The sequence below is a fragment of the Hippoglossus hippoglossus genome, chromosome 20 (assembly GCF_009819705.1).
Source record: "Hippoglossus hippoglossus isolate fHipHip1 chromosome 20, fHipHip1.pri, whole genome shotgun sequence".
Taxonomy (NCBI): Eukaryota; Metazoa; Chordata; class Actinopteri; order Pleuronectiformes; family Pleuronectidae; genus Hippoglossus; species Hippoglossus hippoglossus.
Window position 1 is genome coordinate 9,167,392 of NC_047170.1, and position 141,834 is coordinate 9,309,225.

Here is a 141,834-nt window from a genome sequence, read left to right on the forward strand (position 1 = left end):
AAACAATGCAAAGTGGAAAAGGTATTAATATTTAAATAGATCATTTGCAAGATTGGTATAATTAGCGGTTCATATTCATGTATTCACTTCGGGGATATCACATTGAGACATGTCTACTTATTCAAATAAGATGCAACATGTCACCGGATGCATATATGCAAATGCACATATGCCGCTAATTACACATTGCCTGTCACAAAGAGAGGGAGGCTTTCAGTAAAAATGTTCAGAGCTTTCTATGAACTGTTCATCCAGGCTGCTAAGGCTGCTCAGGTCTAATTAAAACATGCATGTCCCCGAGGCCTTATCAAAGCACTGTAGAAATATGTACATCTCAAATAGAGGAGAATTAGCTAAATAAAGGACCTCCCTGGTGCTTTTGTCCTGCTCAGATTCCAGGCTCGGCGCTAACAAACTTTAGTTCTGATTGATACTGATAGTCCACCGCGGGGATTTGAGACTATTTTGACCCGAGGCGGGGGACTTTTATTTTGACATCTCCTCCCCTGGCACAATCCGAGATTTGATACCGCTCTTGACACCAGCCGCACTGAAGGCTGCCGTGATGGAGACTGAGTTGTTTTAATGAGGTGGAAATTAGAGGTAAACCTTCTCGGAAGTGTTTTCTAATTAACCAAATGATTTGGCCCACAGGGTTGGCTACTGACAAATTATACATTGTGTACCGTGCAAGATTGATGATTATATTTATTTTAAGGCATCAAGAGGAATCTGGGGGAAAAAGAATATTGGACTCTTTACAAGTGCTGCACAAACTTTTGACTGATTCTCACTAAGAAAATAATCTCAGCTGGGGTTTGATTTGTTGCGGAGACAATCGGGGATTCATTAATTCATTCATTCTGAATGAAAAGAGCTGCTATGGGATCATTCCAACACAGAGCAAAGTGGAAGTGCTGTGAAGAGCTGCTTGGAACAGCATGTCACGTATGTGCAAAATAACACGGTTGACGTGTTCCGCCCGCTCTCCCTGTTTCCCTGCTGTTTGACCAACAAACCATCAAAGTGTTCAAAACATATTTTACCAGATTTAGTTTTTGTTTTTTACAAGTCCTATTACAGTTCAGAGCATTTTAGAGCAAAGATTAAAAAGAAAAAATCGAAATCAGTCAATTCTCTAAAAATGGACAACAACAAATGCATCTGCCAACAACGATTGCGGAGAAGGACATTGGCGTCTCACTGTCTTGCTCTCGGAGCTCAACGTGCATTTATGTTAACGTGCATTTGCATCTGCACGTGGAAACTCAATGGCTCCCGAGCACAGAGCTGTCCAGGGGCCTGTCTGCGTGGGGAGAATGTATGCAGCTCAAATCAAAGTGATGTTGCACACAGTAATCTTTCTCTATTAAGGATGTCACTTTTTGCAATCTTTTCGCAATTGCAGCCTAATATCCTTTACCACTCCACTGCTGGGATGGTGAGCCTCACACACACACACACACACTCACTGACTCATCACACACATCCACGGTGTGTAGGTATCCCGCTGAAGGAGTCAGTCATGTGTATCTTTCAGATAGAGGTTGAGAAACCCCTTGATTAGGACAGGAAGTCATGTGTGTAAAATTCACACTTTTCTTCTTTTTTTTTTACCACCATCTCTCTATATGAAGTGAAGGCAGCCTTGTGTGTGTGCGTTTGTGTCTTTGTGTGTGTGTCTGTGTGTAGCGCACACGTCTGTAGAGATCATAATTAACTGACGTAAAGGTAAACAGTAATATAAAATTAATTACACGCTTACAGTGAATTCCTTTGTACCTTTTAAAGTGAGCTCAGTTCTAATTTCGGGGTAAAATAATTAGATCCGGAGCTGTTTTGGAAATGAAACGCCTTGCCTCAGCTATGAAAGGCAAATTATTTACACTTGGTTTGTTTCTGATGATAAAAATTCAAAATGGAGACCCGACAGTCTTGCGAATAAACGTGCCTATTGTCTAATTCCACTGATCTTCCTCAGGTGCATTTAGATCTTTTTTCATTTTCTCTTCTTGATTAAACTTCATTTTCTCGGAAATTCTCGAATTGACATTAATGGCTGCACACGATTCCCTCTGCATGCTAATGTTGACCAGCATCCAACTCCACTCCAGCAAGCCAGAGGTAAACTCTTTTTATGTATTCAAACATTTTAGGAATCATATTGGTGTATAATGGTGTTTGGTAATTGTTTCTGCTTTGGTTTACTGGTTTAAACTTGTTTCATACACGCTGGTAACTTCCTTAATGAATTTCACCTTCATACTATGCTTGCACTTGTTGCATTAAGAAGTTAAAGGATGGATGAAACATGGACTTCCGGTTTAGAAGCAGTTAGTGACAACTATTACCCAGCACACAAAATGTCTTGTAAGCACAGTATGATATCATGGAGTTCTGACGCAAATGCAAAATGGAGAAATCTTCTTAACATGAATATGGGAAAAGAAAGAACAGAAACTTCTTCCTTGATTCTCAGGACCTAAAAGATAAGTTTATATATAAGATGGATGATATGAAAGCTCCCTAAAAGTGAAGCTAAAGCATCTTGATGGCCCCCTGCTGGCTGGTTCTAGTATAGCTCATGAACCTTGCCCTCTCTATGTTCGTAGATGGTTTCTGTCATTTCATGTAGTTTCAATCACATGTTGTTTGATCAAGTGTCATGTTTCCGGTTGAGTTTGGTTTTAATCAGCAGTTTGATGCTGGTGAAATATCATCACCGACAGCCGAGACTGACTCGTGATTGGACCTCGGCCCTGCAGCAGCTCAGATCTCGTCACAAGATGGCAGCGTAAATATCCTGGATAGTTTGGCTTCATTTCTGGACAGTAGGAGGAAGTAGAGGTGCGTCGTCCATCTTCATTTACAAGGTGTGTCTCAGCTCAGGAGCAGTATTGTGTGTCGCTTATGGAGAAAGCCGACTGAACCAAAATAAAAGGATCTGGTCTACTCTCTTGTACCTGTAGAGGAAACACTGTTGTGTAGGTAGGCGACGTGTTTTTTTTTTGCAGTGCACAGGAATGCTAACATTACCATTGGTCCAGTGCAAAGGAGGGTGGATTTTCTGTTTTGGATGCTAACAGTAGCATCTAGCTCAAAGCACCACTTTGCCTAAGCACAGCCTCACAGAGCCACTAGCGTAACTATAGACTTTGTTCATTTAGCCAAAGAGCTGTGCCTGTGATCTGAAGGTCGTGTGCTGAATCCCTGCATTATTCCTTGCATCCAATCCCGTCAAACTACTGAAGCTGTTAGGGTGTGCTCCTACAAGCAGGGGGTTCCTGTGGAGGATCCAAACACTAAAGCATCTAATTTCATGGAAAAACACACATGTAACCATAAACGTGGGGGTTTAGGAGACGAGTGAAAACCTGCAGACGTTTTTGGGGCCTTAAACAACAACTGGAGTCATTTTCAAAGAGACGTATCCAGCCACACTCAGCTTTGATTCCATGCTGCTTAGTGTAATAACAAGGGCAGCATTCATGCACCTTTATTACCGTTTGATATCACCTCTTACGGTGCAAAACACAGCCCACCTACATGCCACAATTTGCAATACGTTTAGTGTTATTGACCACGTTCCAAAGGCACCCTGTAATTTAGAATAGCAAGCGTCGACTTTTACTGCGCTTCACTGCAGGGTTCCTAATATTCCTTGGATTGAAGGTGCTTTAGTTAACGCCCCAACCCCGTGAAAACATTAGAGGGGTAAAACGGTAAATATTTTCCCAATGCAGATGGAGTTATCTGAAATCATGGCTCTCGTATTTAGCCCTCTCCCTCCTCCTCCTCCTCCTCCTCCTCCTCCTCCTCTTCTCTCTCGTCCCTTCTTTCTCAGTTGTGTCCCTCGCCTCTGGCAAATGGGAGTCATTTGTTTGTGTGAACTTCCCATAACCCGCAGCGCGTGAGACACTTATCATTCAGAGTGGGGTGGCTTCGCTCTGAGTCACTAACACCTCCTCGTCTCTTCTCTTCCTTCGCCCCCTCTCGTACTCTCCCCGATTTTATCCTCTGTCTTACACCCCTTTCTCTCCCTCTCTCTCACCTTCTCTCCAGTCTCATTCCCCATGTAATCTGGGGGTACACAGGACCGTTTTCATTACTGCACTGCTCATCTTATCATGCACACTGTCATCTGCTCTGTCTCCTGTCTTTTTTATATTCCTCTATTCTAACAAGTCTTCATCTCGGGAGCCATCGGTGGTCCACCCCTTTTCATTTCCCTAATGTACCCCACCACACACACACACACACACACACACACACACACACACACACACACACACACACACACATGCACCCTTGCCTGGCCCTAACCAGTAATTTCATTGCCCTAACCTGGTCCCCATCATCATGATGGAGGGCACACCCCAGCACCCTGCAACTGAGTGTGTGTGTGTGTGTGTGTGTGTGTGTGTGTGCTTGTGTGTGTGTGTGTGTGCTTGTGTGTGTGTGTGTGTCGAATAATACAGCATTTTTAAATGTTGTTTTTTGTTTATTTATTTATTTATTTGTCTCTGTGCGTATCTCTGGGCAAAATGAGAACGCGTGTCTATACCCAGGGAGCAAAACAAATCAGGTAACCTAAACAGGGATTGACAGAATAAGTAAAGAGGGAAGAGGTAAGATGAAAATAAAGATGGAAGCTGAGAGAGGGGTGAGCCTCAGACAGGGAGAGGAAGAGAGGGATTGTTAGGGAGGGAAAGCTGTCAGGGAAGGCCGAGGTGCAGCCCTAACCCCTTTGCTTGCTTTAATCCCTCATTTATGTGAACTCAGCTTTGGAAATGAAGCTGTCACTGTATTTTCCTTCCCTTTGCCCATGCTGTGGTTGAATCAGAAACCACACATGCATGCGACACACACACACACACACACACACACACACACACACACACACACACACACACACACACACACACACACACACACACACGGCAGCATTACGGAGACACAGAAAATCACTCAGGAGAGGTTTTAAATTCATTCCAGAGTTGGAGGCAGAGATTCATAGAGCCTCACCGTGTCTCCTAGAGGAGCAATAGTCGTATATGTGGGAGACAGAGGGGGAATTATGGGTAAATGCACTGGTGAGGAATGATAGTCTGCAATCTCCGGCTCTAATCTGGGATGTTTGGCACATGCCATTCATTTCAGACTGCAGCAACAATATTCCGCCGCACGGAGCAGAGCCTGAGTCGGTGACTTTGCAATCTCTGCAGCCTATTTTCCAGACAGAAATCTATTCAAACAACTTGGAGACAGCCATGTAAAGCTAAATTAGAAAATAAAATCTGATGCACTCTCTTTTCAGGGAATCATCTAAATACAATAAATGACATCTTTAATATAACTTAAGATGCAAAAGAGCTGTTTTAAATTGTAATAAACATGAAAAATATGTCAATATGTTTCTCACTTTTGTTAAAAATGCTTAAAACAGGAAATGAGATACAGTTTTCCACCTTAAACGCTGCAACTCAGGAAGTAGGCTTAAGGCTCCAGAAGTATAATTTTAAAAGATTTGTAGTTACATTGATCTCATTATTTTGACCTAGAATGACAAAGAAAGGACAAAGTACATTAATAAAGGGCAACAAAAAAAAAAGTCTATTGCAAAACCACAGCCTTACACTGCCATCTAGTGGTCATGTGGGGAAGAGGGGGAATGTTTGATGGGTGGATAGAGGGATCATTTTATTTGACGAAGAGATGACCAGGAAGTTAATCAGGATCTTGACAACCCACAATATATGACTGTATTTAATGAATATATTTATAACTTTGTCAGACGAGTTGAGCAGAAAAAGGAGCCTCTTGATATTTTGACAATTTGTGAGTCTTCATATTTCAAAATGAACAAATGTGTGAGGAAAGTCCAGAACCACTATGTCCCAGAAGAGGTTAGCAAATCAAAACTAAATTCAAAGTAAAAACTGTGATGCAACAAAACCGATAGAAGACCAAACAAACCATGCTCCTGTCCATCCTTTCGCTCCTCCGTCCTCTTCCAACTCCTCATCCCTTCATTCCTCACCCTCGCCGTCCTCCTCAGGTGGTGCGAGCGCGTCACACTGGTGTGTAATAGCATGCTGTCAGTGTTGGCTGTGGTGAGGTGTGGGGAGGAGAGCGGTGCGTCTCAGATGAGATATGTGACTGGCATGCTAACACACAGTTTTATCTGAGGGGGGGGAGAGAGAGAGAGAGGGCCCCCACATCTCCTCACTGCAGGCCCTTGATTAAAGCTCCATGGGTACACGCACATGCACACCCTTCCAAGAAACACACACACACACAGGTTTAGAAAAGTAAACACATGCACACGCGCAGATTATAAATAAATTGCACATAAGAGCGTACACACATTTGCAGTGGACACACACGACCCCCCATTGTAGGTGGTGTTGTTTTGACCTGAGCCAGGTAGCTTGTCCATTATGGAGTTGATAGGAGGATTTGGCCGTGTTGGTTCTAGACAGCATATCCTCTGCCATAAATAACCTGAGTGTTTTCTCTGAGTCACACAACGATATACAGGGAATAAGAGCTCTCGGCTTTATCCTCCGGTCTCATCCACTGCGCACAAACACACACACACATGCACATAAACCCCACAAGAAAATGATTGTGTGGACGGACATAAAAGAAAATCACAGATTTAAAAGTACAGTTGGCCCCAGTACGGCTCAGTTTCAGCTTATATTTCCATTTGATATTCTACTTTGGCTTTAGGGTTTGTGTTTTCTCAGATGGACGGTTGGTGGGTGGTGGTGGTGGGGGGGACTAGTTTGATTTTAGATGAGCAACATCATCCGGCGGCGAGGTCTCAATAGCTCGCCAATAAAGCTTTGGATACAAATTGCACGGCTCCGACCAACGGAGGTGTGAGGGTGCATGATGACTTCCATGGAGGGAAGTAATGGGCCAATCACGTTCAGTGTTATTGTGTGTGTGGGGAGCATATTGAGATACATTTCTGTCAATTTATCATCATCTGTCTGTCAATATAAGTTTTCCCTTCAGGATCAAATAGGAAAAAAAAAAAAATAAGCAAAAAGCTGAGATGATTGTTGTTTTGTCTGTAGCAACAGATAAATAGGAAATAAATTAGTTTTGTTTCCATCTCACAATTTCTTTATTTCCCCCTGTTTTATAAAAGCAGAGAAATGAATGAGTGGACGAACAAGCATTTCACTGGATGTACTGATGCATACAACATTTTCTATAAACAGTCCACTTACAATTGGTGCACTATCCTCTTTCTACAGTAAGAGGGTGCTATTGTACCATATCATGGTGTTCAGTGACTCTCACAAAATTCAATCAATCCAAACTCCAGTTCTTCAAATTTTAATGAATTTATAAATTACAAAATGTACATATTATCAACACAAACCAAAATAGAAAAAATACAAAGATAATTAAACAATTTAATGAAGGAGTTGACAGTTGAAATTGATTGTTCAAATATTTCTAATCAGCAATTTGAGTATATACAGCAAGTTCATAAAATATTATAATTGTCCACATGTTTTGCATTTAACTTATGTCTGTACAAGTTATTTATAAATGACATTTCTATTACTATTACATTGACTTTGGCCATAGACTACAATACCCCTTATATTATGTTAAGCTGCTGAACACATGTTTGTTAAGAATTTGCTCTGTATTTTCCATCGTATAATTTATACTATATAGTTTTCATGGCTCAGTAATGAATACAAACCACTGAATCTACTTTTCCCACACAGTAAAATATTATTTTGAAATTATGATTTGTTAAGTTGAGATAAGTTTAATTTCCATTGTGCAGTGTAACTTAGTGACATGACTGAGTGAGTGAATACTGAACTGGAAACTAATACATTAGTTTCAGGTGACCACAAAAATCAATGTGCAGGTTCGGCTGGTTAAAAACTGACAGTGGTGTTTTATTAGTCACTTAATTTGAAACTGACATTCTGGAGTTTTTTTAAACTGGCGGCTTTAATCATATCAGAGTCACTGTTACATCACCACCATTGGGGGGGCAAAGTCTAACCTGAACACAGATTGCTTTCGTAAGTTTTATATCATGGCTGGGATGATGAATCGAGGGCAAGGGAGCTGATCCCGTGTCAGCTTCTCTGGAGAGAGTGTGCCGGAGGAGGGGGGGGGGGGGGGGACAAAAGGGGTCTGTCTGCAAGGGAGGCGAGGGGCTGGCCGGAGGACAAAGCGGCTGGGGAAAGTGTTTGTACATCTCCGGGACAGGACCCTGCGGGGGCGACGGGATGGGAGTGTCAGGAGAGGCTGCAGGAAGTGGAGAGAGACAGTGGGACATTAAAATCGTACTTTTTAACTAATAAAAATGTTTTTCTCTGGGAAAAAGGACATTTCTATATTTTGAGTGTGTAAAGTGCATCTGACGTGGCCCACGGGACATGGCACATCTATAGCTGCTCCTTTCTAGATTCGTTCACATCATTCTCGTGTAGCCATTAGTTGGGGTAATATCACCAAATGCATTTTTTATTTTAAAATGGAAGCGTAGAATACAGCCAATGCTCATCAATCCTTTGATTCATTCACTTTTATGACACTCAGGATGCCTGTTTGGGTGCATATTAAGTTTCAGCTGCTAATGGAAAAGGCACCTGGCACAAGGAAATGGGACATTTCATGAGGAAATATAAATGATATGTCAAATTTGCTCTGATGTGCCCGTGTGAGTGTGTGTAGTTTTGTGTGATTTTCGCGTGAAGAGTGTGGTTCTCACCCATCTGCGGAGTGTGAGTGACGGGCATGGTGCCGATGACCAGTGTGTGTCCGGTCATGGGGTCCTGGGCCAGCTGGGCGTGGGCTGGGTGGTGCAGGTGAGTGGGCTCTGATGTCAAGCCTGGACACACAACACAGCAACTTTCAATCCACTGTTAGCTGCATTGGTTAGTTCTAACATTGTATCACACACCAATCAAGATCCCCTATGTCACTATGTGATATTTAACAAGCCAGGTTTTATATCAGTCTGTAGCTACAACCGGTATTGACGTGTGTGCATGTTCTACATTTAAAATGGATCAAATCCATGTAAGCAGCTCTGCAGCAAGTTCAGCAAAATTTGAGTATCAGTGTCACACACATTAGAAAACCAGTGAGTCATTGCATTTCACATCTTATCTTATCACAGCATATCTCTGCCCAAAGTAATAAAAAATATGATGCAAATGTGGAGAGACATCATGTAATTCAACTTCCTCAAATGTTTGGTTAGGTTATTTATCACTTTTAACTATTTCATTTAAATCTATTATTAAAAATAGAAAATATGCTACATATTGTAAAAATGAATGAAAAATATATTGTTGATTATCATGAGATATGAAAGATAATTTAAAAATATATAAAGTATTAAATTAGAATATTATTTAAATATATAAATATAAACATTGCACCAGGTTTTATCATCTTACTTTCACTTTCCAGCAAGATGTTGAAAAATAACATAAATGCAGCTCTTTCTAAACCAGGCCTCCGAGTCAGGCTGTCTTATTCTGAAGCTGATTTGAGCATTAATGGAAAAACACGACTCATTACATCATATTGAAATGTTTGAATTGTAATTCCACTGCTTAGAATATGTTTGATGCATTGTAGCTTCCTTATTCATACAGAGATTTAGATGATGTTTGCTGTGTCTCTGAGCAGCATCTTTAGTAGCAGGTTGCATGTTTTGGCTTTGCCCTGATACCTATGTGGATTATATCAAGTTATACCATATTTCTGCTAAAATCTTTGATTCTTTTCACCAATTGCACCTACATATTTCATGGAAATGTTGCTGATCTCTTGCCGAGGGTCACCCTATTATTATTTTCTCTCTGCAGGTTTTACAAGCGCCGGCTCTCACCTCCCAGCAGCATCTCGTGCAGCAGGTTGTCTATCTTGGCCAGGCCGCAGAGCTTGATGAACTGGAGCTGCTCGATCATCTGCCAGGTGATGCTCTGCAGGGTGGGCAGCAGGAGCAGCAGCTCTCCGAAGCGACCCCTGGAGTCGTACTGGCGGTCGTTGATGTAGTCCTCCAGACTCATCTGAACCTGGAGACACACACAGGTCGCCACCGGTGTAAGGATACTGCCTTTGTCCAAAGTAAAATGATAGGTAGCATATAAACCGAGGAATTAGGCTGGCTTGACTTATACCTGCAGACGGATGGCCTTGATCTTCGAAGGGTCCCGCAAAGACTTTGCATCTGCAGATTTGGGGGGGGGGGGGCAAAGAACGGATGTGAGGGATGGATGAAGGGATTGAAGAAGAGGAGGGTGAGAGAGGGGGAGGGGGGGGGGGGGGGGGGGAGAAAGATCAGGGAATTAATGCAGGATATGGGTGGAATTGATGGAATGGTAAAACTGTGGCATGAAGGCAAAGTAAGGGATTTAGTGGAGGGAAGACAAAAGGGTGGGCAGAGTGGGCCAAGGGGATGTGGAAAAGGTATGGGGGGGGGGGATTCTGGGATATGTAACCAGACTGATGGGATACGTGGGAGGAAGAGGGATCTGGATAGAAATGGCAATAGGTTTCAAACAAGATACCATTAAATAAAATGTTTTATTGTTGATTTTATTTTTTACGTATGTATAATATAGTGTTTCCACCTTTTTTTATTCTCTACTAATACTTGTTTTTTGGCATTTATGCTTTTTTTTTTCGCAATATTTACTGGACAGATTGCTATGAAATGTTGGTATGGATCCAGGTTAGAGGGCAGATGCAGGATTTTTCTGTTTCTTTAACATTGCAAGAGGGTATTATTCAACATTTTGTTTATTTCTCAGAGAATAACTCATTGATCATGATGAAAAAATTATGAAAAAGTGCAATTCGGGTGGAGATCTAAATAAAAATCGGGATCTAGTGAATTCAAATGATGAAAAGAGATTACAAATTACACTTTTTTAAATTACCTGGGTCAAAGAAGACGATAGCCTTGAGCGCTGCGTACTCATTGTCGTCTATTTGAATATTCTGAAAGGGCTGGACCAGCTCGTCCAGCACTCGGTTGGCCACCCGGCATATCTCCTGTTCGGGGCTGTTTCTGTGGATCACGCAGCCGTTACCTGCACGTGGGCAGAGAGAGCGTTGGTCTGTTTTACAGAGAGTTGAAAGGGAGAGAGAGATATGTGGGTGTGCACGTGCGAGGAGTGCTGGGGCGTGCTCGTGTGGAAGCGCGAGTTGAAACGGTTTTAGCCTTGAGAGAGAAAGATAAGTTGAATCTTGTAGACTTTTGTTAATCCCGTGTAAGGGTTTCAGTCAAGGTTATGATGAAGGAGTGCGGGGAGAGGTCCTCAGAAGTAACACAGAGTCCTTGAGTGTGTGCCGCTGACACATCCGCCTACAGTACGATGCCGGTAAATGCTCCGGTATAATGAGCAATGCTGTTTACGGGAGACATTTGTGAGAGTATGAAGAAAGAAACAGAAACCCTGGAGTTAATCATTCTCAGCTAACACAACATTTGATCACACATTACTGCCGAACCGCCTGGTTGCACCACACATTAATAAAGCTCTCTTTCTCGTGGTCAGTCCGTACCTAAAAGCAAGAAGTCCTGGAACGCCATTGACCTTTTGGCGACCCCGAGCAGGAGGTGTTCGCCCGCGTGAGCCCTGAGCAAGCTCACCTGGAGACAAAGACACACACGCCCACGGTTAAACACAGAACACAAACAATGGGACAATGCCTCCCCTTTTTGTCCTCGCCCACATCACACAGGGGGCCACCACACTTGTAGTGGAGTGTGAGCTCAAACTCTTTAGGAAGTGTGTTATTGAAGTAACTTCAGATGAGCTTAATCATTGCTTCAAATATTCATCACTAATCTGGTGTGAAGGTGGATGTGAGCAAACTCTCACACCCACAAAAGCTAAACACATCCAGTGCAATGTCTATAAAGGCAGTGATTCAAAGCTGGATTAGACAAAAATGCTGGAGAGACACTAGTTTGAGCTTTACTTTGTAAATGGGATTCAAGAAATACAAAAGAGTGAGTGGCTCTGTCCGAAAACACCCACTAACCACTATTTAGTAGATTTGGCATTTTATAGTGCTTTATAATGTAACATCTAAAATTGATTATTAGATTTTTCACTGGCCAACCTTGTTGTTATAATCCTGCGACAATGATGAAAATGATGAAAAATTTAATTCGCCAAGTCGGGTCCAAGAACGTTTTTCTCTCTCTATCACTGTACAGTATAATCAATTCAGACACAACCTGGGAGCATCTACATCAAAGGCTAATCATCATATTACCCATCATGCATTGCTTCTCACTCACCTGGTCGTCCAGCGGCAGCTCTCCAAAGGTAGGAATGTATTTGGCCCACTCCACTAAAACCAGTAACTGCTGTCTCATCGACTCGCACAGGTCCCCGACCGTGGCCGACTTCTGCTCCGATAAGTCCGCCACTGAAACTGGAGCAGTGATCTGGAGACAGTGAAACTTTAAATTCCCTTGCCTGTCTTCAGTTAAGTCACTTACATAACATAGATATTAGTAGGAACATAGGAGTTGCACATAGATGATCGTCACCTGTTGGGACAGCGACTCTGCCTGGGCTAGAATAGTGATGGGCGGCAGGTCTTGGGAGTCAGGGATGTTTCTACGAGAGCTGATCCGATCTCTCTCGTTCTGTACGGCTAAAATAAAAACGATACAGTCAACGTTACTGTGCGTGGGAAAGAAAAGAGAAATCCAAGGGTGCAGGGAAGAAACAGCACATCGGGGCTTGAAGTCTATTTCCTGGTTTCTTATTCCCAAGAATATCCTTAAGAAAAGTGTTCATGGGTATTGAAAGTTACAGGGAAAAAAAACAGGAATCCTGAATTCAAACCATGACAGCAGACAATGGGGCAGTTAATATTTAGGAAAATAGCCATACAGGCTGGCATCAGCGTGAGGAGTCAAACATTAACCAGTGGCAATCCAGAACAACATGTTTGGATAACACATGATTAGGTGTCATAAAGCCCCATGCCAAGGTTATACCCCTCGTAAATACACACACGCTAAGTAATCACCTATTTTATGGCCGGGGGCGATTTCAACCATCTTCAAACTGCGTTCAGATTCTCTGCCTTTCTTTTCCCCTCCAGTGCCACGAGGTTAAGTCTCAAATGCACATTTTGAGCGGATGTCTCCAAAGCGTGGACACCACATCTCTACATGTTAAAAGTAACAGTGTTGAAGAAAATCCAAAGTTTCCGTACCTTCTTTTTTCATGCCAGCTCTGAAGCATTTGTTGAGTCTGCAGAAACGACACTGGTTCCTCTTATCTTTATCCACGATGCACTGCCTGCTGAACCTGCATGTGATGGACGTGTCATGATGTAAGTAGCTTGACAGAGCAGGGCACATGATGACACGGTGTACTGTAACATAATGTACTAATGTGACAAGGCATCACGATATGGTGACTGGAAAAGAAAGCAATACATGTACACATATATACATTAATATATTTATGTGTATTTCTTTATGCACCTGCAGGTGTAGATGTGGTTCTTCCGTATGGAGCGTCTGAAGAAGCCTTTGCAGCCGTCACAGCTGGACGCCCCGTAGTGTTTCCCCGTGGCTTTGTCTCCACAGATCGCACAGTTGCTGCTGATTCCGTCAGGACCGGGCAGACTCGGCTCCGTTGGCATGCTGTCTGACACGCGCAGAAGAAAAACATTCACACACGTAAATTGCACGTGCATACACACACACACATTAAGTGCATAGACACATGCTCATGCATCTTTATATGATGTATAGCATTCTTCAGTACATTGGTGCACACAAATTCTCAAAACACAGAAGCGGTTTGTTGTCGTACAAATCCAGAAAAATATCTGACAGCGTGGTGTTGACAGTGTTGACTGTCCACTGCGTTATTCTATCTAATTGAAGCACAATTTTCGATGTTGTTATTGAATCTTTCAAATGACTGTGATTGTGTTTTAAGAAAACTAAATGAATGTAAGTTGAATCAGCAGAGTATGTGAGTCTGATCCCTGTGCTGCTGCTTCTGTGAAGCAGGGTTTTTTTTCCATTGGTTTGATAGTTCATTTTTAAGCATGATTCAATAGAAACTACAGGATTTACATAGAACTTGGTGGAAGGGTGCTGTATGAGTCAAGGAGGAAGTCGTTTAATTTTCAGCAATGTTCAGCAATCAGCAATGTTTTATAAGAAGAACTCTATTTCTAGCACTGTAGTAAATGCATTTTTGCTTATTATAGTACACACATTGCAGATGTTTCGATTACTAAACTAAGTTATTTGTGTGGTGTTTGATTTGCACATTACAGTGTGTGGGTTGAGAAAATATATGTCAGAAGAAAGAATATATAGCATTTCAATTGCCGAGCATATTCAACATCATCGTCATCTCCTCACTGTTATCACCATAATTATTATTACAGTCATCAGCACTGAAATCATTATCAGCAGCATTGCCGCCATAATGAAAACCATAATCATCATCAGTGTGTTTATTGCTCAGCCAGAGCCACAGCACGCACACAGGCACGTGCACGCTAAGAGTTCAGCTGGTTCCACAGACACGTTCACATCCTCCTCTCTGTCAGTCCCACATCAGGCAGGAGGAGTCGGTGTGGGAGGAACTCTGTGTTCACATGCTGAGGTGACATCAGTGCATCGCTGTGGGAGATGCTTGCTCTTCAATAAAATGTGTTTCTTTTTTTATGGAGCATATCTGCAATTCTGGACCAAACTGTTTCAATAACATTCAGATATCCCACTTTTACAACCTGTACCCAACCCTTTCTCTTTCCTTCACAACCGCAGACTCACCACTTGCATGTACAAGCAACAGCAACAGACAACTGGATTGTACACACACCAGCATTACGGGTTCAGTGTGTAAGATTTAGGTGAAAGGGATCTAATGGCAGAAATTGAACATAAAATAATCCTAGTCATGTTTTCACTTGTGTGTAATTATCTAAATTGTCCGACTTGTCGTTTTCTTAACCCTAGAATGGGCCCTTTTATATTTAAATGCTCTATATTTACATCAGGAGCGGCTCCTCTCTACGGAGGCCGCCATGTTTTTTACAGTAGCCCAGACTGGACAAACTAAACACCCTTTGAGTTTTTATGACAACCGAAGGCTTCCACAGGTTCTCCTTCATGTTTGGAACAAGAGGGTGAGGTGAGGGGTATTCAGCTGCAACATGCAACCTCACCACTAGATGCCACTAAACTCTACACACTGAAGCTTTAAAAATGAGTTTGCAGATCCCTTAATTCAGTCGTACGGAGCATGTTAAATAACGGTACAGTAATCTTACAGTACAAGTCACATCAACCCATTCATGCACACGTTCCTACAGCACTTATATGTATATGTACAACCGTCAGGGGCAATCTGGGGTTCAGGACACACTGGAGGAGCCAACAACTGAACCACATGACCTTGTGGTGAGTGGACAATCCTCTCTTCGACCTGAGCCACAGCTGAGGTTTCCCATTATAGGGACACATACAAAGCTTAATACTCTCCTTTCTCTGACCATACTGTTATTCTCAGACACTGGTGTAACTGTGGTAAATGTTTACCTGAACAAAAGACTTTAACAAACGCCTGTTAAAGTTACCAGTTAACTGGGATCATGTGTCTATGATCTAAATGTCAGTATGGATGTGGATCAGTGTGTGTACTTGCATTTGTTTAATTCTAACACACTCATGCTGTTCGTGTGTCACCCCAATGCACCTGTTTAGTTTATGTTTTTACATGGGTTTGTTTGTGTGTGTGTGTGTGTGTGTGTGTGTGTGTAGCTGTCTGCATGCACTCACACTTACCTCCTCCGCCACACAGCACCTCTGCATTCTCAAAGCCCAGTGTGCTGTACGAGGGGTCCAGGCCTTCACAGTAGTTGGCTACTTCCATATCTAACAGAGATTTACTCTGAGGAGCAGGAGGATACTTCATTCCTGTTTCAACCTAGTTCCTCACACTCGTCTTCCCTCTTTCCTCCCTTGTTCTCTTCCCAGCTCCCTCTGAAGTCTCCCTCTCTACCTTGTCCCCCACCTATCTTCCTGTCGGCGCTTCATCTAATTCTTTCAGACATGACAAGGGAGATCCTTGGAATAAAGAGTCCGTAATCCCATCTGATTGGGTCGGGACAAGGAGAGGGGAGGAGCCCTTGTGGCTAAGACTTCTTGCTTTATTACATTTTCTTTATCTGTCCTTCTCCCTCACACTTATCACTGGGAAAGATAGATAGTGGTGAAAGAGTAATCTCCCTTCTCCCCCTCTGCCTCTTCTCTTCTCCCTCTGTTTTTAAACCATGAGAGAAGATTTCAGGAGATTTTGACAGTTTGGGTTTTCATGTGCAAGCTTCTCTGCACTTGTACCTGCATGCACGAGAGGGGTGGCTGTGTGTGTGTGTGTGTGTGTGTGTGTGTGTGTGTGTGTGTGTGTGTGTGTGTGTGTGTGTGTGTGTGTGTGTGTGTCCTTCCCCGGCTTCCTAATCTAATCAATAGTGGAGTAATAGCAGCACCACCTCAGCAGATATAATCTATAAAGACACAGAGTGAAGTGGAAAACACTGATAACTTCCATCAGCTCTTCAACAAACACACTTCCCAGGTCCACATCCCACCCTTTGTTCATAAAGGTTTATACGGCGTTTCTAAATTTACTGGCCATATACTGTAAAACATTTCAACTGAGATTAACCTCGGTGACCTCTTGCACTGTTTTTACTGACACTTATTTGTAAGTGAGTTGATGGTTTAAATTGCCACAAGGCATATTTTTATCATTTTCATTTCATGGTAAAAGAATAAAAAACGCAAATTTACGAGAATCCCGTCATAACTTCACGAGAATAAAGGCATAGTTTTTAGGAAAGGAGTCGTGTTAAAGGAGGAAGTTCAGAAGATCAGCCTGTTTTCTCTGTTACAATTAGGAATGTGGAAAATTGTCTCTCTCTTTGCTGCTTATTCCCTAAAAAATTTGTATTCTCATAATATTCCGACTCTACTCTTGTTAAATTTCATCTTAAGTTTCTAAGTATTATTTTGTCCATCAAATACTGTTGTACAAATGTTGTAGTAGTTGTACCTCCATGGAACCTAGAAAGATATTTTGTCGCCGTTATCTGTGTTAACATTTGTATCGCTGCTAAAGATAATGAGAATTTTCAGACATTCTTTTCTTTCTCTTCTAACAGACGGTTCTATATGTAACAGAAGAGGAAGTGGACTGAGGCCGCCAGCCAAGCAATGTGCAACAGGATATGCAAAGTTTTTATTTCAGCTCTTACATAAAGAAGAAATGCGTGTGAAAGAGAATCAGACGACACCAAACATTTAACATTAGGAGTAGAAGTTGACCAGTTAGTCAGTGACCTGCCTCCACTTTCAGGACAGGAATTTACTGCCATAAACCAGTTAAAATGTCCCAACCCATCCATTTTATATTGGGAGTTTCACTGCACTAAATCTTATTGTGTGGCTTAAAGGTAATCCATTCAGAGCATTGTCAGAGAGGGCTATAAATGATAAGAGGCGGTATTATGGGTGATTTGATGCCCGACGTCATCACTGTAAAAGGTGATCATTTCTAACGTTACATTAGTGAACTTTACTTATTTCTCACTATCCAGTTTATTCGAGTCATGTAACGTGAGTACTGTACTTGTTTGACCTAAAACAGTTATAAAACTATGATGATTTGAATAGTGTGTTTCTGGGAAAGAGAGATCAGTTAACATGTGCAGTGAAGCAGTACAGGAAACACCCAGATTGGTTATTCTAGTGTGCTGGAGGTAGATAGGTAATGTTGGAGACATAAGTTTAGCCGTAGATGTAACTTGGCACATACCAGTAGTATTTATAAGTATCTGCTGTTGTAACGTTTTGGAAGCGTGAGTGAAGCTATTTGCATGTTAGTAACATCCAGAATAGGTAAAAAGTAAAATCATAAAACTGAATATGAGGACAAATTAAATGACTGATCCTCAAAAGTGAAGCCAAAGCATCTTGATTGCTATCTGGTGGCAGGCTACAGTATAGGTCATAAATCCTGCCTCCTCCCTGTTAGTGAATTGGGCACGGATCAAACTACGACATCGAAGTACATGTCAAATAAATTGGGATTAATATGATTTCTGTTATTTTAGGTAGTTTGTATCACACTGATGAACTGAAGTTTGGTTTTAATTTGACTTTATAAAAACGGGACAAAACGTCATGATTGACAGCTGAGACTGAGTTCAGATTGGTCGAGTGTGTGTTTCAAGAACAAGACATTGCTACCGCGGCTCCATCCCCTAATCGCTACTGTGCTGGCTCTGGCTGCAAAACACAAGATGGCCGCCGTCGTATCTGGGAAACAATACGTTAAATAAATGTTGCGATTCCTGTGAGATTACCGAGTTCTTGTCTTTGTGAAATACCAGTTCATCATACTGGGAGGCAATGTAATGACATCATGGCTGAAGCTATTTGTCTTGCTGGAAAAATTCTAGATCTTTTTAAAGTGAGATCAACTCCTCAAAAGAAAAAGCACCATTATAGTATACGAGCAGGCAGGAGGATAAACCCAGTAGAGTATATCAGAATGTACGTTATCATGGATTATTCAGTTGATAAGAGATAAAACGACCAGTGTCCACTCAAAGCCTAATGACTGACATATTACTTCATACAGAAGAGTGGAGTGAAGAGGCTGAGAGACAGAAAACAAGAGAGAGGTGGGGAAAGAGAGAGAGAGAGAGAGTTTACATTTTAACTAGACCAGTGAGATGTGGCCTCCTGACTCATCAGGTTCGTGAGAAGTGGAGAATTTACTCGGTCACACTGTCACAATCACGCAAAACAGCCACAGGTCTGACACATAGCACTGCAGCATGAGAGTACATGTACATGATTTAATTTATCATCACTTTACATAACTGCACCTGGATTAGGATTAGAGAGTGTAAAAGTGTTGCACGTATGAAAAAAGACGGGATTAAGTAGTTATAGCTGGGTTTAACATGCCGTGCAGCCGTTGTGCATTGAGGCTTAGAAACAGGAACAACGTCAGTGTCAGTAAAAAGTAAAAAATCTATATAACTCAACGTCTTATTGGTTAACAGGTTGAAAGCCTCAAATGACATTTTAACCTCATCTTTCACTGCTGAGTGCAAAGACAAGGAATGTGAGTCATTGCTGTGCTGAATAATGTCTTTTATTACTAACTTTTTACATTTTGAATATATAATACAAATCATACCCTCCTCGTGATTGATTTCAAACTCTGAATCTACTCAGAAAGGTAGTTTATGTTCACTTCACTGATATAATGAAAACTTCTCCAACCACTCATCAAAAAAACATTAAAATAAAGTCAAAAAACGCCACAGATTGTTATGGATTTAAAAAGTGTATACCAAAATATATGAATTATACATTCTTAGAAAGACTTGAACTAATAAGAGGTACAGCGATTTCCTTTGCTGAAAACCAAGCAGGAACGTAAAGGACGAAACCTCGAGTCCGCCTAGCAACTGAAAGCTCTCTGCAGCCATAAAACCCAGCGCTAAGAGGCTATCTCTGTGTGAACTGGCCATAACACTGTCGCTTCTATTTAGATTACAGCTTTTAATAGTTACAGATGAAGAGCAGCCTCCAAACTGACCCTTAGTAACTATACGCAGTGAAAATACACAGCTCAGAAGAACATTATTTGCTGCCATATTGTTTGATTCTTAAACCACCAATATGAGGTAGAATGTGGGTAAATCAACAGAAATATACGTGATTCAAAGAATTTATTTGACTTTCGCAATACTTACAAAAGATTACTACCTGGAATTATAAAGGACGTTAACATTTCCCTACTTTTTCCCTGTAAATCCTGGTCCCTGAGTTTCTACTACTTTATTCTCCCTGCTAATATCACCACTTAGTAAAAAATAAAATCCACCTTTTAAGAATTGAGATAAATGTATTTGTGTCTGGTGATATATCCAGGGAGCGTAAAGCCACAGGGTTTGATAATCTAATATTAGATACGGTCACAACAAAACTTCACCACTACAATCTGCTCACAGTCAGTGTTACCTCAGGCTGCTGTTTTAGGATTGTGTCATTTTACTTTTTAGGTGTTGTGCAGACGCAGTAGCTGCAGCGCTGTCTTCCTGCTCAGCTCATCCGTTGCCCTCTTATTTCCACTCTTACTACGCACTGAGACAGTCACTTGCACAGAGTGTGAAATGGACTATCACATGATCTTTAGGGCACAGTGTGCACGACAAAGTGGGTCTTATCTGTTTCTGCAAAATACTGCCGGCGAGCAGAGTACGGACAACGCTATCTCAGTAGACACAAACACACACACACACACAAAAGAGAGATATGGACAACCACTTTGCTGTTTGTGCCTAAAAATTATAAGGCACTAGTTCTGGTTAAAGGACATTTAGCCAGGGTGTGTGTGTGTGTGTGTGTGTGAATAGGCACAGCCGCAATGTTGCCACCATAATACAAAACCACGTGATTTAGCGGAACATGTTACCAAACTTCCTGGAGAAACAGCACAAGGTAAACTTCACTTCCTCCATTAAACAACAACATGTATTTCGAAAAAAGGCAGCGAAAGACACGATAGTTCACAGGAGGAATTTGGACTCACCTGCGTTTCTCTTTCTGTCTGGGAGGTGCATTTATCCAGTCGTGCCGCTGTACACCTCGGTGGTGAGCAGCACCTCAGTGCAACATTAATTAATCTGACAGTGACAATCGGAAAATGGTAAAGGTGCTCGACAGCATTAAAAAGGGAAGGTTGGAGAGCTAAGCGGCTATAATTCATGGAGCGACACACTGGATGGCGCCACCATAGCCCAGTCATTAGATCGATTTACTAAACAAACTCAAGCTAGGGTGGGGATGTTAAACAGTAACCCAGCTCCATAAAAACCAAAAGGAAAAGGATCACCAGGTGTGTGTGTGTGTGTAGATGTGTATGTGTATGTGTGTATGTGTGTGTGTGTGTGTGTGTGTGCTTCTTACAACACTTCTAAGGGCACAAGGTAAGAGATCCAAGAGGTGTAAGGTAATGTTTCACAAAATAATGGTGAAAAGGTAATGATTTTAGACATTTATCAGTGTCAGCTTTGGAGCCGAAGGAGTCACATGTCAGAAAACACAGTATATTTATTTTTGTATATATTCTTTTACACCGTTTAAAAGCAAAAAGTGCAGCACCACTATCTCCAGTCGCACAATCGTTTTTATTAAATAGCACATTAGAGGATTCATTGGCTGTGCACAGAGAATAGACTGTATTTAAAGAAGGATGATGTGTCTCCACTTCCTTCCACTATCCAGAAATGAAGCCAAAATATCTGGATGAACGCTGCTATTTTGCAGCGATGACATCATTCGGAGCCAGAGTCTGCACAGTGTGGCGATAGGGGGATGAAGCTGCGTTTGTAGCTAATGCGAATGTAGCTCTCAAGGTGTAAAGTTACAAAAAATAAGGTCAACAAAAGCCCCTTTAAACTCAAACAGCCATTCTCAAGAAGCACATCTATAGCAGGGTCTCTTTCCCAGGAAAGTGAGCATGTCCAAACAGTTGAAAGTGGTCAGACTCAGAAACACCTCGTTGACGTTCTGCCAACCAATGTGTTCCAAGTAATAGAGTCGAAACATGTGGTAAGGAATGAAGCAGACCACCATGATGAGGGCGAAGCACAGGCTCTTCAGCTGAGCCCCAAAGTCCTGCTGAGAGGTGCATCTCCGGCGATGCTTCCCGTACAAAACCCTCAGGATGTTTGCTTGGAGGGCCGTCAGCACGGCAGCCACCACTATGATCAGCATGCTCACGATGTAATTGATCTCCCTGACACCAGCCTTATTGTGTATGTGTTTCCCGAAATTAAAACATTCTGTGACATTTGTCGCGACATCTGTCATGACATTTGTCGTGACATTTGTCGCGACATTGACGTTTTGACCGTAGGTAAGACAGATGGTTAACGGGACTACGATGAGCAACACCAGCCACACCGCCGCGCTGACCAGGAGCGCGTGGATGCTGCGGAAAGAGGCTAGCTGCTCGGCCTTGCGGTAGAACGCCCTGAGGCGCGTGATGAGGATGATCACGTAGAAGAGGAAAGACATGTACATGTGGACGTGGATCATGCTGCTGATCATTCTACACCAGCCAACGCCCAGGTCCCAGGTGCTGGTCGCGTAATAGTAAATCCTGAAGGGCACAGTGATGAGGAAGATGAAGTGGGTGAAGATGAGGTTGAGGACAGCGATGGAGGTGATGGATGTGGAGCTGGACTTCAGGATGTGCATCATCAGGCTCAGGCTGACGGTGCCGCTCACCAGAACCACGGCGTTGATGGCCGCAAGGATGTGATGGTACTCATTTTTAGGACCTTGGGCACTCTGGGCCACCGTGGAATTCATCTGAGAGAGAGAGAGAGAGAGAGAGAGAGAGAGAGAGAGAGAGAGAGAGAGAGAGAGAGAGAGAGAGAGGAAAGGAAGAGTGGTGTCAAAGATATTCAAATTAATTTAAAGATTAAAAAGCAAAATAGAACTGATTCAACTTTAAATTCCACCCATTTCTTTTTTAGATTTTTATACTTTACCTTATGTTGCTCATATTTGAACTCATAATCTACATCAAATGATAAATGGTCTGTAGTTATATAGCAGCTTTTATAGTCTTGACGACCACTCAAAGAACTTTACAATAGTTTATTGCCATTCACACACACATTCATACAGTGCATCTATGGGCCGACATCAAGAGTCAAGAGTATAATATGAGCATTTCATGCAACTCTAAAAACTGTGGATACAAGAAAACGGCGATTAAAACAAAAGTCAGCTGAAAGGAAAAAAAATAGTGCAGTTTAGATGGAATGACATTTCTCAGTTTAATTATTACCAAGAGAGCAATGCTGCGATTAAAACTGCATCATGAATTAACGCAAAGTCAAAAAAACAGATACTCAAAGTCAAGATGTAGATACTCACGTACCTTTGAGTTCAGAGAGGAACTGGCTGCCGTGTGCTCTCGTGTGTGAAAATCAGGAATAAGTGGGTTTGTGTTTCTTCTACATCACCTTATCTCCATCAAAGCAGTGGCTATGGCTTGTGTCGACGAGCATGTCAGTAAGTAATGTCTGTGTGTTTCTGCTTGGATGCTCGTGTCTGTGTGCGATCAAGTGAAAATGTGTGACAACTTTAACTGGAAGTTCATGTTGTGTAAATGAAATGCAACTGTGTGTGTGTGTGCGCATGTGTGTGTGTGCACGTGTGTGCGTGCTTGTGGCTGTATTTGTTTGTGTGTCCATGCTCTGTCAGAAACAGGAGGTTATTGCACACACGTCAGCACAACCACAGAGCTTAGTTGCTTCCTCCTTCTGGAGACCTCTCTTCACTTGGACGTTTTTTTTAAATATCTGTAACACACGCTCAATTAGAAACAGGACCTCATATTGTACCGAACGTGTGTGTTAAATTTACTCGTACAGATTCCACTTCACGTGTAGCGGAGGACTGAGCAGCATGATGAAACAATGACGTGCTCTGCAATAAGAGGGAAACCATGCAGATCTGATAGGTGCAGCTTTTTACCTTTAAAAGTCCATTTGATTAACTTCATTTAATCATTGTGAATATTTCTTATCTTGTGAAAATGAAAGAATCTCAAACCAAACTTTTGAACATACAGTAGTTGGCATTGAACGTCTCTGTCTTGTGATCCGAGTTGGTTGAATACATCTCAACAGCTGCAGATCAAATCTATCTTAAATCTACTTCTTCAAACATTTCATGCAGATCAGGGATGCACATAAAATGGACACTAGGTTTAATCTCTATTTGACACTGTTCAAAATCTAAGAAGTGAAAGGGGATGTGGTGATGGGAGCCGCTGCTGTTGACAGATGTGTGCAACTATGAACATCACGGTGAACTTTGCAGGCATTTAACAATGAAATAGAGCTGGAAACGTTATGGACGCTCATTTTATCCAGTGCAGGCGGCAGGGAAACTAAAGCTTGTGTTAATGGTTAAAGGCATTTGTTAGATCACATAAAATATACAACAAACCTGAGCACTGTATGTCATGTAGAACTGTGTAGAATTGAAACCAAACAGGTTAGTGGTGGCAGCTGATAGTGGATTAAGATTACTTAGATATACAATTTGCCTTCTCGCATATAGTTACATTACTGGCAATATAACCATCATTCAATTATCATTACTAGTCCTTTTTCTTTATTTAAACACTTTAAACATTGACACCACTCTTCGTTTATGTTAGACCCTGTCTTTTCTCATGAATCTTGTAAATATCTTTTATTTTGTTGATGTGCTCTGTTACATGGGACGTCTATTTTACTTGTCTCCTGGGGGGGAGATCCGTCATTGTGGCCCTCTGGGGTTTCTATGTTCTTTCCCTGCTAAAAGGGGTTTTTGGTAGTTTTTCCTCACTCTTGTTGAAGGTTTAGCCCAGAGGTTGCTGCACCTTGTTGAGCTCTATGAGGTAAATTGTGATTTGCGAATATGGGCTATTCAAGTAAAATTTGATTGATTGGTTAGATTGAAAATATGGGCTCCAAAGTAAACACCTTTGCATCCTCTGCTCACTGCAGCAAATCCGATGACGCCTGAAGGTGGTCATAAAATAACCTGTGAATGACAGTTGAAGTAACAAGCAACAGCTCAAGTGAGACTTTACAAAGAGGAGAGAGTGTACGAGAGCATCAGAGGGCAACTGAACATATAAGCTAACACACACATACACACAACAGCGGTTGGGAGGCGTATGAGAGCCGCTGTCCTTGAGAAATGACACCACATGCAAAAACTTAGTAGGATTATCTGTGGAAAATTGGTGTTTTAGCGACTGATCAGAAAGTGTGACGGACGGTGCGTGAAGTCGACCTCTGCCAGCAGCATCCGGAAAGAAAATCGTTTCGTTCGCAAAGTGACTCAAAAACTGACAAGATTAAAAGCATGAAAATAAGCCTTGGGAGCGTATTCTTTGGTCATATGAAAACAAAACAAGTTTCTTTAGATGGGGCCAATGAACATTTCCGTTTGTTTTACACTCTTTCAGTTTTATTGGTCCATACATAGTCACAATAAATTAAAACAGCATCATTTCCTATAAACAGGGTTATATTTAGGCAGCTTTACAGGAAGCAGTTACAGACTTAAATAGTTATCCTTCTCAGTGGATCATAAATCAGCACCCCCGGCAAAGACATAATTCACGGTCAAATATTCAAGTAGTCTCAGTCAGTTCATCAATGATTAATGCTAAAGCAATGTGCTGGAGACACTGAGTGGGTGTAAAAAAAAAATTAACAGTGCAAACAGTACTGTGCAAATGTCTTAGGCCGCTCTCGACTATGTTATATTAAAATGATCCGTCTGAGATGACTTTAACATTATTTAGTGCTTGAAATCACAACTATAAAAAAACTATAAACAATCAAACTTATTTTGAGAAAAAAAAGTATATTCAACTAAGAATGAAAACCTGAAGCAAGTCCCTGTTGCAGTCACGAGAAGTGGCTTTAAAAGCATCTAACTAACATTGAAAACTTCAGTGGTGTAACAGTTTTACACAGTGTGATATAGTACTACTTCCTATTGCCCAATAACTACCTCCAATAGTCCTATAACAATACCTCTTATCATATGTACACAAACCAGTTTAATGGAACAAATGCTGAATGAAAAGTATCTAAAAATAAAAATGTAGCTTTTGGAGTAACCAGCATTAGTGTGTGTGTGTGTGTGAGTGAGTGAGTGAGTGAGTGAGTGAGTGAGTGAGTGAGTGAGTGAGTGAGTGAGTGAGTGAGTGAGTGAGTGAGTGAGTGAGTGAGTGAGTGAGTGAGTGAGTGAGTGAGTGAGTGAGTGAGTGAGTGTGTGTGTGTGTGTGTGTGTGTGTGTGTGTGTAAATGCTAATTCAAGTGAAGTGCGACTTGTGTCTCCTCCACAGGATGAGTCTTTGCGAGGTGAGGATGTGGGTAACCACACTGAGCAGCATCAGGAAGATGGTCATCGACATCACGATCACATAGTGGCTGATGCTGCAAGAGACAAAAGGAGTTGAACATGGTGAAGTGCACCGTGCTAAAAACCAGGGAGTGAAAGTACAGAGGAGGGACAGTGTGTGTCTGAGATAAGTTATTAATTAAGACCTGGACGCCGTGTGTTTCCCAGTTAGCTCACCTCGTTCCAATGTCCAACCAGCTGCCGTAGTCCTGCACCAGGAAGAAAAAGTGCTGAGGAAAGGAAGAGGGAGTTAAAGTTTAATGTTTATCTGATGTTCATGTCAAGTCTGCTTAAGCGACAAAGAGGGAGAGGAGAAATGTTTTTGAGAAAAGTATGGAAGAGAGAAACTTTTGTTTCCTTTTTGCATTTTAAGAATAAAGTCAAAATGTCGAGACTAAACGTGGAATTCCAAGATTCAAATCAAACTTTTATGAATAGGTTATTAAAATGAACACATATGGCTGCCTCTCCAAAATGCCGACATTTCAACTTTATACTTGAAATGCAAAAAAGATCTCCACTTATCTTTCGCTCGTTTATTTCAACATTAGTTTTGATAATCATACATTTCCATTCTATTCTTGAAATAGAAAAAGATAGTTTTTCTTTAATCTGATTCTAATCTGATTCTTCTGTTAGGAGGGAAAACATCACAGTGCATACAACCAACGAGGAAGCCTTACCAGAGCCATCAGGTCGGAGATGACCAGGACTATGAGGAACAAACTGGAAGAGAAGGGAAAGAAGGTAAGAAGGCATTATTAGCAAGTTGTGTTAAATTGTCCAAAACAGCACATTTCCTGTACATTAAGTATTTACTTCATGTACAGCATGGACAACACAGCTACTTCACACTTCACAAGAAAACAAACAACAGACAAGGAAGTCAGTCTGCAAAGGAAACAGCTGCTTTCGATAAAGTATGTGATAAAGTGTGCACAGTGTGACAACATCTGCCCGGTTTAACTGCATCTGTCTGTGTGCAAGCTGCAGCGAGAGGTTACCTTCTGGCCGAAAGCTGTGTCACAACTTGGATGGTCTCAAACGTGCACATTACTATGATGAATGGAATGATCACCTGCGAGAAGAAAGAGAGAAATTGAAGATTGTATTATTAAGTCTGGAGAATTTGAATTGATGGAGAATGATGCTACGTTTATTTCCGGCGATTTGACTTCACAATTAAGCAGCAAGACACATGTATGCAAAACAAGAGAGGACAGTGAAAAGATATTTATATATATTTTACGAGCTAGATGCATGGATAGAATGTGACAAGGCACAGTCTGTTTTCAGACTCTGGAAAATTGGGTCCAGACATCGGTGTAGGCCCTTGTCTCAAAACGTTCTCAAATCTCATTGTCTTTCTAAGTTTACATCTACGCCAGTGTAAATTTTCACGCTGTGTCCTCACACGGGGTCACGTTGACATTTTCTTGACATTTTACTGTCAGGTTTACAGAAAATGACTCTGACATTAGCGTTCTGACGTACAGCCCCTCTGTAACATGTCAGGGAAATGTCCAGGCTTCAGTGCATGTCTGAAAGCAGCTCGACACACCCCCTCTTTATTGGAAACCGGTTTCTGGAGCTTATAAAAAAAGCAATGTGAAACATTTCGAAACACAGCGTATAGTGTAAAATGAAGTGTTTACAACATGGTACCTTCCACATCATCAGTCCTCCCATGATGAAGGGGTTGAACACAGTCAGGAAACAATAAACGGATGCTGGGTCAAAACTGGATTAAAGAATAAAGACACAGAGGAAGTGACAAATCAACAGAGTGATTCTACAGTTACCCGAATCTTTAATCATTCAGAGCACAACAACATGTTGAGGGGATTCATCTCTTGATGAGTTTTAAAGTACAGAGTGCCCATGTAAACTAAAAGGCATAATCTACACAAGAGACAAGCTGGTCTTAAAAATACAAAGAGAACTAAGAGTCAGTAGTGGAGTTTCAAAGAAGATTTTTTTTCTGTTGTATTCAAATGATGCATTGCTAATATTTTGGAAAGCACACTCATACCAGACTTTCAGTTCCCCCCCACACTGAAACCAAGTCCAGCCACATACCCCCACCCATACACAACTTCCTGCCATTTGCACACACACACACACACACACACACACACACACACACACACACACACACACACACACACACACACACACACACACAGAGACAGACAGACAGACAGACAGACAGACATACCTGTTGATGGAGGCTATGTTCCCTGTGCCGAAGAAAGCTGTTATTATAAAAAATACCTGAAAAAAACGTAGGGTTAAGGAAAGAGCTAAAATAAAGCATTAAAACATTAAATTATTTTATCTTACATAATTAAAATGTATTTGGATGTAGTTGGACAACTTCAGAATAAACTGGTGCCAGTTTATGTGATTTTAGCTGATGTCCCTTTTGCAAATGTGGATACGAAGAAATAAGATCTTCTGATGTCATCCAACTTCAGATGTCGGATCTTGGCGATGTCAATGTTTGCGGCGAAATCAATAGTGGAGAGCTGAAAGAAAACCGCACACACACACACACACACGATCACATGATAATCTGAGACCTCATCTACACTACGTAGAGCTTTATGTACTAAACCTACATGTGGTTGTTGCTGTACCTGTGTTTTATGCATTCTAAATAAATAGGATACAAAAGTAACAATAACTTGACACTGCTCTACCAAATCTTTCAAACTCAGAAACAAACTCATAATGGTCGTACCTCCTGCCTGCCAGAGACACCCTGTGCAAGCATGGCTTCCTGCTCAATGTTGATCCACACAAACATCAGCCAAGATAACACGGGGAGGAACAAGGCCTCTGACCTAGTTTTGGAGAAAGCGTACAGATTAGAATAGAAGTTGAATCCTGATCTTCACGACTGCATTGGTGCTTCAGGTGTAATGTCACGTCTTACCCGGTGCTGAGCAGCAGGTACGTGGCCGTGAGAGAGAGGAATATGCTGAGGAGTCGATGGAAGAGACGAGTAGAGCTCAACAATGGAACCAGTATAGACGATCCTGAGAAGAGAGAGGTATGTGCTGGGTCTTAGAGCAGTAAGGGCAAATGCTGCAGTACAGGATGAGAAACAGATTTTAACTGACGAAAACTAATCAATATCTATATCAAACGTGGGGGTAGTTATTTTTCTAGTACATCATTTGTGAGGCCCAGAAATGCAAGAGGCCATATAATTAGCTGCAAGATGAAAAGCATGTAGTGCCAAAAAGACTTTATAATTAAAAAGGTACATTGCTGAGGTGTTCCAAAAATTCTGCTGTGAGCCACAACCTTAAATGTGAAAGAAATTTAGATAACTGACAATTAGAAAATGATTCACTCTCAGATATGGTGACTCGCTTTTCCCACAGCAACCTGGAAAATCCTCTTTAAAAAGACCTTAGTTTGCACTTTTACCCAACAACAGTGTCTTTTTTAGGGATAGAGAGCATAAAGTGACTCTTTTCCAACTTGGAGAGAACCTTGTGCTTAAGCTCAAAAAGTGCTGTGTACTGTAAATAAAATGTATAATTATGATATGACTAAATCTGACATTAAATATCATCTCCCCAGGGAATTCGAAGGTGTCGAGTTGGGATGAATCCCATGTCCTCATGTTGCGCTCGCTCACGCCCCCACCTACCTAACGTGGTCCAGCTGATGATCTGATTGAGAAGCGGCAGGCCCTGCTTTTGCTGCAGGCTGGAGTGTGTGAGGGAGGGCACGTACGAGCACACTGCCACATGGAGCATCTGTGGAGTTTTGCCAGGTACAACTTCAGAATAAATAAATTCAGGCACACGATCACACACAAACACACACATACACACACAGCATGACATGTGCTGCAGTTACCTGGGTAATAAACTGCTGTCTGTCACCAAAGCTCAGCGGCGTTCTCTGTCGCGATGACCAGAGGTAACAGGCTGAAGTGAAGAGGGTGAGCAAACCTGCACAGGTACTGAGCAGACAAACAAAATATGATATTTTAAGTTTAACATATGGCTTCATTTTGCACAGGTTAAATTAGAAGCTATGTTCCTGCCTCTTCCATTTATCAAAGTCCTTCGTGATTTTTAGGAGAAAAAAATATCATCAGGCTTTTCCAGTAGTTATTTAAAAGTGAACTATGCATATGTTTCATATCATATTCAAGTAGCTTGTTATTGAATGCCCAGTTTAAATTGTTGAAGTTGTTGAATAATGGCTTCTGTCGCGACAAAATAACCCTGGTGATTTCTCAGATTGGGCTTGAAGACAACAATTTATTCCAGAAATCCTGTGTTTTTAAACAAAGTTTGGATTTATCATTATAATTTTGTCATGTTCTGTTATATAAAGTCATAAAAGTTATAATTATTTAAAGTAAATTCCAATATGAAATTGACAAAATAACATAGAAATGTGTATATAAATCAAAAAATATTTTGAGATTTGTATATTGATGTGGTAAATATTGGTTTGTATTTTGAGATTCGATCTTGACCAAATTGCTCATCACAATCTGAACTCATCGCTCTTTGATGACTTAAGATTAAAATTCAGAGGAAACATCTTTCTCACTGACCTGATTATGGCTTTTGAGGTTGTTTTTTTACACATTCTGATAAACTAAAACAAACACAAGAAGCACTCACACCAGATGAATGTTGGGCTCTCTACCCACAACAGGCATCAGGGGGAAAAGAGCCAAAAACATGCAGCCGAGAAACCAGCTCAATGAGCGGAACTAGATGGGGACAGACAAATACGTTCATATGGTTAGAGGCTGCATGTCAATTCATTAGAGGATTCACTGAGGATAAATAAGTGCAAGGAGGTCAGAACAGGAGTTTGTTTAGAATTTTCTGCATCGCTTGGTGACTTAATTTTTTTTCATATTATTGTGAGGAATCATCATTTTTGTGGTTTGCTGATCAACTCAAATTTGCTGCAGCACCTAAAATGCAGTCATAGACAAATGGATCTACTGATTTTTTGAGGAGAAGAATTTAAAGAGAAAGTATTTCAGGACCGGGACAGAGGACTCACTGTAGCAAGAAGTGATCAAGTGTCAAATCATACAAACACCCTTGTAAAATCAAGACGATTGAGAAAAATGGAATCATTAATCAAATGTTAAAAATCAATGGTATAAAATATTGAAGTAATTACACATTTGTGTCAGGTAAATTCTCTCAATGTGATTTTTAGGCCTTGAAAGGAGTGACTTATCACCTTTAAACCTTTAAACAGCCGTCAGTCAAGACTTATGCAATTCGGAAATTCTGATCCATGTTTACTTCATCTCCTGATGACGCATCACTTTCCGTCACCTTTTCAAATATAGAAATCAAAATATTCAAATACCATTACTTTTCCTGGCGTACATGCAGCGTCTAGTACATTTTTTCCCCCCTAAATTTCTTCTTCTTCTTGAACCTTAGGAGCCATAATCTTTGACATGGTTACCTTGGCCTTCCCAAAAAGTCCCGACATGAAGGGCCAGAGAGAGAGGACAGCCAGGCCCACAGTCAGCACGGCGCGATGGAAGAAGCTCACCACCTGGGGGCAGCAAAGGTGAACTGTCAGCCACAGAGCAGAGTGTATAGATAATTGTAGATTTTAGATTATGTCGTAGGTAGAAAATATGCATCTAGCTGTACATTACAAACCATCAAAGACACCTACCAGTAACTCAATTCCAAACGCCACCAGCACAAAATAGCCCAAACATTTCCACAGTGGAAGAGATGGCGCCGACTTGATCAAATCTTTCAGAGTGCCAGACCTGAAATGGATCATTAAAACAATTATTTTTCAGTTTGAAAATTGAGAAAAGAAAGAAAACTCCAAAGACAGGTATTACTCACTCTTTCAGGACAGAGTACCATACAGGGACTGGCAGTAGGCAGTAGATATAATAGGTAATCGGGCTCCTTTGGATCAGCAGGAACCCGGCGATCACTACTGTCACACACAGACACAGCCGCTCCAGAGTATAGCTGCGAGTCTGCAATATGCACACACACTGGGACGTTACCAAACAATGGGACTGAGACACATTTGTTTCCCTTAAGCTTATTTTGGCGGCAGGGCAGAGGGATTATATATATTGAGCGCCCTGACCTGGTTGAGGAGACTGGGGTGTCTGTGGAGGCTGGCATGAGTCTTCAGGATGACCATGACAACATATGAGGTCCAGCCTACAAATCCCAGCACCACACTGCAGCCCAGGAAGAACCTGTCATAGGTATGGTAGTACACCAGGCCCTCCAAGGAGCGGGAGATCAGAGACTTGCACAGAGAGATCTGAGAAGAGACAAGGAAAGGACGAGGAGTTTGTTAAGAGCTTGGGTGTCAAACAGACATAAATGTGTTTAATTTCACTTTATGTGTGTATTTCTAAAGCTAGTTTGGTCTTAAGATTTATTTCAAGTTATACATTATAAGGACTAACTTCTAATACTAAACGCTCTGTATTACACTCCAGTTTGCTGCAGCATTGGTGATAATTGAGTTCACGGTTTAGACAGCAGATACTCACGGCATCTCCGTACTTCTCCAGCTGAATCAGTATTCTGGCCTTGTGGGTGAACTCTGTTTGTTTTGACTCAGTCAGTTGTCTGGGAAAATAAAAGAGACAAAGCAATAAAGACAGACTCCGTGAAATTGCATTTAAAATGTCGTCTTAAACACAATGTGTCCATGAATGTAAATTTCTCAGTAGCTGCCATCTGGTTAATGTTCTTACTAAAATGTATTTCTAAATCCACACTCTCGATGTGACCGGAGACTGACACGAGCCCCTGGTAAACACGCTGTGATGAAAAGTAAATTTATTTTATTTAAAAAGTTTTATGTGTAAGTTTTCTCTGCAGCTGAACGTGTTTTTTTTGTGCCGAAAGCAGGTGGTGACAATTGTCGCTGCAGTGGTGAGACTGGCTGGTGTGGTGCTGACTGTTGACCAAATTGTGTTTCCCATTGCTGAACCCACAATGTTTGTGCTACATTGGGAAGTAAAAAGCTATAAAAGGAATCGAAACCTTCAAAAAGCTTTTTTTAACTCACTTGCTGATGATCATTATCTAACGTATTGTACTTACTGATATGGGGTGAAGAGAAAAGACAAGGTTGTCTCCTTTTTCTGGGTCATTTTCATCTAGAAAAAAAATACATATACAACTCAGTTACCATTAACAACCTTCCATGTGCTTCAGCACTATTTATAACTTGAAAGATAAGAAGTTATAATATTAATAGTAATAGTAATAATACATTAGTAGCAGCAGAGATGAATGCTGCCATACCTTGAATTGCTGTAGTATTTGAATGGCGTTAGTGTACATGCTCTCTGCTTTGAACAGGTCACTGTTGTTCAGGTAGAGCAGAGGTAAAACACCCTGTAATGACACAAACATGAAGATGAGTATAAAGTCATAAAAACAGAATAATGATATTTTTAGAAAATATTATAAACTCAAATGAGAATTTCTACAATTGCACTGATTTTCGCAGCCACTTAAATGTACTTATGAAAATAAATGTTGGGAAATTATCTCTAAACTTACAACTGAGTTGACAGGAAAGGGCACGCCGATGAGAGAAGCCATGAGGGGAGCAATGTCAGCCTGCAGAAATCAAACAAACAATGTAAAAGATTTCACTTCGCCCTCTGTCCTTCAGTTGTATCACTGCTTTCATACACGGTAAATGTAGTGACACTGATTCCTGTCACTGTCGTGCTAGGCCACGGGTCTTACCTGACTGACGTCCGCCCTGTGGAGGTGCTCCAGTTTCCAATCTGAGAGAAACAGAGGAGAATAGAAACAGGAAAGAATAAAAATCAAGTAAAGTAAATAGCATAATACATTTTTCCAAAATCCAAAAAGTTACTCTGCCTTACAAGTGATATTCACCATCTTGTCCTATGTTCTAAACTGCACAGAAATAATTGCTCTAAGTGGGTGTCCTAGGTGGGTCCTAAAAACAGCTTTAAAACTGTTTGAGAGACATTTCAGTTAAGAAGATGTGATCAGGGTGCATGGGTTTAGCACCTTGTAGGTATCCATCGTCATAGAGTTGGGGTTCAGTGACTCTAAGAGCCCTTTGAACTCCAGCTCCCCACACCACTAGAGGGGTGAGCGTCTCAGAGGGATGCCCTGCACCGTGAGAACCTGCAGGAAAACACACACAAATGTAAACATCCACACACTTCAACAAATGCTGTGTAGAGTCGAAGGAATTCACTCCGATGCTGATTAACAGCTCTGTCATTGTTTTTTTTTCTCACCCCAGTTTGTCATGCCATGATCAGAGGTGAACACGTAGGCTGTTCTGCCATCATAACCAAAGAATTCTTCCACTATGGACACCAGCTCAGCTACACCAGTGTCAACTAAACCAATGTTGTCCAGGTACTCCCTAAAGACACAGCATACGTATAAATACACAAGAGACATCCGATCCGACTGCTGAATTAAATGCTGCTTTGGAGGAATATGTTATTTAAATTGTAATAATGTAGAGTGCAATCAAATTGAATAGGAACTGCAACAAGAAATCTGAAAAACGTGTGTCCCATACTTCGACATTGGTCTGTGAGCGTGGCCGTTTGTGTCGATGCCCAGCAGATGCAGGAAGAAGACGTTCTTATCCTCCAGCACACTGGCCCTCAGACTTGAGTTAGACTTTGCCGACTGAAAGAACGACTGTTGAGCGGAAGAAAGACAAATAAATCAGATTTATTCAAGAGAGCGATGAGGAAATCCCCACTACAGAGATCTGTCTGGGATTGTTTCCCTCTTTAGACAACAGACCTATTATAAGTTATTACTTAGAATGTTAATTATTCATCACTATCAGTAGTATTTGCACTACCATACTTTGACTTGAGTGAACACCCAAGTGTCAAGCCTGGAGGCATCAGTGGAGGCAAAGTCCTCCTCCGCTGCTGGGTACGTGTAGGTGTGCACATGGTCTCCACTGGCCCCTGGGAGACGGATGTAAGAACACGGGATTCATTAGAGGGATTATTTTGTTCCTGAATATCAAAAATTATATTTTTTATTGTTTACGCTCATGTTACTTACTGTACCTGCAAAAATGTGTTTCTAAGTTTGATTTTAATCTATGATCTTTAGTTAATATTGATTAGGCTTTTGTGTGCATGCGTGTGTGTGTTTGTGTGTGTGCTGTGCTTTTGTACCTTTGGCAAACATAGGCAGAATATCAGGGCTGCCCCAGCACCAGGTGTGCCTGCTCTCATTAAACACAGAGTCAAACTCAACAGGATTCTCCTTCCAGCCTGAACAAATAGAAACACACACACATACACAGCTTGTGAGCAAAACACTCCCACCATTAACCTTTCTCATTGATTTTTTTCTTTCTGTATTGGACTCAGAAACACACATGTGGACTTACCTTTAGCAACAGCACTAACATCCTCATAGAAGCCAGCGATGAGAGCAACGTGACCAGGCCGAGACTCAGTGGGCACACGCGTGTGTGACACACCCCAGGTGCCTGTCTCCTCCATCACACTCCTGATATTAGGAAACACACATGCACACACACACACCAGTTACTTAGGATTTGTGCACAAACTATGAGAAAAGACCCAGTATGCCAGCAACACACACACTTTTTGCAAATATATATACTGCTTATAGGAATGGACTAATTAAACACATATACAGATATTTTTTGGCATTAGTTTCCCCACCTCAGGAACGGGGCCCTGGTTGAGCCATTGGGGAGTAAGGTGAAGAGACTGTCTGCTCGGAGGCCATCGGCCACCACTAACACCAGTCTGGAGGCGGGCGGTGCCAGTGGTATAGCCTGGGGCGTCATGCCGTGGACCAGGGGGGAGGTGAAGTAGATGTCGAAGATAGAAATAAAGAAGACCACGTGGACCGTCAGTCCAACCAGGAAGAAGGTGATCATCCTCATTTTGCCGGTTGTGCAGAACAACCTGAAGATGGAGGAAGAAAGAGGAAGGATGTCATGTGTCTGGAGGTGAAACAACATGAGAAATATAAACAAATAAAAAATGATTGAGGTAAATATGTATACTAACTCAGTTATACAGTCTAACATTAACAAAAAGAGAGAATTAGTCATAAAGGCTCAGCATCATTTATGAATTCTATCTAATCTCTAGATCCTTAAGTGTTATTACATGTAATACTTGATTAAAAACTGTATTTAGTGTCATTTTTGTTTTATGGAATCACGTACATCTTTTCTGATATAAGCAATTTGAAGACATTATGTTTCAAACCTGAATTCGTTTTCTGTGGTATTTGGAGATGTTTCAGAAACAGACAGTTACTTAATTAACTTCATTCTTTTGTTTGTTTAAAAAAAAAGAAGCATTTATCAATTTAGAAGGTTTATTAAACCTTACTTCAGTTTGGAAGGATATGTTCTCAGGAAATTACTTGAAGCAATTTCATTTATCTATTTATTCATTTATTTTGTGTGTTTACTCATTTCCTTTTTCATACGCTAGCTAATTAGGTTGTTGTGCCTGTGTGATGATACATGTATCAGTCTGATTTTGTATAGTTTAGGGTGATTTAAGTGTTGAGTTGATTTTTGTGTGTATTGTTTTTGTCTGATCTTTGGTGAATTGTGTTACATAGGTTCAGCATCATGTAAACCTCTTAAGTTATATTTGCCATGTAAAGGCCAAAACACTTGTCACCATTGGCCAACGTGTAAAAACAACGACTTCTACATATTGATTTCTTTACATTTCAACTGGCCTCAACACACTGACAGACGTGACTCAGTGAAACAGGCCATGAAACGAGTCTTACCTGTTCGTAACGTCAGCGGAATCCCACCACACAACCGGAGGATACCGTCTCGTTAACGAATGAATGGATGAGCAGAATACTCTACTTCCATTTCACCTATTCCCCTTTCAACACACTGATTCAACTTCCATTTTATCGTCGTAAATCCCCAATTACAGACACGGAGAACCCGACAGGCTGTCGCTGCTGCTGCTGTGGTCAAACGGATCAACGTAAGCTGTACGTGCGAGCGTTTACTAAACCAAGTGTCCTTCTTTTAAGAAGATTACTGCAAGAAACACAGGAGCCACGAGCGTCCACTTCCTTGTTGTGACTGACGTTGACCTTTGAACCCCGCCGCGGAATTGTGGGTAATGTAGTTTAAATATGTATCACCCAAGCGAGCTTTCTTATAAATGAAATGGCCTCTATTGTCATGTTGATGCTTTGATTTGTGCGATGTGAGTATTTGTGTCACAGTGAAGGAGAAGACTAAAATGTTATTTCCACATGTTGCGGTTCTTTGACACATCGGCTGCCTCACTCTGCGTGTTGTCAACCGGGCCCTGCCCAGTTTTCCCTTCTGTCTCCAGTATCCAATCATTTTCCCGAGTCCCGTCAAAGAGGCGGGATTCGAGCGTAACGTGCTCGGAAGCTGACCAATCGTCGCCGTGTATTCTTTTCCTCTTGTCAAATCTACCAACCAAAGCCCAGCTAGCTGCAGCTCCATTCAGGAAGAAGCGGTTCCGATTAGCCTAGCTGGCTTCCAGGCTGCTGGAAATCTTTATCGTGCACAAAAGATGGCGTCGGTCAACCCGTTTAATCTCAGCGACTCGGAGGATGAGGCTGAGCGGCGCCCGAATGAGACGGTCAACACAGCGAGGAGCCCGAGCGACGGAGCTCCGGGGCCGCCGCCGACGCCTGGCAACCCTTTCTCCCCGCCCGCGGACGCCGAACCCCCGACGCTGCTGCTGTCTAGCAACCGAACGAGCCCCAGCGGCGAGGGCATCTCGCTGTCGGCCGCGGCGAGCTCCGCGATGGCGGGCAGCGCCGAGACGCGGGTGTCGGTGGATGTCATCGCCGCTCAGCTGTTGCGGGACCAGTACATCCTCACGGCCCTGGAGCTTCACACCGAGCTCCTGGAGGGGGGCAGGGAGCTCCCGAGGCTGAGGGATTATTTCTCCAACCCCGGCAACTTCGAGCGACAGAGCGGCACACCGCCCGCCAAGGACCAGTGCCTCGGACCCGGGGGACCACTGAGTAAGTACCCGCTGTCAGCTAGCTCCCCATTTAACCCCACTAGCTAGCTAACATTAGCGTAAAAACATTGGATGTGGAAAGCCAGTCGATCGTGAGCTACCCGCCTCCCGCACCTGTCATCCTGGACCTGTCCTCCTGGTGGAGCAGGGTTGAGAGCCAACAAGCGGGTTCTGTGGGTCTGATGTGTTGTCTGACACAAACTAGAGCATCTAGGAAATCTGATGAGGCTCCACCACAGTGTTCAGTATCTGACAGAAAATGAATTGTGAAGAGGGATTCCTGATACTGTGTCGGGCCTATAAGTGATCAACCCGCTGTAATCCAGCCCCTGGTGGAACAAACAGGTTTCTTTAGGCAACACGGAGGTCAAAGGTCAGGATCAGTTACACTAAAGGTCAGAGAGAGATACAAAACAAAAAGAGGAGGCTTTGTGTCCAGGGTCGGGGAGATGAGTAATTGTTTTTGGTTTGCGGTGTCAAGGATGCACAACTGGTAGCCTCCCCTTCCACTTCCATTACTGCCAGTATGGAAGAACTGGCAGCGAAATGTGGTGGATAAACAGCGTCAGGACCAATATGCAAACATGGCATGCAAATGGTAACCATGGTGACATCCCATGCCTCAAATGAAGTCTGCAGGAGTAGTAGCACTGCACTCAACTAAACTAAAAGCACAGCAGCTTTGCATTACAGGAATGCAGTGTTGGAGAATAATATGTGATTTTATAATGTGCTTTGTCTGCACATTTCTTTAATACTGGACACTCTCTATGAGTGGAGATTTTAATGGAAATGACCGAGTCGCTTGTTATGCACCTATGCAGCGATTGGCTCTGGCTCATTAATATAATGTATCTTAGGTCCAGGAGAGTAAGGAAGAGAAGGATGTCTGATCCAAATTGGATGGATGCTGGCACATCCACCCCGTCTTTTAAACACACAAGCAGGAAACACTAAAGGCTGTCAATCAATTTAACTGTTAATCTATATACAAAAGCGTACAGTCGCCCTCCTTTTTAAATTGCCTCTGGAAAAACAAGGTGTCTGGTTTTTCTAAACGAGAAAATAAATATGTCTTTTAGTATTTCGCAAAACTGACAGTGGTATGTGCTGTGCTGTGACATGTCTCCTGGCACAGTTGTCAGGAGATAGGCGCGATCATTTTGCTCAGAATTCACTCTCACCTATTTCAGGATTCAAATCAGCATTTTGAATTGACGAGTAGCTCCGTTCAGTGTTGCATCAGTTGACATTTATATTCATTAATTGAATTGCAGGCTGAGCAACAAGTCAAAATGATGATTTGTCACTGTATAAGCACCTGAGAGAGCTACACAGTTTATCAGAATCAGAATCAGAATTCTTTTTATTGCCAAGTATATTTACATATACAGGAAATTGCCTTGGTGTGGTTGGTGCCTTTGGACATAACAACAAATCGGACATAAAACAACAATATATACAGAAAAAACAATAGGCACGTGCGGTGCTAAGGTGCAGTGATTGGTTCCGGATAGTGCCAACAATATATAAGTTATAAGTTATGTGCGGGGGGGGGGCAGAGTCAGTGTGATGCAGGGGGCTTGTTTATGCAGGAGAAGCAGAGGATGGGGTTTTATTCACATTAGATTTTTCCTCCCTCATTGAGATGCAGTAGCACTGGACAATCGCCTAATGGCTCAGGAGATTGCTGTGTAGTCCCAAGTGTGGGTCGAGGCAACTGGCCTGAGGCTAGCTCCAGCAGCAACCTGTCAGATTCACTGCATCCATTGTCTGTCAGTATGAACCTCACCCAGTAGAATAAGGCAAACAGGCTTTCTGCTTGACTACAGCAGCACACACTCTCATGTGTGAGCTCTGTGTGTAAACAGCAAAGCAGTGTAGTAGTCCCGCGGCTGCATTATCCAACAAACAAACCCTCAGTAATTTGGAGCAAGGTAACAGAATAAATGTTTAACGATGACGTCTTTGAAAAGCATGACAGGGCTTTACAGCACTCCTGTTGTGAAACTGACAGTAAGGTCATGGAGAAACGGAAATCACACTCTCACTGGCTTTGGATGAGAGCAGAGGTTCAAGTATAAAGTCCTGGAGGAAGCTGATAACTCAGATATGCCATATGCAGACAGAAATAAAGAGTTGATGTGATAGAAAGCAGTAGACTCGGCCCAAGGCCATGTTACTTTTCTTCCCAATATGATAGTCTGGTCATGTGATCACGGGACTGATCTGTTTCCTCATGTTCGAAGCTTGAAGGGCAGGATTCCACGGTTGCGCTGCAACATTTAGATACAGTTAAGTAGTTTATGAGGAGGAAGGGATACCGATAGAATATCCTATGTCTTCTGTTGGTGACAGAGCAAGTAGGGGTTTTAGTCACTTTCCCATGTTTTTCTCCAAACAATAGTACCACATTAAACTGTGATTCTAAAGGATTTAACACTATGGAACGTTACATTTACTCGGTGTTAAAATAAATTCAGTCTGTACAATGTTATAACCTCAGAGGGTTTTGAAAGGATGCCTGGTGCAGTTGGTGATTAAACGGACTGTGTAAATATCGTGGTCATAGCCTGTATATAAAGATGGAGGACATGAAAGGTCCCCAAAAGTGACGATAAATTGTCTTGATTGACACCCGGTGGTTGGCGGGAAGTATAGGTCATACATCCTGCTTCCTCGATGTTAGTGGATGGGACATGGACCAAACCAAAAAGTCAAAGCACACGTTCACGTGCTAATTTGCTAGTTTGGTTTCATTTAGTTTTTTGATGCTATAAAAATGGGGTGAAATGTCACGATTGACAGCTTAGACCGACTCGTGATTGGTTGACACTATATTGCCACCATCCCCCGATCGCTACTCAGATCTGTGCTCAGTCTATGCAGTCAGATATCCGGTTCTACCTGTTTAGATATTATAAAAGTATCCACTCATGTATTATCTTATTATGCACAGAAGCAAATCATAAGCAGTGTCTTTGATGTGATCATAATAAACACCACAGCCAGTCAGTGTTAGCCACGAGCTCTGAGCATGTATATGGATAATTACTGTGTTACAAGCTGCATTATGTCTGCAGCTGTTGCTCGAAGCCACATGACACTGCCAGGCATCTCTCACCACTTTGCTAATTTGCTGCAAGGAAGCATGAACGACCCTCCCGCCACCTCTCATTGGCCGGTCAGGTAGCTATTTGCTCATGTGATGTGGAGGACTTGGAGTGTAGTGTGCAAGTCACTGAAATTGTTTCACCACTGAGCTGCCAAAGCTAAGAAGTATGCATGGTTTGCCATGTAAGGCATTATTTGGGGAAATGGCTACATAATCTCAGGACACATATCTACCATGTTCTACTTCAGATAGGTCAAATAGCAGCTTCACATGATAATATATCGGTGAGCTTGTTTGACACCATTATTCATGTGCTGCCCAGTTTCATATCTGTAACTTTGGCATTGTGGCAATCCAGGTCAGCCACATAACAGCAAACATTGTGGTCACTGTCAGCCGTTAGAAACCATCCTACTATTTGTACCTCTCCCTTAATAACTCTGCAACTAAGCTGGCCCATCCTTTTCTATGTTTCTCACTTCATCATGCCTCTCCACCGTGTCCTCTGTGCACGGTAGGGGGTGAGCACTGTGTGAGAAGGTGATTAATGATAATGTTGGTCTGTTGGCCAGCCGCCATGCAGTTCTGGACCGGCTCTGACCGGCTGCTTGCTCATAATCGTGCCTATTTAAAGTGTGTGCGTCTGCAAATGCAGGTGGTTCTGTGCATGTGCACATTAGAGTTTTTGTGGATGTGCAGTGGTGCACATCATAACATGGTTATTATTGTGTGTTTGATTGGCACTGGTACTAATGAGCACAGCAACTATGGTACAGTTTTGTGATGAGCATTATGCTAAATAACTGTTATTAACAGTAATAATATATATGGACCAGTTCATTCCTGACCTATTGTTTCCCACATGTATGAAATGAATGCTTATTTTAAATGTTGAACCAGGTATCAGATGATTTATGCTTGTTTTATATCCTGGGCTTATTATGTAATTAGTCTGCATGTGCATCACTTGATAATTAGGGCCTTATTGTTGCATGACACTTGCGTAGCTGCATTCTACAGCTGCTGACAGTCCTGCCCAACCATCCACATCCCCTCCATTTAAAACGATAATAAGTTGGACAACTCCCAACCATACATCCATTCATTAATGTCTGCATATGTGTCAGGCCTTTTTTTAAACGTATCTCTTAGCCCTGTCTGAACTCTTCCACCTCTTTCTCCTCCTCCAATTTGTCTGCTTTGTTTTTTTCTACACATCAAAGCAGGACAACCTCCCTCTGTGTGTCAGACTTTACTAGTTTTATCCTTGAAAGCCCTGGTCTTCCTTTCTGAGATTTTATTTAAAATCACAACCTATCAGAGATAAAGAAGCACAATGATGAGGTTTGTTTGTAACAAGTGATTCAATGTGAGGTGGTTACACTCCTGCACTCAAGAGCAAAGAGAGAGTGGGAGGGAGAGAGACACTGCATGGATGTGTGTGTGTTTGTGCGTGTGTGTAGCACAACCTGCCTGGCAGGAGTGCAGTGAAGAGGTGACAGTCTGAACAGTCAGATCCAGCACACTTCTGACAATTCACACCACAGGCACAGAGCTGAAAGGCCAGGGAGGAAGAAATACTTGTTTTTAGATTAGGCAGAAAAGACATCTGAGCATGCTCCTGCACATTGTGGAATTACAGGTTGTTTCTCTTTTGCACACGCACACTTTTATCCACTGATTCCCCAAATAGATTGGAACTATCTGCTCGTTCATCAACAGGAATAGCAGCTGGAAGCTGCAGGAAGAGGGATTAACCTGACGTTATCATAACAGAACAATGACACTTGCGACTAATGAAACCGTCACTGCACTGTCACAACCCTGATTGTCTGTGTTTCTTGCTGAGCCACATGGTCAGACATTTAAAGATGCTACACGTACATGTATGTTGGGGTCTTTGTGGTTGACTGTCACACATTGACAAAAAAATCATTCCTACACGTGGTTCTACCTTTAACTCTGAAACTGTCTTCACTCTCAGACAGCCCTTTCAAGTTGTGAGGACCTGTTCTTCTGGCGTCCTCCTATAAGTTTCTCTTTTTCCATCCCAAGTAATAATTAACTCCAAGAACAGCCTCATTTGTTCTATCATACAGACAAAACCAGGAAATAATCAAGGTCTCTAATATGAAAAAACCTGTGGTCTCTAGGTTAAATACCTAGTGATGTAATCAATGTCTGCACCAGCAATGATTTTGTCAGGTAAGGAGAGAGTTTGATTGTCAGCTTCATTATTCACACTCTTTTGCTTTGCCGTGGCTTTAAGGCTAACAACACCACACCACACGCTGCGTTTGGCTTGACCTTTCATTGTCTTGATATCAGAGAACAAACAAGCCAATCTCGCACTAGTTTTTTGCAGTGGAAGGAAAGCTAACACCTTCGGCCAAGCTACCAGGCCGGTCTAGCTCAGTGAAACAGGATCATGAGTGTGCTTGTGTGTCAGCTTATCTTTTCTTCAGGGGAACAGCACTTTTGGCAATCCAGTAGTAAGGCTGTTGTTTGGTGGTGTTAGTTTGGAAATTGATAATTGTTTTATTTTTCCATGTTTCACAATGGGGACCTAGTGATGTGCTTAAAAACAATATTTCTAAGGAATAATTTGACTACCTTTTTAGTCTAAGTGTATGTGTGCTGCTCGTCAGTGGATTCATCTAACCATGTGATTATGTTGTTATATTCTCATCTCACTGCCGTCTCTGTGTTTCTGTGCAGATCGAGCGGGCAGCATCAGCACCTTGGACTCCTTGGACTTTGCACGATACTCAGACGATGGCAACCGTGAGTCGGACGAGCGAGTCGCAGGTAAAATGAACCGTACAGTCGAGACTAAGGATCGGAGCGACCCGATTTACGTTCGGGAAATCAAAAATGGAGGAAAGAGAGGACTACAGAATGTGAGGGTATCACAGAAATCAAACGGGCTGCAATAATGTCAATGTAATCCAAGCTATCAAATTTTATATGTGTTTAAAATGACAAAATACTGAGCATACATTTGATGTCAGAATACACAATATAGTTAAATTTGTCATATTCTGTATAATGTTTTGTTGACAGGTAGAGACAAAGTTATTCGTGTTTTTAAAATGTGGGTTTTTTAATCACAATCTCCAAACATGCGGTGTGATTCTTTTCTTAAACGTGTCTGCGGCGTCCTCGTCTGTCGCCATGTTGAGTCGGTCTCTGGATTTTTGGTCACAGGATCTGTCTCAGCATCGGTTGATATCACGCCGCCTCCCCACCTGTGGCCTTGTCGTGACTCACCGTTAGATAGTTCTTGTCAAATACACGAACACTTGCGTCTGACACTGATGGAGCCTTGTCACACTGTGGCTTTAAGAGCAGCCGCTCAGTCACAAGCAGCATGTGAGTGTGAAACAAAAAATACACGTCTAAACCTTTTTATTTTAAATTTAATGCAGAAGAGAAAGTGCAGGGCCAATTCATACTATATCAACTTAGTCTGCCTCTTGTTTTCATCTTTGTATTTTATACTCGCCAACATGAAAACATGACTTTTTTAGCCGTGGTACAGTGGTTAACATTATCCATCCCCAGCTTTCTGTAGTCATCCTCACATTCGGTCGGTGAATCGTGAAGCCCTGATCCATAACTGCAGAATTAATTTAGGGCACATTTTCGCAGAAAAGTCTTCAAACTCTGACATATTTTGGTCATCATATTTTTCTATGTTTGCAGACACAACACTACTGTGAAAGAATGACATTTTCTGATTTGTTAATGTCAGTAAACGTAATGCATAAATTGCATAATGAGAGTATGGTGAATACACCTACAATGTAAACAGTGAACTAGCTTGATAATGGTTTGGGGCTTTTATCAGTTGATGATAAACAGATATAGGATAATTCAGGGGCTCAGTAAAAACCATGCAGCAGAGATGTTGGTTCCATGCTCCCAGCTACAGAGCTACAGATTCAGCATCTTTTTAAAATGAATATTATTATTAACACACTGCCCACTTTCCCCCAAATTGGCACCTTCCCCCTCCTCTCTTCCTTCCTCACCCCCTCCGATCTATTCCTCTTGCCAAGATGTCTGCCCCCCAGCTGTCTGACTCTGGGTTTACTGGCTTTCTCCTGACGTTGATCAAACCCCAGTGAACAATACTGGACAAGTCACTCCATCCAGACTAGCTTTTTTTTTATTGCTTTTTTTTTTTTTTTTTTTTGCTCTTCCTCGTTATTCAGTTTTTGGTTATTCCATGTTGTTGCGCTTGCATCCTGTGCACTCAGAATAGAATATTGTGTCAGAGAAAAAAAATATCTCTGCTATTGGAAAATTAAATCTCGACCTGACATTAAGAAGAGACTGAAGACAACCTGCTCTTCACTTTTCCTTTTGGTGCTGGGTTAAGTCATTGTTAAAACCTTCTACAGCACCTATTGAACCACAGTCCAAGACATTAAATTCCAAAATTGGGTTCAACAGATCAGATGGAAGATTTTCAGTGCACAGCTATGCAACATTTTCCAGCTCCATCGCTTTTTACTTTTTGCGTGTGTTCTCTTTTTTAAAAATCTAAACCTTTCCAAGGTCTTGTGTGCTCTTTTTCTTTACTCAGTGTTAGTTTAGCAGTTCCGATTCCAATTGTGCAAATGAACATTTTTATCCAAATGCCTGCGGCTTCTGATTGTATAAGATTTCAGAAATAGCTTGCTCGTGTTTTTTATGAATTATGTTTTTTATAAGACAAAAGACCAAAAAAGTCTAAAACAATAATTAAATTCTTATAAAAAAAAACATTTTGACTCAAGTTTCATTGAGATTGGGTTTTTAACGTTTTCAAGAACCTGATCAGTGTCCTTTCGAGTGGCTTGAAACCAAATTTTTCAATTGCTTGTTTGTAATGCATTTGTCTGGATAAAATCCTGTGTCAGACAGCTCCTAGATTATCAAGGCTACATGTCAGTAGCTTCAATTCCTCAGCTACAACTGAAGTAACACTGGATTCCCATTTTTGTCAAATTCAGACACCTCAGTGCTCTTAATGGGAGAAAAACAAGGGCGTCTCAATGCATTACACACTCTTGTCAAATAAGCTGTCATCCTGCCGGCTTTACCATGATCCTCTGCTGCATGTGTTGCCCATGATTTGCATGCATCCTCTTTTTTTGTTCTTTTGTTTTATGACTCTTGAGATCTTTTGCGTGGTTGTTTTATTTTTCATGCCCATCTTTGTTTTATTCGTTTGTTCCCTGTCTTCGGTTGGATGCACTTCCTGTGTGTGTGTGTTGTCACTTCCTGTCCAGTGCTGGAGTTTGAGCTACGGAAAGCAAAGGAGACCATTCAGGCTCTGCGCGCCAACTTGACTCAGGCAGCAGGTGTGGCGCACTTTTAACTTCTTCTCCACCCGAACCCTCTTTTGTTACATCCTTCTCTCTTTCTGTTTTCAAAGAGAATTCCTTCAGTTTAGCAACGCGCAGCGTCATTTCAAACTCATCCAATGTTTTCTCAATTTTTCTCAGAGAGCGACGGGCCCTCTCAGGAGAGAAAAAACTTCAAGTCAAGTCCTGAAATTCAGGTGGGGATTTTTTAAGTGCTGAAAATGCTTAAAAAAGTGAATTTCTCTTCCTTTTGAATTGAAAGATTCACTTGAAAGATGTGCTCCTTTTTAAACCCCAGCGAGGGCTTCACTGCCAGGCCTTGAGAAAACAAATTGACAGCTTCTCTTTCCTCTCTACCTCAGGAGCCTATACGTCCACTGGAGAAAAGAGCCTTAAACTTCCTTGTGAATGAATATTTATTAAAAAACGAGTGCAAACTCTCATCCATCACCTTCTCGGATGAAAACGATGATCAGGTAAAGATATTCCTGGCTGCCTCCATGTTTTTAAGAGAGAATGACAAATGAGAGCTGTGGGATAACAACTGGGAGAATGTCTTTCTTTATACAGATGGCAACCTCGTCTCTACCACGTTAACTTACTTTGTTTTTCATTCGTTTCCAGGACTTTGAGTTATGGGATGATGTCGGCCTCAACATCCCCAAACCGCCTGACCTGTTACACCTCTACAGGAACTGTGGCACCCCCCTGTCTTCGCCTCGGAGCATGGCGGATGTGTCAGTAGGGGTGGATTTCGGTGATCTTCCAGGGAACTGCATCACCCAAGATCCCCCAAAGAAGCCTGACCTCTCGCAACAGGTATGCACGTACATGTATGGGCGGAATTCATTCATGTACTGTTGTGTTAGGATTATTTCTGATTCTGGGCTAAAAATGCTTGTGTGGAGGGACAATGTTTTGCCTGTTTTTAATTTGTTTCTTTCCTCTAGCAACAGAATGAAGTCGTGCAAGAGCTGGAGTACCAGATCAGCCTCCTCAACAATGAGAAACAGAGCCTGGCTGAGCAAATAAAGAAACTGCAGAGGTGTGTGCATGAGTGCATATTTGTCTTTATACTGTGTGTAATGCAGGGTGTGACACCGCCTACAGTTATGCTACATATTTCATTCATCATATGACCACTATTGGCATTCTATGGTGTGGACATGCCCTCCTGTATTTATTCTGCATTTGTGTACCCACACAACAAGGACATTCACCACTATTACAAGGGGGAAACAAAAAAACATCCAATTAATTCTAAAAGGATTTTCAGCAGTTCAGTGCACATCATTATCGTAACTGAGACCAAAATGGTCCACGAGGCAGAATCGGTATGGAAATTTATCCCCAAGCATCACCACTGCATGTAATTACAGAGGAAACCCTGCTCCGATACAAGTGGAAGTTATTTTCCTTCCTTGTGGAATCTTTAATTGCCACGATTAGGTTTCACACAAATTTACTTTACCACAGTATATAATAGTTGAGGCCTAACTGTTCTACCACTAGTTCTGAATGTTAGAGCTCTGCTTTTCATTAAAAGCTGTATGTAGTGATTTTTATAGTTCTCTTATTTCTTCACAGTGAGATTCAGACCCTGAAGAGGACTGTCTCCTCCCCACCTCCTACCACACTGGACCTGAGCTCCCAGAATACATCTAACCCCTGCTCCTCCTCCACCACTGACCCTCTTTCTGTGGTATGTGGTCAATTGGAATATGCAATATCCAGACTTGGGGCGGGAAAAAAATGATTCCAGTGTCTTTGCGCATTTGCTGACGTTAACCCTCCCTTAACCTGGTCTTGCCCTCAGCCTCCTACAGACAACGGCAAGTATCTCGACATTCGAGGGGTCACAGAGCCAGAAAGTGCCCCGGACCCCGCCTCCACACAGAAGACATCACAGTCCCACAACGAGCTTAAGAGTAGGCCTGCTGTCCAGTTTGATAAACCGAACAGGTGAGTGGTAACTCAAGCGAACAAAATATTTGGAAAAAGGGAAATTAACATGTTCAAAAACATGTATGTTGTCTAAATATCTTTTGAAAATCTGCATATGCTTCTTACATGGTAATATGTAAATATGCAACAGAAAATGAGCCCTTGTCTTGACATGGATGGGTTATAAATTCCATTCTTTTGTATAATCTTTTCAAATTTAGCTCTAAGGTACAGTCAGACTTTTGGACTCCACTGTAAACTGAAAGAAGATCACTGAAAATGACAGAATAAGTAATTCCCGATAGACTACAGCCACATCATTCAGCAACAGTGTAGTTACCAAATCTTACCACTAGATGGTAGAAGACAACAAGCCAGACAATACAGCACTTATCATGTGCATTGCTGCCCCCTTGAGGAAATATAGAGGCTTGTCTCTTGCTTAATTTCCTGAGAGCACAAAGCAGTGGGAGTTAAACCTTTCACTTTTGTCATGAAGGAAAAATTCCCTATTACTGTCCCACCCATGCTGTAGAATGCTTAGTGTGACGAAATCTGAAATATCCTGAATTATTGTTGGGTGCAAATAAAGTGGTGTGAACTTTAGTGACTGTTTTCTTTTTTTTCTTTTCCTCCTTTTGGTTGCGGTGCCTCAGGAAGTTATCCCCAGCCTTCCAGCAAGCCCTGCTGTCCTTCTGCAGAATGTGCTCTGACAGCCGCCTGGGAGCAGAGGTCAGCACGCACGCACGCACAAACACAACGAGCACACTCATGACAACACAGCCGTAATAATGCCCCTCTCGTTTCCAGGTGTCCCGAATAGCAGACAGCGAGGAAAGTGTGATGTTAATGCTGGGCCGCTGTCTCCCTCACATCGTCCCCAACGTCCTTCTTGCTAAACGAGAGGTAACGTCACTTCTGCTGCTCCCCTTGCTCCCCTGTTCCCTCTGGTATCGCCTTCATTGTTGCCACCATCACTGGCTTCTTCGCTAAGTGTCCAATAGATACACACACAGCAGCGAGGCAGAGCGGGGTTTAGAGTTCCAGAGGGTGCAGTCATCTTTATATTTCCATCCAAACTTTAATTTGGCTTATAATAAATGATCTTGACCTCATAAAACCTGTTTATGGCCTCTTGAACATGAAATCTGAAGTCCGCCTTAAAAGATTTCTTTCAAATTCAGACCAGTTGTCATTTGTACTCAGATAAACGGATTAGATTTGGGTGACCTCATTTTACTGTGAATGCATTCTGTCAGGAACGAGTGAGACTGAAACGGCCCTGATTGGCATACAATCACAATTTATAATTTCATTTTTTGTGTCTTTGTGTATTTCCTTAAATGGATGATCATCTTTTCTGTTGGGGATTCCCACATTTCACAATCTGCTGTTGTAAGAAACGTTTAGTTGTATTTGCTATGAAAGAGCACGACCCTCCTCTTGGTTTGTGCCACAAGGGATTCCCAAAATTCAACCAACACGCGACGCTGTGTTACACACAGTGGAGAGGCTGCCACTCTTGGCAGAGCTCTAATTAGTGCGATTGCTGGTTTCTCTATAATAATCATACGAATGTCTCAAACCTAATTAACTAATTCTGCAATTAGCACGTTTATCCTTTTTGCCACGTGCAGATCTGACTGTGTCTTCTGCCATAAGCTTCATTAATCCAGAGCTCTTTAAGAGATTTCAAACATAGATCTTGGAAACCTGCAAATATCCAGCTGACTTGTGTCTATCTATTGTCTGGAAATGTCATCTTCCACATTATGATGGGCTTCGTTTTCCACCGTCATGTGTCCTCTGCTCTCGTTTGTCCCCTCACTCACGTTTGCTGTCCCTTTTGGCCTTCACTGGTTTTTATTTTTTGTTATTCTTCTCTTTCGTCTCACTCATTGTCTCACCCTCATGCATGCCCCTCTTCTAGAGAATGGTTGCACATCTATGCCAGGTGAGTCTATCACGCACTCATCCGCATGGTTCTCACGTGACCTGTAGACCAAAGACTATGTGACTAATGCCCAGCTCCTGGAGGCTACAACTGCTGTCACTTAGGCTCTGACTTGCTAGAATCTATTGTGATTTTTTTTTTTTTATTATAATTTATAATTGTCAGAAAATGAATTTGCAGCCAAGTTGTGAGCTCCCATGCAATGATGGCCTAAGGGAGACAGTTTTAGCCTTAGGTGGGTCTTGTACTGTATATCTCTTAAAGATCAGTTCAGTTCCTGATTGGTTCTTTGTCTCTTTTATTTGCTGCATCTCTAATCACTTTAAGTGCCCAAACAGCTCTTGATATTTTGGATTTTTTTTAATTAATCTTGTGAAATTAGCTGCCAACTAATTGTTTTTAAGTATTTGAATCAAGGTGTGCTGTGATACCATGTGACTAAATATAAACCAACTGTCTCCCTCAAAGTGTTGAGGGAGACAGTTTGCTTTTGTTTTCACAAGCTGACTGAAAAAATAGATATTTATAGGCATTCAAAAGTTATTACTCCTTGCAAGTTATGATGCAAGACACCTACACCGGTCAGGTGTGCTGTCGACATATAACTGCGTGCATGCAATTTGTGTCTATGTGTGTTTGCGTCCATGTGTGTGCAACTGTTAAGTGCTTGGATTTTGCACACACTGTTACACGAGACATAAAATAGAGGGCTGCAAGAGGTATGTCTGGTTGGAGTGGTTCTCAGTCAGGCTGCTTTGCATATCACCATGTTTATGGAGTTTTAATCAACTACTGGCAGTTATGAAGAACCTAATCTCTCTGCTCCATCAGGATAAACAAAGTGCAGGCAGAGCCGAGCCGAGCATGAAAACACAACGAGGCCTCGGAGGGCTCCTCGAGTTGTGTGGACTTTGCACCGTGTCCGTTAGATTCACTAACCATGACACCGCATGCACACACACACACACACACACACACACACACACACACACACACTCGCACACACAGCTGCTCACACTTCCATCTTGCAACTTGAACCTCTCTAACCACCACAAGCCCGGAGACACTCCTTAAAGTTGTTTGAATGCGACACCGACTTAAGAACAAAAGGTGTTTGACTTGAAACGGTAGAATGATGCACTGAAACTGTGTCTGCCACCTGGCTGTATTATCAGACACGGTCAATCATTAAACAATATTCTTCAATATTTCTTTTTGAAGTAGTTCTGCATTATCTCTGTTTTTGTGAACAAAGGGCTCGATTTATGGTCACTTGCCACATCAATGCTTTCTTATTACCTTTTAATGTACAGAATGAAGTGTGTAGATCTTCCAGGAAGCAGTAAATCTGAAATATAAAATTGCAATGATGGACTTCCTTTTTTTTGCCTCCTGGACAGATTAACTGGGATATTGTTCTACCGGCCATATAATGAAACACTGACAGTTTTATCAGGGCAAAATAAAAGATTGGGAGTTAAGGTATAACTCAAAAGTTATCTGTATGATTAAAGATAAAAAGAAGAGACAAAGGGCCCTATCTTACACCTGGTGCAAAGCAGTACAAAGAGGCATGGCTCATTTGCTCGTTTGACGTACAGTAATCAGTGGTAAAATAGAATATGCACTTACGCACATCTTAGCGCCTATGGCCGTGTTTGTCTTACAATAAGGTGTGGTCGGGTGCATTGTTAGTGCATTGGTATTTTGAGGAAAGTGATTGGCCAACAAGAAGCTATAGTCTGAGAGTGCACTCTCATTTGAAGGGCCCGTACACTGTTTGTTACACACTCATATCTGGGGGGTTTCTTTCTTACTACCCGCAGATCTGGCCTCAGAAAAGCATTCGAGCATGTAGCATCTGTCTATTAAAGTTAATGGGAAACTGGTCGTAATTGGTTTATTGCATCTCACACACAAAACACACCCCGCTGCTTGGTGCAGTGCCCTATTTTTTTTCACCGTTAAACTTGCAGAAGTGAATTTGAACACACCCTGAATTGTGCTTAACACTGTGTTCTTAAATCTTTAATTGGAGCCCTAAAGGTCCCAAAAACATTTTAACAGCTCTGTAAGGCTGCATTGCAGTGGTGCTTTAAACTGAATACTAATGTATGTGCTAACATGCTCATGAAAACAATTCTTACATGCTTAAAAACATGCTAGCAGCTCTGTGAGGCTCTAACTTTTTCATCTTAGTTTGCATGTTGTTTTTGCTTACTAATATTTAGAACTCAGTTTAGAGCACATTGGAGGGTGAGGAGAATGTGAATAGGTTTCCTGATGTTTTGATGACTTTAGGCGAATAGTAAAAGGATTAGCAAAGTCATTAGAATTCCCCATGGGGGGGGGACATGAACCTTAAAGGAAAGAAAAGTCAGTTGGAGACGTTGTCTGGGCACCATGAATATCTGTGCTCAATTAGCTCTGCATATGTTTGCATATTTCACTGGATGAGTGAAAAACTTTGACCTGCTGGTGGCATTAAAACAAACTCAAGTGATTAGGATTCATTCTCTGGGCAACATGAATGTCCAAATGTGTGTTGAACCATCTGACATTAAAAGAGCCTTATGGAGGAGAGAAATGTATGGATATGATTGGATGCAGCCTTTTGCACAGAGTGGCCTTCGGACTGGAATGTGCGGCAGAGCTGCTTTTTTAAGTAAAGCATCAGGCCCTCCTGGCCTCTGGGTCCTGGCGTCGTGCTGTCCACTTTACCTGCCCACAATGTTTACCCAGCTCTGCTAAGATGTTAAAACCTCCTGAAGGAGTCTTCACATCAGGAGCACAGGAGTTTACACAGAAATAGAGCAGGGTCAGTGAGGGCTCTGGCTTTTCAAATGTGCACTCTTTATGAATTCCTTCATTTGTTTTATCGGGTCAGTGCTGTCGAGTTTTTAATAAAACCCCTCTTGTGAAGATGTATGATTTTTTCAGAGGCCTGGACAGAAGATTATTGGACGTGACAGTTAAATTTGGCTGAATTCAGTTAATTTGAAGGTTTTCTTCAGCTTTTTGATGCTTGAATTGGTTTCACCGATTTGATCTCGTCACGTAACCACGTAAAATGACCCTCTGATGCTTAAATGCCATATTTTTCACTTTTTAAAAGATTGCCAACATGGCACTGACTTCAGAGAGCTGGTTCAGGATTCCGTGAGTCATCGCCGTGCTATCTTTACCCAAGTCTCACTGTCAGGTCCATCTGTCTGTCCAGTGTTGGGGTTTTGCTCATTCTTCCAACGCTTGGCAGGAAACTGTATCTTCCTGGAAAAAAAATATAATTTGACAAAAAAACATATTTTTAACTCTGTATGCACTCTCTAATTTGGGTGTATGTGGCAGGAATGTAGGGCTGACCACACTTTGGCTGTGGAGGCCTTGTATCAAAGGCAGCTGCTCTCTAGCTGGAAGGCCCATGAACTCTGTCTGAACTATGGAATATAGAACTATGTTTTACAAGGGGTAACTAGTGCATTAGGTGTGTGTGCGCGTGTGTCTCTGTATATGCAGCTGCCTTCTGGGTGTGTGCATGCACTATTTACGTTCCTGCAGTACGTGTGTAATTGTATGTGCGTGAATCCGAAGCCAAACGAGTTGAGGTGTAACACCAACAAAGTATCGGAGGTAAGCATGTTTTCACTGGTGTTGGCAGACTCCTGTTGGTTTCAAAGGTGACCCTTGTGTTCCTTTTCTTTTTCTTTTTTTTTTACTGGAACGCTCCTTTTCTCTCCTCTTTTCAATAAACACCTTCTCGTCCTATGCGACCCCCACCCCCACCCACCCACCCACTCCGTGCACCTCCAGGCCTGCTTGACTGCTGCCAACCATCCTCTCCCCTCTGTGTTTCAACCTCGCTCTACTGTTAGTCTAAACTGATGCCACCTCTCCTTGTCTCTTTCTCTCTCTCTCTCTCTCTCTCTCTCTCTCTCTCTCTCTCTCTCCTTCAGGAGTTGATTCCACTCATCCTGTGCACTGCCTGCCTTCACCCAGAGCCTAAAGAGAGAGACCAGCTCCTCCACATCCTCTTCAACCTCATCAAGAGACCAGATGATGAGCAGAGGTGTGTGTAAACAGGATAATATGCAAATGGTTTATCATGTTGTTTGATTTCTTACTGATATATAATTGATTAGCCTCAATAAAGGGAGACAAACTAGGGGTTTATCCAGCATCGTCTTCTCATATGTGTTTTTGTGTGTGTGTGTGTGTGTGTGTCTTTTCTCCTAAGACAAATGATCTTGACGGGGTGTGTCGCGTTTGCGAGGCACGTGGGTCCCACTCGTGTCGAGGCCGAGCTACTTCCTCAGTGCTGGGAACAGGTATAGTACACAACACACACACACACACACTGCAGGTGGCCTCAGGTATTGCATATACTGCCACTGATGTTTACATCCATAGTGTCCCTGAATGCAAAGTGATAACATTTTGGGTTTTCATTGCCACCTGTGTCACCGCAACGCCACATATTCTCGATCAACAAAACCTGCTACCATGACAACAACAGCTGCCAGCAGTTTGGAGGCTGAGAATCTGCCTAGGAAGATAAATAGCGGTTTCCAGAGGGCCAGCGTGTTGACGATACTCGAGTTGTTTCCATTCCACGGTGGCTGCGCTCCTGTCTGCCTTTCTCCATCTCTCAACTTCTGTTCCACTGTTGCTTTCAACACTCTTTCCACTACATTCTGTTCCCTTCTGCTGCAGATTAACCACAAATATCCAGAGAGGAGATTGTTGGTGGCGGAGTCCTGTGGAGCCTTAGCACCATACCTGCCTGTAAGAATAGCTTCTGCACACAGTATCAAAAGGGGATGTAAATGAATATATAGCAGATTAATAGAATATAAATTAATTATCTTTCTCTCTCTCTGCAGAAGGAGATCCGTAGCTCCCTGGTGTTGTCCATTTTGCAGCAGATGCTCACTGAGGATAAGGCTGACATGGTCAGAGAAGCTGTGGTCAAGAGTCTGGGTATTATCATGGGTTACATAGATGACGCTGACAAGTATTCCCAGGTATGTGTGTTTGGAGGAGAATCCAGGATTTTGCAACAGCTCCTCTTGCTGTTACAGTCACGTAACCTTAGGGGATCGGATTTCTGGTGAGTCTTCATACGTCATATTTGTGTACATGCGTGTTGCCTCCAGGGGTTTGAGTTGATGCTGCTGTCCCTTGGGGACCCGTCGGAGCGGGTGGTCAGTGCAGTCCACCAGGTCTTTATTCCCGCCTTTGCTGCCTGGACTACGGAGCTGGGCACCCTGCAAACTGCACTCATCCCTTCTCTGTTGGCACGTATAGAGAAACTACTTATGGTAAGGGCCTGTGCGTTGACATGTCATCCTCTAGTTTACATACAGTACATACTGTATGTGTGTGTGTACACCACATATCATTTTCAGGATACAGAAATGGCACTATGGATGCAATGCTCTCATCTCTCCCTTCCCTCTACCTTTAGCAAGGAGAACACGGTCTGGATGAACACAAGTTACACGTGTTCCTGTCGGCCCTGCAGTCTCTCATCCCTCCTCTGTTTGCTGTGGTGCTGCAGAACGCACCCTTCACCAGCAGAGCCAAGCTCCACGGAGACATACCTGCAATAGAGGGTAGAGTACACACAAAAGTCACATAAATTCAAGTACAAGAGGTTTAACTTTGCAGGGCAAAACAATCCCTAAGCATAAATATTCACCAGATTTTCCACTGGATCTTTGGCTTTACATGAATTATACTGAATTTCCATTCTGATCCTGTGTGCTGCAGTGACACGGTTCCCCAGGCCAGCTTCTCCCCTCCAGGATGTAGCCACAATCATAGGCAGCAGGGAGACGCTGAGTGCCCTCCTGCTTCTCTATGACCACCAGCTGGAGCACGAAGGAACCACTGGCTGGGAAAGCCTGTTATGGGTGGTCAATCAACTGTAAGACATGTGCACACACACACATACAGATACATAAATATAACGTATAAAGACAAGTTAAAGATGTGTTACAGTACATCATCATTAAGTCAAACTCAATCTCTCTGCTCTGTCTCCAGCCTTCCTCTGCTCATAGACATTGTGGGTCGGATCAATGTGTCATCGTCGACTTGCGTCCACGAGTTCTCTCGCTTCTTCTGGAGGTTGTGTCGCACCTTTGGCAAGATCTTCACTAACACTAAGGTAAAGTAACTTATCGACATTTAATATTACGCTGAGGATACCACAGCTGTTTGGTACTTCCAAAAGTTAGATATATATCTCAATCTTGTCCCTCAATGCAGAAAATATGTGCATTTCTTTCATTTGCATAGAGAATTCAAAGTTCTATATATTTGGTTGTATTTTTGTTTCTTTTTATTTATAGGTTTTTATCATAAGGTTTATTGTTAAACTGTAAAATATCAAGCCTCAATTACATTTATTTTGGATTGCATAACATAATATATATATATATATATATCAGCTGAAATATTATTATTGGATTTAGTTTTTCTTAATGAGTATTGGCCCACAAATATCCATGTCAATGCGGCTCTGATTTACAGTACACTTGATAAACAGTTCACATATACATAATGATTAAAAATGCTGCTTATTTTATTGGTATCATAAATATTTGTTTACCATATAGGGCAGATTGAATGAATGAGCTCTAGTGAGTCCAGACTAAACAGCAGCAGTAAAAATCAGAGAGTGGACTTACTGTGTATTTATCAGGAGCCACTAATGAATATAGTGCAATGACAATGTTATTTATAATGGAGTAATGTGGATAAATTAATCACTCGTGTATTTTCATGATCTTTTCAGGTTAAACCACAGTTCCAGGAGATTCTGCGACTATCTGAAGAGAACGTCGGTAAGGACACACTCTGACCTACACTCACACAGATCAGAGTTTCTCAGCTTCTGTAGAGAGAATGTTGGTTGGTGGAGTTCAGACACTGTTGATGTAAACAAGCTATTTGAGGTCAGTTATGGGTGTTCCCCTCTTTTTTTTTCTTTATATAAAATTCCGTACATGTTTCCATAGTTGTTAGAGGTGCTTGGTCTCCTCATGCTGCCAAGTGATTTATGCCTTGGTATTGTGGCCACTTATGAAATGGGTTTCGTGCTGAGGCCCAGCCTGTGTTAAGGTCATCATGACCTTAAATTGCAGTTGTTTTTTTTCTGTAGAATGTTTGAAAGAATAAACAATACTATGAATGCTGCGAACACAATGTTACACCCACAGTCACAGCACCACATGCATGGCACAATATAAGAGACTGTACCCTACGGACATCATGTCTTATTCCTCGTTGTGTAACATTGTCTGTGAGTTTTTTATTTTATTTCCTTGGTTGAAACAGATAATGGTAACTCACGTGGCATGTGCAGCACAGTTTTAATGGTATTTAATAGCAGAAAAAACTGTATGAGACGACCAGGAAGGTCACAATTCGACCCACAACTGTGCACACAGCAAAATGTTCACCTTAGAAAAGGTGGAGATGATGATTTCCACTCTAAGCACTAGAGCTCTTTTAAAGTTCTTTTAAGGGCAACTGGACTTGGGTGACAGCAATAGTATCAAAAGACCATAATGCAATGCAGCCTATTTTATTTGATCAAGTTTATGGCTTGATGCTGAAAAATGGAAAACCACCTCAGAAATTGAAATGGCTGCAGTTTGATCTCGGATATATCGTTCATTCTCTTGTGGCCTGACTTGCTCTTATTTTCCTCCTCCGTCAGATGCTTCAGTAGGGAACGGTATTCTTACCAAAGCCACAGTTCCCATCTACGCCACCGGAGTGCTGACATGCTACAACCAGGTAATTTAATAACGGTCCTCAGCCCAATAATAGCTGACTTGAAAACACATGAGGAGAACACCTGGATTTAAACAAAGAATGATTCTTTATAAATAGGTCCATGTAATTAATCTAAATTATTTCCTGTATTTCCTGTGTTTAATTATATTCAGTTTATTTTCTCATCTATGAATTTAGAGTGTGGACCACATTACACTTTGGGTTATTGTTCTCTGTCACAGGGGAAAATCCGCTCCAGCACGCATCAAGCTACCACATGTTTTTTGTTTAGATTTTCGATTCACAAGACAATGCGGCGCTTGCAACACACGGAGTGTGGGGAGTGTTATTGTCTGTTAACTTCCAGCACAACATAAAAAAATAAATAAGAAAACATATTTGTAGCAGCCCAATTCCGCTCATGTTGAAAGTGACAAAAAAGACGCTAACTGGTCTGTAAAATTGAATAGACGTAACTAACATAAACACGCTCACGTTTCCCTGAAGGAGGAGGATCGCAAGTTGTTGGTGGGTTTCCTTGAGGATGTTATGACAACCCTGTCACTCTCCCATGCGCCGCTCGACAGCCTGAAGGCCTCCTTTGTAGAGCTGGGGTGAGACATACATCACACACACACATACTGTACATTTAATTGTTAATGGGTTGTGACACAAAATAGTCCCCACAAACGTTTGTCAGTGAAGTCTAATTGAAGGTCACAATGTTGCCGCCTGTTTATCTTTCGCTCTGCTGCAGTGCCAACCCGGTGTACCATGAATTGCTGCTGACTGTTCTGTGGTATGGGGTGGTCCATACTTCTGCACTGGTGCGGTGTACGGCAGCACGGATGTTTGAGGTACACACACACACACACACACACAAATGCACAGATAGTGTATTGGTCCTATAGAAATTCATATTATTTTATATTTTTAAATTATTTTGTATTAACTTTATTAGATTAGATCCTTGTGCAGATACTTTTGTATTTTTTTAATAAATAAGAATAAGTGACTGTGCTAGAATACCTTTTTTTTTTATATAATATCACATGGCTGCACAATTATGAATGAAATTGTAATCAAGATTTATTGTTTATTTAAATTATTTGTGATTTAAAAGTCTTTTAAATAATGCAACACAATTTAAACTTTGTATTAGTGAGATAAAATTGTCATTTGCAGTTATTAACAGTTGTGTAGTCCTACATTATATATCCAGTTTCCCTGTTTGACTCTGTGCTGTACACGTGCTACCTCTGCTTGCTATTGCTAATGTTTAACATGCATTTGATATTCGGCCACTCTGTCTTTTATGAGTGTGAGTGAAGACACCTGTAGCTCATCAGCGCCCTGCTTTTAGCTGTATGCCTGGACCCTCTTACATTAGACCTTTCACTGTGCACGGGTCTCTGCAGTGACTACACAAATATCTGCTGCGCGTCAGGGAAAAGGGAGCTAAAGTCAGCAATGTGAAAGTCTCTTCAAGACGGGTTCAAGGCCTGTTCCTTCTCACTGTTGTCGGAAAATGTGATTTAATCAGAGATGTTTTCCTGGGAGCATTCTTTTTATTTGTTTTGGGGATTTCAGCTCTTGTGGAAATATAATCCCGATATTATTTTTAAAGGGAGATGGCCGCTTCCCTCTTTTCTCCCTTTCGATTTAATTCCACTGATTGTTTGCATTTTGAGCCGTTAGAAAAAGCCAGCACTTCACATTCTGTGCCCTCTGAGATCTGTGCACACTTAAAGGTCAAATGTCGGGAGGAGGATCCAGGCGTAGCAGTAGAACTGGGTCTACATTGGTCCAAACCTGGGGGAAGGAGGAGTGGTGGGGTGTATTCATGTCCCCCCCCTTGCCCTGTTTTGTGAAGCCCTTTTCCCAACACACCTCACTCTCACCATCCCATAGTGTGTAGCTGTACACCATTGTCAGAACTGTGGGTTGGAGGATGGACCTGTTCCACAGACCCCAGATTGGATTAGTGAACGTGAATGAAACAATGATCTGGCCCGGAGTCTGTGGAAAGGGCCGACAGCTTTAAGCTCACCATACTGTAAAAGTATTTGTTCAGTTTGCATACCCGCGTGTGCATGTGTGTGTGTTTGTGTGCGTGTATGTGTGAGTGTATGTGTGTGTGTGTGTACTACACACTTGCTTGGAACATGCAGTGCTGTTCCGTGCCTTGCAGCTACAGTTCTTGTCATTGTATATCACTTTCTTTCTATCTTTTTGTGTTTTTTTTTTCCCTCCCCTTTCTGTTTTGCTTTTTTTATTTTCTTCTCTCTATCTATCGGCGGTGTTGCTCGCTCTTGTCCCAATGCCTCCGCCCACCTCTGTGACATCACGTCGGGCTCTGTCCAATCCGATCAGCTGCTGGTGAAGGGGGTGAATGAGACGCTGGTAGCTCAAAGAGTGGCCCCGGCTCTCATCACACTGTCCTCCGACCCTGAAATGTAAGTGGAACAACAACAACAACAGCAAACCGCGCCGCGTCTCTCTCCCCCTTCTCTTTGCTGTCTGAGAACTATCACACTGAAACAAGTCTCCACCTGCCAGGGGCCAATTTACCACGAAATCTTAAAACATGAAATCACCATTGATCAATAATCAGATAAAGACAATTCTATTCTATCCTCAAAATTTTGTTTTAAGTCTTGGAATTGCTCCTGTTTAGGTTGAGGCTGTGACATGTGGTGATTCATCAGCACAACCATTGTGAACACTAACCCTGCATGTCGGCATCATCAATCTGCAACACTAATCCACGCCAGCTCTCATCAGTCTGCAACGCTCACCAGTCCGCCGCCAGATTGATGCATGTGGCGGCAAAATCACAGCATGCTCATCTCTGCCCATTCCCGCTCCTCCTCCTCCTCCTCCTCCTCCTCCTCCTCCTCTTCCTCCCCACCCCACTTCGTTGAGGCAGGGCCCCTCCTCCTGACCGACCCGTCAACCAGTGGTTGGTTGGTTATCTTTGTCTGTCTGTCTTCCTCTTTGTCTCGTCTCTACCATCCCTTCTACCTTTTACCTCTGTCTTTCACCTCTTTCCTGCCTCCCTCTGTACTTCCCTCCTTCCTCCTCCTCCTCCTCCTCTCTGTCTCCTCCTCCCACCCTGCCTCTCCCTCTCTCTCATCCCGCTGTGTGTGGTGGGTTTGCAGTTGGTTCTCCGAGGCATGAGTGAAGCATTAGTAGATCGCCGGGCGGCTCCCGCCCTAATAACTCTGTGCAGTGGGCCCGAATTGTGAGTCAATCTACACAAGAAAACCTCTCTTATGAACATTGTCATTCTGTGGGCTGCATCCTGACAGTGTAAAGCTGTGCGTCTTCGAGGAATCTTTTCTCGCTCAGCTTGAATGGGAACTAAAAAATAAAAAAAAAAAAGATCTTGTATCCATTTGCCACCAAAACCCGTCAGTACGTCGGAAAATGTAGCTGATGCTTTTAATCACCACAAAAAAATCCACTGGACGAGGAAGTAGGAACCTGAAGACCTTTCAGTGTTGCCAAAGAAATCTCACCAGAAGTAGCTATTGGCTCTCTGAAATGTTTCAGGTCGGATATATTGTTTGGTTTTTCCATGGAGTGTGGGTGGGGAAAACGGGTGGGGATGATGAAACCGAATGAAGTTAATTTTTATCACTGAACCATAACTGATTTGACCCTTCTTTATATAGTGGATCGGGTAGAATGGACTTTTCAGACACGCCTACGGAGTGCTCATAAGGACTTTGGTTTTAGCCACGGCAATAGGCATCTTAGCATCATGGGTTTCAGGTCTGTGTCTGCCTGCAATGCACACTGCCCTCCAATCACATCGCTGAGATGCGAGTTAGATCTGTACATGTACTTCCGTGTAGTCACACTATTCTACATAGTGAGCTGTGACAACACGGAAGTATAATTACAGATCGAACATTGTTAGCTGGAACGCTAAGAAAGGCAAATGTGACGTCATTCACAAATCAGTGAACGGGATTTTGCTGTTGCTCAACAACGAAAACAGAGATTGCCAAAGTAGCGGAGAGTCGCCAGATTTGTCGCTGGTCGCTAGTTACAATTTTAAGGTGCTAGGCAAAGTGAAAAGTCCCTAAATTGGCAACACTGAGAACGTTGCATCTCTTCCTGTATCCTGTCATCAGTCCACACTGACCTAGTGTGTAAATCTTCACTTTCATTGCAGTTCTTCTCCATGTTTTAAATTAATTCGAGGAATGAAAACAAAACCCTTTTGAGCTGCCAACATCCTCTGTGTTTATGATTCGGCACAATGATGAAATTAGCAGCGACACTGTTGGAATGCAGCCCTTTTCATGTCATCACTTTCTGTATTGAAAATCACATTTTGATGGGTACACACTTGTCCCCAGCTTGTATGTTTAGTTATTTTAAAGACTTGATACATGTCCTTTATTTGTCTTTAACCTGTTATAACTACATCTTGCTGTGTCCACAATCTCTCTATTTTAAAGACTCTAAAATAAGAATTAACGCTCAGAGACATAATGAGAAATTAGTATTTACTCCACAACACCATTTACTCCTGCTCCTACTGACAGTGGAATGATTATCACCTAATTAACACCCCATTAACCTCGCTTTTTGCACTTCATTTTAACCACTGATGTTACATTTGAATCCAATGATTATAATTGAGAATACTTTTATATCTTTGATGGATCAAGCGGCACCAAGTGATTTAAAACAAATTATTTTATTCTATATTATATTAGGAATTGGCAATAACTGATCTAATTGGATCTTTAGTAATCAAATGATCACAGTTAAAAGTTAATTGAATAGATCAGCCCAGCACTCAGAGGTATGGTGTTTAAACTTGCAGCTTTTATAAAATATTGATACCATTGATGCATAATGCATTTTGGTTAGATTTAATTTGATTTATCATACGTGATGCAGAATGTAGAGTTTAATCTTTAAGCAACAAACTTGTGAGCAACCACGTTTGTCACTACTGTGGTTAGTCCATGCCATTACTAGGTAATCACTATATTTGGATAAAACCCAGAATATGTGTTAAATGTCCTTCTTCTTTTTTGTTTTATTATAAATGTGGAATGAGCACTAGACGTGCCATTGTAGTTGACAGTGTGTCATAAATAAATAGCCCAAGGAAAGCAGACTGGTGCCTCTGCACTAATGACATAACCTTAGGCTTCCTGAGTTGTCTTAATGTGGTTAAAAACCCAACAATCTGGTGATTCAAACATTTCCAAATCAATATTTGCAGGTAATATTTGACTCTCTCAGATTATTTTAATTCTAAACAGTGAGAAAACCTGAAAGGCCGTGACTATAAATGGTAAAACAATTGTATCTCACTCTCCTGGTGATTTTTAGCTCAGTGAGGATATCCACTATTCCTGCCTTCGGTACCATCATGGAGACCGTCACACAAAAAGAGGTAGGGAACAGTAAACGTAAAACTGTGCCCGATATACACACGATATTAATCAATGACTTTACAAACCTTACAACGTGTTTACTACTGTTGGCTTCTGTTTACATACAGCTGCTGGAGCGTGTAAAAATGCAGTTGGCCTCGTTCCTCGAGGACCCGCAGTACCAAGACCAACACTCTCTGCACATGGAAATCATCAGGACGTTTGGAAGAGTTGGACCAAATGCAGAGCCGCGCTTCAGAGATGACTGTGTGTGAAAGTGCAAAGTGCCACCACTGTTGCACCAGATCTAAATTATGTTTCTCTTCTATTCTACCTTAGGCTCGTTAGTGTTTCCTTCATGTGGAGTGAGCTGCTTTTTGTTTTTCTTTCCAGTCGTGCTGCCACATCTTCACAAGCTGGCGCTGGGGAACAACAGCCAGTCAGTGGAGAGCAAGAGAATTGACATCGCCACGCAGCTGTTTGAGGCCTACAGTGCCCTCTCCTGCTGCTGTATCCTTCTATAAGTCACGTTGTGGTTTCCTTTTTATATACACTGGTCATCCTGCATTAACTTTTTATGTGAGGACGATATCTTACAACTGAGTATTAAGGCCACTTAAAGGGAAAAACTACAAACCAATAGATTTAATTTATTTCAAAGACTAAAGTTGTAATCTCATGAGACTAAAGTAGTAATATAACAAGAATAGATTCACAATAGTTTGACTCTATTATCGTGAGAAAAAAGTTGTAATTTTCACAAAAATAGATATAGTATTACAGGAATAAAGTCGTAACATTACGAGAAAAGAGTTTTAGTGAATACTACAGGGAATCTTTTTTCTTTAACACAAATTGAGTCATAGTTCTACAAGAATAAAGCTTTAATATTATGAGAATAAAGACTTAATATTACAATGATAGAGAATAAAACATTTATTGTAATTTAATAATGATGAGTTTGGTTCAAGATTTTGGATCCAGAAGAAGTGGAACTCTGGCGTGCAAGGATTTTCCTTGCTGCTTATTTCCTTAAAATGTTTTTCATATCTTCTTGTACTATTACAACGTTATTCTTGAAATCTTAGAATTTTCTTACTTCAAAATGTCCCTAATGCTCCGTTTTTTACATCAGTTTTTGACACTTTCCATATACTTAAACTTGAAGCAGTGGAGGCCAAGATGAAAAGTGTGGTGTACTTTCTCTGAGAAGTCAGCTCACTCATACTTTTATAACTGCTGCCCTGTATATATTTAGGATTTACTAGAAGTGTTTGTCAGTGTTGGCTCAGGTTCAGCGTTAACTGTCCTAACAGTGAGTCAGTGTTGAGGCCGTTAGAATAGCCGGTCAAACGCTCGCTCCGCTGGTCAGATGCTCTCTGGGAACGTGCCTGTATAACAGTGGCGGAGGGAGTCAGCATGGCCCCGGTGTTTGAGAGTGTGGTTCCGTGTGTGTGTGTGTGTTGGCAGAGCCCGACAATCATTTGGCAGCAGGAGAAAGGGAAAAATAAGCTCCCTCCATTTGGAGGCTAGAGGTAATTATAGGGTTGCTTTAACAGAGGAAAGGATGAGAGCAGGAAAACGAGTGTGAGAGGAGGGAAGGGTTGAACATCAACTTCAGGCCTTAGTAACAGTTCCCAGGATCAGTCTCACATCCAGACTACCTCTGCTCTGGCTCTGCCATCCCTCTCTGCCGCTTTTCTGTGATTCCTCCTGCTCTCACGATTTCTCTTTTCTCACACTTTTGCGTCTCTCCACTGCGTCTCTCCTCTGTCAACCCCACCACACCCACTTCCAACGCACACACAGAAGGCAGCTGGTCTGGGGTTCATTCCTGCGGATCTTTGTCAGGCTGTTATTTCACAGTGCGGCAGTGTCCAGGAGGTATAGCCCTGTAACCTCAGAAGGTTTCACCTCCCACTGCACATCTTGTTCTTGTAATCAGTGAGACAAGCTCTGAAATTGTACATTCACATCTCTAAAAATACAGATTGGTTCACTCTGTGTCCCGTATAGCTCCATTGGCTGTGACAGGTTGCAGAGCACATGCAGTAGCAACCAAGACAAAGCGGAATTTTGACGAAAAGTTAAGTTTGTCACCTTAAGAAAATGTTTACAGTCAAAGGAAAATATTATAATTTTCCCTTAAAGGTTTTCTTTTAATTACGCTGAAGTAAACTCCACACATCTGTTTCTAGACACACTGTCCAAACTGTGTAGCTGCTTAGCCTCAAACCGTGTAGTTTATGTGTGTGTACCATAGACCGTATATAAAGATGGATGACGGGACTGCTCCCCAAAGCCTTTCAAACTCCATCTGGTGGCCGGCTGCAGTATTGGTCATAAACCCAGCCTCCTCCATGTTAGTGGATGGGGCATGAACCAAACAAAAAAACTCAAAATAGATGTAAATAAGCCCTGAGGTTTTAAATATAGATAAAAACATCAGCTTTTTTTTAGATAAAATACATGTAGGTCGGTTTAGCTTTTTGTATCAACATTTTTCCTAAAATTTTACATGAGTAAGTAACCATATTTAGCTTTTTCCAGAACCTGCCTGTCAGTCGGGATAATGAGAGGTTACACCTATTTGTGGTCCTGCAAGGTGCTTCGGATCCACTGGCATCTTGAAAGTCAATAGTTCCCCCTCCTTAACTTCCTGTGCAGTCATTTCGGAGGACGTCATGATCAACCACTTCCTGCCTGGCCTCCGGTGTCTCCGCACCGACATGGAGCAGCTCTCTCCCGAGCACGAGGTCAGGAGACACGGACACATGCATGTTCTCTCACATACATTGGGGACGTTTTATAAACACATAAATTGCCCACATGCACACGCACAAGTACAGTGTCCCATCTGCGTACTCAACCTCCTGATTGGCCAGACTGTCGCTCAGACTTCCGGGAGATCTCACACGCAGTCTGACCTTCTCAGACACACTCATACACCCACCCACCTCCTCCATATGTATTTATGGCTCAGAATATCACAAGAGCCAATTCGTGTGAGCGTTTTTACCCAAGGTGACTAACAGTCAGCTGACTCTTTTCCTCTCTGTCTGTAACGTCAACCTACTAGACCCTAAAAGAGGGATTCAAATTCATTTTCCAACTGTACTACAGGAAAACACACAAATAGATGTTGTCATGACAGACCTCAGACACAGCTTGATTTGTACAACTCCAGTAGTTAAAAATATGCTGTTGCCTAGATGGCCTTGTCTTTTGGCAAATCTTGACATGTCTGTGCCAAACACCTTTTTGTAAAAATCGCAATCGTCTCTGTTGTCTCCTCCACAGGTGATTTTGAGCTCTATGGTGAAAGAATGTGAAATCAAGGTGGAAAACCGAGGGATGGCGGACGCACAAGGGTGAGAAGGAACTAACAGTCTCATTCACACAATCTCTATTTCTGAAATGATTTGCGAATTGTTCTCTCTATGTGTGACAGTAACAAGCGATGCTTTTTAAGTGGTGGTTCAGAAGAATTCTCAGAGGAGGAAGTGAAGCGAGGGGGTCACTAAACAGTATTGGAACCGGGCCCGTTTTGTGGGTTTATTCCCCGGGGGGGGGAGCAGAGCACATGAGAGTGTTGGAGCCGCACTCATTATGTGGGTATCTTCACAGAAAGAGAGGAGGAAAAAATGAGAGGAGTTGTTTTGGTGGAGCTAAAAGAGCTGGGACAGCAGCCATAATACTGTGGGTGTCGTTTCAAAAAACAAAAAAAAAATTCTTCTCCCATCTTGTTAACATGTGTTCATTAAAAGGAGAAGCGTGTGTATGTGGATGTCAGAAGTGGGTGCATGTCTGCATGTGTGTATGCGGATAGGCTCATTTTTGGGCGTGTCCTCCCAATCTTTGATATTGAGCCTTTCTTTGGTTTCCTGCTATAGATGATAACTGGGGTCTTTTATTTTTACTACTTTTTAAGTAAATGTACCACATTGACCTTTTGACTTGAGTTAAAAATCAACTACTTTAAAAAAGTAAAGTACAGATGCATGGAAAATGTACCTATGTACAGTGTAAAGTAAATATACTTGTGTAATCACTTGTATTTGTACTGAATGAATCTCTAAGTTCTGACGTTTAAGTTCCAGTACTGCAGTGTAATAAACATCAAGGATCCTTTTAGAGCTTATGCACGTGTCTTCATAAAGGTTTATTTTATTCCTACCAAAATAATGAGATTCCTCCTACATACATTTTACCAAACGGAACCAAAAACACAGGCCTTTATGCCAGAAGACGAGGTTTTCGGTAACAAATTCTTGAGTCAATTTCTCATTCTTGGGTTTATTTAATAACCATGTATTAATGACCACCAATGAATTCCTGCTGGATTCGTTGGCTGGAAGTCAGTGTTGGTTTTAGGACGTGATGTTTGTCCTCCTGTTGAGCAACGCGGCGGCTCGGCGGAGCGCTGTAACTGCTCCGCTCTATCTGAATCCCAGCTCATTGAAAAGAGGAACTTGCAGAGCCGTTAGACTGTAAAAGTCAAGAGGGGCTGAATTGGCAAACAGCCTTTCCCCTCTAACGGAGTAGAGGATTATCTAAGCTCGTCAGCAGATAGTGGGTCTTGTTCTTCCTGTACTGGTTTCATTCTGTTTATCTTTCAGTCCGTATTGATAAAGCAAAAGAGATAAATCTTGCTGCTTCATCACTGCCAGTTTAACGTTTTTCGTATTTTTTTTCCTCCCATAGTTCCATGTCCATCGCCTCCAGTTTGGTGGGTGAGGACGCCAAGACCAAGTTCCTCAGCAAGATGGGTCAGCTCACCACCTCTGGCGCCATGCTGGCAAACGTCTTCCAGAGAAAGAAGTGATCGTAAAGCGGACTGACCGACCACCGACCGCACTTTCGGTATCCGACCAACCCCCTGCCGTCTTCGGGAGCATTTCATTTTACCGGACGAAGCACTGGTTCCGCTTACAGAGCTCGAAGATCGAGTTTATTTATTCAGTTTGGAGAAACTAAGGTGTGTTGGTTTGAAAATCGTCGGTGCCGTAGCAGAACCTGCTATTTAAAGGTTAACGGCAGAATGTTGGTTTTTTTTTTTGCAGTGAAAGGCAAAGTTCCCCCTCTGCTCATTTATTCTGTCCTTAATTCCTAATCCCGACGGAGGCATTGTCACAGACTAGAAATGTGCTTTTTTCCAATAAGTGTTGTCGACATTGACATTTCAGAAAAGAGAGATGAGACTGGGGGAAGGAACTGAATACGATGTTTCACCCAAAATGAAAACATGGGACTTGTTTCTTGGACGTGAAAGTATCACCGAATCAAATTTCACGTTCACTCCAGCGCTTCTTGTTTGCCTCGACTTTTTTTTGGCAAAACACGACAGCGAGGCCTGCTTGACTTCATTTAGACTCTTTCAAAAAACGCCATCCCAGAGGAAAATGCTCGACAGTCGCATTAACTTGCATCCGTGAGGGAAAATTACACTGGAGGATTGAACCACAAAATGGCTCTCGGTCTGCTAAGAATGCCTCGTACAGTGTTTCTGTACGGCTCAGAAGTAACGCCTACTTGAAGCTATAAAAAAAAAAATGTCTTGCCTTGATTTCTTCAAAGTCTGTCTGGGTTTTTTTTGTTGTTATTTGTTTGTTTTGATAGCTTCTATTTTATAACTTATTTATGTCTTAATTAATGAAGGAAAAATCCATACTTTATTCCAACTTCCAAAGAAATTTGCACTTCTCTTTTGTTCTTTATTATATAAATATACATATAGATATATATATATATTTGTTTTAATTCAGAGGCTGATACATGAACAATATCACTACTGTCAATGGACTATTTTTTTCTGGTTTATCTGTTTTGGCGTTGTGAAGTTAAAAAAGAACACTGATCATAATTCTTCTCTGTCTGTAGCATTGCGTCTCTCTGTGTTGCGGTCTCTCTCTGATAATTCTACCTTTTTGTATTTTTGTTCTTTCATATCTTTTTTTTCCGTTGTTCTTTTTTTGGGGGATATGCTCTAAGAAAAGCGGTAAATAACTGTATGATACACTGACCCGGAGAGGACGGTACTCTTTATGTATATTTGAAAATTGGTGTCATGGTGTAATAAAAGATGGAGATGAGTTGTGTACTCAAATGTAAACGCCGGGAGCTTCATTGAGCGTCTGCACTCAAAGCCTCTTCCGAGTTCTGGTTACTGCTCAAAGTTCCCGACAGGTGTTGGAGGCAGTAAAGCGAAGCGATGTCGCAGATGAACCCTCGCTCCCGCCGCTCACGTCCGACCCTTTGATGTGGTCTATTGTTACTGCTTGGTACAACAAACCAAAGTCCGTCTCATGGGACATTCCCAACAACTCAACCCCCAAATGTGTACGGAAAGAAACGCACCGATCTGCCGTCCAGATTGCACTATCGCTCAATCCCTGCTATCTGTCCTTTTAGAAAAGTTATGACTTAGTTAATGTGTTTAACTTTGGCCTGAATCTGTCAAACAGGACAATTGATTGTGGTAGGCAGACGTGTGCACCTGCTCTCAAGGAGACTTCAGGGGTTTTACAGTAGAGTGCAAGGTCCGACCGTTTACTTATGAAACCACATTTACATTCACTCGATCTGGACTCACTCAAATGCACCAAATTACACACACTCATGAATCTCAGTCCCATACACATGTCAGACTTTTCCACATCAAGATGCAGGAAATATTCTGAGAAATCAAAGAAAATGTAGGGGAAAAAAAGTGATTACAAATATTCCTGGATCTGCCCCTTTACTCAGATCCGCACCAGACTTTAATCGAATCTTCTTTGGGTCCTTTTCCCATTGTGATGATCCATTCAGTTGTTTTTGTGTTATCTTGTTTACAAATAAACAAACCAACCATTCAACATGCAGGGGTAAAAACGTTTAAATCACAAGTTTTCACAAAAAAACAAGTGAAGTACAATGTGTGTTTGTAATTTGCCAACATCAGATTGTGCACAGTCCTGATTGGTGTGTTGTGATGTACACTGAATTCTGCAGAAAATAGGTCATTGCTCATTTCATGGTTGAACATGACATGAGTTATAGCTAACGCCCACTGGTAAAGAACAGAATTTGCATATGTAGGCTAATATTCAACCATCATCACTGATAAGTCACCAGGTGGACAAATAATGTGTACACCTCAGGGGTGGAGCTGGAGGCGTGACACGTGTGTCCTGGGTGTTCGGGTGCGCTTGTTCGTCTTTGTCTGTAGATATGCGTATGCAGCAGTAGTTCGCAGATATGTGTTATTTGCATTCAGAGTAAATAGGGCAGTTCTTTGTGTGTCAAAATAACCACCTTCTTGCAGGGGCGTTTCAAGGGAGTTTCGGGGGCCCCAGGCAAAAGGGGACCTGGGGGGGGGGGCCCTAACACCCCAAGAAACTTCACTTCCTTTCCACTTCCACTCTGCGCAAGCGAATAAAACATTTGCTTCCTGTGGTGAGGCAAATCACAGCGTTCAACTTTGGTGACATTTGACTTGCGATATTCGCTTTGCATTAGCGTATGTGTGACCAGGCCCTAACACTGCGGTGAACAGATGACAGATTCAAATCGCAGGGTTTATGATGTCACAAACCTAAATAACCAATCCTGTCAGCTTGTGGGTGGGGTCAGTAGTTGGAGAAGGCTCCTCAACTGCAGGTGGCGCTGTGAAGGTGGGGAGACGGTACACGTTTTTTTACCTTTCAAAATAGACTTTTATGGTGCTTTAATAAGCTACTTTAGTGAGACTTAAAGTTCAAACCCCATCTCAGACACATACACACTCATTGAGGCCCCGTTCACACCTGGTAATAAAATTCATCCTGAACTCGTGTCCTGTGACCAATTGTGGTCTGATCTCACTTCCTGCTCTAAATATAAATAAACACGTGCGTTATTTGTGATGCCGCAGACCAAATGTTGTTTTAACCAAGTCTGGGTTCACAGATGTGTCCGATAACAATGTTTGTGTGTCAGCGTCGGCGCAAGCGAAGTATGTGTCCACTCTCAGCTCGAGGCCCCTGCTTTGCCTTCCATGTTGCGGCGCGCCTGTCCTCTTGCCAAGACCTTTGCATTGGCTTTTGTGCAGGGCCATGCAGATATGTGCACCTGCATGTGAGAGCACCACTGTGTGTGCATGTGTGTTCATAAAAAAACCATTTTGTTTGTGCGTGGAAACGACATCAGCCGGCAGCTCTTACTCATGCCGGCGGCTCGGGTGACTCACGGATCACATCTGTTTCCAAAGCAAGCAGGAGCAACGCAGACCCAGTCTTAAAACCACCGGAACACGGTGGCCGGGCTTTAATGTTATTATTCCTCTCGAGCTCTCTGTGGATGTGAGCGTGTTTTTCTGCCCCGTGTACTTTTCACTATGATCTGCGGAGACCTCGCCTAACCCCTTGAAGCTTCCTCCAAAATCTTTGTACCAAAACAGGCTGCGGCTGCTTTCTTCTGTGGAACAAGTAATGAGTGTGTTACATTAATGTGAACCATTCCGCGGCTTATGGCGTGCATCTAAGTGTGTGTGCATTATTGTGTATCTGAGCTGTCAGGAACAGGCCCACTTCTTGAACTTTGCCTTTTGTAAGTGATGCTAAGCAACACAAACCGAATGCCTGCATGGCTTGACAGTCTGAGCTCTGACCCGAGCCAGTGTGATGCTTGTAAACCAGCATGGCGTCTCTCCATGCAGCGGACCTACGTCTTCATACATCAAAAAATAAGCTACATCGTGACTTCAGTGTTTAAAGTGCGGCTTCACAGGGACTTCGCTTCGGTGCCGGTTCAATTCCGTTGTTAGTGTGAATGCTCGGGGTGCGTTCAGAGACCAGCGGAGGTTTCTTCCTGCTAAAACAGTCACATCTGGCTCTTAATTGCTACTGTGCAAGCTGCAGAGGCCCCGGCCACAGAACAGCTTCTCTCAGCATGTTTGGAGAAGGGAAGTAGAAAATAAGGAGGGGAGAGGGAGGACAGAGCCCATTAGCGTCACTGGCTGAGCTCAAAACCTTCATTATTCTTTCACTTTCTCTGCTTGAGGGGAAGATCCACCTCTGTTAGTTGTGTTGGCTGTGACACAATCAGCTGCTTTCTTAGTCATTCATTATGATTGATACACAGGAAAACCCGTGCCCACGTTTTTACCTCTTCCCGAGGTTCTGTTTTTGTCTGCGTTGGTTTGCTGGTGGGTGGTTTTTTTTGTTTGTTTGTTTGTTTGTTTGTTTGTTAGCAAGATGACACAAAAACTACTCAACTGATTTCCGTTAAATCGTTTGGCGAGGTGGAGAGTGACCCAAGGACCCATAAAATGTTGGTGTGAGGCCAACTAGTTGTTACAGAAAAACCTGTCCTCTATTTGTTTATACATTTACAGTATAATTAATTTAGAAACTGCAACTGTAGAGTTGACAATAATTCTGTGTCTGAATAAATATACATTTTTTGTCCAATTGACTCAAAGAAAAGCAGCTTGTATTCACAAATCACAGTTAACCTCCTAGGCCTCAGCAAACTGTACAAGTTGAGACATCTACATTCTGTCCTTAACCCTCGACCTAGAGAAATGAGAAACATCCAGAAGAGTCACAATCAGGACAGACAGAAGTTGTTGCATGTAACAGCACATCAACAAATTAATAATACTTAGAACATTTATTAGAGTAGACAGGGTCTAGCATGAATCAATCAATCTTGTTTGCACGAATAAGACAAGATTGCGTCATTTTTTTGGCATCTTTTTTTCCACCTCTTCTCTCTCGGGCCGACCAGCCTCCTGTTTTCTGCATTCAGGACCTACCTGCAATTTAATATTTGCATAACTGTCACTTTGAGGAGAACATGTTGTCCACTCAGCCGAACCCGCCCTCCCTCACTTGCCAAGTTTGGCTGCCTCTGATCTGCAATGCTCAGAGGGAAAATACAGTTTTTTCTCTCTTTCTCTGAATCGCTGTCTTCCCCACACCAGCACAGCTGCAGTCACTATTCTGCTAAATGAAAGACATTTGTCGACTGAAGAAATGGTCGTAACGGTTCCAGGTCTCACGCTCCAGAACGGAGAGCAGCCTACTCGCCATCCAGGATGAATGGCTCATGCAGGAAGTGAAAGCTTTTTGATAGTCACCACATTCTTTGCCTTTCGTGTGCGTTTGGTCATATCTGAGTTCATCTCGGGTGTGAGGTCATGACACCATTTTTAGACCAAAAGTGTCACTTCAGGAACGGCTCCAAAAATAAACTCTGCAACTGTTTTCTGCAGAGATGCTGCACAGTTGTGTTTCCAGTGTGTGAAGGTTCATGTCACAGTAACACTCACACACTAACTGCCACATACACACACTCATTCATTCATTCAGAAAGAGAGATCAGTGCACAGAGCCAGAGGGGTTGGGGGTGGGGGTGGGGGGGGGGGTGAACTTATTTCTTTCTTTACATGTGGCAACGTGGTGGGAGGAGCTCCCTCCCTTGCCCCAGTCACTCACTCGGCTTTTACAAGCTGTTGCATGCATCCTCTGCTCCACAACGCGTGGGTGAAAGCAGAAGGAAGATGAGAGGAGAGGAGAGGAGGGGAACTGTAACTGCAGCCTAACCGGGAATGAAGGCGCAAGAATGCCCCATGAGACGCTGCGGAGGCTCCGCCACATTTCTGCGCGCAAGAAGAAGTGATTTACTGAGTTGAATCCCGAAGAGAAGAATCTGATCTCGGCCTTGAGAGATCGTCGTCTTGGCTGAGAGAAAAGGAAAGTTTGTCCCGAGAAGGAAGGAGTCTTCATCCTCCTGCAGAGATGAGACTGAACTTTTCTACGAGTTGGATATTCCGAGGCTGGATAACGTGTGCGCTCGTCGCCTTTTACGCACAGGTAAAAACACCACTTCTGTGACTGAAGGGGGGGGGGGGTTAATGTCCTTGATAACAGCAGTAAGGAGTGTATTTATAAATAAAAAACAGTGCATAGATGTTTTGTTCTCCTATAACCTACTTCTCGGGGGCTGTCAAACGTTTATACATGAGTGGCTATGCCCCAAAAAAAGTGAGAATCGCGATGGAGTAGATGGAAAAGTGTAACGGTGCCAACACCTGAGATGTTGTTGCGCGGATTGAGGGGAAGAGATGATGGTTGAGTTTTGACTGGAAACAGTTGTGTTTGGGTCGAGTCCACCTCCCCCTGCATGCGCGGTCTGACCGCAAAAACGCCGCTGGCCGCAGGATGTTCTTCTCCCTCCACCAAACATTCTCTCCCGGTCCGGTCCGGAGGGGGGGACCGGCGCTGGCCAAATGGCGCATCAGGACCCAGGCAGCAGTAAAGCTCCTGCACGGATCCAGACAAGTTGTCACTGGTTTTATTCCCTACAGATTAGGACTGGAAGACAATACAAAGTTACGGTGGTGGCAGTGCCATACTCCAATGGCATGGATACAAACCAAACCATTGAAATAACAACAATGCGTAATGTCTCCCACAGCATGATCCAAGGCCACAGTTTGATTTTGGTGGTGAGGAAAAAGAGTGAATGGCCAATGACATGCTGTCCATGTTGTTGTGCAGTCCAAGCGGCTCTAACTCCATCCAGGTGGAGCAGTTTATAAGATGTGGTTGGGGCGGTGGGACTGCTGGGCACCAGTCATCCATCACAGGCTGTTTGTGTGCGCGTTACCGTAAACCAGCAGCATTACAACTTTGACTGGAACAGACGCTCCTTCTTCTCTCTTTCTCTCCTTCTGCTCTACTAAGGTGTGTTGCAAGAGATATGATGATGGCACAGAAGCAAGAAGTCCCAGTTTTTAGTTTTTCAAGTATTGAGGCAAACAGAGTGAGGGAATGCAGATTTGATGCATGGAAAATGAGTCAGTGTGCACAGAGGAAGCAAGGAAAGCCATCCTACGTTTTAAGGTGACACTGCAAACCGTTGGCCCTGGTATGTTCTCACCGTGGTCTTGCCATCACTGACTCACTGTATCCTCCAATAAAATCCCCCTTCGCTTATTGGTTTTCAACCACTTCGTCCAGAAATGGTTCAAATTCATTTCAAACCGCCTGTGTGATTGAGCAACACAGGATTAGTTCAAGATGTTCTGGGCTTAAAAAGTCAGTAGTTGTGTACTTTATTTAATAGTCTGTTTCCCCAGGCGTCCTCTGTTTGTCCACCTTTCTGTCATCCACCCGTCAAGAATCTCTCTCTGGGTCTTGTCTCCTTTTCCTTCATTGGATATTCAACCGAAAAACTTTGAGCTTTTTCTCCATCCGTCCTTCCATCCGTCCATCCATCTCTCCAGTAATGTTATGTGTGTCGTGGCTTCAGCAATAACACCACATTGCCTCAGGCCTGCAGATCCAAACTTGATTTAACTTTTCAGACAACAGACTTTCAACTGCCTGATAAAATATGAAGCTTTGTAATAACAACAGAGCTTTGTGTGGAAAGAGGAGGGGTCATATTGGTCTTCGGGCCCCGATTAAACTCTGTCAAGTTCCTTAAAACAATTAGCGCAGATTAGACAAGTTCTCCCTTGGACGTGTTTCCAGCTTTTCTTTGGGTCCCATGGTGGTTATAAGTCCTCCTTCTCATCTTCAAGCTTGTTCTTTTTGTGTCAAAGCTGCTGCAATTATAAAATAAGTTAGAGCCTTTGAGAAAACTCTACTTAATAGTCTCTTACATGTACTGGATAACCATTAAATCACTGGCAGTTTATGCCAACGAGACAATACAAAGTGTTAACACTGTATTATTATCATCATTTTTATTATTTGAGGATAAATCCATAAAGGTCCTTCAGTGCCACATATGGTTTACAAGTATGGAAAGTATTTATTAGCTGAGTATGAGACTTTCAAAACGAGTAAAAGTCATAATTTGCGCAGGTGGAACTTCAAAGGAGTTCATTTTTATGGCTGTTTAAAAGAATGAACCACAGGTGTAAACACAATACAAACATTCAGGCGTTGTGCAACATGCTTCTTTTTCTTTTTTTTTTACAGCAGCCTTATCACGGAGCGCTGAAACACACAGAGGCCTGAAAGTCACACTCTGCTTCTTTAGGCCCGTTGCCAGCGGCTGCCGTGGCCGTTATGCAAATCCTCCCCTACTCTGACGCCAAAAAGGAATGTGTTGTGTGTCACACTCCTGATCTCACACATGCTGGAGGATTTTTAAAAGATAAGATTAAAAAAAAAAAGGCTGGAGCCCTGGAACATTTTTATCCAATCAAATCTATTTGACTATTTCCCCCCCCCCCCTCCCCTATTTCTTCTTTGAACAAGCTGTAGGACACACACATTCATATATTACTGTATTTGTGCAGCCTTAAAAGTTGAGGTTGCGTGTTCTATCTTTACCGGTATGATAACCTATAATCATATAGGGTGGATCAGCTCTTTTCCTGTGACATTTACTGTATATTTAGTTTGTCAAAACATAACGGCCTCACAGAACCGACAGCCAATGTTCAGATGTGGCCATCGTGAAAACACACTTCCCAGAATTCTTTATGTGTGTGTGATCTGTCTATCTATCTCTCTATCTCTCTCTCTGTCTGTCTGTCTCTCCATCCATCCATCCATTCATCCATCCATCCATCCATCCATCCATCCATAGACATGAACATTGTCATGGGAACCGTTCCTCCTCCTCTGTCACTTCTGTTTGCTGCAGCACATGGTCCTCGTTAGTGCTGTGGTCCGAGCGCCGTGCGTCATTATTCCTCTGCAGAGATTCTGAAACAAAGACTGGCTGATGTGCGAGCGACCGAGTGGAGGTAATTAAAAGCTTGCCAGCGTTCATGTTGCTCTGCTTTTGCCCGAGGCAAAAGACATTGAGACTAAACAGAATTTACTGTGGAGGTGTGAGAACGAAAGGGAGAGAGGAGGGAAGGGAGCTAAGTATTTTTTATTTAATCTGATGTTATCCTTAAATATTCAGTTTTATTTTAAGATTTGATTCCTTATTACAATCAGTTCAAACCAATGGAACTTGAACATTTCAACAAAAGGAAAGTTATCATTGTAATTCTATAAATTACGTAATTAAAACTAGTCCTACAGAGAAATAATTACCTAATTGATTTCACCAGTGCACAGTGATGCATGAATATGATCTCCAAAGCAACATTGAATTGCTGGACATAAATGCTGTGTTTATGCAACTGCTCTTATTGAGGAAGCTCATTCTTCATGGACGTGAACAGTTTTAATCACGCTGCCATCTTGTGCATTTGGAGCCAGAGTCTGTGCAGTATTGATCAGGGGACGAAGCTGCAGTGGTGTGGTACCGTTGATACATGCTATCGACCAATCGTGAGTCAGTCTCAGCTGTCAATCATGAGGTATCACTCTGTTTTTATAGCATCAAATAACTAATAAAAACCAAACTTACAGAACATCAGTGTGAGAACTACCTCAAATGAAAGAAATCATCTCAGGGAAAAAGGTTTTTTAAATTGTACTTTGACTTTTTAGTTGGGTCCACATCCTGTCCACTAACGTGTAGGAGGCGGGGCATATGACCTATACTGCTGCCAGCCACCAGGTGGCAATCTAGATGCTTTGGCTTCACTTGTTGGGCGCAGTTACGTCATCTTTCTTTAAATACAGTCAATAATTTGTGTCTTTATGAAGCTGCTGAAAGTTGCAGACACACAGTTGCACCATGGGAGAGAAAAGTGAGAGTCGGAGACTATTTCAAATGTGTTTCCTCTGAATGTTGCTGCAGCACCAACATTTCTTTAGCTGTACAAATTACTGTTAGACTGAAACAGCATGTAATTTCATGGGAAAGACAAACATTGAGATGTGCTGAATGTGAAAAATTTAAAGAGTAAGGTCCGAGGACAGAGTCTATACGTTGTGTTTTTCTACATTTTATATAGACACTGTGGCTTTGGCATCGTTTCTGTCATAACAGTCAGATTCTCTAATTCAGCAGTGTGGTGAGGGTGGCTGCAGGGTGTGTGTGTGTGTGTGTGTGTGTGTGTGTGTGTGTGTGTGTGTGTGTGTGTGTGTGTGTGTGTGTGTGTGTGTGTGTGTGTGTGTGTGTGTGGGGGTGAGCCTTGGCTTACCTTTGTGGCCTTTTTTTACTAGAGCTCCCAGATGTTTCCCTCTCTGGTGCCCCTTGCTAAACTACAGATTGCTGTGTTGAATCACAGCAGGAAATGTTATTTATAGCATTATTCTAAGTTATAACAGGAGAAAGAGCTTTTGGGAATAAACTCATCATTTAAGTGTCATAGCAGCCAGCTGTTATTCGCATTATTTATGTAATGGACAAGTTGACTAATAGGGGACTCAAACACATGGTAATTATATTCGAATAGCTCTCTAATGTACAATAGGAGAACATCTGGAGTCCAGTGTGTTCTAATCTGAAGGCAGTTGGAGTTGATTGCTTTTAATTCCAGTTGGTCTCTCCATGGGTAATTGGGTACTATAGGGGGGTTTGGTTTGCCGGTTTGGAGGCTGTGCGCCGCTGTGGTCAGGTGCTTCTGAGGTGGCGGAAAGAATTCCTGGGCACGTCGTGGAAAACAACCATCCTCTTCCTCTCATTACTCACCGCCGTCTCAAAATACCTCATGTGGATTTGAAAGATGGAGAAAAGACGGAGGAAGATGGCCTCCGAAGCGTGGCAGACATCAAGGGACGTTTTTGATCGAGCGAAGCACGAATTAATGTGGGAATCTTTTCTTCAAATACATTTAGTATCAGGACACACGGACGTATAAAAAAGCTAAACTTATACAAAATAACACATCAGTTTATGTCTTGATGTTTTTTTTTAGGATGTGGTATCCAAAACTTTACCTTGTGATGAGACTCATTACGTAAGAGGCACCAGATGCTGCAAGAAGTGTGGGCCAGGTAAACACACACACACACACACACACACACACACACACACACACACACACACACACACACACGCATAACCCTAATCTAAACACCTAATCCTCCTCTTAATTCTCACCTGAACATCTAACAGCCCTCTGAAGTTTTGATGTCTGGCCAAAATGTCCTCACAATGATTCAAAGACACACACACACACACACACACACACACACACACACACACACACACAGACCTCTTATCATCCTGCTCTGACTCTGTGTCTCACTTTTTGTCCCCACCAGGCTTCCGTATGCTCGCTGCCTGCACTGACTCTCAAAAGACGAAATGTATAAAGTGCAATCGCGGTGAATACCAACCCGGCTGGACCGAAGAGGACCGCTGTCTCCAGCAGAAGTTCTGTGACCCGAGTCAGTACCAACATCTTGAATAATGACGAAATCCTGCCTTAAAGGTTCAGTGTGTAGGATTTAGTGACATCTAGTGGTGAAGTTGCATGTTGCAGCTGAATACCCCTCACCTCACCCTCCCCTTCCTAACATGAAAGAGAACCAGTGGAAGCCTTCAGTTGTCCTAAAAACTCATAAGGCGTCTAGTTTGTCCAGTCTGGGCTACTGTAAAAACATGGCAGCCTCCGTAGAGAGGACCCCCCCCCTGGTGTAAATATAAAGTATTTAAATATAAAGAGTCCATCCTACGGTAAAGAAAACAACAATTTGTACAATTTAGATGAAACACACTCGTGAAATCATGACGAGGATTATTTTATATTCAATTTCTGCCAATAGATCCCTTTCACCTAAATCTCACACACTGAACCTTTAATAATAACGTGTTTGTAACTAGGATTGTTGTTTCTTAATAGTTAGAATACACCAGAGAACCAAAAACCCAACAACTTTGAATGTATCCAGTTTTTCAAACCTTAAACTATTGCTGATATACTCGAAACAAAATGTATGATTAAAGGTTTGCCTACTTATTGTCATACTATTGGGACTTGTCTTTTTGTATTAAAAAAATGTTCTGACCATCACAAAAAGAATGTCCTGGTGATCTCATCGTATATCTCTATAGTATAAAAATACTCCCCCTTTGACTCCCCCCCTTGCAGTTAAGGGATTCATGGAGAGGCCTGAGAACACTGTGGCAGAGGAGCCGTGCCGCTGCCTCCCCCACCTCCAGTGCTACCCCATCAACTGTGAGTTCTGTGAGAGGATTCCCACCTGCAGTGCCGGATATGGCCTCGAGGTGGATCCCGGTGAGAGTCACAACAATCACATCCGACATTTTACGGAGGGATTCGTGGACCGGAGACATGACACATCTAATGAAATATATGCTGCTCCTTTCAGACTCCACGAACGGAAGGAAGGTCTGTGTGGCATGTAAGAAAGGCTGCTTCTCTGCTGACAACAACGGAGAACAATGCAAACAATGGACTAAGTAAGTGTGGACGCTTGCACCCACACATACAAACACACACAGTTGCAGTAAATCCAAGCAATCAGGCTCTGGCCCAACCCTTTTACACTCTGCACTGACATTTGCATTGACTTCCATTCATTGTGTACAGCCTAATCAAAAGTCTATCCCTAACTTTGACCAGGACTAATTCATGATTAACACAAAACTTAACCTTACCACAATTCACAGCTTATCACTAACTTTAAACAGGAGCTCTTTGGTGAATTTTGGTCCTAATGAGGTGTACGAGTTCTGCAAATGTCCCAAAAATAGTTAATAAAAAGAAGTACACACACACACACACATATGCACGCACACAAACAGTGTTTCGGCTGAGATCTTTTTGAAGGGAAAACTCAACCTGGTAGACCAGCGCCTCCACTGCAGGCAGGAACTGTGATGATGATGATGATGATGATGATGATGGTGATGATGGACTGAGAGAAGGGAAAATCTCCCTTTTTTCCATCTCTCGCTCTCTTTCTGTTTCTTCATCACAGAGCTGTCCAGTGGTGGAGGCTGTTAGGCTGGTGTTACCCTGTAATGAACAAAATAACACATGTCCACGTGTAGTCTTTGCTCTTCATTGTTTTTTTTCCCCCCATCTTCTCTTTCAGCTGTAAGGCCGAGGGCAGGACTGAGACACATCCAGGCAGCGCTCAGGCAGATGCAGCATGTGGACTCCCTGTGTCTGGTGAGACATGTTCAGTGGACACTGTCATACAAAGACCAGTCAATGCATGTTCAACATCCACTCAGGAGGAAACAAACGACTAATCACCTAAACCTCATGTGTGATTTACGATATGTTTGACTGACAGTAGCTTGAACGTATAAAACGTGATCTGTGAACTTGTCTCTCTTGCAGGTGCCACGCCCTCCTGGGTCATAGTTTCAGTTCTGTCAGTCATCACCGTTCTGTGTCTCCTCATCCTGCTGCTTTTCTGCTACAAGGACAAACTGAAGTTACTCTCTGGTAAGCTACAGCCCCGTAAATTTATCTTATATTCAAAAACATTGAAGTACATAGATAAATAGATCTGACTTGCTGTTTGAACTAGTTCTCAATTTATAGTCCTGATGTTCAACAACCTCTTTGCCCAAACTTTTTCCTAAAATTTACCGTAGGAGCTGAAGTACATGAGAAGGCAAATGTCTGAGTCAGTTGCTGCGGACATTTTCTGAGACTTTTAGAGCGAGTGGGTGTGTTGATGACGTTTCTAACACACGAGACATGCAAAACAGGAAGAATGTAAATATGAGAGGAGCCATACACGTAGAAGACAACGGGATACGAGAGGTTTTGGCAAAAGGGGCAGACACTGATGTTGATGTGCTGTAAACAAAATCGCATAATTTCCATCCTGCCTCCCGCAGGCTCTACTGAGACGTCACCCCTCGCATGAGTGTTCCACACATTGTCCTGTTGTTGTGAATGTGTCCGACCTGAACAATCTCCTGCTGCGTTCTTCGTATTAGAAAGACCTGGCGGATTCCGGGGTTCGTGGCTGAAAATGGGTCATGATTCATCCTTTCCATTTTAACCTAGAATGTGTTGTTTCTTTGTCCAGTAAATCTGCGATCGTGTGTTCAGAATCTGAAGAGTACAAGGATACAGCAGGTAAAGTGGAATTACAGTTGAAAATACACAGAAATCCACTGCATTGCATGTAGTTGCACGTGCATGTTTGAAATATTTGTCTCAATGAGGCACAAATACAGCCAAAGTCTCTTAAATTGTGTGCATAACACTTTTTGAAATCATATTTCCTACAATGCACAGAAGATAATGGTTATTCTCAGTGCTTATCTCCTTGCTTCTTTTGTTCTAGGATACCTTGGACCCTCTTTACCACAGTGGGGGTCCTAAGTGTACACCGTGTGAGATCACCAAACTCGTCTACCAAGCACCACACAACCCAACAGACGAGCCCCTCTGCACATTCCCCACCTCTGCTCCTGACGTCAAGGTCTCGCTGCCCTTCACCGGGGAAATGACAGAAAGCGTAGCAACCAATGGGAAGATGGTGACGGAGGATCAGAGCGAAGGGTCTGGAGAGCCGGAGGAGGTGTCAGAGGAGGAGGAGGTCGCCAGCGTGCCCCCTCTCTTGGCGGGTTCCTGCGTGTGCGTCATCCCTGTTCGCGAGCCACTGGAAGTCGGGGAGAACGAGGACTGCAGCCAGGCCGTCTCCCCCGGGACTCCAGGAACATGCTCGTGTGGAGGGCTGGATGGAGAGAGGGATGGAGATGAGAGCGGGAAAGAAGAGAGGAGTGAGAGCGGGGAGAAGGGCAACGGGAATCAAGAAAAGATGGTTTTGTGCAAGAGTGAAACGGCTGCTGCGTCCCTCGTGTCTCTCTCTCCTCCACTCCTCCACAGCTCCTCTGTCGTCCCTCCATCCAGCCCACGTCCTGAACTCTGCCTGCCTCTGTCCCAGGCTCTGGTGTCGCCAGAGTTCAAACCCAACATGACCGACAGGTCACCGCTGAAACAGGAGGAGTTATACAGACTGGCGAGCACAGACACCACCTCAGCAGAGAATAGCACAACCTCTGCGATGACCTCAGTCAGTCCCCTGATGACGTCCTCGTCTGTTAGAGATCTGTACCTGGACAAACCCCCCGAGGCCTCTGGCCCGGAGCAAGGCCAGGGTCTTTCCTGGGAGAATAACAGTACAAACAAGCTCTCGTGTGGGGAGTCAGAACTGCAGTGCTCTCCTGAGAGCCTCCATAGTCAGCTGGCGGAACCAACGCTTACCTCAGGTGGGTACACATTTCAAACGTCAAGAATTTAAACTGGCAGAACAATAGAAATATATAATGAAATATTATGAAGGCTGACAATAATTTGAACCTGAGTACTTGAACATATCACATCAGTTTTAGCACCAGGATGGATTTTAAAAGTCTCTAACTAGCACCATTGTTAACTTTAAGCTAGTCTATCAGATTATGTTCCTATCTGCTTCTGTTATTGTGTTCTTGAGCTGCATTTTATACTATAAATAAAAATATATAAATGTATAAATTATTATTATTAGAAATAAAAACTAAATATATATACTAAATCAACATTATGACTTAACAAATAAAAAATGTAAGTAAAAGTTGTGTTTTCTTTTGCCTATATCAAATTATGTTTTATTTTATTATATTTTTTAAGTTGTGCTTTTACCTTAGTGTCTCACAATTTTGACTTAATACAATTCTCTGAGTTAGTCAATTACCACATCATAAGTATTAATATGAGTATTTTTACTTTATAATATACAATGTATAACTTTAATAACTTAAGAACTTTTATATTTGTGTTAGTAAAGAAATTAAATAGGTTACCATTAATATATGTATGCATATATATTTTCTCATATATACATAAATACATACATACCTATACATGTCGATTCCCTTAAATATTATATGATCTATATTATATTATTATAATAAAATGCTATAGCCTCTCAAAGTCATCTGAATGCACAGTGGTTGTGTCCTATGGGGAGAAAGGCTCATTTCAAAGACTGTGAGAGCACGGTTGTGTTTTCCAGGTGGATTCTGTGCTCTGTGTCTGTGGAGCCAGTCACCACCGTGCTGCCACAGGGTCGAACCCATACATGATTTCATACACGGCATTACAGCGCTCCCTCTCCACAAAGTAGGTGGGACCAGCCACCAAGAATAACACAATGAAATTTGTGTTGGTTTAAATGGAAAGTTTTACTGTCACACACTTGAACTTTGTATTGTTCTTTCAAAGGGCTCCGCACACACACACACACACACACACACACACACACACACACACACACACATGCACACACGCACGCACGCCGCCAAAGCGAAAAAAAAATCTCCGGGAAGCATATTTGTGTATTTGTGCCTCGGCCACTGGGTGGTTATGGTTACTTACAAAAGCAGTATTATCAGAACAGTCTGATCGAGACAGTGGTTAGCTAAAGCTGGGGTATCATTAGGTGAACATGCTCAACACAGCTTATAACAGAGGATTGGTTTCAGCAGGAGAATAAGGAGTGTGTGTGTGTGTGTGTGTGTGTCTGTGTCTGTGTCTGTGAGTGAATGTGTGAGAAATATGCCTTATTGACGCCAGTAATGAGAGTTGAACCCTAAATTTCAGGAGACCACACAGGAAGCAGGAATAAATGTGTGTGTGTGTGTGTGTGTGTGTGTGTGTGTGTGTGTGTGTGTGTGTGTGTGTGTGTGTGTGTGTGTGTGTGTGTGTGTGTGGGTGTCTGTCTGTGTGCCTGTGTGTGTGTGTGTGTGTGTGTGTGTGTGTGTGTTTGGTGAGCCAGTGAACCACCAGAACCACACTCCAACATACAGTGTAAAGTGTGTGTGTGTGAACGAGCATCAGTGTGCATCAGCGTGAACTGTGCCATCGACAAAGCTCCTGTTTACCCAGAGTTCCATAGGGTTGCGCAAAAAGTGACCACAGCTTTAATTGAAGCAAGATGTGTGGCAGCTTGAGTAATACTTTTTATAACCCTGCCCACCCAACAAAAACACACAACACACACGCTCTCTCACAGAGAAACTTGTGAAGACTATTTTGGACTGACAAATGACACGTTTTGAACTCCGTTTCCCATCATGCAGTAATGGCAGCTGATTAAAAGACTTCCCGCTCGTGCTATTTTAAGGTGAAGCGAGGGTCGGTGGTTTCACACAAGTCTCACACATAGAAGCTGTCCATTATACAACGTAAACCGTATCTGTCGGCCACTCAGAGGCTCCACCAGAGCTGGTTAGGACGTTAAATACTTTTAGTTTCGAGGGCTCCTCAGCCGAGCTAATGACCCAGATTCAAACTGGCAGCTCACCAGGTAAAGTAAGCAAGAACTTTGAGGGAAAACTGTGTATGAGTGTGGTTCTCCCGCAGGTTAAACAGGCTGAGGGTTCTATAGAGTTCAAATTGACCCCCGTCTGAGTTGTATTGCTAGAATTGTTGGGCATCCAACAAAAAAAAAAAGTCAGCTCGGTATTAAGGGAGTATAAACAGAAGAAGCCAAGCAGATTCCACAGAGCTTTGTTTTCAAAGTTGTGGTGAAATGTCATAGTTTTTAGCTGGACCTCTCAGACTGGTATTCCGGGAAAAGGGCTCTCAGATGGGGGAACACAGAGACACACTCTTGGGGAGTGTGTCTGATTGTGTGTTTGTCTGTCTGTGCAACTTTGTGTGTGTGCTGTGTGTGCTTTTCTCTGTGTGTGTGTGTGTTAGTGCAAGTGTAAAAATGTTTGCCTAGCTCAGATTTACTGATATTGTTTGTGTATTTGTGTGTCTCTGCGCGTGTGTGTGCTTTTCTCTGTGTGTGTATAAGTGTAAAAATGTTTGCTGGAGTCTGTTTGTTTGGATTTACTCGGATCGTGTGTGTGTGTGTGTGTGTGTGTGTGTGTGTGTGTGTGTGTGTGTGTGTGTGTGTGTGTGTGTGTGTGTGTGTGTGTGTGTGTGTGTGTGTGTGTGTGTGTGTGTGTGTGTGCGTGTGTGTGTGTGTGCGCGCGCGTGTGTGTGTGCGGGCTGTATGTGTGAATAAATGAAACATGAGCTGTGAGTCACGGAGGGTCGGCTTGTTTTGTCGGCTGGGAAGTCAGACTGGCGGCTGGATAAAATAGGAACCAGAGGCTTAATGTGTTGAGTGGTGACTTGCAAAACAAAATAAAAAGCAGCTGATCACATAATTAACCTGATTGGCTCAAATTCATGTGTGAACAGTACACGGAGTTAGTGCAAATGATTTTGAGGCAGTTGCAGAAACACGTTTTTACGAGGCAGTCAAAGTTAGAAAGAGTTGAGCAGCACTTTAAAAAAAAAAAACGTATTCAGCCATGTCTGTAAAACCCTGAACCAAATGGATGTGTTTTGAGAGCCCTTGAGTTTCTCACGCTAAAAGAGTTCTGGACACTCTGACACAAATATGGCAGAAAAGGATGTGATATGGCAATCTGTGTAGCCGCGGCCTCTCTGTGGTCTTCATGCGCGGTCATCACGCCCACTGACCATTTGTCATCCGAGGTTTAGTCCCGTCTTCACGTACGTATGCATAGGAGAACCTCTTCCTGTGTGTGGGAGGAGAATTTGACAGCATATATATTTATATTTCGACTGATTTGTCAATGAGATGACTCTGTACTTGTCGTTTTCTATACCAGAATAGGGAAGTTGGGGATGTCGAGGTCAGATGCCCATTTGAAGCCAGAAGTATTGGCACCATTTTTTTTTTTAAATGCGAAAAACTAAAACTCACTCTTTGATCGCTTTTCTGGTGCCAAACTTCTCACTATCTCTTCCTTTTCTCCCCCTCCACATTCGACATGCTCAGGTCAGGTGTCGGGGAACAACAACACCACCTTCATCTCCAGCGGTCAGGTGATGAACTTCAGCGGCGACGTCATCGTCGTCTACGTCAGCCAGACGTCGGTCGGCAGCGACGGAGCGGGGCTGGACGATGCCTTCCGAAGCCCCGTCCAGGAAGAGGCCAACGAGACGGCTCCGTTTTTACAGCGCGCTGCGAGGTCGAGAGGGGATTGCTTGTCTCGCGTCACGGTGCAAGACGAGACGCTGCCGGTGCAAGAAGTGATGGCCGAGCGGCCGCCGGGGAAGTGAACAGTGGCTGTGTCAGCCCAGTGCATCCTCTCAATAACTATCAGATAGACAAGTGATCTCTGATCATTCTTGTTGGTTACGTCACCTTATATATCTTAGCTCCCAATGAAATGACAAAAAAACTGTTTGTCCTAGAATGTAAGTAAAGATGGATGACGTGTCGCCACTTCTTTCCAGTATCCAGAATTAAAGCAAAAACATCCTGGATACGAGCGCTGCCCTCAGAGTTGGTGGCGTAGCAATCAGGTGATGGAGCCGCGTTATTGTGGTGTCGCCAATATACACACTTGACCAATCACAAGTCGGTCTCAGCTGTCAATCCATGAATCTTCTTACCCTTTTTTTTGTAGCATTAATTAATTAAATCAAAATCACCAGAAAAATGTTTGAACAAAATTTTGACTGAAACTATCTTGGAGAAATATACTTATTTGTCGTTTAATTTGACTTTTTTTCTGGTCCATCTCCCATCTACTTACAGGGAGAAGGTTGGGTTAATGACCTATACTGCTGCCAGCCACTAGGTGGTGATTGAGACATTTAGGCTTCACCTTTGAGGAGCTGTCATGTCATCCATCTTCATATACAGTGTATGGTTGTCACATACCAGCTTGTCATAGCCAGGAAGACTTTCAATTACAATGAATCCGACCAATTAGCTGAGTGACGAGGCAACTTTTAAAAAAATGTGTTATTCTTTGGAACATAATCAAACAGTAACTAGTCTCTCCTCAGACATTAGTCACTGAACGTAGCCTCGGGCACTTCTCCTCAAACATGCCTTTTTTTAATTTCCAGTGGAAAGCTTCAGGCTCCTTCACATGGAAACTCCCTTCATTCCAGACATTGATGGGGAATTTTGTTGGGAATTGGATGTGGAACTAGAGTTCAGACTGGAACAATGTCAGGCTTTCATGGTTGTATGGAAATCGCAGCCGGGTCTCGATACAAAAGAGTTATTGCACTTCCCATTTCCCACCTTTAGACAGTAAAGGTTAAAGCCTGCAGCGTTTTTAACCAGTTTGAATTTGACGTTTGGGTAATTTAGCAGTTACAAAACAAAATATCCACCATGTGGAAATAACTGCAATGAAAATAAATATTTTCAGGGAAGAAAACTGAATCTAATGGCTACAGAAAGATCTGAGAGTAGAGTCAAAGTTGAGATGAGTTTACAGATTTGTCACGAGTTTTCATTCTCTGGTTTGAAGAGTCTAACCAAAGCTATTTCACAGAAAAGAGACACATCCAGTTTTGGTACGATGCTTGTTTATCCTTGACTTTTTTTTAATTCTCTCCTTATTGCACCACAGGTGCAGTTTGTGTCAAATAAAAAATGCTATGCATTTGATAAGCTATTTTATTACCAGTTTGTTTTGTTTCATTGTGTTTTAATGTGCAAGCCTTAATGAAGAAAAACCTGTTTGTAATATTTTCTTTCAGATGATTTTTTCCAGAGCAGATTGTTTATGTAATATTTCAGATTCATATGTGATCAATGTTTGTAAATATTTCCAAAGAGAAAAAAGAAGCATGATGTATCTGAGAAATAAGAATGATCCCTTTGTGCTTCCTCTCATTTGATTTGTGGTGTGGATGTGTGAACCATGAACAGCTGGTAGAACTCACATGTCTGCAGCCTCAATAATTATGTACATATCAATCAAATCTATTGCAATGAATGACTGAAAGAATATTTTGATTGAAATAAAAATATGTTTTGCATCTAATCCTTTCCGGGATGGCTGCCATCCTGACCCTGTGGTTTCTCTCCAGTCAACTTTTCTCCGATTCTGGCTTCGACGAACTCTCAAAGCAAGAGTCGTTTATCTCCTCGGGATGATCTATAATCTTTTTGCGAAGCGATGCTAATTACACATGTGGCGAGGCCTCTTTGTCTCCGTCCCTGTGACGACAGGCGGTCGGGCGGCCTTTCATCGGGCCTGGCGATGGCGAGCAGCTGTGAGGGGAAACTAATCTCGCCGTCAGACCAACTAGCGTCACAGAGAGACCACATGAGAGGAGCTGGCTGCACATTTAGACCTGGTTTGGGTCGACAGGAGTATGTTTATATATATATATATGTGTGTGTGTGTGTGCGCGTGCGTGCGTCTTGTCTCAGCTTATTTTATGGTTGTTTGTGAGAAACAGGAAGTTATGACTGGCTTTCACATGGTTTACATGAGATCTGGCTGGACAACACAGAACCTCACTGGAGCTTTAAATGATTTCAGCGCTCAGTGTGTGTGTGTTTGTACTTGTACAGATATGTTTGTGAGGACCATTTTGAGCCCACAACCTACAGAGTGAGGACATTTTGGCCGGTCCTCACTTTCTGACCCACCTTTAATGGGCTGTATGAGGATTATGACTTGGTTTTAGGGTTAGAGTTAGAATTAGGTTAGGGTTAGGGTTAGGATTAGGGTTAGATTTAGGTTAGGGTTAGGATTAGGCATTTAGTTTGGATAGTTAAGGTTAGGGTCAGGGCCTAAGGAATATATTATGTGAATGAGTGTCCTCACTAAGACAGAAGCACAAATGTGTGTGTGTGTGCGTGTGTGTGTGCGTGTGTGTGTGTGAGAAAACAGTCTCTCATTTGAAAGGAGATATGTAGGAAGTCACCCCCCAGTGGCACCTACCTGCTAGCACAACTAAATAAAAGATAAATAACAAGTAAACATGATCATTTAGAAATTTTAATCTTTTGCAGGGTTTTTTACGAGCAGATCCTAAATCCACCAGATATCATTTAAACCTAAAAAACAACAACAACACATTAACACCACAACCGAAACTTATATTGATAATAAAATGAAAGAGGGAGAAAGTGATTCTTGAACTCAATTCACTTCAATTTTATTTTAATGGAAGAAACCTCTGGAACCAGACTCAGGCCAAAATGCCATGTACCTCGCCCGGTTGGGATGAGCGGGGAGGGGGAGAGAGAGAGAGAGGGAACAGTTGTGTAACCATCATTTTTAAGCCTCGTCAGACTGCTGGTTAAAATGAAAATAATAAGAGTGATATTTATACTTGTAATGACTTTATTAATTACAGCATGAATAATAATATAATAATCATGATAATAATCGTTTTTGTTGTTGAGCAGTGTCCTGCAGCTCAGAGATGTGCAGAAATGAGAGAGAGAGAACAAACTATGGGAGAGAAAAAGCACAGTTAGTCACATGTACTAAAATAAATGAGTGATGGTTCAACTTTCCCTGTGAAGGATCCGATAATGTGATGTTATTGGCTCCAAGCAGTAATCAGAATAACATGCTCGCATTGGACCTTCCTGTGGAAAGCACCAGGAAATCCACAGTGGTGAAAGGCTGAAATTACAGTCGCCTCACCTGCAGATCCAGGTTTTCCAATCTCAGCCTCAGAATCTGCTGATGGAGGATCAGAGCAGCCAAATGATCAAATTATGACACAAAAGGGATTTGAATATGATGAATTGCTTTGGATCGAATCGTTTAAAAAAGCAGATGGAGAGACTGGGCCACGTGAACAGGCAGAGGAAACGTATATATATATTAAAAAAATACATAGGCATATAAGGCTTTACATAAACACACATAAAGCCTCTCTGTTACTTTGGCCTATTTAAACACAGCCTGGAAGCGTGTGGAAAATTCACCTTAATTGATTTGTACGATTGAGGCCTTTCAACAGAAGGGGATTTGTATCCAATCACGACGTCCCAATGCACGATGAAGGACTCTTCAAGGGACATAATGCTGTGATTCTTTCTCTCCCTCCATCCCTTCCTCTTTTTCTCTCTCTCTCTCTCTCTCTCTCTCTCTCTCTCTCTCTCTCTCTCTCTCTCTATCTCTCTCTCATATTAGTCCTCTGTTTTGTTTCTCGGGACCTGAGTCTTCATGCATCACGAGTGAAATAAGTAGTCGCTCAGATTTTTAGAAAGGATATTCGAATTTTGTAGAAATGCAAGCAGTCAGGTAAGAAACGTTTTATGCTGGATATCATATATATACAAGTGGAACTGGCTTGTTTTTTTGTAAAACAGTTTTATTTCAGTAATAAGTACCAGATGTAAGCCTGATTTATTTATCTGACCCAGGTGCATGATGGGTGTGACCTTTAACTTTATATAACACGGTGGCTGTATACTTTCTGGAAAACACTGTTTTTCCTTTAAGATGCTAAACTTTATCCATCTACTAATTTAGCAACTGTATGGTTAAACATCATGTAAACGCTTAAATTTTCTTTTTTTTATTCTAATGATGGTTAAAGGATGGATTTCATGTTCGGTGCCTTCATTTCTACCTTCACACTTCATCCCTCAGGTCTCTGTTTATCTCTGAGTGGTCCTCAGATGTGTCCCTGGAGGGAAAGACAGCCATCGTGACTGGGGCTAACGTTGGCATTGGAAAAGAGACGGCCAAGGACCTGGCCAGAAGAGGCAAGTGATCAGAGCAGCATGTTTAAAGACAGAATAACGAGTGATTAAAAGTGACATGTTCTTTGTGGAAAAGATTTAATAATGAAAAGCTTGGGCAAGAAAAACAAATCAAGTGTTAAACAGTTTTTCTGAAGCCAATAATGCTCATGAAAATGGGTTCCTGCTATTTTTAAATCTGAGAGAGTTAAAATCATGAGATCAGAGAGTGCTGCCGTATGCGGTGACAGACAAACACTCAGACGCTTAGGCTCAACTTCACCTCACCGTGATCAGATTTCAACGTGCATGCTCATGCAAGCACGCACACCAGTAAGAGGCATTAATCTTGGCAGGTGCCCGGGTGATTTTGGCGTGCAGAGACATGGCAAAGGCAGAGCAGGCCGTCCGTGACATCATGAGGGAAGTGGAGGGGGCCAGGGTGGTCGCCAAGCAACTGGATCTCGCTGACACCAAGTCGATCTGCCTGTTTGCCGAGAACGTCTACAACAGTGGGTTACACACACACACACACACACACACACACACACACACACACACACACACACACACACACACACACACACACACACACACACACACACACACACACACACACAGTAACATAAACTCCCAAATACAGCATTAGATATATAGACTCAGGTAACGGATATTCTGTTTCCCAGGTGAGAAGTCTCTTCACTTCCTGATCAACAATGCAGGCGTGGCTATTTGCCCTCATGCCACGACGGTGGATGGATACGAGTTGCAGTTTGGAGTCAATCACTTGGGTAGGAGATGGAAATAGTGTAAGAAATTCATCTGCATTAGGTCTGGGAGGTTGTCACTGTATTAAGCTATAGGCAGGGGCGTCAAAAGGAATTTTGGGGGCCACTAAATTGATAGAAATGCCTGTTGCCCTAGTTTGCATCAAAAGACCAAATGATCAACCATCTTCTTTCACTGTCTGTTCTCATCACCGTGTGAATCTTTTGTGCATTTATTAAAAGTTGCATATAATTGTAAATGCTTTACACTTTTTCAATCTGTGTACTTCCACCCCCCCCCCCCCCTGTCCTCCCTCTCAAGGCCATTTCTTCCTGACCTTCCTGTTACTCGACTTGCTGAAGCACTCTGCCCCATCCCGCGTCATCAACGTGTCGTCGGTGGCTCACGCCATGGGCAGGATCCACTTCGAGGACCTCAGCGGCGAGAAGGACTACCACCCCGTGCGGGCGTACGCGCAGAGCAAGCTGGCCAACGTCCTGTTCACCAGAGAGCTGGCCAAGAGGACTGAGGGTAGTAACGGGAACATGCAGCGTGGATGTTTATCTCTCTCTTTGTGTCTCTCCGTCACCGCATTAAAAATTGTAAATGCATCTCTTGTGAGTGTGAGGGTCTCATGCTTCTACCACTAATGCTTTGGGCGTGAAGACACATGTTTGCTGGAAACAGCCATCTTAATGAACCAAAGCTCACTGGACTTAGGTTGTCATTGTCATCTATATAAAAAAAACATAGATATTTAAAAATCGAATACAAGATAATGAACTGGAGTTATCGTGCCATAGATTCTGGTTTTGACCCCATGCAAACCTGCATTTGACTAATTATACACTATTCTCTAGGGTTTTTTTTATTTCACGCTTTTATTTTCATATTTTGTTGGAATATATCCCCCCCCACGTCGAGCCATGTTAAAGGAACCCCTGTCCTTTTTCCCTCCAGCCCTTGGTGTGACGACTTACTCCGTGGACCCCGGGACGGTGAAGACTGAAATAACCAGGCACATAAGGCGCCCCCTTTTGGACGTAATCAAGACCGTCGGCGTGCTGTTCAGGACCCCCGCAGAGGGGGCCTACACCACCATCTACTGCACCGTCACCCCTGAGAACCTGCTGCACACCGGAGGACACTACAAGTCAGTGGGAAATGTTTTGTACCCAGTTCGACCAGTTCAAATCACACAAGTCACTTGACAAGTTACAAAATAAAAACAGACATCATCATGTGACATTAAATTAGATGAGGAGAAGAGGGAGTGGCTGTTTAAATAATTGGAAGAGAATCCAAATGTTATGATGTAATGTACAAAGGTGGTAATAACTGTATTTCCCACATCCATTTCCCTTTCTTCCCTTAATTTACTTTCCTTATGTATCCTTTCTCTTTCCCTTCCTTTCCTAATATTTTTTGCCTTCCCTTTCATCTCCTTCCTTTTCCTTCTGTTTTCCTTTTCTTTCTTTTCCTTTCCTTCCCCTATGCTTTCTTTTTCCCTTTCCTTATGTTTCCTTATGTGTCCCTTTCCTGTCCTTTCCCTGCAGGGACTGTGCCAGTGCAAAGGGCTGCCGGGCAGGTCAGGATGATGGCATTGCCTTAAAGCTGTGGGCTGTGAGCTGCCACCTGCTGGGCATCTGCTGGAGATAAACTTGCACGGTTTTACATATGCACATATGCTCCCCTCCTACATGCTATGAATCAATATCCCCACGCTCATAGAGTGACGACGTCAATGCCACATATGTGATGTTATTGGATTTGCTGAATGCTGAACATGTGACGGGGTCGATGGACCAACTGGACTGAAGCGTCTGATTGGTGAAAGTCATGTGTGATGAAAGCTACAAATAGATTGCGGAGAAGGAGAAGGTCAGAGCTGCTGCTAATAAACAAAACCATGAGTGATAAATCCAAACTGCTGACTGGTCTGGACTGGTTTGTTGTTTTACGTGAAAAAGCAAAGACAACACACAACAAGCATCGAATTCGCACAGCTCCTGCTCCGAAGAACTTATTCAACATTTACCAAGATTTCTTGTTTTCATTTTTTTTCTTCCAGTGTTAGAGCTAATTTTGGAAATCCTCATGACTGGGATTAGGAATTAGCAATTGGTCCAATCTGACTTTAGAGTAAAAAAACAAGTTGGAGTATTATCAGTATAATACAGTTGAATTTTACATGCATATAGCACCAAAGGACTTAAGGTTTATTCCTGTTGAGACTTTTTTTCTCTCCTCATTGTGAGAACAGTTGTGTTTCTCTATAATTTTCTCTCCAATTTACAACTTAAAGTGCTTTGAGATAATGTATGTTGTCATTCAGCGCTATAAACATAAAATTGAATTGAAATTATTTGACATACTTAGTTAAGATAAATGAAGACTTTATTAAAGTAAATTATTGTACCAGCATGCTCCAAGATTACAGTATCACAATATTTAAATTCAGTACTGATCATAAAACAATAGCGTTAAATCTAAAAAAAATATAAGTGAAAGTAAAAATAAAAGTCTAAAGTGTATTATAAGTTGAATAATAATAATAATTGTTGTTATTATTATTATCAGGACACTGGCCACATAAGAAATTAAGCAGAAAAATGTATAAAACTAAAATAAAACTAATCGAAAATGGAGATTTAAAAGAGGAAAGGGGGGCTCTCAAATCAAAAGCTCCATCTCACTTCCTGGGAGGAGTAAAGCAGAAAACTTCTATCATGAAGAAATGGATCCAGTGTGAGCATCAACCAGGAGAGGAGAGGAATGCACGGTGATTATAATTCAACATATTTACTTTTATATTTACAAATGTTGTTCATACAGCTCCTCTTCCAAATAGACGCTTGCACAGCATCAGCACCCTGACATATACTCTCTCTCTCTCTCTCTCTCTCTCTCTCTCTCTCTCTCTCTCTCTCTCTCTCTCTCTCAGGCGGGTCAGCCCAGTCCATATAACCCAGTCTCTCCAGCAGCAGGAGGCTGACTCCCCCTCCCTCCCTCCCTCCCTTCCGCTTGTCTCCCCCTCCTCAGCCTGGAACTTGTGAATCAATTTATGCGTCAGCCTCGCTCCTGATTGGTCCATGCATATGTGCGATGACAACATTGTGGGGAGAGAGAGAGAGAGAGAGAGAGAGAGAGAGAGAGAGAGAGAGAGAGAGAGAGAGAAAAAGAGAGCCAGCCAAAAATCCATTGATGAAGTGTTGGTGAGGAGAGAAGCAGCGTGTTTTGTTCATTTCCTGCTCAGGTCCTGAGGTGGATGGTTTTTATACGTTTCTTTTTCCTCTGGTTCTTCAGGAAGAATGTACCACAGGTAGGAAAGAAAAGGAAAATGCACAAACTGTATAGTATAGTATAGTATAAGTACCAAAGGGCAAAAGTGGCTCAGCTAATGACAGGAATGTGAGCAATGTAAAGGGGATTACACTTCAGCGTGCCACCAAATTTGGCACTAGATTAAAGGGCACCAGTGTAAAAAAAACATTTCTGTGGGACTCAGGATTTCTCCGCTTGTAAATGATTTGTTTCTAAAGAAAAAGTTTAACTAATTACTGTGATTGTTTTTCCTCATGTGGATCTGGAGGAAATGAAGATGTACTTTAAAATGTTGTGGAAAAATAGCCTGTTATTTTCATATTTTCACATCATTGGCTCAGTCAGTGGATCTAATGTCCTATGTCTGCAGGATGTTTGATTTTCTGTTTGCATTTTCCCCAATTTCTAAATCTTTAGGAAAAGCTCCAGTCAGGATCACAGCTTTTTGAATGACTGTAGATAAAGCAGATCCCAGACAGCACCAGCAATGGGGAGAGACAACTTGTACAAAACAATAGTTCTTATGAAGAGAGAGATTATGTTTATAAAAGTCAGGATATTGTCTTTCCTTTATTGACGCTCTAACTGTTGTGCTTGTTGTTCACTGTAGTGTGTGCTGTAATCGCTGGTCTTCTGACGAGAGGCTGGATGGAAAAACAGTCATCATCACCGGGGCCAACACCGGCATTGGCAAAGAAACAGCCAGGGACCTGGCGAGAAGAGGTACTGCACAATCCACCTGTGTGTCTGCGTCACACTGTGTCTCTGCCCGTTTCTTTTCCTTCTTCCACTTCTGTTCTTTTTTGCAAACTGTGACACATTCCACACCCTGCAGCCCCTAATGCATGAGCGCTTTAAAGCTACACAGCGTGATCTTTAACTGTAGACCTCTGTCCCCAGACCTCCACCACAGAACCAGGGTTAATCCGACTCACTTGTTTGCTCATTGTTTGCAGTGGGATTAGACATGTTTTTTTTTACATATGGCGACCAAGTCAAGTGATTTCTATAGCACCAGCATTTCGTGGTGTATAGTAAGGCCACAGGCAGACAGGAAGGTAATTTGACGCTCTGTCAACTGAAGAGACACTTCACCAAATCCATGAGAAAGACAAATGGCAGAGATGGAAGACAGACGAGGCATCGAGGGGACAGAGGGAGCATTGTGAGGGTTCGCTCCCCTCCCGAGCCAGACAGGCAACAAAGAGAGATGGGAGGGTGCACACAGCAGTGCTCTCACACACACACACACACACACACACACACACACACACACACACACACACACACACACACACACACACACACACACACACACACACACAGCGAGTAATATGAAAACTGGTTCTGCATAGGCGATCCAGTTTGTTAATGGAAAAACATAAATTTTAATACACGTTTAAGCGATGATGTAAAACCCTTCGTTTTATTATCTAATAAAATATATTGCAAGCATGATAAAGGAGAGAAAAGGTGAAATTTAAAGTGAGAGAGAGAGAGGAGATAAATGTCGGTGCTTCTTCTTTCAGGCGAGTCCTCTGTCCAATTGCTTTTCCACAAATAGAATTATGTGACGATATATGATGACACCGTGATTAGATTTGCAAGGACTCATAAGGGAAGATGGCTGCTTGGGGCACAGCATCCTCCCATCAGCCATTTTAATACTGTATCTGTTCGGTTCTAACTTTTTCATATTTAGATGCATTTGCCATCTTGACAAAGTGAAATGTGCACATAACTCACTGGTATCAAAGGACAAAAGTTAACGTCTGAAAACTGGGACATTGAATTGAATATGCAGAAAATGATCCGGCTTCACTTTGTTTTTTTTGTTTGCCCCTTCATTTGCATTATTCATGCAGCATAACAGCATGTAATCATGTGCTGGGTGATCTTTAACTTGACTCAGTGCAGCCCTCCACTCTCACTGTTTGCGCGTCGTTTTATTTTAAATGGTTGAATTTGACGACCAGCGAAATGGGGGAACAATTGGGTTTTCCCACATGGGAGCAGCAGGGGAGAGACAAAGACACTGTGATGGGATACAGACACCACGCTCCAACTGATTAATGGCTCTCCTCTTCCTTAATTTCTGAGCACAACGGCTATTTTGTGTGTGTGTGTGTGTGTGTGTGTGTATCTGTGTGTGTGTGTCTGTGTGTCCTCAGAGCCCCTTTCTGGGCTCATTAAGGAGAATGCATCGTAATTTGCGTCAGAGGCGAATGAGAATGACACAGCTGAGAGGGCCTTGTGTTCGTGGGAGCGGAGCGGTCGGCTAAATGAGATGCTGAGTGAGAGTTTGGAAAACATCAGAGGATGATCAAACGCACGCTGAGAGATTTAGGTGCGCCCGCCTTAATTGACGTGGGCATCTCAGTGTGACTGCAAATGAGCAAAGCTGTTTTGCAATGTTTGAGTTTGGGAAATCCGAGGGGTTCAAACCTCCCTGTGTGGGACACTGTCCTCCACACAGTAAATCACTGTCATGTTCAGTGTATGAAGCAATGAGTGTAAAATGGCTTCCTCTTCTCTTTGTCCTGTGATTTATCATGAAGTAAAATTTACTTACAGCACAATTTGTCTTCGTGTGAACTGAGTATCCAGCCTTCACAGTTTCTAGGAGAAACAACTTCACGTGACAGTGTTTTTGGGATTGCGTGAGAAGTCAAAGTAATAGTCGTGCACATTCAAATGATCGTCTCTTTCAGGTGCACGCATCGTGATGGCGTGCAGAGACCTGGAGAGAGCAGAGGAGGCACGGACGGAAATTCTGGAAGACACGGGAAACGAGAACATCGCCATCAGGAAACTGGATCTGTCCGACACCAAGTCCATCAGAGCGTTCGCTGAGCTCATAATCAAAGGTAGGGAACTGCAGAGACTGTTTATAAAGATGGCCCCTCCCTCCCACTATCCAGAAATGAAGCCATTACCAGCCACATTCCATATCCTGGATACGAACGCCACCGTGTTGTGCATTTGGAGTCCTGTCGATACAAATGTTTGACCAATCACAAGTCAGTCTCAGCTGTCAACTGTGACATGTAACCTTGTTTTCATAGCATCAAAACTGACACTTGAACAAACCTCAATGTGATAAGAGCAACCGAAGATGGCATGCACTTTTTTTTAGTCTGGTCCATGTCCCATCTACTAACATGGAGGAGATGGGATTTTTTTGTTGTGGTTGCCGATACTGCAGCCAGTGACCAGGTGGTAATCGATATGCTTTGGCTTTACTTTTGGGGAAGATGTCATGTCGTACATGTTTATATAGGGTCTATGCAACTAACGACTAAAATCTTTACCTATATGTAGATTTTGTACGTGTTTTCTATAACAAGAAAAAGAAACCACTGTGGACTGCAGATCATTTGCAAGGTTGCTAGTTCAGACCCTGGCCCTTCCATGTGCCTTTGAACAAGACACCAAACTCCTCCAAATTGTCAGGACACCATTGACGTGTGTCTGCTTGAGGTAATGAGAAGCAATCCGTAAAAGCTAACTTATGATACTTCTAACTGACTAATGTTCTTTTCAGAGGAGAAGCAAGTGAACATCCTGATAAACAACGCAGGCATCATGATGTGTCCCTTCTCCAAGACTGCGGACGGCTTTGAGCTGCAGTTGGGAGTCAATCACTTGGGTGAGTCATCACTGTGAGTTACGTCCACGACATAAAAATTAAGTGAATTGATTTCTGTTGGCCGTGATGTTTATCTGCAGGTTGAATGAAAGGAGAGGTTTTAGTAATTGATGTGACATAAACTGTAATATCTTTTTTCCAGTAATAGGATCACATTATGAGTGGGATTTTCCCACTAAAGAGGGGCAAAAGTATTTTTCCTTCCCACACTGCATCCTATTAACGAGCCGCACAGAACCCGTCAAACCCAGCCGACTAATATATCAGCCTGGAAAATGATCCAGAGTTTTCTTGGAGCTGTCAACGTTTTCCCTACGTTGGACCGTGGCTTCCTTCCAAATGATGGTTTCCTCCAAGGTATTTTTATCACTGCCAGGCAGAGAGAGGAACACGCTGTGCTCGAGTCACCCACACATCTCCACACACATGCACACATACATGCGTACTTGTACATGAACGTACATCCTGTAAATGTACACATGTCAAACAATGATAAACTCTGTATAGGTCAACAGGAAAAATGTAACAATGGGTACGGGAAGCGACGAACTCGAACCAGACCTGGAAGTTTCCTTCCACACGTGACACTTTACGGCGATGCCACTGTTCCCTGAACAGAAATTTGTCTTTCTCTATTGTTTCCATTTGTTTAAATATAGTCCTTGTTTTTACCATTTGAGGAGCAATAATATGAGTTACATCAAAACCCTATCATCTCATCTTTCTGGCTCCTGATACATTGTGATATTCTTGTATAGCAGTCGTAAACAAAGCTGAAAGAATGTTAAACACAAGCAGTTCGATCTATTAGAGATTGAGCCTTTTTACTGATGGAGAATCTAGAGACTCAGTCCAGATCAGAATGTCCTGTTCTTTAGATCAGTGTCACAAAGTTGTCCTCACTATCGGCTCTGCACCGACCACCGAGGAGGAAACAGAACGAGACAGAGAAATTACACCATATCAACACCTTCTTCTGGATTTTCTGGATGGGATTCTTCCGCCAGCTGCCCAGTAAAATGTCCGCAGCATGTCTGAGTGAGACCGTGTGAGAATACAGCAGCGAAATGGAAACTTCACAGCAAGCGAGTGGGTGTAGTGATGACGTTTCTAACACACGATGGAAGCTAAACTGGAAAAACACAAATATCTCATGATGAAGAAGAGGCGCCGTACACATAAAAGACGCAGAAGAAGGCAGGACGATTCAAGAGCTTTTGGCAACAAGAGCTGATGCCAGTGTCGATGTACTGTAAACAAAAGCCCTGAGCTTTCCAAAGCAGAGTTTACACGTCATGTCCTCCCTCCTCCGTGCTCCAGCCAGTCGCCACCGCTCAACTCAATGTTCTGGAGATGGCAACCTTTCAGTGTTTCTACAAAATACTTGTGTGCATTGACCTTTATAGGGGCTAAAGCCACAAGCCAAAAGATCCCAAAACAAGGGTAAAGGTTGAGTGCTGTGGCATTTATTTATGTAGCATGAAGCAAGAGCCTGAAATGTCTGTTTCTCACTTTGCTCAGGTCACTTCCTGCTCACTCACCTGCTGCTGGACCTCATCAAACGTTCGGCTCCGGCCCGTATCGTGGTGGTGGCGTCGGTGGCCCACACCTGGACGGGGCTTCGGCTGGATGACATCAACAGCGAGAGGAGCTATGACACCATGAAGGCGTACGGACAGAGCAAGCTGGCCAACGTCCTGTTCGCTCGCTCACTGGCCAAACGGCTACATGGTGAGTGGAGACCGCCGAGGTTTTCATGGAGTCACTGCCGAAGGAAGCAAACGTCACAGGATGGAAGAAAGAATAAATAGAGTAGTCACAGATTTGGTTTTAAGTCAATATACTTTAATGTATTTAGTTTAATGTACTAAATTACTACTACTACTACTACTACTACTACTACTACTACTACTAATAATAATAATAATAATAATAATAATACATAAATTTGATTACATTTGATTGATTCATTATTAATGATTGAAATTTAATTAATTAATTACTTAGTAGACATGGGCTATTTTGGCCATTTTTAATGCTTTTAATTTGCCTTTATATACCACGTATAAAAAAAAATGTGACTATATTAACCAGACAATAAGTGGACCTATAAATACACAAAAAGCATAAAATCTGATTTGTTAAAAAAACTTAGTGGTTTGTTATTTGTTAATTATACACACATCTGTTAATGTGTGAACATGAACACATGACATATAGTCTTGTTGAGAGGAAAAGAAAGAGTTGAGAAATATATCTATTTAATTTAATTAGATGGAATAAAACCAAAGTCTAAGATATGTAAATCAGAAAGCAGAAAGCATTGTCTTCAGTTGAACATGAGAGCAGAGTGACATTAGTGTCACACTGGATCGGTTGCTCAAGTCTTTTCTCATTCTGAGGAAGTAGCCTCCTGTTATGTGAATCAGACTTTCACTGGAAATGAGCCATTTTGTTGTCTCACTTCTGGGGTTTGTTTCTCTGCTTAATGGACAAGAACTGAAAGAAATTACTTTAATTAAAAAAAAGACTCTCGGGTCTGATGTTTGATTCCACAGATCTTGAGTACAGCTATTAAAACTCAGTCCATTATGGGTTTAACTCAGAAACAAACAAATTGGACATTAAAGGGGAAGAATGAGATGAAAATGAAATGCAAACACCATGGCTGATAAAGCTTTTGATTTGAATTTGCAAACAAATCACCGATGCTCTACACTGAATATGGAAATGCAACAGGGTCATATGTGCTTGAATGTGTTCATATGATTACATAGTGTGTGTGAAGTGACTGTATAGGGGCCTGTACTCTCTGTATGTCACAGGAACAGGGGTGAGCGTGTTCTCCCTGCACCCGGGGGTGGTGCAGTCCGACCTGTGGAGGCACCAGCACCAGTGCATCCAGGTGGCCGTGAAGATTTTCCGGATTTTCACCAAGACGACAGTGGAGGGAGCTCAGACCACCATCTACTGCGCCGTGGAGCCCGGCCTGGAGAGTCAGAGCGGGGGCTACTTCAGGTACACACAGTATTTCAGCCCACGCACAACTGGTTACATAAGCACTTCTGAAGTGCCGGCTTCACGCTGTTCACTATTACTACCTGCTGACTAACAGTGGGGTTTATTAAAAAGGTTTTTATTCTTGTTTAACACATAAATGCACCACACAGCACTTAACAACCATCCTCTTTCCCTGTGTGTGTGTGTGTGTGTGTGTGTGTGTGTGTGTGTGTGTGTGTGTGTGTGTGTGTGTGTGTGTGTGTGTGTGTGTGTGTGTGTGTGTGTGTTCAGTGACTGTGCCCCCGCACGCTGCTCGAGGGCGGCCTCCGATGACGACTCAGCCCAGAAACTGTGGGAAATCAGCTGCAACATGCTCGGCATCACCTGGCAGTGAACAGTGGGAAACGAACTGTGTAGTGGAGGACGTTGTGTGTAATGTGTGAATTTCATCTATAAAAAAAGACAGACGGCACTGTTGGGCACTTAAAGAGGCGTTGTTGTTTCTGTTACTGTTGTGAAATTATGTATTTTAATAACTGGAAGTTCAATATGGTCTAAATAGGACTGAATCTCTATCAAGGGCTCCTTTATTTTATACATAATGGGAAGAATCTGATGTTTGGTCAATTGCATTGATCAAACAGGGTTTCATGTCTTACCCATATTGTCAGATTGTTTTTAGTACTCTGTAGAATGTTGAGGAAATAATTTTGAATTATCTTATCACTACACCTTTGCTAGTTTATAGCTCGCTATATTCTTTGTATAGTTGGTTTTCTTTGTTTTTGTCTTTTGACCCATCGTGAATTCCTTTCTAATATTTACCAAACGTTCAGTTTGCAGTGTCTTGTGTAACAGAGGAGTAGTTTTTTGGCACAGACGAGAACGATTTGGCTCCAAACGGCCTTGAAAAGTATTTTTTCAAAGTAACATGTGAATGAAGTAATGTACTTACTGTAGCTGGCAATAGGAAATGGTTAATGTTCTTCTTTTGTGAATCAGAATGTAATTTTAATGCCTCTGGGTGGCATGGTGGTGCAGTGGATAGCCTCACCGCCCCCACAAACAGCTTCTGGGGTCGAACCATCCAGACAGCCAAGGCCTTTATTGTTTCCATATTCCCCTCGTGCCTGTGCCTGAGTACTCTGGCTTCTTTCCACAGACATGCAGGTTCGATTAACTGGAGAAATTGGGGGATAAACTGTCCGTAGGTGTGAATGTGAGCGTGGATAGTTGTTGGGTTCTCAGCCCTGTGGTTGTCTGGTGATCTCTCCCGGATGTTCGGCTCCCGTCTGATGTCAGCTGGGATTGGCTCCAGGATAAGAGATACAACTACTGGATGGATGAACTGTTTCACTACATTTTCCTAAATGATATCAGAGGTCTCTCCTGTTGCAGTAATAATTGTAACCACAATATGGTTACATGTGGTTATGCGGTGAAGGCGTTAGGAAAGCCTCTGACGATGTGGCAGCATGTACATAATGTATAAAAATAAATCTGTTAAAACGAAAAAAAACAAAGTTTGGCTTGTTTGCTGCATGTGTGAGTTGTGATCGTGTGTATGATGATGACAAGCCGCTGGGTTGACGTTTTCAGATGCAGTGACATGTGACTCTGGTATGAATTTCGCTTTTGAGATTTAAAAGAGATTAGGTGAGATTAGTGTTTAAGTAATGAGAGAATTTAGGGTTTTAATGTCTCGGTCAGTGCCACCCAAACAGACGACTGCATTTCAATGTGACTGACTCCACGGCCACTTTGTCAAAGAGACAAAAGTGAAAAGTAATGTTTGAATCCTGCTGCTTACAACATTGTGCTGTTTAATATTATTCACTGATCAGAGAACTAATTGATTTCCATGTACAGAATATTTAGTTTTTCTAGACATGAGTATTATTTTAAGTGTGATGCTAGTCACAGCAGACAATAATAAAGAACACAGATCAGTAGAACTGTATGAACACACCTTATGTTAATCTGAGTCACATGGGGGAGTGTGTAAGACTGAAGGAATGTGGAATGAGCTTGAGGAGTGGCCACAGCGTCGCCTCTAAGCAACACACGTAATATGATTACAGACTGATTTAAGAGTTATGAAATCAGCCGATATGAGTCTTTAGATAGTATCGGCAGTTATCTTTGCAGAGATTCAAACTTTGACTTCACAGACTAAACCATGTAGAAAAGATGCATTTATGTTGATTTTAAAAAATGTTTCTTCTGTTATTATTACATATCATTTAGCTGACAATTTTATCCGAAGCGACTTCCAAAATAAACATCCCATCAGTCAACTTTCCCGTGACCAGAAATTAAATATATTAAAGTGGCAGTTTTGAAAAATTGTCACTTAATTGTAATAAACCGACAGCGAAATGTCCACATGCTTCATTAAACTGAAGTGACAGTGGCCTCTTATCAAGAAAGAAAGAAGGTAGGTCTGGGTATTTTGTTTTTAAAATATAATAATAAAGAAGCTTTGGTTGATAAAAGGTAAAATATATATCAGTAATATTTAATTAATTAAAAATGATATCCTTATAAAATAAAGATCTATAATACTTTACCATTCTGAGGTTGAATAAGGAGTTGTAATAAATCTGTTTTCCATTAAGGGTCAAATTGAAGTAACCAACACCAGTGCTGCTGTGACGACAAGTGGCAGTGTCTGTAATGAACCTCCTCGCCTGCAGGTGGCCGTGTGGATAATATCGAAGCAAAGAATCAGCGTCTCCTGCGCACGCGCGGTGAAAGTCTACGTCATCTCTTCTCGAGTTAAGTGTGATCTGAAAGCGACGTGTCTCTCAGAGCTCAGACTGTTCCTCCTCCGATCACCGCCTCAGAACAAGGTGAGACCCGAGCTGCCGCTTTATACCTTCTTTTATTCACACTAGAGTTTAACACAGTTGCTGCTTTGACAGCTTTAACGTGTATTTGTCGCGTTTCCAGCGAACTGCCACGTCGAGCTAGTAGCTTTTCAAACGCTAGCTAGCTAGGAGGAGCTAGCACAGCTACAAATCACGGTTTTCTGTTGTTTAAAGGAGTTTCGGTTAAACTACAGTTTAACACGTCACTTAACAGCAGGTTTTATGTGTCAACAAATGTAACGTGGGTGTAGTTTATTGTTGTTGAACGTGGTATTCGCGATATGCTGAATGTATACGTCATCATTGTGAGCAGCCCAGACGTTAACACTGATGTTGTCTTCTTCTTCTTCTTCTTCTGTTCTTCATCCTCATCAGCCCAAACAAACACCATGGATCAGGTAATGCAGTTCGTCGAGCCCAGCCGGCAGTTCGTCAAAGACTCGATCAGGCTCGTGAAGAGGTGCACGAAGCCCGACAGGAAAGGTACCAGCTTTCAATCTTAAATGGGCCACCTCGGCTTTGATGTGCTGTGTCAGAACTTGTATTTGATCTGAGGTACATGGTTTAAAAGTTCGACTGATTAGGAAAAGCATGTGGGATGTTGTTATACTTTGTACTTACTTAATATCTGAGGATTCTCAGTCATCTGGATCATTTAGTAGTTTTTACTTCCACCACTGGACTTGTTTGTGTTTCTTGAAGATGTTTTCACTTCTCATCCAAGAGGCTTCTCCTCTGCTGAAGTTCTACTTTTCACTTAACTATAACTTTCCTCCTGTCAGAGTTCCAGAAGATCGCCATGGCCACGGCGATCGGATTCGCCATCATGGGTTTCATCGGTTTCTTCGTCAAACTCATTCACATCCCCATCAACAACATCATTGTGTAAGTGGCAGTAACACCTACATTATTCACATCGTAAGCTCGTTACAGGGAAGAGGGAGAAACGGATTTGTCTTGATTTGATGTGATCACAACTTTTGATATCATCAAGTAGAGACAAATAAGATGTGCTTCGTCCAGGACTGTGCTATCTCAGGCTTTTTACCCCAGTGTCTCCCTCCCTGATATCTGTGATGACTCTAGTGATTGTGTTCATGATCTTACACACTTCTCCTTGCTTTTAAATTGTCTTACTCACAATAAAGATGTGCATTGAAATTAGAATTGGGTATGTAGGAATTAATTGAGCTGTTATGTCTGTTCATGACTGGCAAGTTAATTAATTGTCCTACATTCAAAATAAAACAATTAAAAACTGCAGTATTTGTAGGTTTATATATTTCCCAAGGCTCTTTTGTTAAGATTCCACGTTTAGCGTCTTAATTTTTTATAGATAATGGAAACATGCCTAAAACATGACCCCAACGTGACATCTTTGTGTTCAATGTTATGATTAATGGTGTCAACACAATTATTGATAAATTACCGTCAGAAATGACCAAAAACAAATCAGTTTCACTAAGGCCACATTTTAGGGACTTTCTACTAAAATGTCAGTAGAAATTCCACATTTATTTATTAAGGTATACAATTAATAGGAAAACAAATGATTTACTCCTCTCTTGCATGAGACAGTTCGTTTTGTTACATCAGTGGTAGAATAGCAGCATCTCATCCAAGGACCTGGTGTTAAATTCACATCACAATTTATACAGCTGATGAATATTACAGAAAATATTTAGTATTTTGTGCATAAAAGATTTAAAGCATTCAAATACAATTAATTTATGGTAAAGGGTGTCAGAATATACACTATTCTGAATTTGAGGAGTCGGATTGTCAATTCTCGAAGGAAAACTGACGGGAGTGGTTTTCATCAGTGGTGGTTTTAATGCGTTAGCTGGGTCATTAAAAAATGTGAATATTACTGTTAAAAAATAGTATTGGCCACATTTTGATTACTTGTCCCTAACACTTTCTTTTTTATTTTCTTTCTTCCAGTGGTGGTTAAATCCTGGTCAGAGAAAAACAATTTTCAATACCTGGGGACGGGTGACGGTGCTGTAAAGTGATATTGGGCTGATGTGATCGGGACTGAATGGGGATGGCAATTTTTACGTTCTGTGCACAACATTTGTATTTGCTGTGTAAATAAAACAAATGGAAACCCACTTTTGATTTGTCCCGTCTATGCAAACAGCATTGCTGCCCTCGCTACATTGTAGTCTACATTTTCTAACCTGAAGAAGAAGACAGGTGGAAATACTTTTTATTCTATAATCAGTGAAAAAGGATGATACAGAAGGCACATGTTGAAGTGGAATCCTGCACTTTTAAATGACGATGTAAAGTTCGTGATTGTGACTCAACGTGTTTGTGATTTTTCTACAATATGCTGTCATCTCAGTACTCGGTACTTGAAATGGACCAGCTGTATGAAAAAAGGTTGTATGAGGTGCATTTTCAACGACAGAGACAAAACTACTTTGTGATACATTTTGAATTCATCCCTACACAGTGAAAAAAAACAATGATCTAGCAGAAGAGCATTGTCCAGGATATAAAAATGAAAATAATCTGCTATTTCGGTTCTGTTTTGAATTACCTGTGGGCCAAGTCATGCAAAATTCATAAAAGCACTTAAGTGAGATTTCTGTTACATTTAAAGGTGTTTTTCTTTTTGTACTCCACATTTTTACAAAATATAGAAAACCAGTGACTCCGCTGTAGCCAAGACGCTGGATTCCATGTGTGATGTTCTGATTAGTCGAACACTAACGGAAAGCAAATCTTTTCTGTGCTATTCTATATTTTTCTGGATGCCCATGCTCCACAGTAGTGGCTGGTCTGTGATCACCGTGACAGGCTTCCTGGGGTTTCCAGGAGCGACGGGCTCGTAGGTGTTGGACGTGCTCACCAGCTTCCCAAACTGCAGGACCTGGTTATCTGGACAGAGAAGACAGATACAATTGGGTTGAAACGCATCAGTAATATTGTAAACTACTAAATGTCAACTTTAAATAGTCAAGTTAACAGTTTGAGGTCGTGCACATGACTTTGATTTGTCTCTTAACACAGTTTTGGACCTAGCGAGGCGATGTCAACGCCGCACACCGGGTTCCTGGCACGAACCCGAACACATTCACACAGGCTATTGTGCTGAGGCCACTGAGCACTCTTCCACTTAGTGCTTACTGAAGTGTTAAGAAATCCTCTGAAAGGAGAATCCTTCAGCTGACACAGGAAAGGTGACAACTTATATAAGGCTCATTGTTCGATACCATTTATAACGACAAGTAGCACAGTGAAGGAGAAAGAACTCTTCAAACAGAGGGATTCAAAAGAAGAAAAGACACCGTTAGACCAGATACATTTTTAAACCACGGATGTTATTCACCAGGTCTGACACATCTAGTCTGGAATAATTTCACATATAAGACAGCCCGGATTCTTCCAAGGTCAAACCTTTGTGAAATATTTGCTCCAGTTTCATGGGTAACTTCCTCTTTGTGTTCTTTTCCTGACACGAGTGCTGTGACAAATCGCTGAGTCCTTTCCCTTTTTATTATGGCTCATTATAACAACTTGGATGGTCCAGGTTCAGGTCTAAGCTCCAGTGAATTGACTGAACTGAACCGTTCAGGCTGAAAGGACACTTGGCCAACACTGACCTCATGTGGTCAAACCAGGAAGTGCTGAATTATGTGTTGTGAAGTGCATCACATTCAGCCAGTGTCTGTCAGTGGTCGGAACAAGTCAAAGATCATGAATTTATTAATACTAAGTTTAATAATGTTGCTGAGTGTTATTCAGCTCTATAAGATTTAACCCTCTGAATAACTTCACATATTAGTCTCGGCTGTAACTCAGCACATAGTCACTGGAACTAATGACCTAAAACTATGATTCTTTATGCTTTATATTTTAAACCTGGGCTCTATTTTTCTCTGCTTTTTGGGACCTAATGATTGATACAGACAAAATGTTTGGAATCGCTCCCATATTGAACGAGGAAGGCTATTGTGAAAACTGCGAAACCACTGGGATTTGTCATAGTACGTTCATGAAGTTCTTGTTTTTGCCACTGACAACATTATGGATTCCTACAGATGTTGTCGTGTGTCTCACGTCTTGCTCAACAACGTAAACAAGAGTAAGACACATAAAAGGATAACCAAATTATGGGATGCCCTTGCTACTCAAGCGGAACAAGGAAGCAGCCGTCACCATAGCAATGGATAGACGCCCTGTTTCTGTATCTGTTAAACTGCTTCACAATTTCCATTACATCTAAAACCATGAAGAATGAGATGGGAGATACATTTGATTTTGTTTAATGTATTTCTATTTAGTCTATGCCTGCATAGACATTTGTGGGTTGACTACAAGTTAAGAAACCATAGCAAGCTCTTTAAGTATGTTGGTTTAGTCCATTCTCCTACTGCAAGTACACCTCCTGCTAGCACAAGTGTAAGCCTGCCTCCATCTAGACTCACTAGTAAATGGTTTCCCAGGTAATTTACACTCTGCACTAACTTGGCAAAGCCCTGAACACTGCCATTCAAATAGAAATCCTACTCTTACTCCTCGAAGAGCAGCCGGAGCAGAGAGGCCTGCTGAAGACAGGGTGGAGGTAGTTTGAGGCAGACAAATGTCTCGAGGGATTACAATGCAGCCGATCGTGGCGAACTTGCTCAGTACTGGACAGATTCAAACATCTTTGTCCCTATTAATGTTTTAGAGCTTAAAAAGATGGGAAAATGGGGCCCAGATTTTTAAATACTAGAATTGTGCTTAAATAATGACTACAGTAAAAAATATGAAGAATAACAACTGTGTAATTTGTTTCTTTCTCTTCCTACAAACAAACAAGGGTGTTTCGAGTTGTTTGTAAAAGTCTCAATTAATCATGATAGTGATATTTACACGGACATTTTTCTTGGGGGGCTTTGGGTAAATTTTGATCAAATAAAAATGCAATCCATTAATTCTCGTTCTGGCAGTTTGAGAAAGTTTTCCATCTGAAGATTACAGGGTGAGAAATCAGAGAATAAAGAGCCGCTCCTGAGGCAAACAGCTTTTCTCCTCATATAAAAATAATTTCAAAGAACAAATGCTTTGCTCTGGTGAAGAATAAAGAGACCAATTAATCACACAACCTGCTTTTGCAAATGCTACACCTCAAACATCATACACTACATTACACACTATTAACCTGAGCCAACACCTGATAACTGCATTGACAAAGAACACCAGAAAATAAGAATTTTAATGAGTATGTAAAAAAATATATTATTGGCGAAATCACTTCACACAAAGGGGAAAATGAACACAAAGGAACAAAGAAGGAGAGAAAGAAGCAAATCATTTGTCCACAGGCGCCTGCACGCACATCAAACAGGGACAAAAAAGCCCTATGCTGCTTCAAAGACTGCCAAATAAGCATGGTATTAAGTCAGCTTGACTCCGAACACGGAGGAAAACAAGTTGCATGTGAAGTTAAGGCACTTAATAATTGAGTGAGCACAGAGCCGTGCTATGGGCGGGCGAGAATAATGTCTGACTGTGTTAAAGTGTGGGCCTGAGGATTTTTCTCGGCAAGGTAATATGTTTCCACCTAGGCTCATAGCAGCCGAGCCACGAGAGTCGTCTACGAGCTGGAGACAAAAGTCCAGGCAGAGATTTTAGCGTTTTGTGAGATGAGCAAACGAGTGTATTCGCTTTAATTGATCACTTTGGGAGGATTAAAGAGTCCTCATGGAAACATCTGTCGGGAATACCATAAAAAAATGCCTTTTAAGGAAAGCTATGTCACTTTTACTGAGCAACAGCGCCCTCTGCGGCTACACATGGTGATTAATTCTGTCTGTGTCCGATCGATTAAGTGGTTTTCGTGTAGAGAAAAAACAAAGTCCATCAATCTCTAACTCCATGGTCCTACTTGCTAAACTGAAACACAACTGAACAGTGGATATTACCCACGATCCCTCTGAACCAGAAGAGCTGCTGCTGCAACAAATACAGCAAACTCTGTTTAGATTTCTTGATATTTTAAGTTTTCTCACAGGAGATCGAACCCGCTCACCAAAGTCACAAAGAGCAGGAACAGACATTCAGGGTGAGGGTGGGAGTGGAAGAGGAAGAGGAAACATTCTCCCAAGTACAGTCAGTGTACCTTCAAATTAATTCAGAAGGACTTTAAAGGTCCAGTGTGTAAGATTTAGGGGAAAGGGATCTATTGGCAGAAAATGAATATAAAATAATCCTAGTGATGTTTTATCTTAAGTATATGTCAGTATCAATCAAAATGTTGTAATATCTAAATCAATATATGAACATATGGTTGTTTTCATAAGATTTTCAAATCTCATCAAACCTTACCTTCATGATGAAGTAGATTAACTTAGTGTTCTAATAATACTATTTTTGATTATTTTTTAAACCTTAACCTTATTAAGCAAATGTATTCACATTAGTTAATCAATATTTTATGTAAAGATTGTAGATCTATATTATCAGGGGCTTTGAGAGCTTTCTACAACGTTTGTACTAGGATTACAATACTGTACAACACTATGACTGAAAAAAAAATATATACCCTTTACAGCTGCAGCTATTTTCTAAGAAGACACCAATTCACCAGTGCTCCACACACATTAGGTCCTTCAGCAGGCTGCATAAACCTCTCATTGATGTTTTTATCCTCGATATAAAAATGCCATAGGATTTATCCCTCAGCACAATGTCATTATATTACAACCGGAGAGGAAAGGAGATATATTCAGGGCTGAAAATTGATGGCTGGTGTCACAGGAACGGCCACTAGGGGCAGCAGAGCACTACCATACAAGCGTTGGGCGGAGGAATGGCCGAGAGGCATGTACATTTACTAACACACATAATCTGTGTCGCTCATTCACACAACCATTTAAAACAAGCATCCACCCGCACACACACCCATGTGCAAACTCTTTACTGAGCACAAAGGGCTTTCAGATGGCTTCATCAGTAATCCCCTCCTCAAAGCTGATACCGATCAATAACGGCCCCCCGTTGCAGAGGGGACCAAAATGAGCGTCGCACCCTCCAGTGATAACAATGGAGATGTTTGCTGCCTGTAATTGCATTTCCAGCGCTACAGCTGAAAGGGCCCGTCAGCTGTAAGTAGACCGTATTTACACAACAAATTACCCAGGAGAGTGGGTGGGCGCTGGGAGGGGAGACTCGCACACACTCGCACTGCAGTGGACAGGTAGGGGGGGGGGAATTACTGGTGTTAGGGGCCATTTCTGGCGAGAAGAACCGGAGAGAAGTGTGTTGCCGCTCTATTGTGAGAGGCATGTTAAAGGTGCTGCATTGAGTAAGTTATTAGTGACACGGTATAGTCACAAACAGTCACAGTCCAGGTACCTGGTCTCCATCTAAAGCGTCAATGCATGTTAATATAAAAACAATTAGACCATAATTCCTGCATTCGATTTACAAAGATGATACAAATTTTTCTCTTTCTGCACATGTAGCACCTGTTAGAAACATAGAACATGTTAATACAGAAACACGTGAGACTTGACAGGTCTCAAAAGGTCAAGCCCAAATGTCTTGATTGCCCCCTGGTGGCTGGCTGCAGTATAGGTCATAAACCCTGCCTCCATGCTAGCAAAGGAATATTTGTATTTTCTTTTTTAAGCATTAGCGTGTATACCTAAAATCTCTTTGGTCTGATCATAGACTGAATATAAAGATGGACGACATGAAGGCTGCCTGAAAGTGAAACCAAACGTTTTGATTGCCACATGGTGCCTGGCTGCAGTACGAATCATAAAACCCCCGTTCTCCATGTTAGTGGATGGGGCATGGACCAAACTTAAGTCAAAATACACATCGAGTAATCTTTTCTCAAAGAGGGTTACTCTCATTTTAGTTCTTATCACACTGATGTATGTTCAAGTGTTAATTTTTCGATTGGTTGGGCGAGTGCATCGGGGGGGACATTGATGCCATGGCTCCATCCCCCGATGGCTACTGCTCAGGCTCTATTTCTGGATAGTGGGAGGAAGTGAAGACATGTCGTCCATCTTTATATGATTTACTTATCTATTCAAATTTCTCTCAATCCTCTGCACCCATCATCCTAAGCTTTAAGGAAATCCCCTGTTAGTGTTCTGTTCATATAAAGCACTTGATCTGTGTTGAGGCAAGAAAAAGCCGCCCTCCTCATCATGAATGATTTAGATTATTCACGGCCATTCTACTAATCATCTGTAATGAGGGATGACATTTTTCATTGAATGAAAATGTGCCACGATCCAACCTTTTAAAATAACACTGAGCTCGTCAACATGATCCCAGGTAGTCCGGCACAACCAAAACACATCGTTTTCTGTTCCCATTATGGCCCAGTGCGCTTAGCGAGGAGCACACGCTCTCTTTTAACACGACTTGTCATTGAGAGGCAAATTGAACTCATTCTGTCAGGGGGGGGGGGGATCCTCCGCTCTTTTAGACCAGCGTGCTATCAAATTCCATCACGCTTCACAGTTCGCGTCGGAAAATCATTTTCTGCGAATCATGTTTGTTCAATACTGAGCTGTCCAAATTACTGAAATGAGGTGGAGGTACAAATGTGTTTCACAGTCAGTACGGAGGCTGTCATTGCATTATATTTATGAATATATACAGAATAAGAATAATAAAGAATGATACCTCAAGTAATACAAACTTTACATTATTGAGCTTATAATTCACTCTAACAGAGCACAAGGAATTGCAATTTTTTAGGTTCAACGGTTGAACAATTCAGATGCAAAACTACATGGCAGTCACCTCGAGGTCTTGTTTGTAGCTGATTCAAATCAATGAAACAATGATTGAGATTTCAAACATCACTGATCTGAATATAAAAAAAACGTGTCTGTATTCTTCTCAAGAACTCCTGCACTGTTCATATCATATCAGCCTTCAATGCAGCAATGTCCCCTCTTCTCTATCTGACAATCTCCTTATTTGTGAGGCTATTTATTGACCGTGACATGAGCTGAGGCATGCGCTAGCAGTGTTAGCACCATCTGCAGTGCAACGATAGCCACCTCCATTAAATGTTTATGATGGCACTGCTGGGTTTGTCTAAGACAGGGTGAGGTGGCAGATACTGCTCTGGTTTAAGTTGACCTTCAGATAAGAAAACCTGTCCCTGCTGGGAAATGTGGCATCAGTCAGTGCAAATTATGTAATTTTGATATTACAGAATGGTTGTTGGCATAAATTGTTGTTCATGTCTGCTTGATGCAGGGTTTGAGTATAGATGCATTGAGTTGAAAATGTGTTATTAACCAACCAGCCATTTTTTCAAATTTTAAAACAGCAAGTTTCTATAATTAAGTTTCAAAATCATGTAGAAATAAGAAAATATTGAAACACTTCAACTTCTTACTCACCAGGTGTGAAATCCTATGCTCCACTCACAACCTTATTGAAAAACAACCTGCTCCGACTGCAGAGCTCAGTCTTATTCGCGTGTTGTCAGCAAATATTTAATGTTTAGAAATACATCTCTGAATTTCCTTCACACGCATTTTAATGTCCCACCATGAAAACTTCAGTGCATGGATCACAGCTTGCACCAGTCAGTCAACCAGAAGTTGTTTTAAATGGCAAATGTACTTGCACCTATCGAAGCGCCCACAACTGTCTTGGTCCTAAATATGAGGTGTGGTCAGGTGCATTGTTGGCACATTGCTATCTTGAGCGCAGTGGAAGGTAATGGCTCTTTAGGCCAACAAAAAACCTGCTCGGAGTCTGAAGTTAATGACGCAGTACTTTACTGTTATTCCACGGGTGCATTAGCAAAATATGAATATGCACCTGCTCTGGCGCGTGCACAACAAGTGCACACTCTGCTTTTTAAACAGATGGTCGTCTCGTGTGTAAAGTGAAGCCGTTTTCTCAGAAGAGAAGCATTCTCTGTTGGCCACTGCCTTTTATTGGATTAAGGTTAAGAAGTCCTTTATTAGTCCCGCAATAGGGAAATTTGCAATGTTACAGCAGCAGAAAGACAACACATGAGTAGCGTGCAGTACTTGGGTGAAGGAATATAAAGAAATAGTGAATGAAATAATCACTAATTTCTTACACCACACTGTTACTTTCACTTTTTTATATCTTCCTTTGTTTATTTACTTATTTATCTATTCGATTCTCTATGCAACTCCTTTAAATTCCTTTTTAAATGCTTTTGTATTGTTTTATGTTGCTCTCACAATTTTTCACAATGCCTTTTTTATTCTATGTAAAGCACTTTGAATTGCCCTGTGGTTGAAATGTACAAATGAACGTGCCTTGCTTTACTACCTCGCAAATCCATAATTTTAATCTCAATCTGTTGAGGTGAAAGCACGTCTGTCTCTTAAAGGGAATCCGAGACGTTACTGATTAGCTTATTGGATGTTACGCCTAAAAATTAGACTACGTATAACCTGTTTACAGTTTACCAGTTACGCCATGTGCCTTACACCATGCCCTTGATTTGTTAAAATAGAGCTCTATGTGTTTATATGCTGTGTATGGACGTGCATGTGTTTGGGCGTATACGCTGTAGGTCATGGCTGATGCCTGTTTTGTCCATTATCTGTGATGTGTGCACTCTTGCTCTGCCTCCTAGCTAGTCTGCAGCTCCACTGGGGGTATGAGCAGCAGTTCACATCAGGCTGCTCTTCATTCCCTCCTCTGCCCCAGTGTGTGATGTGCACAGCGTCTGAGATCTACAGATCCATAAATAAAACCATAAAACAGCAGTTTTCCCTCCTGCTGCCACACTGCAACGCTACAGAATACATACACTTTTCATTTCCCCTCTCTAAGACCTTGGTGAGCGGGCGCGAAGGAGAGAGGGGAGGAGAGAGAGTTAGGAGTGGGAATGGGGGGTAGAGGCGGCATTATGTTGAAAAGGTGTAGCGGAGGGAGATAAAGGGGGGAAAAATTAATTTCTTCAGACAAGAACACCGGGCGAGGTGAAAGCAAGCCGAAAAAGCACGGGCAGGGAGAGGAGAAAAGAGAAATGAAAAGAATAGAAGGTCAGGATGCGTGTTTGCATCTCGAGAAACAGAAGGGAAAGGAGAGATCTTCCAGTAGAGATGTCTGCCTCTGGCAGGGACACTGGGTAAGACCTCGCTGAACCAACTTTGTCAGACACATCTATCTGTTTGATTACTAGATAAACTACATTGCTTTGCCCTCCTTAGAAAACAATCCTTCCCTGTATTCAGAACGCTTTCTGAATACTGAAATCTCCCGGCTCGCACACTCAACTAAAGCCTTAAGCTGCAGCGCTTCATCTCAGCGGTAGGAGAAAAAAAGCTTTAAAGGCAGTCCTGTCTACGTATTCGAAGATTTAGTGTTTCTGAATGCACATCAAAATGTTTTTTCTCCTGCTGTGTGTGTGTGTTCTTGGAGAGTTTGAACCAGGAATCACAGCACTTAAAACCTCAAACCAAGGAAAATCCCTGCTTCTATAGTCAACAGAGTATGTATGTATGTATTAGTATCAGCAAAGCCTAATAGCGGCTGATGGGAAAACTGTATACAAATGCTTCATTGCTGCTTTCATAAGGAGGCCTTAGGTCAGAAAAGGTGTCCATCAAGTTTAATGCAACCTGCTCTGTTCCAGGATCAGCTGATTATGCAACATGTTACTCACTCTGCAAGTCTTTACTGTCAATAAACTGCATGTTTATGCTCCCATCAGCTTCATGTTCTGGATGTAACTAAAAATATGGAACATATGCAGTTAAGTCCTTGTTCAAACACTGTCATTTGCATGCCGATGTGTTTGTGAAGGCTTACATTGCATAAACAGCCTGCTCTCATTAACAGTGAGGGGCAAGCTTTTGTAATCTTACCCAAAGTTTACTTTTAATTAAGATTTCTCAATTGCTTGGGCTCTCTCTGAGACTTTGCTGCCGTAATCCATCTGTGTTCAGGCTTTTTTTCTCCTCCTCTTCTTTATTTTCAATCAAACTCAGCACCTGTCCACGTTGGATTTGTGTGTGTGTGTGTGCACTGCCTGATGTTGCACTAGTTTACTGTATGGGTTGATGAGTTTTTTCACGTGTGTGTGTGTGTGTGTGTGTGTGTGTGTGTGTGTGTGTGTGTGTGTGTGTGTGTGTGTGTGTGTGTGTGTGTGTGTGTGTGTAGCACTGAGAGAATGGGTTAAAAAAAAAAAACATCTGGTGGGTCATATTTGATCATTTTGATGATTATTTAAACAATGCATTCAGGTGTGTGTGTGTGTGAGAGTTTAGCTCAGCGAGTGAGAGGTAAAGAAAATTCAGCGTGGAGATGTGACAGACTTTTTAAATTGATACGTGCAAAACCTCAAGAACAGCCACTAAACGGTCCTTGTTGTGACATTGTCTTGACAATCTTTGCATAATTTATAATGTGAATATGATAACAAAACAGCATGAGTCACTATTTACAGTGGACAAACACTGTGTGGACTCAACTTTTCACGTCAAACTAATTTTGGTTGTCACAGTGTGTTAGCAGTCTGTTACAGCTTTTCTGTAAAACTGACTTCAAGTACACACAAAGGCAACTCCAGCTATTTCCACTTCAAGTCGGCATTCCTCTCTTTTATATGTGGTTTTGGGTTTTGGGATCATAAACTAAGTAATACTATATGCTGGACAATGTTCACTGTCTCTCATTGTCTTCTGTATTAGAACAACGTGACCTGATGAATCTTCCAACACAGTCTTCTTCTGTTGCATTCATGCAATTTAGCTTCTTGTGTCTATGTCATTGTCATATATACCATCATCTATAGTTAAATATCACTATTATATTGATTTATCACCCAGTTCCAGTGTGCACGTATTATTTTGTGCTTGTGCGTGAGGCTCTGACGCTTGTCGGTGCTTGGATATAACTGGTGTTGTGAAGTTGCAGTTTATTTGCATATCAAGCTGAATGGAAACCTGAGAGAGGAAAGCTTCCTCAGCCTTCCTGTCATTAATGGGCTGAAAGCAATGGTTCATGGTTCACAGAAGTTTCTCTCGCTCTTTGTCACAAGCGTAACACACACACTCACACATACATATTTCTGTACATAAAAGGAGACTAAGGCACAGTGAGACACAAATGAAAGAGAGCACAGGGAAACAAGTGCACGCGCACACATGCACGCCCACTAATACACACACACACACACACACACACACACACACACACACACACACACACACACACACACACACACACACACACACACACACACACACACGTGCGTCTCTCTATAGTCGTGAGGACTCTCATTGACATAATATATTCCCTAGCCCCTTACCCTACTCTAACCATCACAAATAAATGCCTTATTATAACCATAACCTTTACCCTAAAAAAAGCTCATTTAATTTGTGAGGACCAGCCAAAATGTCCTCACAATCATTGTATTAAACCAAAATTGGCCCTCATAACTATAGATAGACATGCGCACGCACACAAACACAATATGCAGGGAAGAGTTGCTTTGTGGCTGACAGCCATTCAAATTTGTGGTTCATTATGATCTACGCTAAGCTGAAAACATCATGATAAGCAGATTTTAAGGCATGCACACGCACTCGTGCACACGCACTCGCACACACACACTCATGCACACACACGCACACGCACGTGCACGCACACGCACACACAATGCCAGAAGCCATAACTCAGCCTGTGATGCTGCAGGATGAAGATGGGAGAAGGCTGAGTCACAAAGGAATGACTAAGGTTTTCCCCAATACACACACAGATTGAGACATATGCTCAAACTGACCTTCATCACCATTAGCATTGCCAACAGCTTTGCTTCCTACTTGTAGGAAAGCTTCAGGAACATAATAGATGGCTGCCAGTGAAAGGTAAAATGAGAAACGGATGTTTAAAGACAAAGCGTAAAGCCTGAGGCATGTCGTGGTCATTTAAACTGTGGCTGCCACGGTTTTGAGTGAGCTCAACAATGTATTTCAAAACCACTGAAGAGATGTTTGTGTGAGCCAGAGTTCAGACGTCGTATTTTAAAGTCGCAAAAATTGTCGTGTGCAGGTCACCAGACATCAGAATGTTTATACAGATGGACAGCGCATCTCCACTTCCTGTTATTGTACAAAAATAAAGCCAAAATATCTTGGATACGGAGGCCCCCATGTTGTGCTGTTGACATCATTTGGAGCAAAACACGGTGTAGCAGTGATAGTGCTGTGGAAGCAAGGTCCCACCAGTACCAATATTCAACCAATTGCGAGTGAGGCTCAGCTGTCAAGTTAGTGGAAAAATTAACTCTTCAACAAACATCAGTGTGATTTAAAAAAAAAAAAACTAAAATTACAGAATCCATCTTTAAGACAAATTTTCTATGTGTACTTTGTCTTTTTAGTTTGGTCCATGTCCCATTCACTAACATGGAGGAGGCAGGGTTTATGACCTATACTGCAACCAGCCACCAGGTGGCAATCAAGATAATTTGGCTTCACATTTGAGGAGCTTTCACGTCATACATCTTTATTCAGTCTTTGATGAAATCTAAGAAATTGTACCTATGCTAATGCTAGAAAAGAAAGTCCCAAATCAAAAACAATAAAGCTACAAAAACACAGGCTAATTTAGAAAGCATATTGCCTCATCTTCTAGTAGCACTGTGATAAAACATTATTTGGCGATATAATCCAAACGTCACTTCACAAACTAACAACCTCGTTCTCTGGTTTTAAGCTGTCATAGTGGTTGGGGTTGACAAAGATCATAATACTCTTGACTTGACGAATACACAGGCCATTGAAAGTTATGGCGGACAGCTGTCCTGGAAAGTCAGAGGCCACAGCTTTAATGCACCGGCCATTTAAACGAAGCTCAATGTGCTCGACAAAATATTCACTCATCTTCTTTTTCCCCAACTCTCGTTCACTTGTCTGATAAGCTTGAGTTCTTTTGAAAATGAAGGAATGGGGTTTTTAGAAATCCTTTTAATGACTGGCAAGAAAAGTTCTATCTCCCAAACGTAGCCTCCATATCACTAATGTAAATGCACTGAAAAACTCGAGAAAAGCAATATCCATTAAAGTAGGAGAAAAGTGAGAAAATAAAACACCAAGCAACAATCGAACCTTTCAACAGGTTCAGGCTTTTAAGATTATTAGAGAGTTTTAAAGTCCAACTTACTGAAAAGTTATTGGATTAGGTTTAGTTCAGGCTAAATAGGAGGTAATAGTTGTGAACTACAGCATCTTATCAAGGCCTATAGAACCTAAAACGGACCCCTACCTCTCCATCATGCAGCCACCCCTACTTTACTTTCCCTTTTATGGGGCGGTATCACAAACTTACCACGACAAGTTCTAACACAGATATATTTGGTTGTTGGTGTGTTGTTAAAAAAGGGTTATTTACTAGGCAGTAAAAGATCTTGTCTTATAGAGTAACAGTTGGTGGGTTAATCCTGACTTGTATGCTTTGAATGAGTTTGTCAATACACTTTATGTTTAATTATGTAGTAATATGTGTGTATTTGGCATAAGAAGGTGTCGTTCATTGTTTGCAGATGGTAATAGATAATCGTTGCTGCAGCTTAATCCACTTGTGTGATACTGGTCCTTCTGATGCAAAGGCTCAAGGACAAAAAACCCAATGTGTAGGTGTGTGTTAAGGGACACAATGACCTTAATGTGTTGTTTCTCATGGTACACAAGGATGAAAACAGACAGTTCAATATACCATGAGTGTGAGGTTTGATAAGCTGAATACATGTGTAGCTCTGCAACATTTAATGCCAAATGCTGCTAGATAGTAGAATCAATGTAAATACAGGACTCAAAACTTTGTCCCGGGGACGACAGAAAATGTTTTAAACAATCGTGGTAAATAATTAATCACAATGCAAACGACAAACTGAGCGGAAAGTTGACAGGTGACTACAAGTGAGAGTATTTTCTCTGTTTCTACAGATATTATCCCTCAGTGCGAGACGTAACACCTTCACCGTACCTACTCAGTCACAGTTTACTAGAACGACCCTGTAAATAAGTTTCCCTGGTTAAACAAAACAGTGATTACGTGGAGCGCTCCGCATTGGCTTCATAGAGTGAAACGTCTGCTTTGAAAAAAACACTTTAACTTTGCCTGTACCTGAGCAAAAGTGATTAAAGTGTAATCTGTGAGAGTCTCGGTTATAATCAGTGGCTTGGTCGGGTCATAATCATGAACAATGGCAAATTGGGTTGCAGGTGATGAAATGATTTGTCATTTATTGAGAAAAAATTACATTCTCAAAAATGGGAGCAGAGCAAAGCTGCGTTTTTCGCTGCAGCTGCACAGCAGACAGCTTCATTCTTTGTCAGGTGAATTACTGACTCACAATTAGGAAAACTAACACTGGGAAATACTAAGAAATAAAGACGCTAATATTGGTGATCAGGGGCAGAAATGGGACAGGCAGCAAACATCTAAGTACCTAATCTAATTATAAAGAAAGGATCACTGTGTGTGTGTGTGTGTGTGTGTGTGTGTGTGTGTGTGTGTGTGTGTGTGTGTGTGTGTGCGCGTGTGCGTGTGTGCGCGCGCTTCAGGATCAGGATCATTTCACTCTGTGTGCTCTGAAAGTACATAAATACAGCACAAAGGCACGGTTCACCATAGAAACATACATTCACTCAATTAAAATGTTTTTGCGGGTTGGTGGAAAAAGTCACCTAGAGCCCTTCTTTAAATTTATGACACTACAAACCTCCAAATGAACATTCGTATATGAAAAACACTCACATAAGCACAGTGTGATCTGAAGGTTACTGTACTCGAGCTGAACACGTCAGTGGTTTCCAGTGGGTGAATCCTCTCCTGCTTTCAAGGATGTGGTGACTCAATGACATCCCTTTATGTCAGATTAATATTACAGTGGCTATTTGCTGTGGGCGGTCCAGTGCCACTTATTTTCTGCAGGGTACAGCAAGGGCAAAGGAATGCACAGCAGCATAGAAAATGAGCAGAGATTAGAGCTGTTTAATGCAAATAAATTGGTCAGGGTCTTAAAGTGTTACTGCAGGAAAAACGAGTGAACGATCGGAGCTCGGGCTATGAAGTGCTTGATCCGGGCTTATGCTCCCCGGCATGACCAATCAAGAGAGCAAAGAACTTACCCTCACTTTGCATAATAGCTGGTATCGGCTACCCAGTCTGACCCGCTACTCCTATTCTTAACGATACTACACAGGCTGTATATAAAGATGGCCATCAAATGAATAATCAAACCAAACTTACTGGAGATATGAATATATTATATATTGAAAATACATCAGTGTGGTAAGAGCTACATAAAATGAGAAAAAAAGGTCTTTGGTGTGTACTTGGAAGAGGCTGAGTTTATGGATCTATACTACAGCCAGCCACTAGGGGGCGATCAATATGTTTTGGCTTCACTTTTGGAATCAATCTTTAAATAAAGTCCACACTACTTCCCTTTATCGGTTGTTTTTGTTATTTATGTGTCTACACAATGTGCGTTTAAGCAAAAAAATGAATTTGAGACTTTTTCTTTGACAATATTTCACTTTAGTATTTTGCCTGCAGCTCCCAAATAACAGATGCTGTCCCTGAGTGATCTGACACTGAAACTGTGAATTTCAGAATGACACCTCAGATGATGCCCTGACTCTGAGAGATGCTCTCTTTCACACTGAATTTATCAACAATCAGCAGGCTGCTATCAGGCATTAACATTCCTGCTTGGATGACAGATGAACTCTGAGCCAGGTGAATGAAAATGGCGCACGGTGCATTTCTCCACCTGGGTGATGGACTGTCACTGGATGTTTCGGGCAGATTGCTCGTGTCTTCAGCGCTTACAACACTTTGTTGCACTTGTGGCAACGAGCTTCGTCAGCTTCGATTCCAGTGAAGTGTAACTGAACATTTGAATATTTAGTTCTCTCTGTCATTGCGACTGGTAGCAGCAAGGTGAGCGCGTGCGCGTTCCTGCCGGGCGCTGCAGCGTGTGTGAGAGAGACAGAGGGAGAAAGTAAGTCAGAGTTTTGGATTGAGCAGAGTCACAGATGAATCCTTTAATCAGAAACGGAGTTGGCGAGATCAAATATGCAAGATAAAACTTTATGTAGCAATAATAAAGAGGATCTATCTATTTTCTTAAATTTTCCAGTGCCAAGAGCAGAAACGACAACGCTGCAGCTTTTTTATGAGTAAAGTCTTTAATAATTTAGCACTGGGACCGGTTTAATACCAGGTTTCAGTGCCCGTCCCAGACAGTGAATGATATGGGAAAAAATGTTTTTAGTATGGTTACATCATTGCTTACGCTACAGATATTCAAAGTGCAACCTCTTGCAAAACTTTGCAATGTGTTTTGGAAGGTGGGGCTGGGTGATGAGGCCAATAATCAAGTTCAAAATGTTCTCATCAACCGATATTGATAATCATCACATTGTTATTTCTTTCAAGTTTAAAGACTCAATTTTGCTCCTGAGTGAAGTTCCTGGTTTTTAACACCTCACTGTTTGTTGTAGTCAATAAATATTGAACTTTTGTTATATTGCTATTGATGAAAATTATGTTATGATAATTATTGTTTTATCGCTCAGTCCTATTGGAATCGAGCAAGGAAAAATATTAAGGTGACTATTGTGTGAACTGCATTTTCACTTTTGCATGGACAACTAACAACATCAAAACACAGCCTATGATTAAAGCCCAGGCTGAGAACAAACTCCTTTGGGGTTTTTCACAGTTGGTCTGTTTCAACCCCTCGTGAGAACAATTTTGCACACGTCCAATTGAAAAGTGTAATGTGAATTTCATGTCTTGTATTACTGGCGGAATTAGACACAGGTGGAATAAGCATATGAAGCTGAAAACAAACACAGGAAAGATCCCCCACAGATGGCCACTGTCGTATAAGAAACAGATGCTTGACAATTAGAATAGGGACAATTTAAACAAACCAAAGCAGGGACTTGTGATAACAGGGTACGAGACGGCAGCACAGCAGTAGATCAGGAGAGCTTAAATTGAACAAAAACACAAGAATACGTTTAAAGAAAACACGAGGACGAGAGTCAGACGTGATTCCCGGGGCCATCAGTTGTTGAGCCAACAAGCTAATTAAAACTGTCCACTCTGAAGTATATATATTTTGAAAGAATCAGAAAGGCAGAGCGTACACAGCTCTACTTCCCACCTCCTTGTTGACATTATGGGGGAGGAGAGAGCTCCTAACAACAGAAGACCCATTGGTGCCAGAAGCAGAAGCTCTGGAGCATGTCCAGGCAGATGTCAGGGGCCACAAGAAAACTGCTGCTGCAGTGAGACCCGGGCAGGAGGAGTAGCATCAAAGACAAACCATCCTTGACCACGAGTAATCGTCTCATTTGTCTCAATCATCTCATTCGAAAAGAAGGTGGACGCCTGGTCAGGGGCAAGACGGCCGCGCGTGCGGCAAACTGTCAACAAGACGGTGCAGGGAAGGGTGGAGCATCTTTATAGAATCTTCTTTTTGTTTTTCGGTCACCCGATGAAAACAAACTTTTTCCGAGTATCACTGTTTTCGAAGAAGCAAATGTCACGGTTGAGAGAGACAGAAGTCTGCACAAACATCCAGCCGAGGGTCACAGTATTGCAGTAACACTTCTATAAAACCACAACCTAATATTTTCTCTACAATAAATCCAGGCCAAGAGTGGCTGCAGATTTAAGTTGATCACAACGCCAAGGGGGCACTGGCCCCGGCTGAAATCTGATTGGCCCCTGAAGCGGCCCTGTCCTGTCAGCAGTCTTTAAAAACAAATACTCACTCAACAACAATACGAACAATAAATATGACAATTTGTCCAGAAGTTTTATTTTCTAATCTTTTTTGGAGTTTACAATCTGCTTGAAGGAACAATTTTAAAAAAACATTAAAGGATGTGTGGCTTTGCTCAAAGCTATGGAGCTAACAGTATACAAGCAATGACTTAAATGTGCACATTACTGAATCAGGAACTGTGCATGTGTGTTGGACATATAATCGGCCCCTCTGTGTAATTGTGGCCCCTTTATGGCAAAATCCTAGATCTGCAACTGATCAGCAGGTGTCTCCCTTTAGATTCATTAAATGTTTCTATTTATCTGTCCTTTACACAAAAGTTTCTCTCATTGGCTCTATTTCAGGGCTGGTTTTCTGTTCCTCTGCATAATGTCGGGTAATGCCAAGGTTATCATTGGCTGAGGGAGAAAGCAAAGGTAATGTTGCATTATGGGATGCTATCGAATCTTTGACAGAAAGTTAGCAGCGCCTGTTGTGATGCAGCTGATGTCCCTTTACAAATACAATTCTGTTGGAAATGTGATCGCATAAATGTTTTAATCAAGGTTGTGCTTTATAAGCGATTAATCGTGCATCCCTAGTTGAATGCAAGACGTTAGATTATAATCTCAGCAAAGACTGGACAATAACAGGATGTTGAAAAAAGGGGACCTCACTGTAACTCACTCTCCTGCAAACATCTTACCTGGGATATCCTCTGTAATCTGATATCAATTAATCAAAACGATAAAAGTAATGAGCACAGAAGAGGAGGAATAAATGAGGAAGTAAGGGGAAAAAAAGAATTTCTAAGCAAACGGGAATGGCAAAAAACGTTTTATTGCAAATTGACTACATTACAGTTGAGATTGCGTGCGTGTGTGTGCATACAAGCTCCCACTAAAAAGCTCCAGAACACTTTCCGGCAGCCTCCGTAATCCTCCTTTCCCTGCTGTGTGTCAGCAGCTTCAAACATCAAATCAACGGCATACCTGCCTCCGAGTCTCTCCACCTCCTATATGTCATCACGTGGCAACCGTTTTTCACCCTGCTCTCATTTCTCTACCCCAAATCCTTTTTTTCTCTCAAATTTATTTTTCAGCCACTCCTTCCGCCGTCAACTCTCCGTTTGTTTCCATTTCTACAGCACCCCTTCTTTCATTTCATCTCACCGGACATTGTGCTGAACCCTTCAATGGATACAAGACAAGAGCTTTATCTATTTATTTTACTTTATTCTATTTTTCATTCTTCCATCCATTATCTATACGTTTATCCTTTTGAGGGTTGCGAAAGGAGCTGGATTTAGGCAAGAGGCGAGGCCGACAGTCCATCACAGATGTAGAGACATCCCAGTCTGCATGTCTTTGAAAGCTGGAGAACAGTGCCCAGAACTTGCATGTCCACAAAGAAAGACCCTGAGCGGACAGGGATTCAAACCATTGCTCACCATTGCACCCCTGTGTTTCCCCCACATCTTTTGATTTACAACAAAGCTGACTGATATGTGACTGACAGATGTTTCTTGTTGCTCATGCGGTTGCCCTTTAGATTTAGATTTTGGACACATTAAATAGCTCTGAATGTCTCCTCTTGGTTTTGGCCTTGGGTCTCCCCTGTGAAGACTGTTTGTTGATAAAACAGGATGAACGAATATGAAGACAGGAGAGCTCTCTCAGGTAGAAAAGAAGACAAGACATCGGCTAAAGAGAACAGGTAATAACAGCGAACCACAACCCACCGTGAGATGACCACAAGATGCAAACTACTCATCCACAGTAAGAATCGTAAAAAGCCAAATTGGAATTTGCAAAGAACAAGAGATGAACTGCAAAAAAAAATAATGACGGACTGATGAGACCACGATGGACCTCTACCAAAGTGATTGAAAATTCAAAGTCTGGAGAAAGAGAGGATGTGCTCATGATCCAAAGCATACAAGCTCATTCGTGAACCGTGGAGGGGGTGTCATGTCCTGGACTTGCATGTCTGCTTCTGGAACAGATTATCATCCATTATTTATGGATGATGCAACTAATGATGGCAGCATCACAATGAATTCAGAAGTCTTCAGTAACATCTCCTTCCTGCTAATTTGCAAAGAAACGCATCCAAAACTTGTCTGGAGGATTTGCAGCAAGACTGTGGGCCCTGTATCGTACACCCGGTGCAAAGCAGCGCAAAGCATGACCAAAGTGTTTTTGCTACTTTCACACTTACGCATTTGTCATTTTCCCATTCAGCGCTCACGCTGTTTTCATAAAAAATGCACATGCACCCATCTGAGCACAACATAGACATGTTGGTTTTAAAATGCAGTGTGCATTGTTTGTGCAGTGCACTCTGAGAGAAAAGTCTGAAGTAAATGGCGAAGTATATCTCTGTTATTGTGAAGGTGTATTATCAAACCAGTAATGTGAGCCTCCATAAGGACACACACACACACACACACACACACACACACACACACACACACACACACACACGGCCCGTTTCCTATGCAGAGAAGCAAGCTACTGTCCAACCCATCTTAAAATACACACATACATGCTTGAACCATTGTCAGTCACATATGTTAATCAGTTACACATTACATAGACTGTACATACACATTCATAGAGGTTTTGTGCACTGCATATTATACATATATTATACATCGACACAAGCCACAGCAGAGCATCGTATGTGCACGAACGCAAGTACAGTGTTTACTGACAGTTACTCAGGGGCATTTCAGTCTGATGATTAAAGTAACATGCAGTGGGTGCAAAGTACCAAACCACAGCTGCCACAACATCCAACAGCTATGGGAGGGAAGAGAGCAGGAGTGTGAGGGGGACAGAGACAAGATGAGAATGAATGCAAATTAGATGGTAAAGAAGAAAGTGACAAAGGGAATGAAAGTAAGAAAAGAGAGAGTTCAGCAGCTATTTGAGTGGGAGCAGAGCTAAAGATGCCACGATTCATGCTCTTATCATTTCACTTACATTATTATACACACTATCCAAAGCACATGGCCTTAAAGAAATCATATGCTCCCCTGCTGTATTGTTACCTTTACTACACTGTAGTCACTTCGTTATTTTATAAAGGTAATAGACCAAGAGATCCGTCAACCTCCTTAGAGTTGTGTGTCTCCGAAAAACCAGTCAAGTTTCAGATCACATCCATGTTCAAAGAGATAGAAAATGAAACTAAGCGGTGATCAGGACGTTGCAGTTTGTATTGGCAGCCTCGGCAGGTGTCAAGAAACTTAACCACACTCGAACATGAAACATTTGGTGGATGTCTCCTCGTGTTATGGTTTCTACTCAACTGTCGAGAGTCTTTCTCCCCAGTTCCCATGTCCCCGTCCCTGATTGCTGATTTAGGCGCATATGAAATGTACGTCTACGCCGCGACTGATCTATATACAAATTGCCTGTAGACGTTTCTGAGTTGATGTTCTGCCGTGACCTTCAGGATTTGACTGTGCTGCAGTGAGGAAGCCTTAGGCCCTTATAGTCCTTTAAAGAAGGCCAAACATATATGCATTTTAAATGTTATATTTAATTTCTTTCATAAAATAATTACTCATCTAATTCTAATTTTGTAATAATTCTCCTTTAACTCTTTAATTTTAGTCTCCATTTCTATCAAATTGGCTTCAGAAATAATTACTGCCCTAAAACTAATATTTTCTAACTCATTGGTCAGTGTAGAAAATGGCAGGTGAATATAATATCATAATATCTCAAACACAGCATGTGGTTTTGAGATATTCACCACTACACTCCTACTACGACTTCAGGGAGGTGAATGGGATTCTGCTTGTGTCGTTGTTTATATACTTTGTTAGGAAAATGCTTCCAATGAAACATTCTAAAATGGAAATATTGTCATTTACAATTTTGGCTATAAATAAAAGTATTTAAATATGTCAAATACCAGAGAATAACTATATGTACACATCACATTATACCACATACAGAATCAGTACCACCATATTTTTTTGCTGTATTTATTCTCCACACCCTAATAGTGTGCACTGTATGCACTGAAAATATAAAACCCTAAGATGTTTTGTTTTGACGTTGAAAAGAACATTTGCAAATTTGAATATACGCAATAAAAATCAACAAGACACCCTCTCACTAAAAGCCGAAGCTCAGCTGTGTCAACATACATGTGTACAAAGTCTGATCCAACTTCACAACAGTTTAATTCTTTATATACTAACATAAAAAAGAGAACACGTGATATAATTAACTTGTGCCAAGGGTGTTTCATCTCATCCCACACACTCCCCTGGAGTACAAGAACGAAAGGAAAAAACGAAGCTCAATAACTGTCTACTCATAGCAAATTTATGCTCGGGATCAAAACAACATGAATCATTGCAAGAATTTTATTCTTTAAAGCAAGAGTTTAAACAAGCTCGGGATGCAAGCAGCAAGCCTCCTCTGGGCCAGCAAGGCTGTAATGGCTGACAGCCCAAAACTCTTTCTTTATAAGATCATACATTTTTCATCACAGAAACGCTTTGAACCCAAGTGTGGGGGGATCATTTCACTGGACTTCTTAAGAGTCTTAGTGTCACTCGAGAATGGCACAGTGCTGACTCTGGCTTCCCTGAACGAGCACAAATTCAAACAGTAAAAACCAATGCACAAATCAATGAAGACGTACAGTATATCACAAGTTGCACTGCTGCCACTCCAGCAATCCATACGTGCAGCAGTCACACATCAGCGGAAATAACTAATATTCAAAAAAATGTGGTTTCATATTCTGGTCTTTCCTCCCGACCCCAGAGGGAAATCATTACTTCCAGCCTTCTAAATATGCATGTGATTAATTATGCATCTTGTTATCACAAGCTAATCTGCATAGGACTCTCATGTATAAAGTCCCTTTCATTACCATGCAGAAGGCCATCTCACAGGTGTGCTGAGTAAATATACCACACACTGCAGGATGATGAAAAAGAACACACACGCAGACACCCACACAAAAAAGACAAGTTAATAAACCGGAGTTAAGACGCACTCACAGTGTTCCAACAGGCGCGGACACACACGTGTGCTCGCTCAAGTGTATAAACTCCTCGCGCACTTACAGACACTACAAGTGGACACCCACCAAGAGGCCGACACATTATCTAACCCCACTGACATAAGGTCCAAGTCTCCCCGCGTCCGGGCGGCGGTTTGGTCTGTGCCAACTCATTAAGAACACAGCTGGCCATAAGGCAGAGTGAGGTAAGACCACAGGGGTCCTCAGATGGGTGTCTGATTGGATTTTCAATGTTCGACATTATAAAAGGCTCATTGTGGCATGTATGTTTCTCCAATATATGAAATTTGTTAAAAATGCAGCGTCACTCGACTGAAGCAAATTGAGCACGTGGACACTGCAGTATCTCGTAGTGTGTGTTGAAAATTCAGTGGAAGATGTGTCCGCTGTGGATGCAAATTTAAGTTTGTATTACTGGCAGCTAACTGTTGTGCGTGGGGGGGGTTTGGGAGCAGCAACATCAAGAATTTCTTCTCCTTCACTGTACGTCACTTATCTTGACAGAAAACATACTGCTGTCTTTCGTTGTGTATCTCGTAGATTGTATATAAAGATGACACGTTTCCACTTCATCCCACTCTCCACATAAGAAGCCAAAATATCATGGATAGCTCACAATCATGTCGTTTCACCCAATTTTTATATCGACAAGTTAAACAAAACTTACCGGAAGACTTAAAAAAAGTTTTTTACATGTACTTTGACTTTTGTTTGGTCCATGTCCTATTCACTAACATGGAGGGAGTGGGACTTATGACCTATACAGCAGCCATCCACAGCGAATGAGATGCTTTGGCCTCACTTTTGGGGAGCAGTCATGTCGTCCATCTATGTTGTTTTACTTCTTATAGTTTAACAAAAAGTTCTTTACCATGTTTCCAAGATCAAAAATGAACTTTCATACTAAATTTATATATGTTACTTCGACATGAGCAAAGGACAAAAGAAAGACTATAGATTCTGATGATTCTACAAAAAGTAGGAGATTATTTGCTGTGGCTGAAATACGGGGACTCACTCAGGTTCCATTTGAGTCCAGTGGTGATTGTTTGGCACGGCCCTCCCACTGGGATGAGGCTGCACCAGTCCCCCTCCAGACCTGTGTTCATTCCAAGTCGGTGGCTGCCCTGTAGACAGAACAAAAAAAAAAAAAAGAGTATTTGTCTGCATGCTTGTGCATGACAGAGTCAATGACAGGAAGAAACAATGAGAAGGGAAACAAGTTAAAAGAGAAAGTAAATGTAGAGCAAGACTCTTTTTTTTCAGGCCCAAATGAGAAACTTAGCTCCTCCACCCGGGGAACAAAGCTCATTAAAATAAATTATTGCTCTTGTCAAAGTTGCAACCGACTTCCACCTACAACCCACACTTAAAAAGGATGCCTTGCCGTTTTGAATTATATTCTTTTTTCCCCCTGTCTGTAGGGAGTCAAATGTTTTTGTACTGACACCCCAAAACCATCCAAGCAATCTTTTCCCCTGAAAAGCTGGTTGCATTGTTATGAAGTTAATAGCTCACTTCAAATAAATGAGAAGTGCGACAATAGCACATTTTATTAGTATAGAAAGAACATTATCTAATAGTTTTGGGAACGAAGTTGACAAGTGCTCCAAATGTTGTTCAGTGGTGTCTGGGGGACAGAAGCACAAGTGAAGTCTTTTTATAAAGTGCTGTACACAGAAAATTTCAAAATGTCACGGTATTCCTTAGAATAACTAGGTACGAGGTGGTGTCAGACTCTCGAGGCTGAATAATGACACGGCTCTGAATGCGCAGCTTTTAATAAAACCTGATGCTGGGTCAAAACAAAAAAGGTCAAGACAAAGTTTCTCTCATTCACAGTGAACACAAAACAAAGAGAAGAAGAAACAACTCGATCTTGTCGGAGCAAATACACGTTTCTGGTAAGAGAAAAGAGTCGGTGGCCAGAAATGCCTAAATTGTGATAATTATGCTTTAGCAATTATCACAGGAGGCTCACACTATCATAAAGACAAACACATACAGCGGCGTCAATTAAGAGTTTGAAATCTTGAAGGGGCGACACGTTTAAAGCAGAGCTGCCTTTGCTCGGCTTCCTGGAGCTTCGGGGGCCAGAGGGAGGGAATGATGGGGAAATACGACGCTTTGGAGCTTTCCGCATTCAGGAAACATCCCCGAGATTGTTTTTTTCTTCTATATATAAACACAGTCTCTTTGGGTAATTGTGTGAGGCAGTGTATAAAGAAAAAAGTGAAAATGGAGGAGGTGCAAATGAATGAACACATTTTGCAGATCAGGAGGAGGCACTGCTGGAAAACTTGAGAATGCACGTTTTGCAGGTTAAACGCAATAGCAACTTTTTTAACTGAAATAGACGGAAACTGAAGCTCAGATGGAAAAAGTTAAAATTTTTAAAAGATGCTCGGTGACGGTATAAGTCTAAAGCTGTGCTTGAGATCAGTTAAAACTTTATTAGTCCCAGTACGGGGGAATTTGCCCTGCTACTGCAGCAAAGGGGATAGTAAAAATAAGAAACAACAGTAAAAAAAGTTCTAAATAAGTAAACATGCACAGAAGGAAATAAAAAACATAGAAATAATGTTTGCAATGTAAACAATATATACAGTGTATAAAGAATATACATTTTGATAAAAAGGGTACTATGGATTAAGCCATGCTTATAATTTTCAATATACATTTATCCTTGAAGGATACTTCCATTGTGACAATTCTACTATTTATTACTGTATTTATTACTTATTCACATGCTACAACTATCTATTGACGAAGGAGACTTGCCAATTGAAATGATTTTTATACAGCTGCATAAAAAAGACAAATTCAAACGTGTTATTGATGCTTCCAATGAAGGTGAATCGGTTTGCAGATGCTATGATGGGGAAACATGCTTCTGTGCATAGTAGTAATAGAGAATTGAGAATAAGAAACATAAAACTACACCAGAATCTAAAGTCATTCAGGCCTGGTGAGGCCAAAATAGAGGTGAGACAAAATGCTAAAATCAGCATGTTAACATTCTCACAATGACAATGCTGATTTTAAAGCAGGATTAAGATTTATTGCTCGTGTTCAATATTGAATAATTAATAACACAATTAGGAATACCTACATGCGATTGTCATGAATTTTCCTATAATGTTACATTAGCATACAATTTGGAAGGTAATTATCATCAATGTTCCTGTGTGTGCTGAGATATGTGTGAGTAGGTCATTGGATTTTAACGTGGATGCTATTTTACATATGATAATTTTCTGACTGCAGGACACAAGAAATTAATTCCAAAAAAACGTGTAATTACTTGAGTTAGATTTGTTTTCTTTTCTGTTATTTTACATGTTTCACTGCAGTACAGACCAGTTTTATACTTGAACGTCCCCATGTTCCTAACTAGCTCCGGTGCAGCAGGAGTCGGATTGAGGGGACGTACCTCAGGTATCACACTTTATCATTTAAATCAGCTCTTAAGTTTCACTGCTCAAAAGGGCATCAGGTAAACAAGCCTGTAGATTCGACCGGGAGTGTGTGTTTGTGCTTATAGAGTGTTTTATGGCGTGGATTGGGCTGACACAGCGCTGTGTAGTGTTTGTCCCACACTACAGCTTTTCTTAGGTGTCCTCAGGGGCCGGGGGCGCAAGTTCTGCTTGATCCTCCGAGCGAGTCTCAACGGAGCAGACAGGAAGGGAAAGACAAACTAAACAGACAAATTCAGAGCAGGTTTTGTCTTTTTCTTTTAATCAGACCCAAAATGAGTAAATTTAGCATCACTTTGGGACCGAGGCAGATTAAGACATGTAGGGACTTTGAATAAACAAGCCTGCAGTCCTCTTCAGTGTCCCTGATTTAATAAAAGACATGATAATTATACAATGCCCTGAGCAAGCTATAGAAAAAAACAATACTTCTACATATGTTCCAAGGATAGTACATCAACACTCTGATGCCTTGTATAGGGAAAAAAAATGATTACATAAAAGTCACAGACGAGTTTTGATAAATTAAGGCACAAAGAAGTAGACCTGTGTTATTTTCTAAAATAAAGTCGTGTAATGACATATTGAATTAATAAGCCTAAGTTTAAGACTACATACGTTTTTTTTCAGGTGACATCATTTGCAAAATGGACCTGATTTAGTTCTAGTCTTAATTTGTTTGTTGTGCGGGTAAGTGTTTGTATAGAACATGAAGACCTATGCATGCACTGATTGTATCACCAAATCCTGAAGCTGAGCACGCAACAAAGCCGTGATTGCATGGAATGTGGGTGGTGAGGATATTTGGCAAAAGTTGTAAACACCTCAATTACAGATGTTAAGTTGAACGAGTCGAACGGGGGGGCCTCGCGAAGGTTGCCTTCACCTTCATGTACAGGCGTCTGCGTTCATCAGTTGCTGGCGAATTGGAGCCGCGTTGACAAACGAGCTTAATTTACCGTCGCTGAAGTAAGATTAATTGGAGGTGTCGAGGTATGAAGCAGCAAATGACAACACGCCTTCGGAATAATGACAAGACGTGGGGAGGGAGTGCACGCGGGAAGAAGTTCACGTACTTACTTAAACGTATTACGAGGGTGCCATCAGAACGTGAGACAGTTAGCTGCTCGCCCTGACACAATATCACAAATAAACAACATGGGGGGGGAGAAGGGGAGGTTAAAACAAGAGCAGTGTATTTCCCAAAAGGAGGCTGCTCGGCCCACTTGTAAATTCAATCAACTGAGGAGCATGAGGAAGTGGCTGGCATCGAGGAAAAACAATTTGGGAGCAAAAGAGACTCTCTCTCTCTCTCTCTCTCTCTCTCTCTCTCTCTCTCTCTCTCTCTCTCTCTCTCTCTCTCTCATGCATAACAGTAAATTGGGGCACCATAAGAGCAGAGGAGTGTGTGTGTGTGTGTGTGAGTGTTTGAAGTGATTACTTAACAAAGAAACAAAGTGTTCAATACTTCAATCAAGGTGGAAGCAGAACAAGGAAAAGAACAGTTTTGAGAGAGAACAGAAAGTGAAGGGAAGGACTGGGAGAGGAGTGATAGAAGTGGTGGGAGATGTTAGAGCAGGAGATCAGCGTGTTAATGTGGCGCGGTGGAAATACAGCGTGGGTCTGCCTGTGTGTTTAGTTTTTTCATATGCAACAGACAGACACAGACACAGTTACACAGACATATGTCCACTTTTAGATTCAGGCAAAGAGAAATACTGGGAATAAGAAGCAACAACCAGTCTATTCAGAGAGAGAAGTCCTCCAGTTATTTGTTGTGTTACACTATACCTGTAAAAATAGCTAACTGGCTTTGTCGCTCAAAGGGGAGAAAATCCAAGAAGAAGGGCACTCAGTAGAGAGCAAACCTCATTTAAACTCACTGTCCAGATATTTATTTGGATCTGCACCAAATTGCACACGTTCATAGATATCAGTCCTCTAAACATGCCCGATTTTTTTCATCAACATCCAGGAATTATGCAAAAATCCTGGATAAATTTAAGAGGTTCTTTCCTGACCCCGACTGTATCCTTCCACCAAGTTTTGTGCTCATCCGTACAGTTAGTTTTTTGTCTAATTCTGGTAAATAACAAGTAGACAGACAAACAAATAAACAAACACTCAACACACAGTTGAAAACATAACCTCCTTGGTGGAGGTAAAAAGTAGACAGAACAAAAACATAAACAGAGTGGGAATTCAACTCAGAATTGAAGGCTATGCGCTCTCACTAGTCCTGTGTGTTTGCGATACACTCACAGGTCGGAGTAGATATGCCAGACTCGTCCCCTGTATGATCATCACGGGCAGCTGTGTCATGGACAGAGCGTGGTGGAGCGTCTCCACAGATGCCATGGTCTGGTCAAATCTGCCCGCCAGACCGCCCAGGGTCACTATCGCATCCACCTGGAAAGACAAGCAGAGTTTAATAAGTAACAGAAAGAAATGTCACGGTTTGAAGTAGTGGGTTTGTTTTTCTGGCAGCATTCTGCTGAAGTGACGGGGGAAGAGGACTTCTTTTTTCAGCTCGTGGAAAAAGTGATTTAGCTGGCTGCAGGAGGAGGAGGAATGAAAGAGAAATACAAAAAACGGATATATTTTTTCTCCTGCATTTGCACTCAAATAATACACATTTTGGCAGACAATTTCACTGATTGCATGATGGAAACCATTATTTCGGGAACATCAATCCTGTATCAGAAAAAATTACGGATTTATAAATGGATGGATGGTGCAAAACATGAAGAAAGTCAGAATACTTGGTTATGGCTATTTGAATTTAACATGTTTTGTTGAGGATCACAATAACATTTTTTACGGCATTACTCAGTCAACAGGCGCAAAATCGACTGAAGCTGAAGAAATTTGGAAACAAATTCTAAGAAAGGAGGACGGCAGATAAGAAAGCTGAAGACAGGTCTAAATATTTAATGTGCCACATTGGGTGAGGTCTTCAGCTTTTTGAAAATGGGGCGTCACATCACCAAGATGGAATAAAAATCAAGCAATAACGATCTATTGCTCCTTTCAGAAAAACAGACAAAACACCTGGGTACACCCAATGTTGAGGGAGATTTTGGGACCTTAAACTGCACCAAAGCTGCTTCAGGATGTCTGTCCTTTTAAAGACAAAACAAAAATTGTGAGCAATGGCTAAAGACAAATATCTCCAATAAATCGGAGACTGGATGGAAGAGCATTGACTGAATACGTCTTCGAGAAATTTGAATAACGTGTGAATTATTAGCATGAAAAAAGCATCTAGACTTGGGATGTTTTTTATTAAAACAAAAAACAATGACGATTTGATCCATTTAACAAAGTATCTGTGTTAATCTGTGTAACCAAAAGCTCTATGCTACGGGGTCCACTGTGGCCCATAAACCACTGAAACCACACCAGTAAGCCACACTATTTCAGTGGGTGGCTGGTAACTTTTTACAGTACCATGAACACAGGCACTGTTGTTTATTTATCAGTCAATCCTACATATTGTTAACCCTACTGGTGCCTTTGATATTCACAAGAAAAAACTAATCTTCAGCTGAAAATCTATAGTGTTTTATAGTATATAGTGCTGGAGTTAAGAGGGGATATTGGTAACATGGCTTTCCATCTTCAACTGGAAGTAATTAAGTTCAGTGCCACAGTGGAATTATCAAGAGATGGACAAATGCTTTATAAGCCTTGGTCTTATTGTTGAAAAATACCACCAACCATTTATGAGGAAACAATAACAAACAAGCACCACAACAAATCCCATTGGGGCCATTAGGGCTTTGAACAAAGAGCTAATAGAAAGAAACACAATGAAAGGACACGCATACATAATTAGTGACCAAACAATGAATTCAGGCCGCTTCACTGAGGGTAAACAGCAGCCTCTTAAATTAAGAGGTGAACGTGTTAACAGCGAATAAGTGGATCGCTAAAGAACTAATAGAATTTCCTGCAACCTCAAGAGCCCCAAAAAGGTTTCTTTTCATAAACTTTGAGCCAGCAGTTTGCCCAAGTATAATATTTACAGCTCTCAGCAGTTACATCCTTATACAAAGTCCCCGAGCAGTCAGGCACCGCTGCCGACAGCTTTAAAACCCAGCAGAGTCTAAAGGGCAGAGGCGCTGTCACAGGCTGACAGCCGACAGTCACAGCGGCACGGAAAATCAACTAAATACTCCCCGTCACACTCGCTTCACTTCGGTGTTTCCACTTGATCCATTCACTGTAAACAAATAAACAGCAGGTCGGAGGTAAAATTATTTTTCTCTTGCATTTGCTGATGTTTATTATTGCTCGGGCCGCAGCTTATAACACCGGGGGTGGGGGAAGCAGCCAATTATGAGTATTTTACTTCTCTGATTAAAAATGAAAACTCGATACTCTTTCCACTGTAGCTCCTGATCAGTCCCATCATACTGACTACATCCTTTTGCTGCAGTAACAGATGTGTGACTATTTTCTATTCTTGCATATAAGTGGATATGCATACATTTTAAACTACAGCACAAGAACGCGTCACTTTTAAAAGCATTTTCGCTTCCGCCTCACTACTTGAAGCCTCTTACAAGGGAACAGACCAAACTTGATTGTAATGTAACTCGCATCCTGCCTCGGGAGAAGAAGTTAAAGCAAAACCAAGAGCTGAGTCTGAGGTTATTTCAACATCTGGCTCACACCCCCATATGCAGAGGCATGGCCGACACTGTAAACAACAACACTTAGGAAACAAACTCCCCTCTGTGAGAGAGAGAGAGAGAGAGAGAGAGAGAGAGAGAGAGAGAGAGAGAGAGAGAGAGAGGGGGGGGGGGGCTGCTGTAATAAAAAAGAAAATGATGAAAATGTGAAACTCACTGCATTTATCTACATGCACAAGTTGCTCAAAAACAGGTTGGAACAAACATTAATATTTCCAATCTGACACCAGGTCTTACAGGAAGAGGATGGTGTAATTCATTTTGGGGGTTTTCACATCTGAAAGTCCGGACCACGGTTTGTATCTTTTTCGTTTTGGTTTCACATTGGGATTTAGGGAACGCACTTGAGACGTTTGTATGACATGCGTACGTCCCCTCATCATCGCTTCCTTAGGCTGCATTGTTGTTGTCTTGATTGTTACGGTTGTAAATGGCCGCTTGCCTGCTGTCTGTGTGACAATTCAGCAGGTAAAACCTTTTTTCTGTTTGAATGGAGAAAATGAATAACCCTGTTTATTTTGTTGATTTCTTTGCCACTGTAACATTGTTATGGTTTTACTACCAGCATCACCAGCTTCAGTCTCAGTACTCCACACTAGTTTGAATACACTTAATGACCGTCCTCATCGTTATATATATACATTATATCATCGAAGGCGAAGATGGCATCCAGTCTTACAAGCTGCTTCCTGCTACTTTTTCTCTACTATTGCTCAATGCTGTCTCAACCTCCTACCATTGGTTCAAAAGTCTTAACTTTCCACTGTGCAAACAAACTATATCCCAGATCAGTTTGATCCGAGACCAAGACCACCTCTTTTGGTCGGACTAAATTTTAGTTCTTTGATCCGGACCGTCGTCCGAGGCACCCTTCACACCTGTTATTTTGGTTTGGACTACATTGAAAATTCCGAGGGCACGGATCAAACCAAGAGGGTGAGAAAGCCCCTCTAGTATTAACAAATCCAATAATAAGACCTTCTTTCTCAGTCTGTAATACTGTGTATTCTCTGTACTCTGCCTAAAGTCCATTCAAAGGGGTTAAAAAAACCTCTGTAATTACTTTAAAAAACTTCCCTTGAACAGAAACATTCGGAGCCTTAATAATCCAACAGTGCAGGTCTATTAAGTTACATCTATCTATGGTAGAAAGAAGAAAATACTTTTTGGTTTTGCTCTTTTCATGTGAGTTATTTTTCAAACATGAAACAATAGAACATTTATCTGATTTATCCTTTAATTCGGAGCTCTTATCTACACTAGACATAGCTCCTTTGCCCATCCATCAAACCATCCTCCAAATTAATCTCTGATGTCTGTCCTGGCTTTATTACGGCTTCCCCAAAAAATAGTTTTTTAAAGACTAGAGGAATGAGAAAGGGTTGGGGGGGGGGGTTGGGGGTCAAGTCACGGCAAGTCACCAAAACCAGGCAGAAAAAGCTCTGAGAAAGGAAGGAATGCTGTGAGAGTAAAAGAAGCAATGACTACAGACAACTGCGATGTTTCAACTTCCGATGACACACTCGCTCGATCAATCTTCCGCTTTCCATCAAAACTTCTGTTGTGTCTGCTACGCATTTCAAAGTCTATATAACTGCTTGAACTTTTATTTGTTCCTTTTTCACGTCTGTTTACTTGAAAAAGAAAAAGCATGGCAAGGACAATGTCGAATGAAGGGAGATGTTCTGTCTCCTGATTGGCTGCACTGGGGGGGGGATCAACACAAAAACACGACTCTTTTCTTTGGGCACGATGAACAGACAAGCGGATAAAGAGAGAGGACAATTAAAACAGTAGCGCTGCTTGTGCCTGCAGCAGTGAAGCGAGGAGAGAGGCTAACGAGGACAGAGCAGTGGGACGACAAACAGGCCAGAACACACTCATACCGCCAGACAAGTGGGTACACACTTGCAGTACAGTACATGCACACATTTCAACAAGTACATACTCAAACATATGTTAACGTGCAGGGGACTGTATGCACACACGCACAGACGCACTTTTGAATTCACACGCTGAGAGGTAAACATGCAAACATACATCTACAAATATACGGTGCAATATATGTATACACAAACAAACACATACACACACACACACACACACACTTCAATCCTCTCATACCATACTTTGGTCCTAGCAAAATGCTCAGTATACTGCATTCTGTCCCTCTGTTATTATTTCATTTAATTCATTTAAACAGGCAATAGAAATAATTGAAGGTGGGCAGAAGTGAGCACGGCATGATGTTAAATAATTAGGTTAAGTCGTGCTTCAAGCCCAATGTACTACACAGGTTCTCCTCATTGTTGATCTCAAGCACATCTAATGCATTTGCCAAAAACAATAGAGGCAATTCCTGAGACTCCAAAGGGTTCAGGTCTCTTGGAAAGCGGCAAACATGTCCCGCCTGTACAGATGAACCAGTTTCAGTCTTTAGGAATCTGGCCACGTTCGTACCAGGGTGTGTAACAAAGGTGTCTAGTTCACGATGAAATGTCCTGCTGTCCTTGGTGTGATTTTTTTGGTGTGATGGACAAAATAAGATTTGACATTCCAGCAAAGGCAGAGGAATTTTGCTCCAGTAACATCGAAGCGACCTGAATTGTGCTGACAGGCTGAACGCCAATCAATAAGCTCCGAGGGCATTCGGATAGAGTTGGACTTTGTCAAATACTACACTGTCATGCATGAGTATGAGATAGGGGGAAAGCTCTGTTGTACAGTTATAGATACCTGCTGCTTGCTTCATTTGGGGAGGTAAACAAAATTGACCGCATAAATCATGGGTGGGCACAGCTACTTCAATCCACAAAAAGTCCACTTCTTTCCTGCAGACCTTATTTTTTGGGGGCCATTATATTACATGTCCTGAGGGGCCACAAATAGCTCTGTTTTTTAGTCTTTATACTCAATATTTAATATTAAAAGGGCCCTTGACCAGTGTGATTGACCACAAACTGGACCACTCCAGTCCTAAAAACCCAGCCCCTCCTCTAAAGTGTCCAAAGACACATTGAAATAAATGAACCAAATAGGATCATTTGGTTCCCTAGGATCATGGATGTTCATTTATCCAAGGACAAATACATTTTTATTGTTCTCTCACATTACTAACCCACCAAAATAGATACTTTTTTAATCAACAAGAGAAGTCTTTCAAAACTAAAGTATATTAAGCTAGTGTGATCTAGGACCAAACTGTTGTCTTGGTATAATTGTCCTTTTCAT

The 141,834-nt window shown here is 41.9% G+C and overlaps 9 protein-coding genes and 2 long non-coding RNA genes across 24 annotated transcripts in view; 7 read left to right on the forward strand and 4 right to left on the reverse strand.

The window, feature by feature from the left end:
- Window positions 1–4,986: 4,986 nt before the first annotated feature.
- On the reverse strand, window positions 4,987–23,317 carry LOC117754258 (probable G-protein coupled receptor 141). The gene is made up of 5 exons (XM_034573084.1): window positions 23,043–23,317; window positions 22,003–22,465; window positions 6,364–6,417; window positions 5,977–6,108; window positions 4,987–5,033 (listed from the first exon to the last, which is right to left on the reverse strand). Exons 2-5 carry the CDS (start codon window positions 22,463–22,465, stop codon window positions 4,987–4,989), a joined length of 696 nt encoding a protein of 231 aa, XP_034428975.1. The 5' UTR covers window positions 23,043–23,317.
- Window positions 7,340–20,908, reverse strand: hnf4g (hepatocyte nuclear factor 4, gamma). Of its 2 annotated transcripts, none has more exons than XM_034571964.1 (11): window positions 20,679–20,908; window positions 13,526–13,691; window positions 13,252–13,346; window positions 12,575–12,681; window positions 12,320–12,469; window positions 11,575–11,662; window positions 10,947–11,099; window positions 10,185–10,234; window positions 9,893–10,079; window positions 8,762–8,881; window positions 7,340–8,295 (listed from the first exon to the last, which is right to left on the reverse strand). In XM_034571964.1, exons 1-11 carry the CDS (start codon window positions 20,707–20,709, stop codon window positions 7,997–7,999), a joined length of 1,446 nt encoding a protein of 481 aa, XP_034427855.1. In that variant the 5' UTR covers window positions 20,710–20,908; the 3' UTR covers window positions 7,340–7,996. The 2 variants fall into 2 exon arrangements, with proteins under 2 accessions (XP_034427855.1, XP_034427854.1); XM_034571963.1 differs by lacking the exon at window positions 20,679–20,908 and adding an exon at window positions 15,854–16,265.
- Window positions 23,318–25,068: 1,751 nt separating the features above from the next.
- On the reverse strand, window positions 25,069–37,600 carry pign (phosphatidylinositol glycan anchor biosynthesis, class N). Of its 2 annotated transcripts, XM_034571962.1 has the most exons (30): window positions 36,904–37,600; window positions 35,805–36,053; window positions 35,504–35,625; window positions 35,286–35,384; window positions 34,963–35,069; window positions 34,664–34,788; window positions 34,371–34,501; window positions 34,135–34,254; window positions 33,841–33,881; window positions 33,649–33,708; window positions 33,388–33,480; window positions 33,184–33,239; window positions 32,625–32,703; window positions 32,207–32,389; window positions 31,951–32,090; window positions 31,769–31,868; window positions 31,550–31,642; window positions 30,736–30,827; window positions 29,954–30,059; window positions 29,742–29,850; window positions 29,016–29,118; window positions 28,821–28,923; window positions 28,519–28,605; window positions 28,296–28,351; window positions 27,743–27,818; window positions 27,082–27,155; window positions 26,761–26,803; window positions 26,255–26,307; window positions 25,953–26,112; window positions 25,069–25,802 (listed from the first exon to the last, which is right to left on the reverse strand). In XM_034571962.1, the coding sequence occupies exons 2-29, from the start codon at window positions 36,029–36,031 to the stop codon at window positions 25,989–25,991; spliced, it is 2,802 nt and encodes a 933-aa protein (XP_034427853.1). In that variant the 5' UTR covers window positions 36,032–36,053; window positions 36,904–37,600; the 3' UTR covers window positions 25,069–25,802; window positions 25,953–25,988. The 2 variants fall into 2 exon arrangements, with proteins under 2 accessions (XP_034427853.1, XP_034427851.1); XM_034571960.1 differs by lacking the exon at window positions 36,904–37,600 and having other exon boundaries at window positions 25,069–25,819; window positions 25,970–26,112; window positions 35,805–36,845.
- Window positions 30,725–32,294, forward strand: LOC117753705. The gene is made up of 3 exons (XR_004612298.1): window positions 30,725–30,858; window positions 31,525–31,657; window positions 32,158–32,294. It is a non-coding gene; the product is annotated as an uncharacterized LOC117753705 (long non-coding RNA).
- On the forward strand, window positions 33,899–36,115 carry LOC117753704. Its single transcript, XR_004612297.1, has 3 exons — window positions 33,899–34,276; window positions 34,376–34,494; window positions 35,484–36,115. It is a non-coding gene; the product is annotated as an uncharacterized LOC117753704 (long non-coding RNA).
- Window positions 37,592–69,804, forward strand: relch (RAB11 binding and LisH domain, coiled-coil and HEAT repeat containing). Of its 10 annotated transcripts, none has more exons than XM_034571952.1 (31): window positions 37,592–38,142; window positions 43,975–44,064; window positions 46,536–46,607; window positions 46,752–46,807; window positions 46,973–47,086; window positions 47,235–47,429; window positions 47,561–47,655; window positions 48,198–48,312; window positions 48,427–48,572; window positions 49,211–49,286; window positions 49,365–49,460; window positions 50,485–50,508; window positions 54,462–54,574; window positions 54,743–54,833; window positions 55,219–55,290; window positions 55,389–55,529; window positions 55,662–55,826; window positions 55,973–56,120; window positions 56,278–56,434; window positions 56,554–56,677; window positions 57,308–57,356; window positions 58,235–58,314; window positions 58,801–58,907; window positions 59,051–59,150; window positions 61,455–61,537; window positions 63,655–63,718; window positions 63,827–63,965; window positions 64,092–64,208; window positions 66,366–66,454; window positions 66,999–67,069; window positions 68,403–68,541. In XM_034571952.1, the coding sequence occupies exons 1-31, from the start codon at window positions 37,683–37,685 to the stop codon at window positions 68,521–68,523; spliced, it is 3,570 nt and encodes a 1,189-aa protein (XP_034427843.1). In that variant the 5' UTR covers window positions 37,592–37,682; the 3' UTR covers window positions 68,524–68,541. The 10 variants fall into 10 exon arrangements, 9 of the variants coding, with proteins under 9 accessions (XP_034427843.1, XP_034427844.1, XP_034427849.1 ...); XM_034571953.1 differs by lacking the exon at window positions 61,455–61,537 and adding an exon at window positions 60,667–60,749 and having other exon boundaries at window positions 47,567–47,655; XM_034571951.1 differs by lacking the exon at window positions 61,455–61,537 and adding an exon at window positions 60,667–60,749 and having other exon boundaries at window positions 37,683–38,142; window positions 68,403–69,804.
- Window positions 69,805–74,114: 4,310 nt separating this feature from the next.
- On the forward strand, window positions 74,115–88,269 carry tnfrsf11a (tumor necrosis factor receptor superfamily, member 11a, NFKB activator). The gene is made up of 10 exons (XM_034572800.1): window positions 74,115–74,536; window positions 79,447–79,525; window positions 79,796–79,921; window positions 80,626–80,772; window positions 80,867–80,957; window positions 81,596–81,672; window positions 81,847–81,954; window positions 82,550–82,599; window positions 82,811–83,738; window positions 87,311–88,269. Exons 1-10 carry the CDS (start codon window positions 74,462–74,464, stop codon window positions 87,592–87,594), a joined length of 1,965 nt encoding a protein of 654 aa, XP_034428691.1. The 5' UTR covers window positions 74,115–74,461; the 3' UTR covers window positions 87,595–88,269.
- A 1,247-nt stretch (window positions 88,270–89,516) lies between these two features.
- Window positions 89,517–94,691, forward strand: si:dkey-73n8.3 (uncharacterized protein LOC100150965 homolog). 2 transcript variants are annotated; one of them, XM_034572447.1, is made up of 8 exons: window positions 89,517–89,640; window positions 91,443–91,553; window positions 91,905–92,020; window positions 92,353–92,508; window positions 92,683–92,787; window positions 93,086–93,295; window positions 93,725–93,917; window positions 94,321–94,691. In XM_034572447.1, the coding sequence occupies exons 2-8, from the start codon at window positions 91,540–91,542 to the stop codon at window positions 94,421–94,423; spliced, it is 897 nt and encodes a 298-aa protein (XP_034428338.1). In that variant the 5' UTR covers window positions 89,517–89,640; window positions 91,443–91,539; the 3' UTR covers window positions 94,424–94,691. The 2 variants fall into 2 exon arrangements, with proteins under 2 accessions (XP_034428338.1, XP_034428339.1); XM_034572448.1 differs by lacking the exon at window positions 91,443–91,553 and having other exon boundaries at window positions 89,521–89,640.
- A 1,239-nt stretch (window positions 94,692–95,930) lies between these two features.
- zgc:112332 (uncharacterized protein LOC553712 homolog) lies at window positions 95,931–103,748 on the forward strand. Its single transcript, XM_034572450.1, has 7 exons — window positions 95,931–96,086; window positions 96,699–96,811; window positions 98,800–98,955; window positions 99,633–99,737; window positions 101,259–101,468; window positions 102,563–102,755; window positions 103,029–103,748. Exons 1-7 carry the CDS (start codon window positions 96,076–96,078, stop codon window positions 103,129–103,131), a joined length of 891 nt encoding a protein of 296 aa, XP_034428341.1. The 5' UTR covers window positions 95,931–96,075; the 3' UTR covers window positions 103,132–103,748.
- A 1,692-nt stretch (window positions 103,749–105,440) lies between these two features.
- Window positions 105,441–107,722, forward strand: sec61g (SEC61 translocon subunit gamma). The gene is made up of 4 exons (XM_034572452.1): window positions 105,441–105,589; window positions 105,983–106,090; window positions 106,390–106,492; window positions 107,552–107,722. Exons 2-4 carry the CDS (start codon window positions 105,997–105,999, stop codon window positions 107,559–107,561), a joined length of 207 nt encoding a protein of 68 aa, XP_034428343.1. The 5' UTR covers window positions 105,441–105,589; window positions 105,983–105,996; the 3' UTR covers window positions 107,562–107,722.
- Window positions 107,551–141,834, reverse strand: part of tpk1 (thiamin pyrophosphokinase 1) — a 71,984-nt gene continuing 37,700 nt past the window's right edge. The window contains exons 7-10 of one of the 2 annotated variants that reach the window (XR_004612328.1): window positions 136,169–136,315; window positions 131,449–131,557; window positions 108,248–108,496; window positions 107,551–108,203 (exon numbers count right to left, since the gene is read on the reverse strand). Coding sequence is in view for 1 of the 2 variants with exons in the window: in XM_034572451.1 (XP_034428342.1) it covers window positions 108,351–108,496; window positions 131,449–131,557; window positions 136,169–136,315 (402 nt within the window). In the remaining variant the exon portion in view is untranslated. Of the gene's footprint in view, window positions 108,497–131,448; window positions 131,558–136,168; window positions 136,316–141,834 lie in introns of both variants that reach the window. The other variant, XM_034572451.1, reaches the window with a different exon arrangement.

Bases quoted from the DNA above. Each gene is read 5' to 3' on its own strand.
- hnf4g (XM_034571963.1), bottom strand. From the start codon at position 15,983: ATGAAGTATCCTCCTGCTCCTCAGAGTAAATCTCTGTTAGATATGGAA. The intron at 12,682-13,251 runs GTACGGAAACTT...TTTTTATTTTAG, and splicing joins AGCTGGCATGAAAAAAGAAG to CCGTACAGAACGAGAGAGAT. The intron at 10,080-10,184 runs GTATAAGTCAAG...GTGTGTCTCCAG, and splicing joins TCAAGGCCATCCGTCTGCAG to GTTCAGATGAGTCTGGAGGA.
- LOC117754258 (XM_034573084.1), bottom strand. From the start codon at position 22,465: ATGAATTCCACGGTGGCCCAGAGTGCCCAAGGTCCTAAAAATGAGTAC. The intron at 6,109-6,363 runs GTACGCTCTTAT...ACCTCACCACAG, and splicing joins TGTGTCCACTGCAAATGTGT to CCAACACTGACAGCATGCTA. The intron at 5,034-5,976 runs GTTTGTTTGGTC...TTGCTCCTCTAG, and splicing joins AAAGGATGGACAGGAGCATG to GAGACACGGTGAGGCTCTAT.
- pign (XM_034571960.1), bottom strand. From the start codon at position 36,202: ATGACTAATTCTCTCTTTTTGTTAATGTTAGACTGTATAACTGAGTTA. The intron at 30,060-30,735 runs GTGAGTGCTTCT...TTGTCTGCTCAG, and splicing joins GAGCCCAACATTCATCTGGT to TACCTGTGCAGGTTTGCTCA. The intron at 26,804-27,081 runs GTAACCTCTCGC...CTTCTCTTCCAG, and splicing joins ACACAGCTTTCGGCCAGAAG to TTTGTTCCTCATAGTCCTGG.
- relch (XM_034571952.1), top strand. From the start codon at position 37,683: ATGGCGTCGGTCAACCCGTTTAATCTCAGCGACTCGGAGGATGAGGCT. The intron at 55,827-55,972 runs GTAAGGGCCTGT...CTCTACCTTTAG, and splicing joins GTATAGAGAAACTACTTATG to CAAGGAGAACACGGTCTGGA. The intron at 63,966-64,091 runs GTGTGTGAAAGT...TTTTCTTTCCAG, and splicing joins GCCGCGCTTCAGAGATGACT to TCGTGCTGCCACATCTTCAC.
- tnfrsf11a (XM_034572800.1), top strand. From the start codon at position 74,462: ATGAGACTGAACTTTTCTACGAGTTGGATATTCCGAGGCTGGATAACG. The intron at 80,958-81,595 runs GTAAGTGTGGAC...CTTCTCTTTCAG, and splicing joins CAATGCAAACAATGGACTAA to CTGTAAGGCCGAGGGCAGGA. The intron at 82,600-82,810 runs GTAAAGTGGAAT...CTTTTGTTCTAG, and splicing joins AGAGTACAAGGATACAGCAG to GATACCTTGGACCCTCTTTA.
- si:dkey-73n8.3 (XM_034572447.1), top strand. The intron at 92,021-92,352 runs GCAAGTGATCAG...TAATCTTGGCAG, and splicing joins CAAGGACCTGGCCAGAAGAG to GTGCCCGGGTGATTTTGGCG. The intron at 93,296-93,724 runs GTAGTAACGGGA...TTTTCCCTCCAG, and splicing joins GCTGGCCAAGAGGACTGAGG to CCCTTGGTGTGACGACTTAC.
- zgc:112332 (XM_034572450.1), top strand. The intron at 99,738-101,258 runs GTGAGTCATCAC...CACTTTGCTCAG, and splicing joins GTTGGGAGTCAATCACTTGG to GTCACTTCCTGCTCACTCAC. The intron at 102,756-103,028 runs GTACACACAGTA...GTGTGTGTTCAG, and splicing joins CAGAGCGGGGGCTACTTCAG to TGACTGTGCCCCCGCACGCT.
- sec61g (XM_034572452.1), top strand. From the start codon at position 105,997: ATGGATCAGGTAATGCAGTTCGTCGAGCCCAGCCGGCAGTTCGTCAAA. The intron at 106,091-106,389 runs GTACCAGCTTTC...TCCTCCTGTCAG, and splicing joins CACGAAGCCCGACAGGAAAG to AGTTCCAGAAGATCGCCATG.